General features: G+C 45.9%; 1 protein-coding gene across 3 annotated transcripts; it reads left to right on the top strand.

Moving 5' to 3' along the window:
• Positions 1 to 39,298: 39,298 nt before the first annotated feature.
• On the top strand, positions 39,299 to 130,159 carry B3GNT4 (UDP-GlcNAc:betaGal beta-1,3-N-acetylglucosaminyltransferase 4). 3 transcript variants are annotated; one of them, XM_075323257.1, is made up of 3 exons: positions 39,301 to 39,737; positions 89,367 to 89,434; positions 127,148 to 130,159. In XM_075323257.1, exon 3 carries the CDS (start codon positions 127,174 to 127,176, stop codon positions 128,266 to 128,268), a length of 1,095 nt encoding a protein of 364 aa, XP_075179372.1. In that variant the 5' UTR covers positions 39,301 to 39,737; positions 89,367 to 89,434; positions 127,148 to 127,173; the 3' UTR covers positions 128,269 to 130,159. The 3 variants fall into 3 exon arrangements, with proteins under 3 accessions (XP_075179389.1, XP_075179372.1, XP_075179381.1); XM_075323266.1 differs by lacking the exon at positions 39,301 to 39,737 and adding an exon at positions 68,353 to 68,420; XM_075323274.1 differs by lacking the exon at positions 89,367 to 89,434 and having other exon boundaries at positions 39,299 to 39,737.
• The last annotated feature ends 14,020 nt before the right edge of the window (positions 130,160 to 144,179 follow it).

The raw sequence follows: 144,179 nt of genomic DNA, 5'->3' as shown, positions 1-144,179 counted from the left end.
ACTACTCCTCCTATTATCCTCCTCTCCCCCCAGGACTACTCCTCCTATTATCCTCCTCTCCCCACAGGACTACTCCTCCTATTAGACTCCTCTCCCCCCAGGACTCCTCCTCCTATTATACTCCTCTCCCCCCAGGACTACTCCTCCTATTATTCTTCTCTCCCCCCAGGACTACTCCTCCTATTATTCTTCTCTCCCCCCAGGACTACTCCTCCTATTAGACTCCTCTCCCCCCCAGGACTACTCCTCCTATTAGACTCCTCACCCCCCAGGACTACTCCTCCTATTATCCTCCTCTCCCCCCAGGACTACTCCACCTATTATCCTCCTCTCCCCCCAGGACTACTCCTCCTATTATACTCCTCTCCCCCCAGGACTACTCCTCCTATTATACTCCTCTCACCCCAGGACTACTTCTATTATACTCCTCTCACCCCAGGACTCCTCCTCCTATTATCCTCCTTTCTCCCCAGGACTACTCCTACTATTATCCTGCTCTCCCCACAGGACTACTCCTCCTATTATCCTCCTCTCCCCCCAGGACTACTCCTCCTATTATACTCCTCTCCCCCCAGGACTACTCTTCCTATTATTCTTCTCTCCCCCCAGGACTACTCCTCCTATTATTCTTCTCTCCCCCCAGGACTACTCCTCCTATTATACTCCTCTTCCCCCACGACTACTCCTCCTATTATACTCCTCTCCCCCCAGGACTACTCCTCCTATTAGACTCCTCACCCCCCAGGACTACTCCTCCTATTATCCTCCTCTCCCCCCAGGACTACTCCACCTATTATCCTCCTCTCCCCCCAGGACTACTCCTCCTATTATCCTCCTCTCCCCCCAGGACTACTCCTCCTATTAGACTCCTCTCCCCCCAGGACTCCTCCTCCTATTATACTCTTCACCACCCAGGACTACTCCTCCTATTATTCTTCTCTCCCCCCAGAACTACTCCTCCTATTATTCTTCTCTCCCCCCAGGACTACTCCTCCTATTATACTCCTCTTCCCCCAGGACTACTCCTCCTATTATACTCCTCTCCCCCCAGGACTACTCCTCCTATTAGACTCCTCACCCCCCAGGACTACTCCTCCTATTATCCTCCTCTCCCCCCAGGACTACTCCACCTATTATCCTCCTCTCCCCCCAGGACTACTCCTCCTATTATCCGCCTCTCCCCCCAGGACTACTCCTCCTATTAGACTCCTCTCCCCCCAGGACTCCTCCTCCTATTATACTCCCCTCCCCCCAGGACTACTCCTCCTATTATACTCCTCTCACCCCAGGACTACTTCTATTATACTCCTCTCACCCCAGGACTCCTCCTCCTATTATCCTCCTTTCTCCCCAGGACTACTCCTCCTATTATCCTGCTCTCCCCACAGGACTACTCCTCCTATTATCCTCCTCTCCCCCCAGGACTACTCCTCCTATTATCCTCCTCTCCCCCCAGGACTACTCCTCCTATTATACTCCTCTCCCCACAGGACTACTCCTATTATTCTTCTCTCCCCCCAGGAATACTCCTCCTATTAGACTCCTCACCCCCAGGACGACTCCTCCTATTATCCTCCTCTCCCCCCAGGAATACTCCTCCTATTAGACTCCTCTCCCCCCAGGACTACTCCTCCTATTAGACTCCTCTCCCCCCAGGACTACTTCTCCTATTATCCTCCTTTCTCCCCAGGACTACTCCTCCTATTATCCTGCTCTCCCCCCAGGACTACTCCTCCTATTATACTCCTCTCCCCCCAGGACTACTTCTATTATACTTCTCTCATCCCAGAACTACTCCTCCTATTATCCTCCTTTCTCCCCAGGACTCCTCCTCCTATTATCCTGCTCTCCCCACAGGACTACTCCTCCTATTATTCTCCTCTCCCCCCAGGACTACTCCCCCTATTATACTCCTCTCCCTCCAGGACTACTCCTCCTATTATCCTCCTCTCTCCCCAGGACTACTCCACCTATTATCCTCCTCTCCCTCCGGGACTACTCCTCCTATTAGACTCCTCTCCCCCAGGACTACTCCTCCTATTATACTCCTCTCCCCCCAGGACTACTCCTCCTATTATACTCCTCTCCCCCCAGGACTACTCCTCCTATTATTCTTCTCTCCCCACAGGACTACTCCTATTATTCTTCTCTCCCCCCAGGAATACTCCTCCTATTAGACTCCTCACCCCCAGGACGACTCCTCCTATTATCCTCCTCTCCCCCCAGGAATACTCCTCCTATTAGACTCCTCTCCCCCCAGGACTACTCCTCCTATTAGACTCCTCTCCCCCCAGGACTACTTCTCCTATTATCCTCCTTTCTCCCCAGGACTACTCCTCCTATTATCCTGCTCTCCCCCCAGGACTACTCCTCCTATTATACTCCTCTCCCCCCAGGACTACTTCTATTATACTTCTCTCATCCCAGAACTACTCCTCCTATTATCCTCCTTTCTCCCCAGGACTCCTCCTCCTATTATCCTGCTCTCCCCACAGGACTACTCCTCCTATTATTCTCCTCTCCCCCCAGGACTACTCCCCCTATTATACTCCTCTCCCTCCAGGACTACTCCTCCTAATATACTCCTCTCCCCCCCAGGACTACTCCTATTATCCTCCTCTCCCCCCAGGACTACTCCCCCTATTATACTCCTCTCCCTCCAGGACTACTCCTCCAACACACACACTGCACAAAACATACCTCCCTCCAAAACACACACACACACACACACACACACACACACACACACAAACCGTGCAACACATACAGCACCACACACAATGCTGCAAACACACAGCGATCCACAAACAGCACAATGCAACACACAGCACCACACATACACACACACACAACGCTGCAGACACACAGCGCTCCACAAACAACGCAACACACAAACAACACCGCTCTCACACCCCACCACACCCAGACAACACCCAGAACATTTACAGCGCACTACACAAATACTTGTCAACTACAGACAACATATATATATATATATATATATATATATATATATATATATATATATATATATTATAAATATATTGCGAGGTAGCGTGGTCGGCTGTGCGGCAGAAGACACGGGATCCAGGCACCAATGTTCACAGCACGCAGTTTATTGTCCATACAAAAATCCAAAACAGCACACAACACGTGTTCCGGAATATCCTCCTCCAGAACCAACAAGCCAGATTCCAGAAATGGCTCACATGTTCCTGTTTCCTTTTAACCCTCCTTTCAGCCTGCAGGGAAACAGCAATAAACCCTGGAGTGGAGTTGCTTTCTATACATGGAGGGAGCACAACCGGGGCGAGACGTACCGGCCGTCATAGACAACCCCGGTCACAGTCTCACATACCCCCCCCCCTCAGTTTAAGCGTGCGGGGTTGAACTACCGCCATCAAACACGGGCCGCGGGACAAGGCATCGGCGTTGCCCTGCAACCTTCCGGCCCGGTGTTCAACCGTAAACCAGAAGTTCTGAAGAGAAAGGAACCACCGGGTAACCCGGGCATTCCGTTCCTTGGCGGACCTCATCCAGACCAGCGGAGAGTGATCAGTCACCAAGCGAAACCGCCGTCCCAGCAGGTAATAGCGTAGGGACTCCAAGGCCCACTTGATCGCCAGGCACTCCTTCTCCACTACGCTATAATTCCGCTCGGGAGGGGTGAGCTTCCTACTTAAGAAGGTGACGGGGTGTTCCTCCCCCTGAACCACCTGAGACAGCACTGCGCCCAGGCCGACCTCAGAGGCGTCAGTCTGTACTACGAACTCCTTCCGGAAATCAGGGTTGACAAGAACGGGCTGTCCGCACAGGACCCCCTTCAGGGCCCGGAAGGAGTCCTCTGCCTGCGGAGTCCAGCGCACCATGACTGACTTCTTGCCTTTGAGAAGGTCCATCAAGGGGGCTGATAGTCCCGCAAAATTTTGAACAAACCTCCTGTAGTACCCCACGATACCCAGGAAGGCCCTAACCTGCTTCGTGGTCAGGGGTCTAGGCCACTTCTGGATCGCCTCAACTTTGTTAATTTGGGGCTTAATCACTCCTTGGCCTATTACGTAGCCCAAGTAGCGGGCTTCCGTGAGCCCCAACGCACACTTCTTGGGATTGGCTGTCAATCCGGCTGTTCGGAGTGCGTTCACCACCGCTTGTACCTGTTCCAAGTGGGTCTGCCACTCGGAGCTGTAAATAATGATGTCATCAAGGTACGCTGATGCATACGCCTGGTGGGGTTCCAGCACTAGGTCCATCAACCTCTGGAACGTGGCCGGAGCGCCATGTAACCCAAAAGGCAAGACAACATAATGGAAGACTACTTAAGCAAGCATTGTTGACCTTAGGGAGATCAACATATCCACTGCGGAGACACCATCACGTGTTTCTCAACGCAGTGATTCTAGAGCAAAGCCCCCTGGGAAGTATGCAAATGAGAAAGCCGCGGAGACACCATCACATGTTTCTCAACGCTGGCAGGAAACTAGCCAGGTCTTTCACCGGGAAGGAACAACCACGGGAAGGGCAGTCTCCAGTCAAGGAGACCACCTATACCAAACATGGCCAGATTCCTACTCCACACTGATGAGGGGCAAATACCCCGAAACGGCTGTCTGTGGATGGATACCATGTTTGTTATAGGTGGTCTCCTTGACTGGAGACTGCCCTTCCCGTGGTTGTTCCTTCCCGGTGAAAGACCTGGCTAGTTTCCTGCCAGCGTTGAGAAACATGTGATGGTGTCTCCGCGGCTTTCTCATTTGCATACTTCCCGGGGGCTTTGCTCTAGAATCACTGCGTTGAGAAACACGTGATGGTGTCTCCACAGTGGATATGTTGATCTCCCTAAGGTCAACAATGCTTGCTTAAGTAGTCTTTTACTAGGCATTGCCCCCACTAGCCAGATTCCTACTCCACACTGATGAGGGGCAAATACCCCGAAACGGCTGTCTGTGGATGGATACCATGTTTGGTATAGGTGGTCTCCTTGACTGGAGACTGCCCTTCCCGTGGTTGTTCCTTCCCGGTGAAAGACCTGGCTAGTTTCCTGCCAGCGTTGAGAAACATGTGATGGTGTCTCCGCGGCTTTCTCATTTGCATACTTCCCAAGGGGCTTTGCTCTAGAATCACTGCGTTGAGAAACACGTGATGGTGTCTCCGCAGTGGATATGTTGATCTCCCTAAGGTCAACAATGCTTGCTTAAGTAGTCTTTTACTAGGCATTGCCCCCACTAGCCAGATTCCTACTCCACACTGATGAGGGGCAAATACCCCGAAACGGCTGTCTGTGGATGGATACCATGTTTGGTATAGGTGGTCTCCTTGACTGGAGACTGCCCTTCCCGTGGTTGTTCCTTCCCGGTGAAAGACCTGGCTAGTTTCCTGCCAGCGTTGAGAAACATGTGATGGTGTCTCCGCGGCTTTCTCATTTGCATACTTCCCAGGGGGCTTTGCTCTAGAATCACTGCGTTGAGAAACACGTGATGGTGTCTCCGCAGTGGATATGTTGATCTCCCTAAGGTCAACAATGCTTGCTTAAGTAGTCTTTTACTAGGCATTGGCATTGCCCCCACTAGCCAGATTCCTACTCCACACTGATGCGGGGCAAATACCCCGAAACGGCTGTCTGTGGATGGATACCGTGTTTGGTATAGGTGTTCTCCTTGACTGGAGACTGCCCTTCCCGTGGTTGTTCCTTCCCGGTGAAAGACCTGGCTAGTTTCCTGCCATCGTTGAGAAACATGTGATGGTGTCTCTGCGGCTTTCTCATTAACATAGTGGAAGAGACCCTCCGGCGTAACAAAAGCGGTTTTCTCCTTGGCAGACTCCGTCAGTGGCACCTGCCAGTACCCCTTGGTCAGGTCGAGCGTGGTGAAATATCGCGCTTGTCCCAGCCTATCAATCAGCTCATCCACCCGGGGCATGGGGTAGAGATCGAACTTGGATATTTTTTGTTCAATCTGCTAAAGTCGTTGCAGAACCTTAAGGAGCCATCGGGTTTTGGTATTAGGACAATGGGACTAGCCCATTCACTCCGGGATTTTTCGATGACCCCCAGGCGTAGCATTGTCTTCACTTCCTCTGATATGGCTTGTCTTCGAGCCTCCGGCACCCGGTATGGCTTCAGGTGTACCTTCAGGTGAGGCTCGGTGACAATGTCATGTCGTATCAGACTGGTCCTACCAGGCAGTTCGGAGAAGACATCGGTGTTCTGCTGAACCAGCCTTCTGGCCTCTCGCCTCTGTTGCTTGGTGAGGGCTTCTCCAAACCTTACTTCCGGTTCGTCCTCTCCAGAGGTCGCCGGAGCCGGGTTTGAACGACCCGAAGAGGAGAGAGATGGGGGAAAATCAACCATCAGGCTTTCCCGTTCCTGCCAAGGTTTTAACAGGTTGACATGGTATATTTGTTCAGGTTTCCGCATACCGGGCTGCAATACCTTATAGTTGACCGCCCTGATTCTTTCCTTTATCTCGTAGGGGCCTTGCCACTGAGCCAGGAATTTACTCTCTGCCGTGGGGACCAACACCAACACCCGATCCCCGGGGGTAAAGGTCTGCATGGTGGCTTGTCTATTGTAGCGGCCGCTCTGCGCGGCCTGAGCCTCCTGTAAATGCTCCTTCACAATTGGCATGACCGCGCTTATGCGGTTCTGCATTTCCAAAATGTGTTCACTCACACTTTTATGGGGGGTGGACTCCTGCTCCCATGTTTCCTTTGCCAGGTCCAACAATCCCCGGGGATGTCGCCCGTATAACAACTCAAAAGGCGAAAACCCCGTGGATGCCTGTGGCACCTCTCGGATGGCAAACATCAAATAGGGAAGCATCATATCCCAGTCTTTCCCGTCTTTTGAAATCACCCTTTTGAGCATGGTTTTCAGGGTTTTATTGAATCGCTCCACTAAACCGTCCGTTTGAGGATGATACACAGACGTACGCAACTGCTTGATCTGGAGTAGCCAGCATAGCTCTTTGGTCACTTTAGACATGAATGGGGTCCCCTGATCCGTAAGGATCTCCTTGGGCAACCCCACCCGGCAGAACACAGCAAACAACTCCCGAGCTATAAGCTTTGCTGCAGTATGTCTGAGAGGTATCGCCTCTGGATACCGGGGGGCATAATCAACGATCACTAGGTTGTGTTGGTGCCCTCGAGCGGACTTTACGAGGGGCCCCACCAGATTATCTGTTCAAAAGGGACTTCTATCATGGGTAATGGTACCAACGGACTGCGAAAGTGGGCCAGGGGTGCGGTAAGCTGACACTCCGGGCAGGTTTCGCAGAACCGTTTTACCTCCCCAAAGACCCCGGGCCAATAGAACCTTTGCAATATTCGCTCCTGCGTTTTCTTGGCCCCTAGGTGGCCACTCATCAGGTGTTTATGAGCCAAGTCGAGGACCCGCCGGCGATACGGCTGGGGCACCACCAACTGCTCTACCACCCCACCCCGTATTTCATCTACCCGGTAGAGCAAGTCCTGCTTAAGAGCGAAATGGGGGTACCTTACCTGGGCATCGGGCACCTGTGCCACCCCGTCAACCACTGTCACCCGACTCCGGGCATGTATTAATGTAGGGTCCTGGAGTTGGGCTGTCCCAAACGTATCCGGGGATGCCCCCAACTCCGGGATTGGGTCGACCATCTCAGCCTCTCCTGCCAATACCTCTAGGGGTGACCTACCGGGTTCACATTCTGTCCCTATCATGGGGACCCCTACGGCAGGCGTCCAGGATTCGGGATTGTCGGGCTCAGGCCCCGGACTGTCCATTACCTGAGAGGACTTAGAAGGCCCCTTCCATAGAGTCCAGAAATTTGGCAGATCCCTTCCTAGGATCATGTCATAGGGAAGAGTGTTCATAAGTCCCACCTCATGTTACACCTGACTGCAGGGTGCTGTGATGGTGACAACCCCCGTGGGATAGTCTCGGCGGTCCCCATGTAAGCAAACCACCCCCACTGTACGTCCTGTGGCCTTTACTTCAGCCATTAGGGTTGATCGCACAAGGGTCACTAAGCTTCCGAAATGCAACAAGCCTGTAACCGGACGTCCATTCACCTGTATTTGGCACAAGTGGGGCTCAGTCTCCGGGGAGACAAGGTCCGCGGTACACACCGCCTGAGCATACATTGTACCCCGCCGGGTAACACCACAATCCATGGGCTCCGTGGTGAGTGGACACTGGGCTTCCATATGTCCCATCCGCTGGCACCACCAACACCTAATAGGGAAGGAAACCCCCTTGACGATTTGTGGTTTAGGGTACATAGTCTTCCGGACCTCAGGGACGGTGGGCGCGGCCTCACGCGGGACGGTAGCGGACTCCCGCACCGGTGTCAGCGGTGGGTCCTTGGCCCGAGGCTTGGAGGGGCCGGACCTATGGACGGCACGCAAAGTCTCAGTGTCCCGTATCAAGTCCTGCGTAGCCACATGCCGCTCCACCAGGCACACTAATTGGTCCAGGGTACTTGGGTCGCCCTGTCCTACCCACCGTTGAATGGTGACGGGTAAAGTGTGCACAAAGCGATAAACCACTACCCTCTCCACCATTTGCGCAGGGCTCAGAGTGTCAGGCTGCAACCTCTTCTTTACCAGATGCAACAAGTCATAGGCCTGGGAGCGTACGGGTTTGACTTCCTCATAGAACCACTGATTTACCCGCTGAGCGCGTATATAAGTATTCACCCCCAACCGAGCAAGGATTTCGGCTTTCAGGGTCTCATATTCTATGGCGTCCTCGGTACAGAGGTCCAGGTACGCTTTTTGGGGCTCCCCCGTCAGATAGGGCGACAATACCTCAGCCCACTGGGGAGTCGGCAGCTTCTCCCGCTCGGCCACCTGCTCAAACACAGCCAGGAACGCTTCCACATCATCCCCCGGGGTCATCTTTTGCAACGCCTGTCTTACCGCCTTCCGGACGCTGCTGTCGTCACCCGGTCCCAGGGTTGTGGCTGCCGGTCCGGCACGGATCGACTTGGTCAGGAGGACCATCTGTTCTTGGTGCCTTTGTTCCTGCAATTGCAAGGAGTGCTGGTGCTGTTGCTGCTGACGATCCAACGACTGGAGCAGGTGTGCATTGGTCTGTTGTTGCTGTGCATTAGCCTGAGCCAGCTGCTTTAGTATGTCCTCCATGGTGCCGCCGGGTTTGGGCTGTAGTGTAGCCGCTCGAATCCAGGACATGCGCTACTGGGTTACCAGGGATGGATGCTACACCTCACCGGGCTGGACTGCCCGCATTCTCCACCATATGTGAGGTAGCGTGGTCGGCTGCGCGGCAGAAGACACGGGATCCAGGCACCAATGGTCACAGCACGCGGTTTATTGTCCAAACAAAAATCCAAAACAGCACACAAACACGTGTTCCGGAATATCCTCCTCCAGAACCAACAAGCCAGATTCCAGAAATGGCTCACATGTGCTTCTTCGGCAGAAGCTGAGAGAGTTGTGTTCACTCCCTCACACTAGGCCCCACACCCAGGTTCCTGTTTCCTTTTAACCCTCCTTTCAGCCTGCAGGGAAACAGCAATAAACCCTGGAGTGGAGTTGCTTTCTATACATGGAGGGAGCACAACCGGGGCGAGACGTACCGGCCGTCATAGACAACCCCGGTCACAGTCTCACAATATATATATATATATATATAACACAAAAATCATACAGTTACTACACAATAAATTCTAGAATACCCGATGCGTTAGAATCGGGCCACTTTCTAGTAACAATATAAATGCACATAGACTGTCCCTATAAAACTTAAATATTTTATTAAATCACTTAAAACCACACCGTGATTACTAAAAGTGCACAGGATAGATTGCTAGCCCTCAATAGCTGCACCTAGTTAGGTCCAGAAATATTTGGACAGTGACACAAGTTTTGTTATTTTAGCTGTTTACAAAAACATGTTCAGAAATACAATTATATATATATATATAATATGGGCTGAAAGTGCACACTCCCAGCTGCAATATGAGAGTTTTCACATCCAAATCGGAGAAAGGATTTAGGAATCATAGCTCTGTAATGCATAGCCTCCTCTTTTTCAAGGGACCAAAAGTAATTGGACAAGGGACTCTAAGGGCTGCAATTAACTCTGAAGGCTTCTCCCTCGTTAACCTGTAATCAATGAAGTAGTTAAAAGGTCTGGAGTTGATTACAGGTGTGTGGTTTTGCATTTGGAAGCTGTTGCTGTGACCAGACAACATGCGGTCTAAGGAACTCTCAATTGAGGTGAAGCAGAACATCCTGAGGCTGAAAAAAAAGAAAAAATCCATCAGAGAGATAGCAGACATGCTTGGAGTAGCAAAATCAACAGTCGGGTACATTCTGAGAAAAAAGGAATTGACTGGTGAGCTTGGGAACTCAAAAAGGCCTGGGCGTCCACGGATGACAACTGTAGTGGATGATCGCCGCATACTTTCTTTGGTGAAGAAGAACCCGTTCACAACATCAACTGAAGTCCAGAACACTCTCAGTGAAGTAGGTGTATCTGCCTCTAAGTCAACAGTAAAGAGAAGACTCCATGAAAGTAAATACTAAGGGTTCATATCTAGATGCAAACCATTCATCAATTCCAAAAATAGACAGGCCAGAGTTAAATTTGCTGAAAAACACCTCATGAAGCCAGCTCAGTTCTGGAAAAGTATTCTATGGACAGATGAGACCAAGATCAACCTGTACCAGAATGATGGGAAGAAAAAAGTTTGGAGAAGAAAGGGAACGGCACATGATCCAAGGCACACCACATCCTCTGTAAAACATGGTGGAGGCAACGTGATGGCATGGGCATGCATGGCTTTCAATGGCACTGGGTCACTTGTGTTTATTGATGACATAACAGCAGACAAGAGTAGCCGGATGAATTCTGAAGTGTACTGGGATATACTTTCAGCCCAGATTCAGCCAAATGCCACAAAGTTGATCGGACGGCGCTTCATAGTACAGATGGACAATGACCCCAAGCATACAGCCAAAGCTACCCATGAGTTCATGAGTGCAAAAAAGTGGAACAGTCTGCAATGGCCACGTCAATCACCAGATCTTAACCCAATTGAGCATGCATTTCACTTGCTCAAATCCAGACTTAAGACGGAAAGACCCACAAACAAGCAAGACCTGAAGGCTGCGGCTGTAAAGGCCTGGCAAAGCATTAAGAAGGAGGTAACCCAGCGTTTGGTGATGTCCATGGTTCCAGACTTAAGGCAGTGATTGCCTCCAAAGGATTTGCAACAAAATATTGAAAATAAAAAATTTTTTTTTGGGTTTGGTTTATTTGTCCAATTACTTTTGACCTAAAATGTGGAGTGTTTGTAAAGAAATGTGTACAATTCCTACAATTTCTATCAGATATTTTTGTTCAAACCTTCAAATTAAACGTTACAATCTGCACTTGAATTCTGTTGTAGAGGTTTCATTTCAAATCCAATATGGTGGCATGCAGAGCCCAACTTGCGAAAATTGTCACTGTCCAAATATTTCTGGACCTAACTGTACCTGTGCACTGCCTAACAGCGGGGGGCGCCCCCCACTCCGTGACGACGCATGGCTACTTTACTATACCTAGACACCACTTCTATGTCTATAGCTGCCTCTGTTCTCAAGTTAATGGCGGTGGACAGGATATGTGTGGACACACTGTATACTCTAGTCTGGTCTGTAAATCAGTTATATTTTCTCTAATTTTCTAGTTTACTCTGGTATGTATATTGGCTATTTTATATATATATATATATATATATATATATATATATATATATATATATATATATATATATATATATATATATATATACATACATATACATACACACACACACGTCTGATTCATAAATTGAATTTGATGGTGTGATCCTCACACAAATAGGGGTGATAGCAAAAAATGTTTGCTTTGTGTGTGAAAAAAATGTAAGCTTTTGTTCCACAATAACCACATAAAACAGAGAACATAACGTGTGAAACAAGAACAATCTGTTCATAGTTACGGGAAGATAACCATATAAATATGAGTACAGATTGTGACTGAATCATTGTCAGAATTGGTGAAGAAATGGTTCAATGACAATGAAGTAGAGGTGGTGGATTGGCCCCTACAGTTCCCTGACCTCAACCTAATTGAACACTTGTGGGTAGAGTTGAAGAAAAAAACTGTATATATAACCCAGAGAGTCGACCAGTATACTCCAACATTGGGAACGTGAAGAACAGTCTGGGGATCGGATTTCGGTCGAGACTTGCTTGAATCTGATCGAGAGCATGCCCGAAGGGTTCATGCAGTGTTGAAAGCCAAAGGAGGATTTACAAAATACTAACAAAATTCTAAAAATTAAAATTTAGAATTTTAGGAGCAAAATAGTAACAATGCAGTGAAAGTGACCATGGAATGAATGTCGCTAATAATAAATAATAATAATAATAATAATAATAATAATGACAAGACTCTGCATAACTAATAATATCCTAAAGAGTTGCAAGTCAAATTCATGTATGAGATAGCCAAGATGATTATCTGTAAAATGAAGGTAGTCTCATATTTGAAGCTGTAGTGGATGGTGAAATATGGAGCCTGGAAGACAAAAGTTCAAAACATTGTTATCCTTTTGCTCATCAGTGTATATACACTACTCACAGTTCATGAGCGAGCACTAAAATGCTTAAGTGCTTGTTATTCGAATTGAACAGGTCGGACTCTCAGACGGACTCGACTCGAGTAACGAGTATAAAGGAAGTCAATGTGAAAGCCAAGCATTTTTCCAGCAGACCCTCCCAGGAGGTCTGAGGGGGGCAGAAAAATTGCTGAAATGGATGGAAACAGCACTCAAAATGAAATTGGGACAGCATGAGGAAGATGCCTGGATGCTTATTTGACTCACAGGTCACTGCTGGGAACGAAGTTGTGAGACTATTATGCCACTTTTACGGAGTGACAATAAAACATACTGTATAAAAACTTGTATATAAGGCAAATAAAAAATAGAAAAAAAACCCTCACCTCTTCCACCCCTTAGGCCATGTTCACGCGTAGCATTTTTGCACATTCTCATTGCTTTCAGTGGCGAAAGAAAAATTCACCAGTTAAAGGGGTGGTTCCATGTTTATTATTTGCTAGATCGATATTATGTTGAGAAACGTTTCTCTCAAACACCTTATGTTGGCAATCGTGCCGGTGAGTGGCGCTATTGCGGACCGCTGTTCCCCATCGCCTGACCCCTGGTCTCCATGACCTCGGTGATCCGGTGAGGTCACGTCAACTTCCTGCTGATCTGACATTACCACGGCCGGCCGCAGTCTCCGTGAGTGATTGGCTGTGGACAATGTTTCACCACTCAGCACAGCCCAGCGTGATTGCCCATCAGCTCCCTACTCCCAGCTCCCTCCTCCCTAACAGCAGAGCGCTGAGTCATTCATAATTAACGCCTTTATTACACTATGCCTTCTCCAGCAGCTAGCTCTGCACTAATTGTAGCTAGAACGGTACTATTAGAGAATACAGTATATTTGAATTAGCTGTGAAATGGTCTTTGGGGTTAACATAGCAGCAGCAAGATCTAAAGGTCCAGAATCCCTGTCTACATGCCTCTAATACACTATGCCTTCTCCAAAAGCTAGCCCTATACTAAATGCAGATAAGAGTGGTTTTATTAGAGAATATAATAGATTATGTTGCAGCAGCAAGACCTGTAAGGCTAAAATCACTCTAAAACTCTATCCCTTCTCCAGCAGCTCTCCATACACTATTCCCGGGGTACAGTGTGCTGAGCATGACATCACCGGGATTTATATAGACCCGAATACGTGATGCGGCCAGCCAATTACAGTAATGCCAGAAGCCAACTTGGCTATGGCATTACCATGATTGAAATGCAATTCCTGCAAAATTAGTGGTTGAAAAATAGCCACGAAACATGTAGGTTGGGGACTCGAGCATGGCACCCAAAAACAAGCATACTCGATTCAGTTCCATCCTCGATCAAGTAAAAAGCAGTGCTGAGCACGCTAATCGTTACTATCTCTAACCCTTTCAGGTGAACTTAATGTGACCTTCTCTAAACTTTGAAATGCACATGTCCAACTGTTCAGTGTTTCAATACTTTTTGCATAACTTGCTGTTCTTTAACAAAGAGCTTAATGGCAAAATTCACAACAGGTGTTTAATCCTTAACCCCTTAACGACCGCGGGCAGTAAAATTACGTCCTAGTGGTCATAACGTTACTGCCCGCGGTCTGCCGGCGGCAGCATGCTATGATCGGCACACATCTCAGCTGATTTTCACAGCTGAGATGTGTGCCTGCTAGGCACAAGCAGAATCGTTATCTGCTCGTGCCGTTTAACCCCTTGAATGGCGCTGTCAATATGTGACAGCGCCATTTTAAGTGCGATCGCGGTAAACTTTTACTTACCCCCCGATACCGGAAGTCACATGACATGATCACGTGACTTCCGGGAGTTGTCATGGTAGCACAGGGTCATGTGATGACTCCTGTACTACACATGAATTGCTTTCACTTTCGCTGTGCCCGCGGCACAGTGAAAAAGAAAGTGAGCGTATCTGCTGTTTACAGCTATGTAGCTGTGATCAGCAGATAGTGCAGAGCGATCAGACTGTTGATCGCAATAGCCCCCTAGGGGGACTAGTAAAATAAAAAAAAAAAGTTAAAAAAAAGTTTTAAAAAATTAAAAAAAAAACAAAAAAACCTAAAAGTTCAAATCACCCCCTATTCGCTCCATTGAAAACTAAAGGGTTAAAAAAATAAAAAATATACACACATTTGGTATCGCCGCGTTCAGAAACGCCCAATCTATCAAAATATAAAATCAATTAATCTGACCAGTATACGGCGTAGCGGCAAAAAAATTCCAAACTCCAAAATGACGTTTTTTTGTCACCACAACTTTTGCGCAAAATGCAATAAGAAGCGATCAAAACATAGCATCTGCGCAAAAATGGTACCGTTAAAAACGTCAGCTCGAGACGCAAAAAATAAGCCATCACTGAGCCATAGATCCCGAAAAATGAGAACGCTACGGGTCACGGAATATGGCGTAAAACGGGCGCCACTTTTTTCGCACAAACTTCCGATTTTTTTTAATCCCTTATATAAAAGTAAACCTATACTTGTTTGGTGTCTACAAACTCGCACTGACCTGAGGCATCATACCAACACATCAGTTTTACCACATAGTGAGCACAGAGAATAAAATATCTCAAAAACAATAGTGCTATCGCACTTTTTTTGCAATTTTTCTGCATTTGGAATTTTTTGGCCATTTTCCAGTACACTATATGGTAATACTGATGGTTTTATTTAAGAGTACAGCTCGTTCTGCAAAAAATGAGCCCTCACATGACCATATTGACTGAAAAATAAAAAAGTTATGTCTCTCAGAAAAAGATAGGCGAAAAAAAAAACGGAAAGCGAAAAATCGGCCGGTCATGAAGGGGTTAAAATCACCCAATAAATTTCAGTGTTCAGTTAGAATTGGTATCCTCTTCATAATGCTGCTTATATTTTGACATCGAGACCAATACATATAACAATTGGTCAACAGTACCTTGCCATTGAGAGGCTTGAATTAGGTCGTTCTCAGAAGAAGTGGTCATTGAGCATAGAGTGTCACATAGTGTCATCAGCAAGTTGTAACAGTGATTGGTAGAGTCACAAGAATTCAGGTGGACATCCTTTAGCCATATCACAGACTGATGACCGCAACAGGGTGAACAATGCCCTTCAAAACCGGATGATGAATGCCACACAACTCCAGGCACAGTTAAGGGAGGGGAGAGGCACCCAAGTGTCACATCAGATCATTCAAAACTGTTTACATCAGTGTGGTGTGTGTGCTAGATGACCTGCAAGGGTACATGACCACACCACCAGGCACAGGCATCATCTTGCTGGAAGAGGGACCAGTGGGCCTCAGTACTGTTCACTGATGAAAGTGGAGTCATGCTAAGCAGAATTGATGGGCATCAATGATGTTGGAGACGTCAAGGAGAGCGCTATATATCAGCCACTGTTGTTACCAGACGAGCCTTTAGTGGTGTTATAGTGTTAGCAGGTGTCTAGTCAATACAGAACTGCCCTTGTGAATGGTACAGTGACAACCTCTACTACTTGAATAACATAATCAATCTAGTCATTGTGCCTCTGCATCGACAACACAGGCCTAATTTTATCTTCATGGATGACAATGCCTCCACTCATCAAGGTCACATCATTAGGGATGGCTGGTAGAGACTGAGGTACCTCAAATTGATGGCCTGTACTTTCTCCAGATCTGAATCCCATGGAAAACCTATGGAATCAGCTGAGTCGCTGTGTGGAGGCTCGTAACTCTGTACCTCAGAACCTCAATGACCTGAGGGTCACCCTTCAAGAAGAGTTAGATGCCTTGCCTCAGCAGATAATAACTTGACTTGTGAACAGCATCGTTGTAAAGCTTTAATTAATGCTCAAGGCCAAGTTATTGAGACATTGACATTATTGAGGCATGTTTGGGGTATACCCACCACAGTTGTTGGCTTTTGTTTGAATAAATTGTTTGAGATGAGGAAGTCACCATTGAAAGCTTCTACTTAAATGCGCTACTTTCATAATCAATGGGATACACTGGTGAATAAAAAATAGAGTGCATAGGGTCTTATCCGGTGGTAAAGAGGAAACAGTGATATTAGATATTAGGTATGATATTACAAGTAGTAATGCCCATGTAATTGTCACGATTATCCCTCGGTGGTGAGAGATTTTTGAAGGTACTACTATTTGAGCCTTTTTTCCCCTACTCTGGAGCCCAATATTAAATGTTTATGTTGACGAAACAAGGGTTAATGCCAGTTTCTCCCTTGCTGCAAAGTTGCTTAATTGGAGCTCAGCTGTGGCCAGTCCCCTCCTTTTTAAAAAGCCCAATCAGCCACCTCTTCCTTGCAGTTGATAGATTTTTCTACTAAGCTCTGCGGAGGAGAGAGGGAGTCACTTTACAGCTGCTAGTGCAAGTTCTGCGGTTTGCTTGCTATTGTTGTGGAGATACCATTTGTCTTATATTTTCGTTTAATATTTCTTTATTGTTTTCAAGAAAAATTATATAACAAAGCATGAATATATATAATTTTGTAGTGCCCTGTTTTACAGAATATGGAAAAGTTGCAGTTTGGTCTGGGCATTTAAATCTTATACAGCATATACTACAGTGAACTTTATCGTAGGTCTTACAAGAAAAATTCTTCATAACATCCTTAATGACATCTTATCCCAAGTATATATCAATCGTTTATCTTTTGTTCTATTTAATATGTAGATGCCAATATCATTCTGTATAATCTTGCCATATATTTCAACAAGTAAACCTATGTACACTAATTAGATAAGCAAGAGAAGGAAAAGAGGGGAAAGAAAGAAAAGCAAGGGATGAAAGGAGAAGAAGAGGGAGAAAGAGAAGAGAAAGAAGGAAAACACGAGAAAGAGAGAAGGGGAGATTCTGTAGGGTTCTGTAACGTGGCACCATGCCATCCTCCCATCAGGAGGGCCACTTCGCCCCGCCAAACATCAGTGTGGCAGCGTGCCCGTGTGTAACCAGGATTGGAATTGTTGTGTTTCTCTGAATTGAAGCCACGGATACCAGGTGGAAAAGCATAGTGAGTCTCTCCCTTCATCAAATGCTCTTATCTCTTCTAAACGTCTCAGGGCATCCATAGCCCCCACCCAGTCTGCTCTTCTCAATGTATAGGTGGACCTCCAATGTTTCGGTATGATCTGTCTCATTGAGATCATGAAGTATGAGAGCAGACCTCTCTTCGCCTTAGAGATTGCCCCCCCGTACATTGAGAAGAGTGCCACTTCCGGCGAGGGTGTCACTCCCACTTGATGTAAATGATTATAGAGAGCAAAGACGTCTTCCCATAATCCCTGGACAAGACCACCAAACATGCAGCATTGTGCCCACCGAGGTCTGACACCTCCAGCAAGTGTCTGAGACCTCTGGAAACATTCTGTGGAGCCTGGCGGGTGTCCTGTACCACCGTGCGAGGATTTTATAGTTGAGTTCCTGCATTCTACATGAGATGGTGGATTTGTGTGTTAGGTTAAATGACTTATACCACTGTTCTTTGGAAAAAGTCTTTCTCAGTTCTGACTGCCATTGCCCTACATACTCGGGCAGGTGCCCCCCCGTCCCTCCAGACACTGTTATGTTGTAGATTATCGAGACTGTGTTGGGAGGTGTTTCTCGAAGGAAACATAGTCTGTCAAATGGAGTCAAGTCCTTATGCATCTCAGATCTCGGAGACAGAGAGTCTACAAAGCTACGTAGTTGTAAGTATTGAAACCAATGACTTGGCTCTCTTGGCCGGTCATCTAGCAAGGACAACAGTGGTCTGCAACCCTGTTGAGTAATGACATCTTTAACACGTGGGATCCTTTCCGTTGGCATTGAAATCAAGCTGGGGCGGATTTCGTGAAGCCAGCATTGGAATGCAGGGTTGCCCACCAGTGGTGTCATAGGGCCCGGTTCCCCTGTCAGCCTATATCGCCTATTGGCCCTCCTCCATGCAGTAGCCAGAGACAAGAGAATCGGGGAAATTCCCAGGGTCTCCAAGTTGATTCTAGATGATAACCAGAAGATTCCCTGCGTCATGGTTGCGTGTAGATCACATTCAATCTCTACCCACAATTTTCTGTCCCTGTTATGGAGGAGATCCAGTATGCAATTGCCCACCGACGCCGCATGGTACGCTTTAAAATCAGGTAGCCCCACCCCTCCGCCCCAGCGAGACCTGTTCAACATTGAGTATTTCAGTCGAGGTCTGGTACCTCGCCATACAAAATTGCTGATCATCTTTTTTAACTTGAGGAAGACGTTTTCTCCTAGATTCAATGGGATTGTTTGGAACATATATAGTATTTTGGGTAGGACATCCATTTTAATTGTATTGACTCTGCCAAACCACGAGATGGGGAGGTTATGCCAAGCCGTGAGGTCTTTTTGTATGTTTTTTAAAAGGTCTGGAAAATTATGTTCATATAGGTCTTGGTGTTTAGAAGGTATCCTGATCCCCAAATATTTTATGCAATTGCTGTTCCACTTAAAGGGAAAAACGGGTTTGAGGGCATCCTCTTCCACCGACGGTAGCGATACATTTAGGATCTCTGTTTTTTGTAGGTTTACTTTAAAGTTGGAGAGTCCACCAAAAGTCTCAAACTCCTGTAGTATGGCGGGTAAGCTAATCCTTGGTTGTGTCACATATATCAGGAGGTCATCTGCAAACAGTGCCAGTTTATGAGACGTTGGTCCTATCTGTAACCCCTTTATCGAGGGGTTTTTCCTAAGCACGTTTGCCAGGGATTCCATTACCAAAATGTATAGGTATGGTGATAGAGGGCATCCCTGTCTGGTGCCATTTCCAATATTGAATGGGGTTGACAGGCGTCCGTTCACACCCACTTGTGCCGTTGGTTCACAGTATAGGGCCTTTACCCATTGTAGTAAGCGCGAACGGACGCCAATTGCCTGCAGCGTGGCTTCTAAAAAGCCCCAATGGACTCTGTCAAATGCTTTTTCGGCATCGACTGTCAAGAGGCACATTGGGGTTTGGCGTTGTCGGGCTTGGGCTACCAAAGACAGGGTTCTGATTGTATTATCACGTGCCTCCCTCCCTGGAACAAATCCTACCTGGTCTTTGTGTATCAGCTTGGGAATGTAGGGCCCTAATCTCAAAGCTATCATTTTAGAGTATGGTTTAATATCCACGTTTATTAATGAGATAGGTCTGTAATTGGCGCAAGTTAGTGGATCTCTGCCAGGTTTTGGGATTACTGTTATTCGGGCTTGAAGTGTCTGTTTAGGGAACTGGCATGTTTTTGTTATGGAGTTAAAGGCTTTCAACATTATAGAGCTACAGGCTTCTCCACATATTTTGTAGAACCGGGGGGTAAACCCGTCGGGGCCAGGACTTTTGCCAACTTTAAGGGCTTTAATAGCATCGCCTAGTTCAGTGTCTGAGAAATCCTCTTCTAGGCTCTCAGCCTCTGTATCCTCAAGAGGGTCTGGTGCATATTTATTGAGGTATTCTAAGATGTTATGGTGTCTCATGTCAGATAATGGGGCATGTGGAGTTGGGATGTTGTAAAGTTTTGCATAGTAGGTTCTAAATTCTTCTAGTATGTCAGGGGTGGAGTGATCGGAGTTCCTGTCTGTGAGTTTAGCGAGAGTATTGGAGTTTGTGCATATCTGGGATGTAGGGTTCTGGCCAGTAATCGTCCACTTTTATCTCCAAGCTCAAAGATATTCCTGCGGAATTTATCCCTGGCACACAACGATTTTCGATCTAGTATGGATAATATTTGGTGACGAATGTTAGATATTTCTATTTTGAGTATATCACTGGCTCTGGATTTATTTATCGTTTCTTTGTGGCCTAGCTGCAGCAGTAGTTCTTTTAGCTCTCTTGCACTTTCTTTTTTAATTCTGGATCCATGCGATATGCAAACCCCCCGAATCATACATTTTAACGCTTCCCATTTGACCGGGTCTGGTGTAGGATCTGCCGCATGATCTATTTTGAAATTTGCAATGGTCTTATGGATATCTTCCAGACACTGCTCATTTTTAAGTAGATTATCATTAAATCTCCAGGTGTGTCCCGTGTCCCCTCTGTCCCTTACCCCAATTTCCCCATACACTGGTGCGTGGTCCGACCAAAGGAAGACATCCATCGAGCAGCCCGGGGATTTGTCCAGCAAGTCATGGGATATGAAGATGTGATCTAATCTGGTGTAGCTGTTGTATACTGTGGAATGAAAACTGTAGTCTCTGACTCCGGGATGTAGGACCCTCCAAAGATCAACTAATTTAAGGGATGTCAGTTCCCTTTTCAATCTACATAGTGCTGAGGAGGGGATTGCGGACCTACCAGAGGACGAGTCCAGGACCGGGTCTAGAACGAGGTTGAAGTCTCCTCCCACGATGATACAGGTGCCACCCGCAAACTCCGCAAGCCCCCTCAAAGTCTCCAGTCCAAAGGATACCTGGTCTTGATTTGGAAAATAGATGTTAGCAATGGTATAGATGTTATTCAAAAAAGATATTTTAAGAAATAACCAGCGTCCCTCCTGGTCAATGAGTGTGTCAAGGATTGTTGGCTGGAACGTTTTGTGGAAGGCAATGGAAACCCCGCATGCCTTCCGACTAGGGTGTGGGCCATGAAACCACGTCGGGTAATTTTTGGTTTTACATTTAGGTGTATTGGAAGCTATGAAGTGTGTCTCTTGGAATAGAGCTATTTTAACTCCCTTCCGATGTAGACGATATAAGATTTGACTCCTCTTTTCAGGTTTATTTAAACCTTTAGTATTGTAGGTGCAAAAGGTTAGGTGCGACATCACAGAAAAGAGTGGGAAGGGGATAGAAAGAGAGAAAAGAAAAGGAAAAAGAAGAAGACAGGAATAGAAATAAGATAGTTGAGAAAGAAAAGAGGTAAGTAAGCTAAGTAGGACTAGATGGCCTACTGCTCCTGAGTATCTACTAGTAGACTATTGTCTAATGTGGCACTCTGCCACGTCCCTAATAGAGGTACGGGGAAGCCTACGGCACTTCAAGAGCTCCCCCGTCCCCACGACAGACCTCCACATGAAATATGAATAACAATCCACATATGCAATTTAATAATGATCAATAACTTTTCCTTCCCTCCCTCCTCCCAACCCCCGAATGTTTGATATATTTCAAATATAAAACATATGGCACCGGGAGAACACGGTACAACCAACTTAGAAAAATGTAATTAAACCAGAGCTCAATATCAGATCTAGATGAAGTGGAAGGGGAAAAGGGGAGAAGGGGAAAGACAACTGGGGAAAGAAGGATTATGTAACGCAGGGAATGATGCGAAGATAAAGGACCAGTGGGGAGAAGCAGGAAAAATTTGGGGGGCAGGAAAAAAAAAAAAAAAAGTGGGGAGGGGGTAAGAGAGTTGAATATGGTGTGTGCTAGAGAGTGATGAGAGTGTGGAGAATGTGGGAAGGTGGGAAACAGGGAGAGAGAATAGGCATAAAAAAAAAAAGGTGGGGGGAGGGGGTAAGAGAGTTGAATATGGTGTGTGCTAGAGAGTGATGAGAGTGTGGAGAATGTGGGAAGGTGGGAAGCGGGGAGAGAGAATAGGAAAAAAAAAGGTGGGGGAGGGGGTAAGAGAGTTGAATATGGTGTGTGCTAGAGAGTGATGAGAGTGTGGAGAAAGTGGGAAGGTGGGAAGCGGGGAGAGAGAATAGGAAAAAAAAAAAAAGGTGGGGGAGGGGGTAAGAGTTGAATATGGTGTGTGCTAGAGAGTGATGAGAATGTGGAGAATGTGGGAAGGTGGGAAACAGGGAGAGAGAATAGGCATAAAAAAAAAAAAAGGTGGGGGGAGGGGGTAAGAGAGTTGAATATGGTGTGTGCTAGAGAGTGATGAGAGTGTGGAGAATGTGGGAAGGTGGGAAGCGGGGAGAGAGAATAGGAAAAAAAAAGGTGGGGGAGGGGGTAAGAGAGTTGAATATGGTGTGTGCTAGAGAGTGATGAGAGTGTGGAGAAAGTGGGAAGGTGGGAAGCGGGGAGAGAGAATAGGAAAAAAAAAAAAGGTGGGGGAGGGGGTAAGAGTTGAATATGGTGTGTGCTAGAGAGTGATGAGAATGTGGAGAATGTGGGAAGGTGGGAAGCGGGGAGAGAGAATAGGAAAAAAAAAAAAAAAAGGGGGGGGGGGAGGAGATGGTATGATGGGAGAGGTGGGAAAAAGCATTGATATAGTTATGCTCTATAGATATGTAGGTAGATAAACAGTCAAATATAATCAACATGTATCTCGCCTCCTGGCTCCTCCAGTATGTTTCCTTCCTTTCTCTGGATGGTCATGTCTTATATTTTCTTTCCTGCGTTGGTTCTCCCCTTACCATTTGTTGTCTTATTCCTCTGTGTTTGGGTGCAGTGTGACTGTTTGGGTTACCACTCTGATCCCGGTTCTTCCTTTGGGTGGTGGGAGAGTGGGTAATAGATCAGGACTGGTTAGGAGCAGCGCCAGGGTAGCGGCTCAGGCATCCTCACCATTAGAGGTAATACTGGGATCAGGGATAGCTAAGGATCCCTAGCCTGAGGGTCAGTCCAGGTGTTCTTATCCCCGTTATCTCCATACCTTCCGATGACAGTAACTTAGCGCTGCTACAGATCCAAGAGCAAGGGAGATGAGAATTAGTAGTAAATGGATCCTTCATGTGCTGCCCTTGTGATGTATTGTAGATCATGGTAAATCCACGGTCAAGACAGCAACTGTGGTTTATTTCAAAGTGTTTCAAAGCCTACACCTGCTTCTTCATCAAGAAAAGACCACAAACAACATTGATCATGAACTTATCTTCATCTTTTCTTTTGCAATACATCAGTACAGCAGCGTAAAAAAGATCCATTTATTACTCATCACTACTTTCACAATAAGATATCACTATAGTGTGAAATGTTTACGTTTTACATAAATTTTGCCAGAAAGCCAAGTATCACTAACTTTTATTATTACACACACACACACACACACACACACACACACACACACACAAACACTATATAAAAAAGTGAATACATCCCTCACATTTTTGTAAATATTTTATTATTATTTTTATGGGACAATGCTGAAGAAATTATACTTTGATGGAATGTAAAAGTACCCAGTCTCCAGCTTGTATAACAGTGTAAATTTGGTGTTCCCTCTAAATAACTCAACACACAGCCATTAATGTCTAAACCGCTGGCAACAAAAGTGAGTACACCCTTTAGTGAAAATGCCCAAATTGTGCCAAATTAGCCACTTTCCTCCATGCTGTCACCTGTTACTGTTACAAGGTCTGAGGTGTCAATAGGGAGCAGGTTTCTTAAATTTGGTGTTATCACTCATACCCTCTCATTCTGGTCACTGAAAGTTCAGCATGACAAATAGTACTCTGAGGATCTGAAAAAAAGAATTGTTGCTCTACATAAAAATGGCCTAGATTATAAGATTGCATTAAATTGGTCCGCATGGCTGGCATCGCAGAAAGAAGCCTACACTAAGGATGATGCACAAGAAAGCCCGCAAACAGTTTGCTGAACATAGCAGACTAAGGCCGTGGTCTGATGAGAAAAAAAGTAAACTTATTTGGTTCAGATGAGGTTAAGTGTATGTGGCAGAAATCAGGTGAGGAGTACAAAGACAAGTGTGTCTTACCTACAGCCAAGCATGGTGGTGGAAGTGTGATGATTTGGGTCTGCATGAGTGCTGTCAGCTGTGGAAGCCACAGTTCATTGTGGGAACCGTGAATGCGAAAATGTACTGTGACAAAATGAAGCAGTGCATGATCCCCTCCCTTCAGAAACTAGGTTGCAGGGCAGTATTCCTACATGATAATAACCTCAAAACACACCTCCAAGACGACCACTGCCTTGCTAAAGAAACTGAGGTTAAAAGGTACTTGACTGACATGTCCCCAGATGTAAACCATATTGAGTATCTGTGGGGCTCCTCAAATGGAAGGTGTCTAACATCCATAACATCCACCAGCTCCGTGATGTCGTTATGGAGGAATAGAATAGGATTCCAGTGGCTCGTGTGAAGGTCTAGTAAATTCCATATATTTTAGGCATATGGTCTATTGGTGCAGTATGTACTACTCTGTATTATTCCTTATATTTGAGGGGTCAATGAGGGGTCAATTTGTTTCTAATATAATTTGTTTTTTCCATGTTCAATAGCGTGCAGTTTTTGGCAGTATTGGGTTAATTAGGTTTATGGTTCCCTTTTCATGGTAGTGCCAAGAGTGGTGATTTCATCCTGGGTCAGTATATGGAAGACATGCTTTTTCATTTAAAGTATCCTACATTTATATGTTCATTCTCATAGCTATTTGATCTCCTGCTACATGGATATATGTACGATCACCTTTTGTATTTGCAAATGGTGTTTTGTATAGGGGTTAAACTGCACCATATTATTGGTGCAGGGTGAGGAAGGCATGTTACTAGCCTAACATCTTGTTCCTCAGGAAAATCACATATACCTGAGGAAGGAGAGGGTATTCTCTGAAACACGTAGAAATAGGCCACTACTGAACTACTCCTGGGTGTTTCTACGACTACGGCAGCATGGCAATCATACCCATTCTTCTTCTCCTGGTGTTTGCGGTTACATTCGTGGGGCTGCTGCAGCCGTCATTTTGGTCATTTCCAGTTGGTTGTGACTCACACAACCTGCCAAGGTGAGCATTTCCAACATTTTTTAAATAATTTTTCTCTGATAAAACCCCAGATTGCGCTTTTTTTTCCTCCAGCTCACTGCATAGCCTAACATCTTGGCTTTTTAAATGATTTTTAATGGTACAGCTTTGTTAGTATGCTCATTATTTATTTGTGGTATTTATAATAAAATTCATTTGTTTTGGGTGATCCTCTTGTCCTGGCACATTTCTTTTGTTCTTGTTTTTATACTTTAAGTATTGAACACGTCACCAATTTTCTAATTAACCCCTTAAGGACGAAGCCAGTTTTGTCCCTAATGCCCAGGCCATTTTTTGCGATTCTGACCACTGTCACTTTCACAGGTAATAACTCTGGAACGCTTTAGTGTATCCCGGTGATTCTGAGAATGTTTTTTTTGTGACTTATTGTACTTCATGACAGTTATAAATTTAGGACGATATATTTTGCGTTTATTAGTGAAAAAAAACGGAAATTTGACGAACATTTTGAAAATTATGCAATTTTCAAACTTTTAATTTTTATGCCCTTAAACCAGAGAGTTATGTCACACAAAATAGTTAATAAATTACATTTCCCACTTGTCTACTTTACATCAGCACATTTTTTGAAACAACATTTTTTGGGGTTTGGAAGTTAGAAGGGGTCAAAGTTCATCAGCAATTTCCCATTTTTCAACAAAATTTACAAAACCATTTTTTTAGGGACCACAGCACATTTGAAGTGACTTTGAGGGGCCTAGGTGACAGAAAATACCCAAAAGTGACGCCATTCAAAAAACTGCACCCCTCAAAGTACTGAAAACCACATCCAAGAAGTTTATTAACCCTTCAGGTGCCTCACAGGAATAAAGCAATGTGGAATGAAAAGAAAAAAAAAATATTTTATCTAAAAAATGTTGCTTTAGCGCCAATTTATTCATTTTAGAAGAAGTAACACAACAAAATAGAACCCAAAATGTGTTCCCCAGTTTCTCTTGAGCACGCTGATACCACACATGTGGTCAGAAACCTCTGTTTGGAGAATTCGGAGAGCTCGGAACACAAGGAGCAATATTTGAACTTTGGAAAGCAAATTTGGCTGAAATAGATTGCGGGTACCATGTTCCATTAGCAGGGCCCCTAAGGTACCTAAACAGCAGAAACCCCCACAATTGACCCCATTTTGGAAATTAGACCCCTTAAGGATTTTATCTAGAGATATAGTGAGCATTTTGAACACACAGATACTTTACAGAATTTGATAACATTAGGCCGTCATATTGAAAATTTTCATTTTTTTTTTCACAAAAATATTGCTTTAGCACCAAATTTCTCACTTTTCAAGAGGTAACACAAAAAAGTGGACCTTACAGTTTGTTACCCACTTTGTTATGATCGCGGTGATACCCCACAGGTAGTCAGAAACATCTGCTTGGACAAATGGGAGGGCTTGGAATGGAAGGAGCAATATTTGAATTTTGGAAAAGCTGAAATAGATTGCGGACACCATGTCATATATGCAGGGCCCCTAAAAAGGTACCTATACAGCAGAAATCCCCCACAAGTGACCTCAATTTGGAAAGTAGACCCCTGAAGGATTTTATTCAGGGTTATAGTGAGCATTTTGAACCCCCAGGGGCATCACAAAAATGTTGCTCTAGCAGCAAATGTCTAACTTTTAGGATATGTGCCCACGATCCGGCGACACTGAAGGGTGCTTTACAAGCTGCAACATCGCTAGCGATCTCATTAACGATGTGACACGCTAGATCGCAGATGCGATTTGCCGAGATCGCACGCTAGCGATGTCGCAGCGTGTAAAGCACCCTTGAGTCTGCGGAGATGTGAGTTTTGTCCACGGATGAACACAGCTGCCCATGACCTCGATGCAGGTGTGGGCTGCTGCTGACTTTAGCTCTATTCTCTCCACGGAGAACTCTCCTCTCCACAGCATAAATTGACATTCTGCAGCGCCAGATGTCAATTTATGCTGTGGAGAAAATAACAAAGTGGCAGGAGATTTCTAAAAATCCTTCCACTGCGACTGTACTATACAACGCAGCGAAAACACAGCGTCCAAAATGCATGAAACCCTAATCGCAGGCATGCAGTCAAAAAAGCTAGGAAGGATGGATGGATAAATTGACAGACAGATGTCAAACATATATAATGCCCCCCCTTCCCCTACATATTCTAAGCTGGCACCCTTTAATGACTTTCATGTGGCACTAAAGGGTGCTTAGCCTTGTATTTAGCCAAAAAATAAATAATTAAAAAAGAAACAACGACATGAGGTATCTTCATTTTTGATAGCCAGCTAGGGTAAAGCAGACAGATGTAGCCTGCAAACCACAGCTGGCAGCTTTACCTTGGTTGGGGATCCAATTTGGAGGTCACCTCAGGCTCTTTTTTTATAATTATTTTTAAATAATAATTACAAAAAAAAAAACAACAAAAAAAAGTAGGGTCCCCCCCAAATTGGATCACCAGCCAAGGTAAAGCGGACAGCTGTGGTCTGATATTCTCAGGGTGGGTAGGTCCACAGTTATTGGCCCTTCCCAGCCTAAAAATAGCAGGCCGCAGCATCCAATAGATGCGCCAATCCTGGCGCTTTGCCCCAGCTCATCCCGTTACCCTGATGCGGTGGCAAACGGGGTAATAAATGAGGTTGATACCAGCTGTAATGTCACCTAGCCTCAAGCCCAGCAGTCTGTGATGACATGGCGTCTATCAGATACCCGACATCAAACTGTCAGTACTAACAAAACAAAAAAAAAAAATAGAAGACAAAAAAAAAAATTTGAAAAAACACTCCCCAAAACATTCCCTCTTTCACCAATTTATTGTAAGGAAAAATAAAATCTGGTCCGCAGTAATCCAATAAGGGAGTCCCACGACGACTCTGGACCTTCTAGAATATGGGGGCACGCTCAGGGAATGTGTCCCCCATTTTCTAGGAGTGCAGACCCTCCATGTGAGGAGTGTGGGTGCAAAGAATCTGCACCTGTGGCACCCCTGACCTGGTCAGGCACCACTGAGTACTGCACCCATGCTGGGACAGTACTTCCAGGTAATCCTGGGGGCCAGAATCAGGTGTGTACGCACAGACACATAGCAACCAGGTCTCCCACACCTTTAGAGGGGACCCTTGGGTAGTCTCCAGAGGGGGGGGCTAGCCTTCAATTCTTTTCAAGAGGTGTAGCGGAGGGGCCTGGAGTTAAAGTGCAGAGGCTGAAAGGAAAGGAGTGGAGCGAGCCAGTCTGGTAGTGGTGAGCGGCGGTTGCTAGGAGACGTAGACACGCGCTCCCACTAGTTAGACCCTGCGCGGTGTAGGGACAGTTAGTGGGGGAGAACGGTCATCGAGTGAGGACGCTGAAAAGGTGCTCCTGAGGACTAGGCACGTACGGGGAACAAGTCCCTAGAATAGACTCAAGTATAACTATCTGCTAAACCTGCCGTGAGGGGGAACTACAAGTACCTCACCAACCACACAGAGTCCGAGCCTCAGCAGCAACGCAGGGACCCATAAGGAGACAGAGCCAGAAGCCATCTCACCTGGTCCACGCTGCCGGCAAACGGTCCAAAAAGGGAGAAAAGGCAGTAGCGACTCCCTGGATAGACCCCCAGGGTACTTCAGGTCAGGGGGTTATCCGAAAACAGAAGTGCTAGGAAGGCGAGCTAAGTGTCACCCTCAAACTGGCTTGAAGGATGCCTGGTTTCACCTGGTTTATTGAAGCATCACCCGGGTCAGCTCACAGAAACATCTAGAAGTGATTAAAAAGCAGTTGAAAGACTTTTGGACTGAGCCTGAGTTATTCCTACACACCTGAGCCCCTGGGGCCAGCCTCACTCACGGGAGGCCACACCATCCGACTGCAGACCCCATCAGTCCCAGACACTCATTAAATTTGCAGTGGCGGTAACCCATATCCCTGACCGCAAGCCGTGAGTGGCGTCATGACACATATATACAAAACTTACATACCTGTTGCCATATTAAAAGAAGACCCTGTGGCGTCCCTGAAGCTGGATCAATGTCCCTGGGGCGACACATCTTCTCTTTTGGCTTCACGAACAGGATCCTGGACTAGACCCGTTCAGACGGGTTACAGTGTACATTGGCGGTCTGACTGAAAAATTTGAATCGCTGCCATTTTCTTTGCCACCGCTGAAAGTGCGTCATCAACAAGCTGCAGCTCACGCAGGAGAAGTAACCGCCCACAGAGAGGGGTGACCGTCCCAGGATCCCCAGAGCGCTCTGATCCTGTGAGAAGAGGAAACGGGAGGGCTAATCTGTCACTGGACTGCTGGGACGCCCCTAGCCCTGTGGGAGGAGAAACGGAAATAGAGTCACAACCTGATGAACCAGGAAGGAGGCAAGATGGCATCAGCAGAAGGAGATCATAAGGAGCAGGGCTGGTCCAGGCCCATGTCAGCAGAGGAGCTGGAAGCAGAAGTGGAAAAAATGGCTGACCGCATGGATGAGCAGCGGAAGCGTGAGGTGGCCACCTGGAGGCACAGGATGCTAATGGCGATCAGAAACCTGCGACTCTCAGCGCAGCGGGGCCCTTCTGGAGGCGCAGCCCATGCCCAGCCTAAGCCACCATCAGCAACAGCGACCCTGCCACTGGAAGTCTCCAGCACGACCCCGGGTGAGTCCAAAACTACCCTTGCCCTACCTGGTGTGCTGATCCCGCCAGCGCTACTGTCGGAAGCCGGTGCGACGCCCGCGGTCAGACCAGTCCAGGCCGAAACGCCTCCTGTTCCGGTGGCCAGACCAGAGACGGTCACAGCGCCCCAGTCGCTGACTGATGAAACAGTTCCTGCATCCCGACCTGAAGCGGTTGCAGCACCCTCTCCGCTGGAGAGAGAACTGGATGCTCTGCCCTCGGCTCACCTGGTTGCTAGATACCTGGTCAGCAAGCTGCCACTCACCCGACCAGAGGAGGTCGCAGCACCCTCTGTTAGAGAGGGAGGCCATGAGAAAGTCAAGGCCGCGCTGCTGTTCCCCCACCGCCCGGAAGAGGTCACAGCACCCTCCGCCAGGGAGGGAGAACAGGTCCTACAGCCTACCCGACAGCTGCTGTTTCCCCATCGACCAGAAGAGGTCGCAGCACCCTCCGCCAGGGAGGGAGAACAGGTCCTGTCGCCAGTAGCAACCGACATCACATCGCTGACCCGACTTGGCCAGGTCGCAGCAAGTCCCAGCACTTACATTACCTGGTGTCCCGCTGATGACCAGGTGATGTCGCTGCGGAGGCCAGCCCGCAGAGAGCAATGACAGGTGAGAGTCGGGCACCCACGCCCTCTTGTGAAGCCCAGCCCAGAGAGTGAAGAGTTAGAGGTCCGGGACCTGCAAGAGAAGCAGTCCCTGCGGCGGGCCAAACACCAGGCTAGAGGTCCCCTCCACTTAGGAGTAGTGGAGGAGTTCAATTGCAAAAAGGGGTGGGGCTTCATAGTAGAAGCAGGAGTGAAGGAGGGGATCTTTGTATCCCGGTGGGACGTCCAGTCCCATTTACAGCGGGGTCACCCTGGCCGTGATCTGCACATGGGGGACGTGGTGGAGTTCACGCGGCATACGGGGGAAGAGAGGCTGGTTCGCCTTGGATGTGGTGCCACGTGCAGGGGGAACCTTAGTGAGCCCAACTCCACCCCCACTGATTCAACCAGGTCCCCATTGTCACCACCGCCAGGGGACACCAATGACACGACCTCCAGGTATCAGTGCACTGAAGTGCCAAGCACTGGTCTCGGAAGGCGACAGTCTATATAGCCGAGTTAGTTAAAAAGTAAAGTTAAAAATGTTGTTCATGACAGTTAAAGTAACGTTCAAGAAAAATGTGCCCGCAAGAACTTTTCCGTGAACTTTTCAGGTTTTCCTTTTTAGCACCAGGTATTGTGCATTTTATATGGACCATAGGTTATGAACTGGCTATAACCACAAACTCTCGCAATGTATATAGTTACCCTAGTGGTACCAACCCCAGAGTCTGCCTGTTGAGGGGCATGGCTCTGCACCACCAAGGGGGCACGCCTGTTTATGGGGCCTGCTCTCCAACAAAGACAAAGCCGGTATGCCTGTTTATGGGGCCTACCCTACGCCACCAGGACAAAATGAACTGTCGCCGGAATGGTCTGCGGCGGACCTGGCCAAGACCAGGTCACCAAAAGGACTGGTGATCACTCCATATATACGGGTTTTGGGTTAAAGACTCGTGGGTGGTGGTGGTATGGTACCTGGTATGTTCATATGTAAATATCTGCCCTGTGTGGGAAAAATTTGTGTTATGTTTTCTTGTCTTTGTAGCCAGAGGACGTGCTGTCGATAACCAAGGGGGAATGTGGCGCCCCTGACCTGATCAGGCACCACTGAGTACTGCACCCATGCTGGGACAGTATTTCCAGGTAATCCTGGTGGCCAGAATGAGGTGTGTACGCACAGACACATAGCAACCAGGTCTCCCACACCTTTAGAGGGGACCCTTGGGTAGTCTTCAGAGGAGGGGCTAGACTTCAATTCTTTCCAAGAGGTGTAGCGGAGGGGCTGGGAGTCAAAGTGCAGAGGCTGAAAGGAGTAGAGCGAGCCAGTCTGGTAGTGGTGAGCGGCGGTTGCTAGGAGATGCAGACGCGCGCTCACACTAGTCAGATCCTGCGCGGTGTAGTGACAGTTAGTGGGGGAGAACGGTCATTGAGTGAGGACGCTGAAAAGGTGCCCCTGATGACTAGGCACGTACGGGGAACAGGTCCCTAAAGTAGACTCAAGTTTAACTATCTGCTAAACCTGCCGGTGAGCGGGAACTACAAGTACCTCACCAACCACACAGAGTCCGAGCCTCAGCAGCAACGCAGGGACCCATAAGGAGACAGAGCCAGAAGCCATCTCACCTGGTCCACGCTGCCGGCAAACGGTCCAAAAAGGGAGAAAAGGCAGTAGCGACTCCCTCGATAGACCCCCACGGTACTTCAGGTCAGGGGGTTATCCGAAAACAGAAGTGCTAGGAAGGCGAGCTAAGTGTCACCCTCAGACTGGCTTGAGGGATGCCTGGTTTCACCTGGTTTATTGAAGCATCGCCCGGGTCAGCTCACAGAAACATCTAGAAGTGAGTAAAAAGCAGTTGAAAGACTTTTGGACTGAGCCTGAGTTATTCCTACACACCTGAGCCCCTAGGGCCAGCCTCACTCACGGGAGGCCACACCATCCGACTGCAGACCCCATCAGCCCCAGACGCTCATTAAATTTGCAGTGACGGTCACCCATATCCCTGACCGCAAGCCGTGAGTGGAGTCACGACACATATATACAAAAGAGACATACCTCTTGCCATATTAAAAGAAGACCCTGTGGCGTCCCTGAAGCTGGATCGATGTCCCTGGGGCTACACACACCCACTCTCCCCGGGTCCACAGCAGCAGTGTGCATGCTGTAAGCTCAGCATCTCACTGTGACTGAACACAGGAAGCTGAGCTGACAGCCGCTCTCTGCGCATGCGGCAGCGTCTATTGTGAAGGAGGAGGGAATGCGGGGATCATCGCTGCACAGGTACAGTAGAACACCCCGGGACAACGGGGGGATGTGGGGGGGGTGACCTGGCAGGGCCTGGGGAGGAGTTTTCTGTCGCATGCGTCATGGCACATGTGACAGAAATCATAGTAGGGTGAATGCGGCCGGCGCACTACTGTGCGCGCCGCTATCTTGGATTTCCGGGAGGGGATTGCGGGGGCACTTTGGCGACATCGGGGAGGAGATTTATCTCCCATCTGACATGTTTGTTCATGCCAGATGGGAGATAAATCATTTTTTACCAGCGCTGTCATTTACTGTAATGTGATCATTGCTATACGGTGTATACGGGTGATCACGTGAGCAGTGACCGGAAAAAAACGGCCTGAATCATGATCTTCAGGGTCTCAGCTACCCCTGGTAGCTGAAACCCCGGAGATTTTCCGACGCTGGGGGGCGCTTTTCACTTATTTCTGCCTGCCGTTTATAAATGGCAGATCAGAATAAGTACCTTATTCTGCCGCCGTTTATCTCCGTAAGGCTGTCGTAATGGGGTTAAATATATTTCTAAAGATTCTATTGACATGATACCGGTAATAACCCATCCAATCCACACAGGCAAAGACATCAAGCATAGGTGTCTGTAAATTAAGTAATGTGTAATAATGAGAAATGACACAGGGAAAACGTATTGAACACGCTTACAGAAATTTATTTAAAACTTCGAACAAAAACCTTTGTTGGTGATGACAGTGTCAAAACGCTTCCTGAATGGAGAGAAACTAGTTGCATGCATTGCTCAGGTGTAGTTTAGCCCCATTCTTCCACACAAATGTTCTGCAAATTCTGAAGATTCTGTGGGCTCCTTCTATGAACTCTGAACTTTCATTCCTTCCATAAATTTTCGATTGGACTCAGGTTAGGTGATTGGCTAGGCCATTCTACCTTTATTTTCTTTCTCTGAAACTAAGAGAATTTCCTTGGCTGTGTATTTGGGATCATTGTTTTGCTGAAATGCCTCGTTTCATCTTCATCATATGGTGAGATCATGTCAATAGCACTTTTACAAACAGATTTGCTTTAAAAATTGGTTGAGTGTTCAATACTTATTTCACCTGCTGTATCACACACCATAGTCTGATCTGTTTTGTCTATACACATATCTTGATCTGTATATTGGATGTATATACACTAGTCCGTATATACAGTCTGGTCTGTGATCGGCTATATATAGCGTTGTCTATATACATAGTCTGGTCCGTATATTGGATGTATATATACACTAGTCTGTATACACGACATCCCCACCATCATTATGGGTGATTTCAATATCCCCATTGATACGTCCCACCCATCTGTCTCCAAACTTCTAACACTCGCTGCCTCCTTCAGCCTCACCCAATGGTCTCCTGCAGCCACTCACAAAGATGGCCACACGCTGGACCTCATCTTCACTCGCCTCTGTTCCCTATCTAAGCTCTCTAACTCACCTCTCCCCCTGTCTGACCACAACCTACTCACATTCTCTTCCCTCTCTTCTCCAACTACGCAACCCCCCCTCCACAAACTTTCACACCCTCGCAGAAATATAAAACACATTGATTTACAAGCCCTTTCTCAGTCCCTTCTCCCTCTCACAGACATTGCATTTCTACACGATGCAGATGCTGCTGCAACTTTATACAACACTACAGTCTCTGCAGCTCTCGAATCAGCCGCCCCCCTCACACACACCAAAACTCGCACAATCAACAGGCAACCCTGGCACACCAGTCAGACTAAAGAACTGAGACGGGCTAACAAAATTGCTGAGCGCAGATGGAAGAGGTCTCATTCCACTGAGCACTTCATTGCATATAAAGAGTCCCTCACCACTTTCAAGTCCACACTCACTGCTGCAAAACAAACCTACTTCTCATCCCTCATATCCTCTCTCTCTCACAACCCTAAACAGCTATTCAACACTTTTAATTCTCTCCTCCGTCCTCCAGCACCACCTCCCTCTCCTCTCCTCTCAGCTGAAGACTTTGCCTCTTTCTTCAAGCAGAAGGTTGACAACATCAGAGCAAGCTTTGGCCCACAATCACCACAGCCCCTCATCATAGCTACTCAGCCTTCTTCCTCCAAATCCAGCTTCTCCACCATGACAGAAAACAATCTCTCCACTCTACTCTCAAGATCACATCTAACCACCTGTGCACTGGACCCGCTCCCATCACATCTCATCCCCAACATCACCGCAGTCCTCACCCCAGCCCTAACCCATCTCTTCAACCTATCACTAACAAGTGGTGTATTCCCTTCATGCTTTAAACATGCCTCTATTACACCCATCCTCAAAAAGCCCTCCCTTGACCCATCCTCTGTGTCAAACTATCGCCCCATATCCCTTCTCCCCTATGCCTCAAAACTACTGGAACAGCATGTCCATCTTGAACTGTCCTCATACCTCTCCTCCTGCTCTCTCTTTGACCAGCTACAATCTGGCTTCCGACCGCATCATTCCACTGAAACTGCCCTAACTAAAGTCACTAACGACCTACTAACCGCCAAAGCCAAGCGACACTACTCTGTCCTCCTCCTCCTGGACCTGTCCTCTGCATTCGACACAGTAGACCATTCCCTCCTACTACAGATTCTCTCATCTCTGGGCATCACAGACTTGGCCCTATCTTGGATATCCTCATACCTAACCGACCGAACTTTCAGCGTCTCCCATTCTCACACAACTTCCTCATCTCGCCCCCTATCTGTCGGTGTTCCCCAAGGCTCAGTTCTTGGACCCCTGCTGTTCTCCATCTACACCTTCGGCCTGGGACAGCTCATCGAGTCCTACGGCTTCCAGTATCATCTCTATGCCAATGACACACAGATCTACCTCTCTGGACCTGACATTACCTCTCTACTAACCAGAATCCCACAATGTCTGTCTGCTATTTCATCCTTCTTCTCTGTGCGATTCCTAAAACTTAACATGGACAAAACAGAATTCATTGTCTTTCCTCCTCCTCACTCATCTCCTCCAACAAGCCTTTCCATCAAACTCGATGGTTGCTTACTCTCCCCAGTCTCACAAGCTCGTTGCCTTGGAGTGACCCTTGACTCTGCTCTATCCTTCAAGCCACACATCCAAGCCCTCTTCACCTCATGCCGATTACAACTCAAAAACATCTCCCGGATCCGTGCTTTCCTTAACCAAGAATCAGCAAAAACATTAGTGCATGCCCTCATCATCTCCCGCCTCGACTACTGCAACCTCCTGCTCTCTGGCCTCCCTTCCAACACTCTTGCACCCCTCCAATCTATCCTAAACTCTGCGGCCCGCTTAATCCACCTCTCCCCTCGCTACTCCCCAGCCTCGCCACTCTGCCAATCCCTTCACTGGCTTCCCATCACCCAACGACTCCAGTTCAAAACACTAACCATGACATACAGAGCCATGCACAACCTGTCTCCTCCCTACATCTGTGACCTAGTCTCCCGGTACCTACCTGCACGCAACCTCAGATCCTCACAAGATCTCCTTCTCTGCTCCTCCCTTATCTCCTCTTCCCACAATCGCGTACAAGATTTCTCCCGTGCATCCCCCATACTCTGGAACGCTCTACCTCAGCACATCAGACTCTCCCCTACCGTGGAAAGCTTCAAGAGGAACCTCAAGACCCACCTCTTCCAACAAGCCTACAACCTACAACAGCCCTCAGTCCAGTAGACCACTGCGCAACCAGCTCTGTCCTCACCTATTGTACCATCACCCATTCCCTGTAGACTGTAAGCCCTCGCGGGCAGGGTCCTCTCTCCTCCTGTACCAGTCTGTTATGTACTGTTAATGATTGTTGTACGTATACCCTTTCACTTGTAAAGCGCCATGGAATAAATGGCGCTATAATAATAAATAATAATAATAATAATAATACACAGTTTGACCTGTGATCGGCTATATACGGTGTTGTCTATATACATATAGTCTGTATATACAGTCTGGTCTGTGTTTGGCTATATATAGCGTTGTCTATATACATAGTCTGGTCCGTATATTGGATGTATATACATTAGTCTGTATATAGTCTGGTATGTGCTCTGCTATATACAGTGTTATCTATACACATAGTCTGGTCCGTATATTGGATGAATATACACTAGTCTGTATACACAGTTTGACCTGTGATCGGCGATATACGGTGTTGTCTATATACATAGTCTGGTCCGTATATTGGATGTATATACACTAGTCTGTATTTACAGTCTGGTCTGTGTTCGGCTATATACAGCGTTGTCTATATACATAGTCTGGTCCATATATTGGATGTGTATACACTAGTCTGTATATAGTCTGGTCTGTGATCGGCTATATATGTTGTCTATACACATAGTCTGGTCCGTATATTGGATGTATATACACTAGTCTGTATATACAGTCTGGTCTGTGTTCGGCTATATACAGCGTTTTCTATATACATAGTCTGGTCCGTATATTGATGTATATACACTAGTCTGCATATAGTCTGGTCTGTGATCTGCTATATACAGTGTTGTCTATACACATAGTCTGGTCCGTATATTGGATGTATATACACTAGTCTGTATACACAGTTGGACCGGTGATCGGCTATATACAGTGTTGTCTATATACATAGTCTGGTCCGTATATTGGATGTATATACATTAGTCTGTATATACAGTCTGGTCTGTGTTCGGCTATATACAGTGTTGTCAATATACATAGTTTGGTCCGTATATTGGATGCATAGTCAGTAGTCTAGAAAAAAACAAACAGAAAAATTGTATGAAAAATACCCTGAATAATAATGAATAAAATGCAAGTGCTTAATAACAGGGTACTTAGTATATACATTTTTACAAAAAGGTAAGAAGCCGTCCCACCTCGTCACGGTGTACACATCTGGGACGGTCCCTAACCAACTAAAGTTAAAACCATTATATATACCTGACTTGTGTCTATCAAAACTCCAATGTGGATGGTAACAAGTGGTCAGCTGGGTCCCAGATTAAATACACAACAAAGTGGGAAGCAATTGGTTGTTCAGCCTCAGTATAGTCAGTAGTCTGTATATACAGTCTGGTCTGTGATCGGCTATATACAGTGTTGTCTATACACATAGTCTGGTCCATATATTGGATGTATATACACTAGTCTGTATATATAGTCTGGTCTGTGTTCGGCTATAAACAGTGTTGTCTATATACATTGTCTGGTCCGTATATTGGATGTACCGTATATACACTAGTCTGTATATATAGTCTGGTCTGTGTTCGGCTATATACGGTGTTGTCTATATACATAGTCTGGTCCGTATATTGGATGTGTATACACTAGTCTGTATATACAGTCTGGTCTGTGTTCGGCTATATACAGTGTTGTCTATATACATAGTCTGGTCGGTATATTGGATGTATATACACTAGACGATGCTGAAGTTGGTTTCTTATTCGTCCAGTTTCTTATTCGGCAATTTAGTTTTTTCAGTTTTTTATGCATTTAACAACAAAAATAACACATCACAATAATAAAATACAATGCACTGATGTGCCCTAATATAAATACACTCAAAATCAGCTGCAAAAATTATACAACTGGCAAAAAAATGGGCATCAAAGTGGGCACCAAAGTATGTTAGTGAAAGGGTTAAATGGCTTTGGGCCACTGATCTAACACCAGAATTGCATATCTAGTGATGCCTCTAATCAAACTGAAGTGACTCCAGCCTGGCCCAAAGGGGTTCTGGGCATCAGAACTGGCATCAAAGTGGGCACACAGCCAATTTTCACAGATTTGAATAAGTAACTGGTGTTTTTGAGGGAATAAATGGCTTTGGGCCACTGATCTCACACCACATTTACATACCCAGTGATGCCGCACATCAAATTCAGATCACTCCAGCCTGGCCCAAACAGGTTCTGGGCATCAGAACTGGCATCAAAGTGGGTACACAGCCAATTTTCACAGATTTGAATAAGTAACTCATGTTTTTGAGGGGTTAAATGGCTTTGGGCCACTGATCTCACACTACATTTACATACCTAGTGATGCCAAACATCAAATTCAGATCCCTCCAGCCTGGCCCAAACAGGTTCTGGGCATCAGAACCTCAGTTCTAGCTCAGTAGCTAAATTTCTCTTGATTCATATGTTCATGGCAGTAATGCAGGTTCCATTTTTCACATTTTCACTCTTGCATATAGCTATTAGATTTTTCAAGTCAGTATTCACACAGCAGTTTCTGCTATTTCATGTATTCCCCTTACATAGTCACTGGTGTGCATACTATATCACTTAGCACACGTAGGCTAATAATGGGTCCGTGTTTGGTCAGTTTTCCACATGGACAGCAAACACCTCACGAAGCTACAGATACTGTGCGGCCATTGTCCCAGTGCGCTAAATCTCATATCCGCACTGACTGACAGCTAATTCTGTGCCACCCAGGCCAGTGCCATGGCTTGGTGCCATCCACACTGTGGCCATCATAACACCAATGTGGACACAGCCTATGGCAACATGGTCAATACACAATGGCGTCTGTTCCATAGTAAAGGACACAGCTGGTGCGGAGGGCTGACTGTAGCCCGGCTACAATGCCGCCCTATGACACAGGTGCTCGTCCCCTCTGCTAAACACTTGCCCTTCATCCCTCTTAACATGCAGGGCAGCAGCTCCTCTCCACACAGACATGTCTACGCCTTTGTGCAGCCCTGATTCCCGGGCGGGCGGCGGTTGCTAGGAGCCGCTTGTTCGCCAAGTCCTTCCATCGATACAAGAAGGCGCTGTGTGCAGCGGCGGGAAGGGCAGGGTTAACTCCGTGCACAGGGTTACACGGCGTCCTCTCCACGGTGACTGCTGTCTAAGAACCGAGCGCCTCCTGGGAACTTCTCCATCTCCTCACACACGAGGGGTGCACATGCGGGAGAGCCGCCGCTCCTCATAGCCGCACTCTGGGGGCTTCCTACAGGACGGGCAGCAGCTGACGGAGGCGGCCTGTGTGCGAGCGGCCCCCCCGCTCACTGGGAAGGTAAGTCCGGCCGGCCGGCGTATGTGGGGTGTGATGTGCATGGATGTGTAATATAGCGCTCAGTTATACGTATACACACAAAGAGATACGAGTCTCCCATCAGCACTTTTCTGACAGAATTCTGTGACAACCAACATGGCTTCTATCCAGCTCCTGGTTGTCACCAAATCTTCCCAGATTACAGGAAAGTAGAGGCAAATGGGGAGACCAGTCATTAATGAGCCCAATCCCAGCCATACCTGTGTGTGAGAGCGCTGGTCACTAATGAGCCCAATCCCAGCCATACCTGTGTGTGAGTGATGGTCACTAATGAGCCCAGTCCCAGCCATACCTGTGTGTGAGAGCGATGGTCACTAATGAGCCCAGTCCCAGCAATACCTGTGTGTGAGAGTGATGGTCACTCATGAGCCCAATCCCAGCAATACCTGTGTGTGAGAGCGATGGTCACTAATGAGCCCAGTCCCAGCAATACCTGTGTGTGAGAGCGATGGTCACTAATGAGCCCAGTCCCAGCAATACCTGTGTGTGAGAGCGATGGTCACTAATGAGCCCAGTCCCAGCCATACCTGTGTGTGAGAGCGATGGTCACTAATGAGCCCAGTCCCAGCCATACCTGTGTGTGAGAGCGATGGTCACTAATGAGCCCAGTCCCAGCCATACCTGTGTGTGAGAGCGATGGTCACTAATGAGCCCAGTCCCAGCCATACCTGTGTGTGAGAGCGATGGTCACTAATGAGCCCAGTCCCAGCCATACCTGTGTGTGAGAGCGATGGTCACTAATGAGCCCAGTCCCAGCCATACCTGTGTGTGAGAGCGATGGTCACTAATGAGCCCAGTCCCAGCCATACCTGTGTGTGAGAGCGATGGTCACTAATGAGCCCAGTCCCAGCCATACCTGTGTGTGAGAGCGATGGTCACTAATGAGCCCAGTCCCAGCCATACCTGTGTGTGAGAGCGATGGTCACTAATGAGCCCAGTCCCAGCCATACCTGTGTGTGAGAGCGATGGTCACTAATGAGCCCAGTCCCAGCCATACCTGTGTGTGAGAGCGATGGTCACTAATGAGCCCAGTCCCAGCCATACCTGTGTGTGAGAGCGATGGTCACTAATGAGCCCAGTCCCAGCCATACCTGTGTGTGAGAGCGATGGTCACTAATGAGCCCAGTCCCAGCCATACCTGTGTGTGAGAGCGATGGTCACTAATGAGCCCAGTCCCAGCCATACCTGTGTGTGAGAGCGATGGTCACTCATGAGCCCAGTCCCAGCCATACCTGTGTGTGAGAGCGATGGTCACTCATGAGCCCAGTCCCAGCCATACCTGTGTGTGAGAGCGATGGTCACTCATGAGCCCAGTCCCAGCCATACCTGTGTGTGAGAGCGATGGTCACTCATGAGCCCAGTCCCAGCCATACCTGTGTGTGAGAGCGATGGTCACTCATGAGCCCAGTCCCAGCCATACCTGTGTGTGAGAGCGATGGTCACTCATGAGCCCAGTCCCAGCCATACCTGTGTGTGAGAGCGATGGTCACTCATGAGCCCAGTCCCAGCCATACCTGTGTGTGAGAGCGATGGTCACTCATGAGCCCAGTCCCAGCCATACCTGTGTGTGAGAGCGATGGTCACTCATGAGCCCAGTCCCAGCCATACCTGTGTGTGAGAGCGATGGTCACTCATGAGCCCAGTCCCAGCCATACCTGTGTGTGAGAGCCATGGTCACTCATGAGCCCAGTCCCAGCCATACCTGTGTGTGAGAGCGATGGTCACTCATGAGCCCAGTCCCAGCCATACCTGTGTGTGAGAGCGATGGTCTCCATAGCTGTATATGCACTTTTATTACATGGCACCCTTCCATCAAGGCTCATTCAGACGTCATTTTTTCCACTGATGAGAAAAACATTCCTGGCTTCATCGGTGATTTTTGTTGCTCAGTTTTATTAGTTTTTTTTGGATGATAAAAAATGTCTACCATTTCCTAAGGCTAAGGTCACATGTCTAGTAATCATCAGTTAGATCCCGGAGCAGACGAAATTATGTAAACACAACTCAGTTTTGAAGAAATTGATTTTTGCAAGATCTGTATTTGTAACATTGGAGTCTATGGAAAACTGATCCATTAACTAATACCTATTTAGCCCTCTGTTTTTCTTGCATCTGTAAAGGATCCGTTTTTCTTGCTTCTGGATCTGTTTCAAGCGGAAGATAAATAGCAGTCGATTAAAATTTGTTTTCCATTTGAAACTGATCCAAAATTAAAAAAACGGATCTTTTACAAACGCAAGAAAAACGGATGGCTAAATAGGAATCAGTTAACGGATCAGTTTTCCATAGACTCCAATGTTAAAAACAAACTGATCTTGCAAAAAAATCTTTTTTTCAAAGAATGTTTTAGATCAATTTTGCAAATGTCTGTAATATTGTGTGGGGAGATAAGGTATGCACACCAGTGACTATGTAAGGGGAATACATGTAATGGCAGAAACTGCTGTGTGAATACTGACTAGAAAAATCCAATAGCTATGTGTACGAATGAAATGTGGAAAAATGGAACCTGCATTACTGCCATGAATATATGAATAAAGAGAAATTTAGCTACTGAATTGATCAATGCAATAGAGCCCCAACACTACGCCAAAGTATTTCTCTACGTTGGGGTCCCTAGCTTGTGTGTGTCCTCTCATGCAGTTAAAAAACTTACTGTGTATGGGAAGCTGAGACCCAGGCTATATATACGATGTGGATTGGCAATAGGTGTGTATGGGGAGGGTTCCCAAACGAAAATCAACTAACAAATAAGAAATAACGTTTGGAACTCCATTCTATGTCTGAACTGGGTGCAAAAACCTAAAAAACATCACTATGGGGAGATAAGGTATGCACACCAGTGACTATGCAAGGGGAATACATGGAATAGCAGAAACTGCTGTGCTGTGTGTGTATATATAGCCTGGGTCTCAGTTTCCCATACACGGTAAGTTTTTTAACTTTTAGGTTTTTGCACCCAGTTCAGACATAGAATGGAGTTCCAAACGTTATTTCTTATTTGTTAGTTGATTTTCGTTTGGGAACCCTCCCCATACACACCTATTGCCAATCCACATCGTATATATAGCCTGGGTCTCAGCTTCCCATACACGGTAAGTTTTTTAACTGCATGAGAGGACACACACAAGCTAGGGACCCCAACGTAGAGAAATACTTTGGCGTAGTGTTGGGGCTCTATTGCATTGATCAATTCAGTAGCTAAATTTCTCTTGATTCATATGTTCATGGCAGTAATGCAGGTTCCATTTTTCCACATTTCACTCTTACATATAGCTATTGAATTTTCTTTGTCGCTCCTAATTGGGAGACCCAGACAATTGGGTGTATAGCTACTGCCTCCGGAGGCCACACAAAGTACTACACTTAAAAGTGTAAGGCCCCTCCCCTTCTGGCTATACACCCCCCCGTGGGATCACGGGCTCCTCAGTTTTAGGCTTTGTGCGAAGGAGGCCAGACATCCACGCATAGCTCCACTGTTTAGTCAGCAGCAGCTGCTGACTATGTCGGATGGAAGAAAAGAGGGCCCATACTAGGGCCCCCAGCATGCTCCCTTCTCACCCCACTTTCTGTCGGCGGTGTTTGTTAAGGTTGAGGTACCCATTGCGGGTACGGAGGCTGGAGCCCACATGCTGATTCCTTCCCCATCCCCATTAGGGCTCTGGGTGAAGTGGGACTTTACCGGTCTCCGGGCACTGAGGCCGTGCTCCATCCACAGCCCCTGGAGGATCTGCTGGATACGGAGCGGAGTTTTCCTCAGGGACAGGACCCTGCTCCATCAAGGTACTCCGTGTCCCCGTGCTTATCGCACGCACACCGCAGCATTGCTAGGTGTGTTAGTGCGCCGGGGTAAACAGCGCTGCTGCGCTGGTGCCGTTACTCACTACAGCTCTGCTGAGTGAGGTGACTTTGTACGATCGGCCGATCCGGCCGCTGGGGTCAGTGTTTACTGGTCGCGGCTGGGATTTGTGGTGCGCCGGGGACTTCCGCGCTGGCCGTGCATATATGACGGCCGCGCTAGATTACTACAGTCCCCGGCTTTTGCGGCCTAGTTCGTATCGTTCCCGCCCCCGGACCTGCCAGTCAGGAGGAGGGCGGGACGCTGTACAGTCAAGCAGCGTTAAGAGCTGGAGTCTGTTTTACATACTCCAGCCCTCACACTTGGCACAAGGGGACGCAGTTTCCCGCTCTTTTGTTTGGGACGCCCACGGTCCGCCCCTCTTCACAGGACGCCGGCAGCCATTCCTGCCTGCACGCTGAGCTGCAGAGGGGAGGCTGGGAGACCCAGACAAGGGATTCTACGACCTCACACCCGCTTTTCAGCGGGCGGTAAGCAGCCCTCAAGGGCTCTCCCCCACTTGTGCCATAGTGTACTTTGTATTTTGTGCTGGCAATACTTTGCACTGTACAGTCGCTGGTGGTTTTCTGCTATATACCCTCCTTAGATTTCTCAAGGAGATAACAGCATGTCGTCCGCAAAAAGCAAAAGTGCCAAGGCACGGACTTTATATGCTGCTTGTACCGCATGTGGGGCTACTCTACCGGCAGGTTCCACTGACCCCCATTGTGTGCAGTGCTCGGCCCCTGTGGCAATTGCTCAGCCGGGGCCGCTGCTAGAGGTGACCCAGGGAGAACCACCTGTAAATGCTGTCCAGGTGACAGGGACGGAGTTTGCAGCTTTTGCTGACAGATTGTCTATGACTATGTCTAAAATTCTTGAAACATTGCAGTCTAGACCAGTAACTCAGACCATGGGCACTGTTGATCCATTGCCCCCTGGTCCCCCTCAGCTGGACCACTTCCTAGCTCCGGGGGTGTCACATGCACCCCAGGGTGACGGCTCTGACTCGGACGACAGTCCCAGACAACCTAAGCGGGCTCGCTATGAGCGACCCTCAACTTCATCACACTGGTCAGGGTCCCAGCGGGACGACTCCCTGTGTGATGAGGCGGATGTAACTGATCAGGATTCTGATACTGGGGCCGCTCTCAATCTAGATACCCCGGATGGTGACGCCATAGTGAATGATCTTATAGCGTCCATCAATAGGATGTTAGATATTTCTCCACCAGCTCCTCTTGCGGAGGAGGCAGCTTCACAGCAGGAGAAATTCCATTTCAGGTATCCCAAGCGTAAATTAAGCACGTTTCTGGATCACTCTGATTTTAGAGACGCAATCCAGAAACACCACGCTTATCCAGATAAGCGTTTTTCCAAACGGCTTAAAGATACACGCTATCCTTTTCCCCCTGACGTGGTCAAGGGCTGGACACAGTGTCCCAAGGTGGACCCTCCAATCTCCAGGCTTGCAGCCAGATCTCTAGTTGCAGTGGAAGATGGGGCGGCACTTAAAGATGCCACTGACAGACAGATGGAGCTCTGGTTAAAATCCATCTATGAAGCTATTGGAGCGTCGTTGGCGCCAGCATTCGCAGCCGTATGGGCACTCCAAGCTATTTCAGCTGGGCTTACACAGGTCGACACGGTCACACGTACATCTGCTCCGCAGGTGGCACCCTTGACCTCTCAAATGTCTGCATTCGCGTCTTACGCGATTAATGCTGTCCTAGACTCTACGAGCCGTACGGCGGTGGCGTCAGCCAACTCTGTGGTTTTACGCAGAGCCCTGTGGTTGAGAGAATGGAAGGCAGATTCTTCTTCCAAGAAGTGCTTAACCAGTTTGCCTTTTTCTCGTGACCGATTGTTTGGTGAGCGTTTGGATGAAATCATTAAACACTCCAAGGGTAAGGATTCATCCTTACCTCAGCCCAGACAAAACAAACCTCAACAGAGGAGGGGACAGTCTGGTTTTCGGTCCTTTCGAGGCTCAGGCAGGTCCCAATTCTACTCGTCCAAAAGGACTCAAAAGGATCAGAGGGGCCCAGATTCTTGGCGGACTCAATCACGCCCAAAAAAGCCAGCCGGAAGAACCGTTACCAAGACGGCTTCCTCATGACTCTCAGCCTCCTCTCTCCGCATCCTCGGTCGGTGGCAGGCTCTCCCGCTTTGGCGACATTTGGTTGTCACAGGTCAAAGACCGTTGGGTGAGAGACATTCAGTCTCACGGGTACAGGATAGAGTTCTGCTCTCGTCCTCCAACTCGCTTCTTCAGAACTTCCCCACCGCCCGACCGAGCCGATGCTCTGCTGCAAGCGGTGTCCGCTCTAAAGGCGGAAGGAGTGGTGACTTCTGTTCCTCTTCAGGAACAAGGTCACGGTTTTTACTCCAATTTGTTTGTGGTGCCAAAGAAAGACGGGTCGTTCCGTCCCGTCCTGGATCTAAAGCTGCTCAACAAACACGTAAAAACCAGGAGGTTCCGGATGGAATCTCTCCGCTCCGTTATCGCCTCAATGTCTCAAGGAGATTTCCTAGCATCAATAGACATCAAGGATGCTTATCTCCACATGCCAATTGCGCCAGAGCATCAGCGTTTTCTACGCTTCGTTATAGGAAGCGAACACCTGCAGTTCGTAGCTCTACCTTTCGGGCTGGCGACAGCCCCTCGGGTCTTCACCAAGGTCATGGCAGCAGTAGTAGCAGTCCTGCACTCGCAAGGTCACTCCGCGATCCCGTATTTGGACGATCTACTTATCAAGGCACCCTCTCAAGAGGCATGCCAACACAGCCTGAACGTGGCACTGAAGACTCTCCAGAGTTTCGGGTGGATTATCAACTTTTCAAAGTCAAATCTAACCCCGACCCAATCACTAACATATCTTGGCATGGAGTTTCATACTCTCTCAGCGATAGTGAAGCTTCCACTGGACAAACAGTGCTCGCTACAGATAGGGGTGCAATCTCTCCTTCAGGGCCAGTCGCACCCCTTGAGGCGCCTCATGCACTTCCTAGGGAAGATGGTAGCAGCAATGGAAGCAGTTCCTTTTGCGCAGTTTCATCTGCGTCCACTACAATGGGACATTCTCCGCCAATGGGACGGGAAGTCGACGTCCCTCGACAGGGAGGTCTCCCTCTCTCAGGCAGCCAAGGAATCTCTCCGGTGGTGGCTTCTTCCCACCTCATTGTCAAAAGGAAAGTCGTTCCTACCCCCATCCTGGGCGGTGGTCACGACAGATGCGAGTCTATCAGGGTGGGGAGCAGTGTTTCTCCACCACAGGGCTCAGGGTACGTGGACTCGGAAAGAGTCCACCCTTCAGATCAATGTTCTGGAGATCAGAGCAGTCTATCTTGCCCTACAAGCCTTCCAACAGTGGCTGGAAGGCAAGCAGATCCGAATTCAGTCGGACAACTCCACAGCGGTGGCATACATCAACCACCAAGGGGGAACACGCAGTCGGCAAGCCTTCCAGGAAGTCCGACGGATTCTGACGTGGGTGGAAGACACGGCATCCACCATATCCGCCGTTCACATCCCAGGCGTAGAAAACTGGGAAGCAGACTTTCTCAGTCGCCAGGGCATGGACGCAGGGGAATGGTCTCTTCACCCGGACGTGTTTCAGGAGATCTGTCGCCGCTGGGGGATGCCGGACGTCGACCTGATGACGTCACGGCACAACAACAAGGTCCCGGTTTTCATGGCACGGTCTCACGATCACCGAGCTCTGGCGGCAGACGCCTTAGTTCAAGATTGATCGCAGTTCCGGCTACCGTATGTGTTCCCACCTCTGGCATTGTTGCCCAGAGTGCTCCGCAAAATCAGGTCCGACTGCCGCCGCGCCATTCTCGTCGCTCCAGACTGGCCAAGGAGGTCGTGGTACCCGGATCTGTGGCACCTCACGGTAGGCCATCCGTGGGCACTACCAGACCGTCCAGACTTGCTGTCTCAAGGGCCGTTTTTCCATCTGAATTCTGCGGCCCTGAACCTGACTGTGTGGCCATTGAGTCCTGGATCCTAGCGGCCTCAGGTTTATCTCATGAAGTGGTTGCCACCATGAGACAGGCTAGGAAGCCATCCTCCGCCAAGATCTACCACAGGGCGTGGAGGATATTCCTATCTTGGTGCTCTGCTCAGGGAGTTTCTCCCTGGCCTTTTGCATTGCCTACTTTTCTTTCCTTCCTGCAGTCTGGGTTGGAAAAAGGTTTGTCGCTTGGCTCCCTTAAGGGTCAAGTCTCCGCGCTATCCGTATTTTTTCAGAAACGCCTGGCGCGACTTCCTCAGGTACGCACGTTTCTGCAAGGGGTTTGTCATATCGTCCCCCCTTACAAGCGGCCATTGGAGCCCTGGGACCTGAACAAGGTTCTAATTGCTCTCCAAAAGCCGCCTTTCGAGCCTATGAAGGAGATTTCCCTTTCTCGTCTTTCACAGAAAGTGGCCTTTCTAGTGGCGGTCACGTCTCTTCGGAGAGTGTCCGAGCTGGCGGCGTTATCATGCAGATCTCCATTCCTGGTGTTTCACCAAGACAAGGTAGTTCTGCGTCCAATTCCAGAATTTCTTCCCAAGGTGGTATCTTCCTTTCATCTCAATCAAGATATCACTTTACCGTCTTTGTGTCCGCATCCAGTTCACCAATTTGAAAAAGGTTTGCATTTATTGGATCTGGTGAGAGCACTCAGGATCTACATTTCCCGCACGGCGCCTCTGCGCCGCTCGGATGCACTCTTTGTCCTTGTCGCTGGTCAGCGTAAAGGGTCGCAAGCTTCCAAATCCACCCTTGCGCGTTGGATCAAGGAACCAATTCTTCACACCTACCGTTCGGCTGGGCTTCCGATTCCATCAGGACTGAAAGCCCATTCTACCAGAGCCGTGGGTGCGTCCTGGGCATTACGGCACCAGGCTACGGCTCAGCAGGTGTGCCAGGCGGCTACCTGGTCGAGTCTGCACACTTTTACCAAGCATTATCAGGTGCATACCTACGCTTCGGCGGATGCCGGCCTAGGTAGACAAGTCCTTCAGGCGGCGGTGGCTCACCTGTAGGAAAGGGCTGTTTGACGGCCCTATCACGAGGTACTCTTTTACCCACCCAGGGACTGCTTTTGGACGTCCCAATTGTCTGGGTCTCCCAATTAGGAGCGACAAAGAAGAAGGGAATTTTGTTTACTTACCGTAAATTCCTTTTCTTCTAGCTCCAATTGGGAGACCCAGCACCCGCCCTGTTTTCTTAGGAAATTTGTTTTTTTTTCGGGTGCACATGTTGTTCATGTTGAACAGTTCAGTTCTCCGAGGTTGTTTCTCGGGTTGAATTTGTATTTAAAACAGTTATTGGCTTTCCTCCTTCTTACTTTTGCACTAAAACTGAGGAGCCCGTGATCCCACGGGGGGGTGTATAGCCAGAAGGGGAGGGGCCTTACACTTTTAAGTGTAGTACTTTGTGTGGCCTCCGGAGGCAGTAGCTATACACCCAATTGTCTGGGTCTCCCAATTGGAGCTAGAAGAAAAGGAATTTACGGTAAGTAAACAAAATTCCCTTCTTTCATGTCAGTATTCACACAGCAGTTTCTGCTATTCCATGTATTCCCCTTACATAGTCACTGGTGTGCATACCTTATCTCCCCATAGTGATGTTTTTTAGGTTTTTGCACCCAGTTCAGACATAGAATGGAGTTCCAAACTTTATTTCTTATTTGTAATATTGTGTGAACAGTGTTCGGTCCACAAACCCCCCCCCCCAAAAACTGATATGTGAACAATCCCTCTGTGAACTTGTATTAGGTACAAGTGATATCAGTGAAAAACACGGTTAGAACTCGTACGAGAAGAAAATGGCACAGTGGCATACTTGCAGTATCGGAGACCGGAGTTAGTCAGTATGGCCTGGCGTTTCCGCATGCTGTCGCTGACCGGCCGCTTATTGGTTGTCTTGTTGAGGACCGGGCATGGCCGATGTTGCCTAAATGCAGTACCGCTTATTGGTTGTTGCCAAATAGAGACGCAATCTGTTTATGTATGTATGTATAATCTCTCATACACAAAAGTAATAATGTCTATTATGGAAATGCCAGGTCACGCCCTATAGGCTGGTCATACCCACTAAGTAGGCAAAGCGGCCAGTCCCCGATATGACATCCAAAAAGCAGCTGGTCTGCAATGGTGTGCAAAAACACCGGTCATGCCCACTAACTCCAGTCTCCGGTACTAAAAGTATACCAGGCAAAGTTTGCTCAATGAGTATTTGATGTGGAAAAAAACCCAAAACCCGCTATGTCTTACAATTCCAGTAATGTGGAAGGGATTTATGTAAATCTTGTGTGCATTTTTTTTTTTTTTTTTTTTTTTTTTGTGTGTTGCATAAACTGACCTACTGTGATTTTTGTAAATATGCGTTTTAGTTACAGATTTTCTCCATAGACTTGATTGACTCAAAGACAATACACAGATAAAGAAAACACATGTGATTATACAGTATTGTGTTTCCTTAAAGGGGTATTCCCATCTCCCAAGATCCTATCCTAATATGTAGTAGGTGTACTCATAATAATATTAGCTAATACCGCCAATTAAAAAAGTAGTATAGTTCTTCTGCTTCACTATGTCTCTTACCTCATGTTCAGGGCATTGCAGGACCTTAGGTATCCATGGTTATGACCACTAGCAACTAACTAAGGGTAAGTTCACACAGTGCGTTTTTCGCGGCGTTTTTGCGCAGTTTTCGGGTGCGTTTTTGCTCAGAAAACTGCATGACTTTGCTTCCCCAGCAAAGTCTATAAGTTTTCATTTTTGCTGTCTGCACACAGCGTTTTTTTTCAGCTGCGTTTTTGTGGTGCCACAAAAACGCAGCATGTCAATTATTCCCGCGTTTTTCACTGCGCTTTTCATCCATTGAGTTCAATGGGATGTTGAAAGACGCAATGAGAAACGCAAATAGCTGCGTTTTGGTGCGTTTCTAAGACCAAAAACGCAGCTATAAACGCAGGAGGTGGGTAGTAAAGTGACGTGTACAGGAAGAGGATTCCTTCTGTCAATAAATACAGAAGCGTGAATCCTCCCGGTACAGTCACCGCCGCGTCCACCTCCCGTCCTGTGCATGTATGCTGCCGTGCGGCGCCATGTACAGGCAGGAGGTGGAAGCGGCTGCGAAAACAAAAGTTAACAGTAGAAAAAAAAAAAAAGTTATACTCACCTGTCTGCAGACTCCCGGTGCCATGCCCGCTCCCATCTCCTCTCACGGTATCGCCACCCCCGCTCCGGCTGTGTGCAGACGGCCGGGAAACCTCCGATGGATGCAGGACCTGGCGATGGATCACCTGATGCAGTCACCTGACGCATAAGCTGATCGTAAGTATCGCGGTGACGCGGGCGCCCGGCCGGTATCAGCGGATGCGTCAGGAGACTTCATCCCTGATTACCGGCAGCTGCTGCAGCGATCGGACGGGATCAGACTCCCGCCCCATCGCTCCAGGAGCTGCCGGTAATCAGCACATAAGTGAGTATTATTTTTTTTTTTTTGCACCGATGCATCAGCTGATTGTATAAAAGCCGTTTATACAATCAGCTGATGTGTGATGGGATTCAGGCACTTGATCCTGACACATCATCTGATCGCTTTGCCTTCCAGCAAACCGATCAGATGATATTGGATCCGGATTGGACGGCGCGGGACCCTGACCCAGGATTACTGCGGAGGGGGGGTTCTTTATTTCAATAAAGATGGAGTCACTAATTGTGTTGTGTTTTATTTCTAATAAAAATATTTTTCTGTGTGTTGTTTTTTTTTTATCTTTACTAGAAATTCATGGTGGCCATGTCTAATATTGGCGTGACACCATGAATTTCGGGCTTAGGGCCAGCTATACAGCTAGCTCTAACCCCATTATTACCCAGCGAGCCACCCGGCATCAGGGCAGCTGGAAGAGTTGGATACAGCGCCAGAAGATGGCGCTTCTATGAAAGCGCCATTTTCTGGGGTGGCTGCGGGACTGCAATTCACAGCGGGGGTGCCCAGAAAGCATGGGCACCCTGCACTGTGGATTCCAATCCCCAGCTGCCTAGTTGTACCCGGCTGGACTCAAAAATTGGGCGAAGCTCACGTCATTTTTTTTTTAAATTATTTCATGAAATTCATGAAATAATTTTAAAAAAAAAAAAAGGGCTTCCCTATATTTTTGGTTCCCAGCCGGGTACAAATAGGCAGCTGGGGGTTGGGGGCAGCCCGTACCTGCCTGCTGTACCCGGCTAGCATACAAAAATATGGCGAAGCCCACGTCATTTTTTTTTTTTTGTTTGGGGGGGGGGGGGTGGGGGCAAAGTAATCCTGCATACAGTCCTGGAAGGAGGATGCTGAGCCTTGTAGTTCGACAGCTGCTGTCTGCTCTCCTGCATACACTATTGGATGGAGGATGCTGAGCCTTGTAGGTCTGCTCCCCCTGACTCTCCCTCAAGCATACAGTCCTGGATGGAGCATGCTGAGCCTTGTAGTTCTGCAGCTGCTGTCTGCTCTCCTGCATACACTATTGGATGGAGTATGCTGAGCCTTGTAGTTCTGCAGCTGTCTGCTCTTCTGCATACACTAGTGGAGAATGAAGAACACATTGAAGAAGGAAATGACATCAGACCTTTTTTTTTGTTCACTGATAAAAAACGCATAAAGACGCAGTGAGCAAAAACGCAGCAAAAAAACGCACCAAATTTTTTTGACGCAGGTGCGTTTTTGTGCAGTTTTTGCCGCACAAAAACGCAGCGTCAAAAAAACGCAGTGTGTGAACCTAGCCTAAGGCTGCTTTCACACTTCTGTTGTTTTGCATCCGTCACAGTCAGTTGTGTGACTTATGCAACGGATGCATTGCATATAGTGGCACAACTGATGTCACTGATGCTGCAAAACAACGATCCGTTTTTATTTTATTTATTTTTTTTTTACAGGTTTATCTGTGGCAGACCATTGTGAACGATCAGCTGATCGCTGTCAAAAGCCGGGCGCCCAGCTGATCGCTGTCAAAAGCCGGGCGCCCAGCTGATTGCTCTCAAAAGCTGGCTGCCGGGCGATCAGCTGATCGTTCGGCCACTGAGAGTAAATCAGTGTTCCTGTGATTTTAAAAAAAAAAACAAAAAACTCAGCGTGCCCCGCGATTAAAATAAAGGATTCCGCCGCTCAAAAAACGCTACATGCTGCGTTCCCTCCGCCTGATGGTCACCAACAAAACTGATGTGCCACGGGGCGGATGCAACGCAAGGCCATCCATTGCAATCCGCCCTTAATAGAAGTCTAAGAGGAATAAACGGTTTCCTGCAACGGTTACCGTAATTCCTCAAGGCGGCGGATAGCAACGGATGCCGCACAACGCAAGTGTGAAAGCAGCCTTACTGTGACTATATGCGTGGTTGTAACCATGGATACCTAAGGTCCTGTAATTCCCTGAACAGGTAAGCGACATAGTGAAAAGAAAAATAACTATACTACATTTCTAATTGGAGGTATTTGCGAACATTATTATTATTACACCTACTACATATTGGGATAGGATCTTGGAGATGGGAATTTAGCTAACTGGGGCAAAAGAACCTACAGTATGAAAAGCGTGCCAAATACTGATTGTAGGAACTCCGCATATAATACAGCCAGTGCAGATCTGCTTTTTTTTTTTTTTTTTTTTCTTTTCGTCATGCCGAATTGGCATGAGAAAACAATCATGGCCTGCTACAAGTGCCTATGGATCAGGTGACACGCACCCATACAGGTCTGTTGGGGAGTGTGAAACATCGGACTGCACTCAGATGACCTCAGAGTGCAGTGCGATATACCCGGAGACAGACCATGGAGAAGAGGGAGAAATTAAGTTCTCCCTCTTCTCCTCACCTGTACTCCGACTCTCGCATGTGAGAGAATAAGATCACAGTATAATGACACCCGACTCACCTTGCAGCGGAGTTTGAGACAAGTGTCATTAGGCTATGTCCGCACTTTGCGTCGTCCTAGTTGCAGTTCTAAACGCATCCTCTGGTAGAAATTGCTTTTGCCAAAATTGCTTTTAACCACAAAAAAGCGGTAAAAACGCATACGTATTTAGCGCTTTTTACATGCTTTTCCATTGCGTTTTGACAGATGCGTTTTAAACATAAAGACACTGCTAAATAAAGTTTAAACAGTCAAACATAATGAAAAAAGAGAAAAAAAAGAACACATATAATTATTGAAATAATATAGAAAATAGTTATTTCATATAATTATAGCGGTTATATACTATTTAGCGGTAAAATAGCAATAAATTGATATTTTTCATTATTTTATTTGTTGGACTATGTGTATAAAGGGACCTATCATTCCATTATTTTGATGTCAGAAAAGCATGCGTTTTGGAAGTCCAAAACGCCTTGTTTCTGCAGCTAAAAACCAGGTAAAACGCTGGAATTTTGATGTTGCTTGCTTTTTGCTACTTCTCATTGACTTCAATGTTAGCAAAACGCTGCAGAAATGGCAAAAACAATTGACATGCTGCTTCTTTGAACGCGTGGTTTTTGCCACAAATTAAACGCAGCGTTTTGAAACGCAAAGTGCGGTCAGGAAATCTTCCTTTTCCATAGACTAATAGGGCAAATCAAAACGCATGCCTTTTGGCATGAAAACGCTGCGGAAACGTAGGTGAAAACGCAAAGTGCGCACATATACTAAGGCTATCGCATCCGATTCTTTCAAATAAGAAAATCAGTGGACGCTATACGCCAATGTGAGTGAACCCTATATTGTGCCAGTCATCTTTTCACTCTCCAGCTTTCCTTATCTATGACATTTCCCTGCTTTTTTTTTCACCATAGGTTTCTCAAAAGATATTCTAAACTGCCCAGTAAAAATTAGTGTTGAATGAGCGTGCTCACCACTGTTCTGTACCTGATTGAGCATCTGGGTGCTCGGGTACTCATGCTCGGCTGACTATCACGGGTGCTCGGATGTGTTATGCGTGAAACAGCGACCACAAAGCAAAGGCTCGCTTCACTGCGTGATGTGTACAGGCATCCCAGTGGAAGCCATTCACAGTATTTGGCTCTCACTGGGATTGAAACAAAGTTTTTGTCTGTATTATATAGAAAAGAAAAAAAAAACACTCTTCCGCCCCCAGACATGCTCTGTTTATGGCTGACTGTATGTGGGCGGAGAGCCGAACTGCCCCATCATTGACTTCCATTATACTCGTTACTCGAGTTGAGCACTTTCAAAAGTGTCTGACTTGTTCAACTCGAGAACCGAGCATTTTAGTGCTCGCCCATCTCTATGATGAAAAATATCACGAACATGCATGTAAAATGGCATCATAAATGGTTCATACTACAGACAATTAATTTTATAAGGCTGGAGTAAAATACTGGAGGCTGAGGGGGTTGTAAATTGCTTATTTTACTTTGTATCTCAGTTCAGTAGAGTAATCTTGGGGTATGTTTACGTTGCGTGTTTTTATTGCGAGAAATGCAACTTTTTACTCTATCCCAGCAGAGTGAGATTCCTGAAATCTCAGGCACATATTGCAATGTTTTTTCCTTGCAGATTTGAAGCTATTTCATATCAGCAGCATGTCAAATCTTTCACTGTTTTTGTAGCTTTTATCACCTATTCTAATGAATAGGTTAAAAAACCTTATTATAATATTATATGAAGCGGGTTTCCTGCCAAGAGACGCACATATGGTAATTTTTTTTTTTTTTATTGCAGAAGTATCTGCAACAAATAATGTGTGTACATATCCTTGTGCTGCAGTTTTATCATAGCCCACAATAGTGTTTTAAGGCTGAAAGAAGACACGTCCATAGAGTTCAAGCTATAAACTTCGGCCCTGTGCGCACTATAAAAAGGATTTTTCTCAAGAAATTTCTTGAGTCTGAAAGATTAGCGCACTTGCGTTCAAAAATCGCACCGAAAAACCCATGCGTTTTTACCCCTTTTTTTGATGCGTTTTTCCCGCAGGTTGGTCCCTGGGGTTTTTTACCACTAGCAATGGCAAAAAACGCAGGTACCTGCAGAAAAGAAGTGACATGCTCATTCTTTTTCTCAAGAAATTCTGCAGATAGAATGTTCTTGAGAAAAAAACGCAGTGTGCGCACAGCTATTTTTTTTTTTTTTTTTTTTTTTTCATAGGGTTGGCTGGGGAATGTCTGCAGAAAGGTTACAACCATTTTCTCAAGAAATTACTGCAGCAAAAATGCAGTGTGCGCACAGGGCCTAAGATTGATCTATACTAGGAAGGCAAGAACCCCATGAGGCAGATACGGAGTGTCCCAAATTCCTCCAACTCCACATGCAACAATCAAACTAGTTCCCAGAATCACCAATTTCCTGTTGGTTGTGGCAAGATATCTGAAAACTAAGTTGTCCGTAAATATATGTTGACAAGCTGCGGCCTGAGCTGACATCTTCACCTCAACGTATTTTGAAATGAACCCAAACACTGCAGCGCTAATGCTTACACATTAGGTAAAAGTCGGCCAAAGTGGCTGGTATTGCAAATTTCCCCCTGACCATTATTTTGTCAGATTGCTGAATAAGTTGGATTTTTTTTTTTTGTCCATTGTCTGCAACATGCATTTGGAATTATCAGAGGAATTGGGCTACTTTGTGCGCTCCAACTCTGTTGAGGACCCCATATAAATCAGAGAAAAGTCATCCAAAATGGCCGATTTTTAACCATAACAAATTATCGGCGGCTGCTGCAGTGAAACGAGCAGTTATTCATTTGGCCTAGCAACAAGTGTTTATTATTTAAAAGACTAATCGGGTATATTCCATTCTTTCAGCTGATCACAATCACTGGCTGTATCATTGTCTAAAGTAATGGAGCATGACCAGTGTAGTATGAGGTTTGTTTTTTTTTGTTTTTCACTCTGATAAACAACCGTTTGTTGGCCAACATACTGTATGTCTCATTTATGAGAGCCTTAGTTACATCCTTGACTTTATTTCTAATATATTGTTGGTGTGAATGATGTAGTGTGCAAGTAATCAGCAGTGCATGAGACCAGTGATCAAGCTAGAAAAAATGTCATGTCCCACAGTGTGACTGTGGGAAAAAGTAAAAAAAAAAAAAAAAAACAAAAACCCAAACCACACAACACAGATCACTCTTCTCGCCACTATAAACGCAGCCTTTGTGTTAAAATTTAAAAAAAACATACACACAATTAGTATCACCACGTCTGGAACAACAATAAACTATACAAATGTCATGTTTTTTATTCCTTACAGCCAACACAATCTAAAAAAAAAATACACCAAAATGTCGCTTTTTCATCTGATACAAAAAATGTAATATAAAGTGGTCAAAAAGTAAAAAAAAAATGTAAAAAAACACAAAAAACCTGAAACAAACTGTGGAAAAAAAACACCAAGCTGTAATATGGCTCACTCAGCAAAAAAAATAATACAATTTCAGTTCTCAGGATGTGGTGATGAAACAACAAATACATTTTTTTTTTTTTTTTTTAAAAAGTAGCAAAGCATAAAACAAGCTATGTAAGGCTTATATCGCTGTAACCGTATTCATGCGAAGAACAGATTTGGTCTTAACACTTACCACACTGTGAACCATGCAAAAAAAAAATAAAAATTTTTTTTTTTTTATATATAATATAATATAATATAATATAATATATATATATATATATATATATATATATATATATATAATAAATTTATTGCTGTTTTTTTTTTATTCATTCTGCATCTGAAAAATCTGAATTTAAAAGTAAAAAAATGTTGTACATCTCAAAATGGTATCGTTAAAAATCTTCAACTCATCCCGCAATAAATAAGCCCTCATACAGCTCTGTTCGCCAAAAGATAAGTTGCAGCTCTCAGAAAATTGCCACAAAATTACTATGTATTATTAAAAACCAAAAAAAACCCCCTTTTTTACTGTGTGATAGCAGCAAAGCAAAACCTAAAAAGAAACTATAAATCTGGTATAGCTGTACTTGCACTGACCCCCAAGTATAGTCATCTCTTAGGCTGGAGTCACACTTGCGATTAACTCGCACGAGTGCAATGCGAGAAAATCTCGCATTGCACTCGGACCAATGTTAAGCAATGAGGCAGCTCCGATCTGCTATTTTTTTTTTTTTCTCAGCTCAAATCGGACTGAGAAAAGGCAGCATGCTGCGATTTTTAGCGTTTCTCGTGCGAGTCACGCCAATGCAAGTCTATGGGTGCGAGAAAAAAAACTGATGTCACACGGACGGCACACAGACCATCCTAGTGACCTGAGTTTTTCTAAATACATTTATCGCATGTTGCAGAGAACACTGTAAATGAATGAGGTCGGTCAGTCGGTCTCTCCCTCTCAGTCTCTATTCTCTCTCTTAACAAATAAGGAATAACGTTTGGAACACCATTCTAAGTCTGAACTGGGTGCAAAAACTATTCTCTATTCTATTCTCTCTGTCGGTCTGGTCTCTCCCCTTCTCTCATACTCGCCGATCGCCGGCACTGCACTGCACAGCTGTCACAGAGCTCCAGCGGCTTTTCCTCTTTTGAAAAAGCCAGCCGCTCATTATTCCATCACGTATTCACTGCTTTCCCTGCCCACTGGCGCTTATGATTGGTTGCAGTCAGACCTGCCCCCACGTTGAGTGACAGCTATCTCACTGCAACCAATCACAGCTGCCGGTGGGTGGGTCTATATTGTGCAGTAAAATAAATAATTAAAAAAAAACGGCGTGCAGTCCCCCCAATTTTGATACCAGCCAAGGTAAAGCCATATGGATGGAGGCTGGTATTGTCAGGATAGGGAGCCCCACGTTATGGGGAGCCCCTCACCCTAAAAATACCAGCCAGCAGCCGCCCGGAATTACCATTAGATGCGACAGTCCCGGGACTGTACCCGACTCATCCCGAATTGCCCTGGTGCGGTGGTAATCGAGGTAATGAGATAATGGCAGCAGCCCATAGCTGCCACTAAGTCCTAGGTTAATCATGGCACGCGTCTCCCCGAGATACCTTCCCTGATTAACCTGTAAGTTAAAGAAAATAAACTCAATCTTTTTTTTTTTTTTTTTAATAAAAGACAAAAAATACCCTCTTTCACCACTTTATTACTTCCCAAATAGCCCGCCATGTCCGACGTAATCCTCACGAGGTCCCACGACACTTTCAGCTCTTCTACATCGGAAGCTGACAGAGAGCGGCCACAGACCACGACTGCTCTCTGTGAGCTCCACAGAGCAACTGAAGTGAGTCGCGCTATCAGCAATGATGTCACCCAGGTTTTCTGCGGCCACAGATCTCAGGTGGAGGACTGAAGCTGTGGCCGCGGGTAACCTCAGTGACTGCACCGCTGATCACTTCAGTCACTCGGGATTTGCGGTCACCGGTGAGACCTTCATCGGTGACCGAAAATCAGGCCACGACACAGAGCCGCGGGATGACAATGAAGTTGGGTGAAGTTCATCCGAGTTCATTCTGATCGCGCAGCTCTGTCTGTGTCTGCTGTCAGCGGCCATGTAGTAGAGCTGAATGGCAGATGATATAGCTGCTGAGAATAAAAACGGATCTCGTACGGATCACACAGTGATTGCACACGGACTACAATCTACAGAAAAATCACAGAATCGCATTGCAGTTGCATTGCACACAGATCAACACTCGGACAGAGCTCATCCTACTTTCTAGCATGAGAATCGGTCCGATTTTCCAATCGCAAGTGTGACTCCAGCCTTACACCTTTCAAAAAGCAGAAAACCTATTCTTGTATTGCTCTTTGTTTGTTCTACCTTCTAAAATTCAGAAAAAGACTCATTTCACATTTATCCTGCTCTCTCCACTGACCACTTACATCAGACTTTCTGTTTAATCCCCCCCCCAAAACGCGATTTGTAAAAAAAACCCTATGGAACCACTCACTATAATGAAGCAGATGGAGACACTTTGTGCTTGGGCGACTTTTTAGCGCACAAGTGTGGATGACCACAGCTCTGTGCACGCTTACAAAAGATGGTTGCCATCGGAACATACACCAACCAGAGTCTAAAGTGTCTCTATCTGCCTCATTCTAGTAAATGGTTCCCTCCGGGGTTTCATCTGAATTACATTTTTTTGGGATTTAATCGGAAACCCGTCGTAAGTGCTCAGTATTGAACAGAAGAATATGATCCCAGCCTTATACTGAAAGCGATCAAAAAATGTTCTGTACCCCAAAATGTTACCAATAAAAACCCTAACTAAAGGCCCTGTCACACACCGAGAAGTCTTTGGCAGATCTGTGGTTGCAGTGAAATCATGGACATATTGTTCCATTTGTACACAGCCACAAACCTGGCACTGATTGTCCACAATTTCACTGCAACCACAGATCTGCCACAGATTTAACTCTGTGTGAGACAGGGCCTTAAGAAAAAAAAAACAGCCTCCACTAAGGTCCGCCATCTGTCACTTGAAATATATGAGGGGCTGCTGATAAGTCTTTGGCTTTACCCAGAAAGAAACGAGAGGATGATGAAACTTTACATTTATTCCACATACTCTCCACTGATGTCAACACACTTCTTGGCATCGTTATTTCAAGTTCTGTAAGGCTAGCAAAAAGAAGAATTTCGGTTGTGCCTCAAACCAGGCATCCGTAACAGCCATGGCATCAGAAATGGTGTGAAATTTGATACCCCTGAGGTGTTTCTTCAGGTTTGGAAACAGATCATAGTCTGAGGGAGCTAGATCTGGTGAATAAGGTGGGTGGTCAACCAGCTGGAAGCCCAGCTCTGCAACTTTTGCCGTGGTTGCTTGTGCAGTGTGAGCGGAGACTGTCTTGCAGGAACAAGATTCCTTTGGACAGCTTGCGGCGCCTTTTAGCCTTCAGAGCTGCCTTCAATTGGTCCAAAAGTTCACTATAACACCTTGCATTGATGTTAGAACCCTCTTGAAGGTAGTCCACTAGCAGCACGCCCTCCTTATTCCAGAACACAGATGCCATCACCTTAGTGGCTGATTTTCACACCCTGAACTTCTTTGGACGAGGAGAACCACTGTGCCTCCACTCTTTCGACTGCTCCTTGTTTTCAGGGTCATACAAATAAATCCATGTCTCATCCATAGGGACCAGTTTATCCAGGAAGTTCTTATCAGTCCAGAAGAGCTGACAAATGGACTGGGAAGTTTTCACTCGCATGCTTCTCTGATCTGTTGTCAAACATTTGGGGACCCACTTTGCAGATCGCTTCCTCATGTCCAAATGTTGCACAGGGTCTGCGGGCCGCAACAAGCAGCCTCAGGGGACAACAGGGAAAGATGGGTAATGGGTAACGTGGTTGATATGACCAGTGCTTGCGCATAGCGGTGCTGTCAGAGGGAGAAGCGCGGGCACGAGATTATGGGCTGGTACTTGGATGACGCTGCTGATGACAATCACAGCGCTGCCCATAATCTCGCGCCTGCGCAATAACCTCACCAGCCCTCACGCTTTGCACAGTGCTCAGTCCCGCGATAGTGCCACTGGGCATGCGTGAGACTTCGGGAGCACTGCGTTACATGAGGGCGGCGTCCTCATGTATGTAGATGAGCAATGGGGGACGTCGAACAGCGGCAGGAGGGTGAATAACGGACGCAATACAGCCCGCCCTCGTGGCCATAAAAACACATTAGCATACCAAAAGGTAAGATTTTATAAAGTGTTTTTATTTAGGTCTGAAAGGGGGCACAGAAGCAAGAGGAACCTTTCTAGAATGCAGTCCAGGAGCTGCAGAAGGGGAATCTTTTAGTTTAATTGCGAAAATTCTACAGACAGGTTCCCTTTAAGGTCAAAATTGGCTCAGTTACTAAGAGATTAAGCTGCCCAATCATATACACACAAGTATATGCATATCTTTGGTAAATGCAGCTTATTTATTTTGTTTTTTTCCCTGCATGCATGATCACTACAGACATTAGATTCTCAGCAAAAGTCTCCTAATTTTGGTAGATCTGCAGATAAATGTCATGTGGCAAGCTTGAGACTTGTCTAGACCAACATTATTATAGCTCTTTTAGAAGTGTCACAATCAGGGAAATTTGTAGAGAAAATTCATGGCTTTCAAACTCCTTTTCAGGCTTCGTTGCAGAGCAAGGCATCCTGTTATTACTTCAGTATGTGATAAAAAAATTCCCAGTTTAATTCTAACATTCGGAAATAAAGTGTAAATTAACTAATTATAATCTTTCAGTAAGAGCATGTCACTTCTCTAAAACTGAAAGGGAACTGATCTTTCTTAACTGTTACAAAACTTGCATGACTAGAAGATGTGTGAGTGTGATGTCTGGGTAGAAAACCTCAACATTGGTGAAGTGCTGCATCTGCTAGGCTCCCACAGTCTTAATTTGATGGTATATTAAATTATGTTTAAATTGTTCTTATTTAAAGATGTATATAATGTCTTTTATAAATCTGTCGGACAACCCCTTTAAGGCTGGGGCCACACGGCCATTAATGCAAGTGAATCGCATGACACTCTGCTCCCGCTCTGCTAGAGTGTAAGCTGACTGTCATGCGACTGTCAAGCCACTGTGATGTGATCGCAGCAAAGCCACGGAGGACAGGGCGGGCACTGCAGAAGAGAGGGAGGGATTAATCTCCCTACCTCCTTCATTATCAGCTGATGTGATTCTAACACTGCACTCTCATTTCACCGGTGTAATGAGAGTGCAATGTGATGTTTCTCTTGCACTCATAGACTTGTATGGGTGCGAGTGAAAAAGAATCGGATTCAACCCACAGCATGCTGCGATTGTTTTCTCGGTCCAATTAGGCCTGAGAAAAAAAATCGCTCATGGGAGCTGCCCCCTAGTGTCACATGGGTTCGGGTGGAATGCGATTTTTTTTTTTTTTTTTTTTTTTCCGCATTCCACTCTCGCTGTGTGTCCTTATCCTTAAGGGGTGGTCGGGCACCTAAAATGTCCTTTCTCAATGTCTATCTTTACACACTAACCACTTTTGTAACTTGCAATTCCCAACTATTCTCCCTATTCTGTTAATTCCTCCATCTGTGTTTTTGTTTTTATTAAACTTCTTGTGACCTTTCATTTGAGAATTCTCAAATGGGATGTCCCCAGAAGATGGCCCTGTGGTCATTTCCATGTATCTTCAATCACCCTGAAACAGGACGTTACCTAAGGACAGTGCTGCTGTCTCTTATCACATCCTATTTCTCCTCCGCTCCTGATGACGTCTCAAATTAATCATGGTGATGGATAGGGCGACTGGCCGCAGCTGGTTTTACTGCCACCAGACTTATTCTATCACCACTACTTCGCATGTTCAGTCCCCACTGCCATACTTCTATCATGGCCGACCTGCTGTTTCTGACCACGCAACCTCATTTAGGCCCGTTTCACACGTCAGTGAAAAACAGACGCTCTTCACTGACGTGTAAAACACGCACATGTCCCTCACTGTTCCGTGATTCACGGCACACGTGGGTTGTCCATGTGCAATCCGTGATCAGTGATTGCAAATGGACATTACTCACCTGCCTTCACTACTGCTGTCCATGGTGCTGAACTCCTCGGCTCTGCAGCGTCCGCCCACCGCTCTATGCAGCTACTTCCTGGTCGGCTGTTCCTGCTTTTATGAATATTGATGAGCCGGGCAGGAGCTGCAGAGATCGGAGGCTGCACAGTGCGTTGCTGGAAAGGTGAGTTGAAAATGTTTATTTGATATGTCAGTGTTTTTCTGGTACGTGTTTCACGGATCACACCATAGTGTGGTCCGTGGGTCATCAGTGATGCCAGAAAAAAACTGACTTGTCTCCGTGCAGAATCACGGACACGGGTATACGCTGCACGGAGACACGTTCAGTGAAAAATCACTGATGTTTGCGCAGACCCATTGATTATAATGGGTCTGCGTATGTCAGTGATTCTGGTACGTATAAAAAAAAAAAGCACATACGTTCCAGAATCACTGACGTGTGAAGGGGGCCTTACAGAAACGAGACATCAAGGGGCCATAAGTAGTGATGGGTGGACATGGACTGTAAAAGTCCAGATCCGTGCGGTTTCAAACGTACCTGGGTACCGGACCCAGAATTCCTTGAGAATTTAGGCTAATGATCCTGCACTCGAGAAATAATTAATGGAAAAATAAGAATGAAGCAAGCGCTTCATATTTACTGAGGCTCCGGCACTGCTGTAACTGCTCCCGTGGCTGCTTGTTCTTCTTCCGAGGCTGCTCATTATTGCTCATCCATATGCACTACTTTCCCCGCCCACTAGCCATCCTTGTGTCTGTGATTGGTGGCAGTTACACACGCCCCCAGCCTCTGATGCCTCCCATTACTAATCTAGGGCTCAGTGGCAGCTGTGAGATGATATTAACTCCTTATTACCCCGATTTCCACCACACCAGGGCAATCGAGAAGAGCCGAGTAAGGCATCGGGACTGTCTCATCTAATGGATGTGTCAATTCTGGCTGGCTGCACGCTGTTAGTTTTAGGCTGGAGGGAGGACGGCACATTGGTTTGTTTTGTCTTTTTTTTAATTAAATAATAGAAAAAAATCCGCATGCGGTTTCTCATATTTTGATTCACAACCAAGAAAGGCATATTGCTGGGGGCTGTAGCAGTATGCTTTATCTGTGCTGGGTATTAATATGGGGGGCCCTATGCCAGATGTTTGTTTTTACACCACTATAGTGACCCACAAACAGCACCTGTGTTTGGTTGCAGTCAGGCTGGGGGAACATCTGACGGCAACCAATAACAGATGCCAGGACGGCCGGTGGGCGGGGAAAGCAGTGCATATGGATGAGCAATAATGAGTGGCCGTGGGAGCAGTTACAGCCATACCAGAGACTTGGTAAGTACAGCTCTCTTGTTCCTATCCCCCTATCCCTTCTACCACCATTTTTAATTGCCTGATTCTGGTCCCCATAGACCAGGGGTGGGGAACCTCCGGGCTGTTTGTGGCCCGCAATAACTTTTTCTATGGTCCCCGGGCACATTCCCGGGAACCACAGTGCTCGAGCGGCACTCGCGCTTTTGCCGGCCGCCGGCCCTTTTAAATCCCAGTGCGTTCTGGGTAGATGCTAGAATGTACGGGCTTCTTCCAGATCCTGATTGCAGCCCGTACTAGACCTGACTGCAGCCCTTACATTCTAGGCTCAACCCTGACCTGTGCTCAGGGCTTACCTTGTGGGCGGATTAAGCAGTGTGCTGGGCTCCAGGCACAGAAGAGGTGCAGCAGATGCCTCCCTGCTGTATAGGCCTCTCAGACCTGTGCTGTGTGCCTCCTCCCCTCCACTACTGAGTACGCAACCCACCGCTGCCCCCCTGTCCAGTGCTGTGTACCCCCTAGTGCTGTTTGTAGCCCCAAGTGCTCTGGACCCCCTCTTAGTGCTGTCCGTGCCGCCACCTAGTGCTGTCCGTGCCGCCACCTAGTGCTGTCCGTGCCGCCACCTAGTGCTGTCCGTGCCGCCACCTAGTGCTGTCCGTGCCGCCACCTAGTGCTGTCCGTGCCGCGCCTCTCCTGGAATGGGAGGTGTAGGGCCCCAGCCTCTGCAGACCGAGACAAACCTGGAAAAGCAGCTGTGAGAAACAACATGATCAATATCATCGAACATCACAGCCGCACAAGAGAAGCTGCTCCAACCACCACAGTAGGGGTGAGTTAATTGTTTTACCAAATATAGCAGGGTAGTTTTCAAGTTGATAATTTGGTGCGGCCCCCGAAGGTTGGTAGAAAATTCCAAATGGCCCACGGCAGTAAAAAAGTTCCCCACCCCTTCTGTAGACTTATATGGGGACTGATGTCTGGCCAGGTAATTGAGACCAATCCCAAGTCGGAACCGGGATTTTCTTCTTTTTTTTTTTAATCCAGTTAGACCCGCTTGTCCCTGTTATCTGCGAATACACCCATTACTAGCTATAAGGCCATGTTCCCAGTCAGTATTTGTTGGGTTTTTGATGCTGCAGAATTTCTGCACCTTATTTTACTTGCATTTTTTCACTGCATTTTGGCACTTTAGGCAACGCCTGTGCTGCATTCTATAAAGATGCATGTTATCCCCTGACACGCCCTGTACACCCCACAAATACCTTTTGAAAATCTCCAGCGCTGTGTGGTAATCATTGGGTCTGGTCCGATGGGTATTCTTGGTTGTGGCTTCTGTTCCTGAGGTGGCAGGGACAGATCGTGTGTTGGTAGAGAAAAAAATCTGTATTTAGTCCTCCTTACAAACACAACCATCACCATGATTGAATTGGGACGTCATCCAGGTCAGTATTGGTGGAAGAAACTGTGGTAAGTGACCAGAGCTCCACCCCCAGATGATATTATTCAGGGGGAAGGGGTGATAAAGCTGCAGAGAAGTGACCGCAGGTTCATCCTTCTGAGACTCTCCTCCAATGAAACTTCATAAGGCTATGTGTGCACTAGAAAAGTAATTTTTCTCAAGAAAATTTCTTGAGAAACTTCTGGGAGTTGAAGATTACCGCACCTGCGGTAAAAAACTGCGGGAAAAACACATGCGATTTTTGCCGCGGTTTTTCCGCAGGTTGGTCCCTCCCGTTTTTTTATGCTGTAGCTGCAATAAATAATATAGATAATCGATAGACAGATAATGGATAGAGGGATAGATAGATAATAGATGAGAAAGATATAATGTCCCACCCCCCTGCATATTCTAAGCTGGCACCCTTTAGTGACTTTCATTTGGCACTAAAGGGTGCCTAGCCTTGTATTTAGCCAAAAAATAAATAAATAAAAAAAAAAATGATGTGGGATCCCCCCTATCTTTTGTAGCCAGCTATGGTAAAGCAGACGGCTGCAGCCTGCAGACCACAGCTGGCAGCTTCACCTTGGCTGGTAATCCAAAACAGAGGGCACCCCACGCTGTTATTTTACATTAAATAATTTAAAACAAAAAACATGGGGTCCCCCCCCCAAATTGGATCACCAGCCAAGGTAAAGCGGACAGCTGTGGTCTGATATTCTCAGACTAGGGAGGTCCACTGTTATTGGACACTCCCCAGCCTAAAAATAGCAGGCCACAGCCGCCCCAGAAGTGGCCCCAACTCATCCCGTTGCCCTGGTGCGGTGGCAAATGGGGTAATATGTCGGGTTGATGCTCGATGTCTAATGTCACCAGGCATCAGGCCTTGGGGTTAGTGATGTCAAACGTCTATCAGATACCCGACACGAGCAACCCAGTCAGTAATAAAAAAAAAAAAAAAAAAACGACAAAAAAAGTTTTATTTGAAAAAACACTCCCTCTTTCACCAATTTATTGAAAAGAACAATGATTTCCAGGTCCGGCGTAATCCATACCATAGTCACTGTCCCAGTCAATGAAGAACAAAATGTTCCCCATTGGCTGGGAGAGCAGTGCAGTGACCTGAGCTAATATCAATCGGTCAGCCCAGGTCACTGCAGGGGATGTCGAGCGCTGACTTCAGGAGGTTAGCTGAGATCATTACCTGCAGTGACGATCTCCTGCACTGCTGACATCAGCGCTGTCACTGACTTCTATGCCCGCCGCATTCTCGGCAGTATTGCGAGAGCCCGTGACGTCACCGCTAGTAACAGTCTCGGGCCGCCCGCGAGACGGGCATAGAAGGCAGTGACAGCGGTGACGTCAGCAGTGCAGGAGATCATCACAGCAGGTAATGATCTCATCTAACCTCCTGAAGTCAGTGCTCGTCATCCCCGCGGCTGCCTGACTGCAGCATGAGAAGTTGCTGATACTGCGGGCAGACACTGACACTGTAGGGCTGGCAGCCGTGGGGCTGGCAGGGAGCGGGACACAGAATGCAAGGGCACCTGGAGGTCACACTGAAGTGCTTCCGTGAGGCGTCCAGGGAGTGTGATCTGTGTGTTTACACTCTGCTCCGCTTCCTCTTCCTGTCATAATGACATCACTTCCCTGCAAAACGCAGGGTAGTGATGAACATTACCGCAGGTAAACCGCGGCTATACCGAGGGTATACCGCACATCATTTGCTACCTGCGGTATACCCGCGGTATTTCGCGATTACATTACAGTGAATGGAGTGAAATACCGCAGGTACCTGCGATATAGAAGTGACATGCACATTTTCTCAAATTATCTCAAGAAATTCTGCAGAAAGAATTTTCTTGAGAAAAAAAACGCAGTGTTCGCACAGCTATTTTTTTTTTTCCCATAGGTTTTGCTGGGAAATGTCTGCAGAAAGATTACAAACATTTCTCAAGAAATTTCTGCAGCAAAACCGCGGGTAATAACGCAGTGTGTGCACAGGGCCTAAGAAGTAAATCATACAGGAATTCATATAGGGAGAATACTAAGACCTTTCTTAATTACCGTATGTAAATTACAAAAGTGGTTAGGGCTTATAAATAATGTATTGGAAACACCTTTTTACATTTTTATTTCAAAGCCTTGTTAACATATTTATTTATGATAACTTTTTACTAATCTCCCTACCAAATAAATGGTTAAAGTCAGACTCATGGCTGACACAACTGAACAAGAACAGTAAATAATTTCAAGCTGCGGTGAAAAGATAAAACCAAGGGCAAGACAAAATAAAGCCTAAAACTAGGAGCAAGTAAAGACTGGTAACCTGTCCTTCTAGATTCTCACATCTGCATCTGACGATAATGATTGTGTACCGTACTTATTCAGGGACCCATGATGGCAAGGAGAGCCAGCCTCCTCTTCAAAATTAACAAAATTAAGAAGTTCATGTTCTGAACACCCCCTCCTCCTCCCTTTTTGTATATAGGATTCTTCTGGACTCCTTTTTTTTGGAAGCCTATTTTCTGATTTTCTGGGCTACAGGACCTCAAGACCCAAAACTTAGAAATAACCTGGCGGCAGAAGTTTTCTCAAGGTACTGATAATATTCTGCTCCAATATTCTCTTGACTTCTTTTTTGCACTTATGTCTTTTCCTCCCCTTTTTCCAAGAAACGTAACCTTTTTTTTTTTTTTTTTTTTCTGTTGACATAGCTGTGTTATGGCATGTTTAAATATGGAACAAGTTGTACTTTGAAGTGACACTTAACCCTTTAGTGACGGAGCTAATTTTCACCTTAATGACCAGACCAAATTTTGCAATTCTGACCAGTGTCACTTCATGAGGTTATAACTCTGGAACGCTTCAACGGATCCCGGTGATTCTGAGATTGTTTTTTCGTCACATATTGGACTTCATGTTAGTACCAAATTTAGGACAATATTTTTTGTGTTTATTTATGAAAAAAATTGAATATTGGCAAAAATTTTGAAAATTTAGCAATTTTCAACTTTTGAATTTTTATACCGTTAAACCAGAGATTTCTGTGACACAAAATAGTTAATAAATAACATTTCCCACATGTCTACTTTACATCAGCACAATTTTGGAAACAAAATTTTTTTTTGTTAGGAAGTTAGAGGGGTTCAAAGTTTATCAGCGATTTCTCATTTTTACATCAAAATTTACAAAACCAGTTTTTTAGGGACCACATCACATTTGAAGTGACTTCAATAGGCCTAGATGACAGAAAATACCCAAAAGTGACACCATTCTAAAAACTGCACCCCCAAAGTACTCAAAACCACATTCAAGAAGTTTATTAACCCTTCAGGTGCTTCACATGAACAAAAGCAATGTGGAATGAAAAAAAGCAAAAATTAAATTTTACCTAAAAATGTTGCTCTAACCCAAATTTATTCACTTTTAGAAGAAATAACACAACAAAATGGACCTCAAAACTTGTTCCCCACTTTCTTATGAGCGCGCCGATACCCCACATGTGGTCAGAAACCTCTGTTTGAACAAATGGGAGGGCTCGGAACAGAAGGAGCAATATTTGAATTTTGGAAAGCAAATTTGGCTGAAATAGATTGCGGGCACCATGTTGCATTTACAGGTCCGCTAAGGTACCTAAACAGAAGAAATCCCTCACAAGTGACACCATTTTGGAAACTAGACCCCTCAAGGCTTCTATCTAGGGGTATAGTGAGCATTTTAGATCCACAGGTACTTCACAGATTTTGTTAACGTTACGTTGTCATATTGAAAATTTTAATAATTTTCTCAAAAATGTTGCTTTAGCATCAATTTTCTCACTTTTTCAAGAGGTAATTCCAAAAATTTGACCTCAAGGTTTGTTAACCACTTTTTTATGAGCGCGGTGGTACCTCACATGTGGTCTGAAACCTTTGTTTGGACAAATGGGAGGGCTTGGAACGAAAGGAGCAATATTTGAATTTTAGAAAGGAAATTTGGCTGAAAAAGATTGCGGGCACCATGTCGCATTTGGAGGTCCCCTAAGGTACCTAAACAGCAGAAACCCCGCACAAGTGGCCCCATTTTGGAAACTAGGCCCCTCAAGGAATTTATCTAGATGTTTGGTGAGTACCCTGAACCCTCAGGTGCTTCACAGAATTTTATAACGTTGAGCCATGAAAAAAAAAAAAAAAAATTTTACCACAAAATTGTTATTTCAACCAGGTAGCTTTTTTTTTTACAAGAGTAAAAGGAAAAAATTCAGCATAACATTTATTGTGCAATTTCTCCTGAGTTTGGCGATACCTTATATGTGGTGGAAATCAACTGTTTGGGCGCATGGCAGGGCTCGGAAGGGAAGGAGTGCCATTTGACTGCAAAATTGGCTGGAATCAATAGCGGACGCCAGGTTGCATTTGGAGAGCCCCTGAGGTGCCTAAACAGTGGCGGTCCCCCACAAGTGACTTCATTCTGGAAACAAGACACCTCAAGGCTTTTATCAAGGTGTATAGTGAGCAGTTTGAATCCACGAGTACTTCACAGAATTTGATAAGCTTAGGTTGCCATATTGAAAATTTTCATTTTTTTCACAAAACTGTTGCTTTAGCATCAAATTTCTCACTTTTTCAAGAGACAACAACAAACCGTGGACCCCACAGGTTGTTATCCAATGTCTTATGAGCACAGGGATACCCCACATGTGGCCAAAAACCTCTGTTTGGATAAATGGGAGGGCTTGGAATGGAAGGAGCACCATTTGAATTCTGGAAAAGTTGAAATAAATTGCGCGCACCATGTCACATTAGCAGGGCCCCTTGGGTACCTATACATCAGAAAACCCCCACAAGTGACCCCATTTTGGAAACTGGATTTTATTCAGGAGTATAGTAAGCATTTTGAATCCACAGGTACTTCACAAAAATGTTGCTGTAGCAACAAATGTCTCACTGTTAGGCTCTGTGGCCATGATCCAGCGACACGGCATCTAGTACACAGTGTCAGCCTCCTGCAGAGATGTGAGTGTTGTCCACGGGAGAACGCAGCTGCCCAAGCCCACGATTTGGGTTCAGGCCGCTGTGGAGCTCTATGCTACCTGCAGAGAACACTCATCTCCGCAGCATAAATTGACATGCTGAGGCTCGGGAAGCTGCGCCACAGGTCGGTTTATGCTGCGGAGAAAAGAAGCACATTGGGCATGGGATTTCTAAAAATCCTTCCACTGTGCTTCTACTGCACAACGCAGCATTATGGACACAGGGAAAACACTCTGCGCCCAAAACGCTGCAAACCCTGATTGTGGGCACACAGCGTAAAATGCTACAATGGATGAATGGATAGATGTCAAACAAATATAACGTCCCATTCCCCTGCATATTCTAAGCTGGCGCCCTTTAGTGCCTTTCATGTGGCACTAAAGGGTGCCTAGCCTTGTATTTAGCCCCCCAAAAAATTAATAATTAAAATAAACGACGTGGGGTCCCCCCTATTTTTGATAGCCAGCTAGGGTAAAGCAGACAGCTGTAGCCTGCAAACCACAGCTGACAGCTTCACCTTGGCTGGTGATCAATTTGGAGGGCTCCCCAGGCGTTTTTTAAAAAAAAAAAAAAACGTGGGGTCCCCCCCAAATTAGATCACCAGCCAAGGTGAAGCGGACAGCTGGGGTCTGGTATTCTCAGGGTGGGAAGAGCCATGGTTATTGGACTCTTCCCAGCCTAAAAATAGCAGGCCGCAGCCGCCCCAGAAGTGGCGCATCCATTAGATGCGCCAATCCTGGCGCTTCGCCCCAGCTCATCCCGCGCCCTGGTGCGGTGGCAGACGGGGTAATATATGGGGTTGATACCAGCTGTAATGTCACCTGGCATCAAGCCCTGGGGTTAGTGATGTCACGGCATCTGAACAGATACCCGACATCACTAACCCAGTCAGTAATAGAAAAAAAAAGACAAAAAAAAATTTATTTGAAAAAACACTCCCCGAAACATTCCTCTTTTACCAATTTATTGAAAATAAAGAAATTCCGGTCGCTGTAATCCATTTTGGAGGTCCCGCGCCGACTCTGGATCTTCTAGAATATGGGGGGCACGTTCAGGGAACGTATCCCCCATTTTCTGGAAGAGCAAGCTCTCCATGAGCAGTGTGGGTGCAGTAATCTGAGAATACTGCACTCACACTGCCCCGGTCCAACCTAGGGCAGAGTGACCTGCAGTAACCTCATTCCAGAATATGAGGGGCACGCTCACAGAACGTACCCCCCATTTTCTGGAACAGCAGCCTCTCCATGTGAGGAGTGTGGCTGCAGATCACTGCACTCACCCTCCCCCGGTCCACAGTGGAGCCTGTGCATCAGCGACGTCAGCAGGATCCCTGCTTGCAGGGATCCAGCTGACAGCCGCTGTCTGCGCATGCGCCGCCAGCATTGAAGAAGGAGGCGGCGATCGCGGGCCCGGAGCGGCAGACAGGTAACGTATAACCGGGGGCTTGGGGGGGGAGGTGACCTAGTGGGAACTGGGGACACCTTTCTGCCGCATGTGACGTGTCACATGCGGCAGAAAGAGCAGAATGAAGGCGGCCGCGCGCTGTGCGCCGCCATCTTCCACGCTCCGGAGGGGGGAGGGGGGTGGTGGCTCTGGAGAACCGGAGGGGGCTCCGGTGACCAGAGGGCTCCGGTGGACCGGAGGAGGGGTCAGGGGGAGGACATTTCCCTCCGATCTGAAATGTTTGATCATTTCAGATCGGAGGGAAATGACTGCAGAGCCGGCGCCGGCGGCAGTTTTCTGTGCGCTTCGGCGCCATTTTGGATGTCCGGTGGGGGTAGGGGTGGGGGTGGTTGGACTCTCCGGTACCGGGGGCTTTGGGGGCACTAGGGGGTTAGATTTCTTTCTCATCTGACATGTTTGATCATGTCAGATGAAAAAGAAATCCGTTTTACCGGCCATTTCTTTTTTTTTTCATGTGTTCGTCGGTATACGGTGTATACCGCCGATCACATGATCGGGGTCCAAAAAAAACACCCCGATTCATAATCTGGGGGGTCTCAGCTACCCCCGGTAGCTGAAACCCCCGAGATTTTCGGTCGCTGGGGGGCGCTACAGGGTTTTTTCGGGCCGCCGCTTTAAAGCGGCGGAACAGAATAAGTACCCTGTTTTGCCGCCGCTTTAAGTCGTACGGCCGTCGTTATGAGGTTAAGCCACTTTCAGACGTCTGTGTTTCAGGTACATGTGACATCCGTTTTTAACACGGATGCCACACGTACCCATGTTATTCTGTAGTGTTACTTAAACGGCCGTGTTTCCACACGAACCGTGTGACCCCCCCCCCCCCCTCTTGGTCCTGCACGCACACACAGAGACATGTCCGTTTTTTCTCCGGCAGCACAGGTGTCACACGGATCGCACACTGATGTGATCCGTGTGACATCAGTGTGACATGTACCAGAGAAAACACGGGTCTTTGAAATAAAAAGATTTTCTATATTCACCTGTATCCGGCGCTGTTTTCTTCGACTCTGCTGTCTCCCGATTCTGACCCCCGCTCATTATATTCACTGCACCTCGGACTTGGAAGCCGGAGCATCGCCTAGGACAGCATTGCCGGGGTCAGCACCAGGGACCGCATCACCACCTCACTGGTGACAGGTGAGTATTCAGCAAGCAACCAGTGTGTGTGTGCAGTGACGTCCAGGAGGTTATCGGAGTTCCCAATGAACTCTGATGAACCTGTGAAGTCACAGTGGTGACTCCCGCCGTAGGGCGGGTTTCGTGGGGGTTTCATCAGAATGTCATCAGAGTTCATTGGGAACTCCAATGACCTCCTGGACGTCACTACACACACACTGCTTGCTGGATGCTCGCCTGTCCCAACGATGCCATCACCGCAGTGCTTCAGCTTCCAGGTCCGAGGTGCAGCGAATAATCAATGAATATAATGAGCAGGAGTCCGAAGCAGGAGACAGCAGAGCCGAAGAAAACAGCGCTGGATACAGGTGAATATAGAAAATCTTTTTATTTCAGAGACCCTTGTTTTCTCCGGTACGTGTCACACTGATGTCGCATGTATGCAAACAGATGTCACACGCATGACACACGTATGACCATACCGATGCGTGTGGCTTGTACCTGATTAAACACGGACGTCTAGAAGGGGCTTTATTCATTCTATATTGGATTGTACTGGGGGAAAAAATCCTAATGCTCTGACATTGCAAAAAACCCATTCTTAAGTTGTGTTTATGACCTAAATTGTATGGTAAAAATGACCATGGATCGAGACCAGTTTTTTTGTTATCTTAGTGGTGAAAAAAATTCAGAAATTTGAAGAAACAAAAAAGTTTTTAAGGGCACGTTACACGCTACGATATATCTAACGATATGTCGTCGGGGTCATGTCGTTAGTGACGCACATCCGGCATCGTTAGACATATCATAGCGTGTGACAGCTACGAGCGTCTGTGATCGAGCAAAAATACTCACTTTATCGTTGCTTGTTGACACGTCGCTCATTTTTTAAAAATCGAACGTCTTTCTGTGTGCCGGTTGTTCATCGTTCCCGAGGCAGCACACATCGCTCCGTGCAACACCCCGGGAACGATGAACTGCAGCTTACCTGCGTCCCGCCGACAATGCAGAAGGAAGCAGGTGGGCGGGATGTTATGTCCCGCTCATCTCCGCCCCTCCGCTACTATTGGCTGGCCGCTGTTTGACGTCGCTGTGACACAGAACATCCCTCCCCCTTCAGGAAGAGGATGTTCGCCGCCCACAGCGAGGTCGTTTGGAAGGTAAGTACGTGTGACGGGGGATTACAACTTTGTGTGATACGGGCAACAAATTGCCCGTGCCGCACAAACGATGGGGGCGGGTGCGATCCAAATGTGATCGCACGACATATCGACACGTGGAAAGCAGGCTTTACTGTTGCAATTTTCTGAGGTCTTTAACATTTTTCATGTTTTGGTCAGTGGAGCTCTGTAAGGCTATGTGCGCACTTTCCGTTTCAACCTGCGTTTCGGGTGCTTTTTAGGTCCGTTTTGAACTGCAGCGTTTTCATGCCAAAAGACATGCGTTTTGATTTTCCAGCAAAGTCTATGGAAAATGGGCATTTATAGTCCGCACTTTGCATTTACAAAAGCAGTGTTTAATTTGCGTAATTTGTGGCAAAAATCATGCGTTCAGAGAAGCAGCATGTCAATTGTTTTTGCCATTTGGGCTGCGTTTTTCTAACATTGACGTCAATGAGAAGTAGCAAAAAGCAACCAACATCAAAATCCCAGCGTTTTACCTGCTTTTTAGCTGCACAAACAATGCGTTTTGGAATACCAAAACGCAAGCTTTTCTGACTTCAAAATAATGGAATAATATGTCCCTTTACACACACACACATAGTCCGACAATTAAAATAAAGAAAATTATTTAATTATTGAATTTTTTTGGCAAAAATAGTATAAAACCGCTATAATTTCATTAAATATAACTATTTTCGTTATGATTAAAACATTCTTTTCTTTTTTTTTTTTTCCCCCTTTTTTCATAGTGTTTGTATGTTAAAACTTTATTTTGTTTTGTCTTTGTGTTCAAAACGCATCTGACTTTAGGCAATGAAGAAGCAAGTAAAAAGCGCTGAAAACGCAGCTAAAACGTGGTAAATACGCACACGTATTTACCGCGTTTTGATGGTCAAAAGCAACTTTGGCAAAAGCAATTTCTGCCAAAATATGCGTTTTGAACAGCAACTAGAACGACGCAAAGTGCGCACATAGCCTTAGGGGTTGTGTGTTTTTGTTTTTTTTGTTTTTTTTTTTTTGCGGGGCAAGACCACGTACTGATTGATAACATTTTGGGATACATATAACACTTTGCTAATTTCTTACAACTTTTTTTGCGGTATTAAAAAAAAATGCAATTTTTGCATAACCAATGGGGTTAATTATTTTTAGATTTTGATAGATTGAAGTTTTATGGACTCTGATGCTGCGTGTGTAAAGAGAAAAAAATAAAATTTTAATGTGGGGAAAGGGGGGTGATTTGAACTTTTTTTTTTTTTCTGTCCTTTTTTTTTTTTTAATTTTTGTTTTTAACTATTTATGCCCAAAATACAAAAGTATTCTAGGAGTTTTAGCTTTATTGGCTAACAAAAAAATTGTACTTGCAAATATCAGAGCATATTTAACAGCAAGGTGAAAAATATTAAAATGTAACTTTTAATAAAGATCCAACAACAGGGAGATGAATAATCGACCGCAAACAGCTGCTATGCCAAACAAATTATTTTTTATTCAAACGTTCTTTTCATCGGTGCAGATAAAATTGCGGGAGGTGGCTTGGATGCGAGTCCCTCCAAAGGACGACGGCCGTTTCGTCTGTGAGTCAGACTTCTACGGGTCCACGTCGGGGAATGGCCGCACACACCTTATAAAGGGGAGTGCATCCAGGCCACATCACCGCACGTTAAAAACAGAGGAATGCACACATGACAGTGATTAACATAAGTGCAGACAAAACATCCCATTAAAACATGGTCATACAACCAATGTGACATACATTTCAAAAACAAACATGAAAACAGGGAAAAAAAAGGAGAAAAAATTCCACTGAAAGGTACAGGGGCATTTATCAATGTCATATCGACACATAACACGTTATATTCATATTATTCTTTTTAATGACATAACCACTCATTTGTCAAAAGATCCAGAATGAATCAATCACTCGAAAATAATTTACAAAAATTGGTTTTATGCAAACCGATTTTATAAGAATACCACCAGGTCGTTACGGTCATTTAAACCCAGGTTTCCCTGCGCTCCAAATTTTATTATCATACTTGCTTCTTTACGTAGCAATAATTTATGGAGATCGCCCCCTTGTGGAGGTAGGGAAACCTGGACTAGTCCTGCAAAGCGCAAGATGTTGGGATTACCTTCATGTGCTGTACGAATGTGTTCTATTAACCTAGGAGAACCTTTACCTGTGGAGATCGATTTATAGTGCTCTCTAAAGCGTATGTACATGCACCTGATTGTCTTCCCTATGTAAAATCTTCCACAGGGGCATACAATCAGATAAACTACATATTTCGTCTTGCAGGAAATAAACTGCCTAACCTGGTGAGAAAAGGAACCAATTTGAAGAGATGTACCGGTGAGATGCAAGGCGCAAAACTTGCAGTGGCCACAGCGAAAGTTCCCAACAGGCGAACATTTCTCGAGCCATGTGGACTGACAAGTCACCCTGTTTTTCACCAGTAGATCTCTTAAATTGTTGCACCGTCTGTAAGAGACTAAGGGTCCTGCGTCTGTCATACTCTTTAAATCCGGGTCATTGGCAAGGATATGCCAATTCTTTTTTTATGGCTTTTTTTATTACTCCATCTAAGGGGCCAAACCTGAAACTGAACATAAACCTATTTACGGCATTGTTCATTTTTCTCACCTTTTTTGCCTTTGCCTGACTATATGCCAATTTTCCAGCACCAGAAGATTGACTGAAACATAGATTTTCAGAACTCTCAGAACACACCTTCTCATACGCAGAATCAATTAGTGTACTAGGGTACCCCCGTGCCAATAACCTTAATCTTAAATCCCCAGCCTGTTCTTCAAAAGTCTCTTTTACATTATTGATCCTCCTTAGTCTCAAACTGAGAGTAGGGTAAAGCTACTTTAGTATGGGTGGGGTGGGCACTCTGAAAGTGCAGTAACGAGTTAGAGGCAGTTGGTTTCCTGTACATCCTTGTCAATATCGACCCTTCCTTCACTTCTACCTCTATATCCAAAAAGGTTATAATGTTGCCTCCAAAACATGATGTGAACGACATATTCATGGTGTTTATATCATTGAGGTAGGTGACAAAACCTGTGAACTCCTCCTCTGTGCCATCCCACACCATGAATATGTCGTCCACATACCTGAGGAACAACTTCACGTGCTTGAGAAATGGGTTTGTGCTAACAAAAACGTATGCGCTCTCAAAAAACCCCCAAAAAATATTAGCCATGGCGCACGATACGGGGGTACCCATTGCAGTACCCCCGCATTGGACATACCATTTATCCAGGAACATGAATGCGTTTTTTGAAAGCACAAAATTCAAAGCCTCACCTACAAAATCGCAGTACAACTGCGTTTTCCCACTGCGAGCTACCGTCTCCCTCACTGCCTGTACACCCAGGTTCTGAGGTATCCGTGTATACAAGCTTTCTACATCGATGGACACCAGGTTGAACCCCTCCTGCCAAACAAAACCTCTCAACAAAGATATAAAATCATTACTATCCTTCACGTAGGAAGGGATTCTTTCCATCAGAGGCCTCAATAACCAATCAAGATAGTGGGACAACGGCTCGGTTAGCGAACCGATGCCAGCCACTATCGGGCGGCCAGGGGGGTTAACACTATCTTTATGTATCTTGGGTATAGCATACCAATGGGGTTTTGTGGGAAACTCTGGAATTAGTTTTTCGAACTGAGTGCTAGTGAGAATCGATCTCCACAGGTAAAGGTTCTCCTAGGTTAATAGAACACATTCGTACAGCACATGAAGGTAATCCCAACATCTTGCGCTTTGCAGGACTAGTCCAGGTTTCCCTACCTCCACAAGGGGGCGATCTCCATAAATTATTGCTACGTAAAGAAGCAAGTATGATAATAAAATTTGGAGCGCAGGGAAACCTGGGTTTAAATGACCGTAACGACCTGGTGGTATTCTTATAAAATCGGTTTGCATAAAACCAATTTTTGTAAATTATTTTCGAGTGATTGATTCATTCTGGATCTTTTGACAAATGAGTGGTTATGTCATTAAAAAGAATAATATGAATATAACGTGTTATGTGTCGATATGACATTGATAAATGCCCCTGTACCTTTCAGTGGAATTTTTTCTCCTTTTTTTTCCCTGTTTTCATATTTGTTTTTGAAATGTATGTCACATTGGTTGTATGACCATGTTTTAATGGGATGTTTTGTCTGCACTTATGTTAATCACTGTCATGTGTGCATTCCTCTGTTTTTAACGTGCGGTGATGTGGCCTGGATGCACTCCCCTTTATAAGGTGTGTGCGGCCATTCCCCGACGTGGACCCGTAGAAGTCTGACTCACAGACGAAACGGCCGTCGTCCTTTGGAGGGACTCGCATCCAAGCCACCTCCCGCAATTTTATCTGCACCGATGAAAAGAACGTTTGAATAAAAAAGAATTTGTTTGGCATAGCAGCTGTTTGCGGTCGATTATTCATCTCCCTGTTGTTGGATCTCCTAGCTGCTCACTACCGACCAGCACGCTGCGCCTGCAACCAGCGCTATATGGCAATCATCAGCACGTGAGCCACTGGACCTGGAGGTAATCTGAGGGCAGGCGGTGCAGGACTTGTTCACTTTTTGCTGCAGTAACTTTTAATAAAGTATATTTAAAGCTATATGCACACACTGCAGTTTTAACTGCAACCAAAACTGCACCTTGTCCCAGTGTGCCTGAAAAAATAAATAAAAAAATTATATATATATATATATATATATATATATATATATATATATATATATATATATATATATATATATATATATATATATATATATATATATATATATATATATATATATATATATATATATATATATATATATATATATATATATATATATATATAATAAAAAAAAACACGATTGTAATGGTGGTGCATTTTTTGGGGGTTTTTTTGTGCGTCTTTGTTAATTCTGAATTTGATTGACACTTGGGAAATTTAAACAAAAAAAAAATACAGTAAAACTAAAGAAAACTATAATGAAGCTTACCGATTTACTTAAGTCATCTGCGCAGCTGTACACTGCTCCTGCAGTGGCTCATTCTTCTTCCGGGGCCGGTTATTAAGCTCATGCATATTCACTGCTTCACCCGCCCACTGATGTGTGTGATCGGTTCCAGTCAGTGTCCCTAGCCTGGGTGACAGTCTGCCTGACACTTGAAATCACAGACTCGGTCCTCGGGTCTAAATCATACAGTAAAAATATAAAAAAAAAACTACGTGTGGTTTCCCCCCTCCCCCACAATTATAACAAGCCAAGATAAAGCTAGACAGCTGGGGGCTAGTCCATTAGATGCGAAACCTCATCCCTTTACTCTGCTCTTCCTAATTGCCCTGGTGCGGTCGCAATTGGGGTAATAAGGGGTTAATCTCAGCTCACAGCTGACTCTATAGCTATGTGCCCACGGGACTCTGTACCTGCGCATTTTGCTGCGGAAAACCTGCGGATTTATCTGTATTTTCTAGATAAATCCGCAGGTTTTTGCAAGTACCGACACTCCCCATGTAATACTATGGGACATGGGGAGTGTCTGTGTCAATGCTGCGTTATGTGCGGCTTCGGAATACGCTGCGGATGTCCTGCAGCCGCTCATAACTGCATGTCAATTATTCCTGCGGAATTACCTGTGGAAATACCGGCCCTCCACTATGGAGATAAAGGCCGGGACTTCCACAGGTAAGTCGCATGAATGTCCGCAAGTTAACCGCAGCTATTTCGCTGGAATGCCACAGCTATGTCTAGCTACAGATTCCGGGGAGCTGAAGCGGGAAACCTGCGGACGTACCTGCGGATATATCTGCAGATGCGAGCTCCTGTGGGCACAAGCCTAAGCCCTAGATTGGTAATGGAAGGCGTCTGAGACACCCTCATCACTAATCTGTAAGTGAAAATAAATAAACACAAATACCACAAAAATCCTTTATTTGAAATAAAATGCAAAGACCACCTTTCACCCTTTTTTATACCCCCCCAAAAACTTCCCTGCAGGTCCAACGTAATCCACACAAAGTCCCACGATGATTTAGCTCTTCTATATCCGAGCCTGGAGAGACCAGCAGTCTGGCAGTGCTGCAGCAGAGCAAGTGCCAGCTCAGCGACTGGTGTGTAATGTGAAGTTCCAGCATGTGGTCACATCGCACACGTTGGCAAGGCTTTGTGAGCAGCAGAGGGCAGTAGTTGAATACCAGCTACACATATCAATCCGTATTCCGTTTAGCCCCCGTACATAAGAACCGACAAGTGGGCAAGAATGTCTGACATCTTTGAAGTTCTACAAAACTTTGAGGACTCAACCAAGCTAGTGAGCGGTGATGATGCCATAATCCGCTTAACCGTCCCGCTTCTGTTTCTATTCAAAATTTTGCTGCTCACAATTTAAAGAGGAAGCTTTGCATGTGTACAAGGTGGAGATGGAGGAAGAAAGTACATGAGGAGATACTACCTAGGCTCCTCATCTTCTCAGCGCAGATTGGGTGATAATGAGGAGGAGGAGGAGAATGGGAGATAAGCTTCGGAGGTTCTGGCCTGCCCTGCTGCTAGCGTTTTGCTAGAGGGGCTTTTAGTACTGCTGGGGGCATAATAACTAATAGCCACAATTGCCTGTCTGACTCTCATCAAAATGTTTTGGCCCAGACTTCTCAACCCCGTCAGATGACTGCAGCAGAACCTAAAACCAATTCAAATGTTCCTTTTTTTTTCTGGTGTATTCCCATTCACTCCTTCCTACGCACAAAAAGTTTTTTTTTTTTTTACTTTTTTCTCCACTATACTAATAGGATGATGCAGAGCGTCATGAACGCGAGCCTTGCTGTTAATTTTTCCAGAGTGTGTATGATGTCCTTCTTCATATTGTTTTCTTGGGATGTGTAAAAGGCCTACCTCTACAATTCTCTTGCGTACATAGATGTATACCGCTCAGTAATAAAGGTTTTTGACCACTTACACTTGGTGCATAGGCTTTACCAGTCTAGGAGTCCCACTCTTAAAATTTGAGAAAAAAATGTTTTCTGAAGTCCTCCTCTTGATGTCTTTCAGGGTGTAGGGCAGTCCCTCCTTCTAATTTTTGTCAGCCCTTGCATAAGCTTTGAGTCTAGGAGTCCCACTACCTAAAATATTTTTTTAACAGAATGTGTATGAGGCCCACCTTTATGTCTCATATAGGGTGTATTGAAGTCCCTCTTTCTTTTAATTTTTGGCAGTTCTTGCACTGTCTTCATAGGTTTTGTGAGGTTCAGAGTCCCTCCTTCATAAATTAAACATGATTCGTCTGACCATGTCCCACACACCACATGCCCTGATAAGGTAGTAAAATGTTTAAATTACATTAAGCTGTGAATTCTGGTAGGTGTAGTTTTATTTCCCCATCTACTACGTCATCTAATGTAGTCATAGACGACAGGGAAATGTGGTGAGAGGTGGTCCGTCCATTAATCCCTTTACCCCCAAGCCCATTTTCACCTTCGTGAAAAGGCCATTTTTTTGCAATTCTGACCAGTGTCACTTTGATAGGTTATAACCTTGAAAGAACCAAAAATCCCTAAAAATCAATTTTATTCCTACTTAAAGGAGTTGTCCGACATAAACTCCCAAAAAGATTTTAAGCTAATCTGTGCTGTATTGTTATATAAATTACCCCTCCATTGTTATTTTTTGTTTTCTGACTTTTGTTCCTCTTGAATTATCCCTTTATTCTCTGCAGCTCTTTAACTTCAGCACAAGCAAACATGATTTCTTCCTCTTCTTGGTTGCCAAACCGCTGTCAGAGCTGGCACCGCCCACCCTCACTGTCCAGCCCCGCCCTCTGCACACTCATTGGCTGTCAGTATTCTGCCCAGCACCTGACCGCTCAGCATTTGAAATAACAGAGCAGAGATCCTGCTTCTCTCATCTGTGACAGAGCAATCACCTCACCTCCACAATGGTGACAGAAAGAGCTGTTACATGTTCCTCACCCCTTATAGATAAATGAACTGTGTAATGAAGACTATATAGGGTGGTCCAAAAGTAGGTGGACAGTATGTGTAATAGGGTTATGAAGGGGGAGATTTATCAAACAGGGTGTAAAGTGAAACTGACTCAGTTGCCCTTAGCAACCAATCAGATTCCACCTTTCCTTTTCCAAAGAGTCTGTGAAGAGTGAAAAGTGGAATCTGATTGGTTGCGAAGGGCAACTGAGTCAGTTTCACTTTTCACCATGTTTGCTAAATCTCCCCCTTCATAACCCTATTACACATACTGTCCACCTACTTTTGGACCACCCTGTATGGATATACAGTGCCTACAAGTAGTATTCAACCCCCTGCAGATTTAGCAGGTTTACACATTCGGAATTAACTTGGCATTGTGACATTTGGACTGTAGATCAGCCTGGAAGTGTGAAATGCACTGCAGCAAAAAAGAATGTTATTTCTTTTTTTATTTATTTTTTTTTTAAATTGTGAAAAGTTTATTCAGAGGGTCATTTATTATTCAACCCCTCAAACCACCAGAATTCTGATTGGTTCCCCTAAAGTATTAAGAAGTATTTCAGGCACAAAGAACAATGAGCTTCACATGTTTGGATTAATTATCTCTTTTTCCAGCCTTTTCTGACTAATTAAGACCCTCCCCAAACTTGTGAACAGCACTCATACTTGGTCAACATGGGAAAGACAAAGGAGCATTCCAAGGCCATCAGACACAAGATCGTAGAGGGTCACAAGGCTGGCAAGGGGTACAAAACTCTTTCCAAGGAGTTGGGCCTACCTGTCTCCACTGTTGGGAGCATCATCCGGAAGTGGAAGGCTTATGGAACTACTGTTAGCCTTCCACGTCCTGGACAGCCTTTGATAGTTTCCACCCGTGCCGAGGCCAGGCTTGTCCGAAGAGTCAAGGCTAACCCAAGGACAACAAGGCAGGAGCTCCGGGAAGATCTCATGGCAGTGGGGACATTGGTTTCAGTCAATACCATAAGTAACGTACTCCACCGCAATGGTCTCCGTTCCAGACGAGCCCGTAAGGTACCTTTTACTGTCAAGGCTCGTCTACAGTTTGCTCATGATCACTTGGAGGACTCTGAGACAGACTGGTTCAAGGTTCTCTGGTCTGATGAGACCAAGATCGAGAACTTTGGTGCCAACCACACACGTGACGTTTGGAGACTGGATGGCACTGCATACGACCCCAAGAATACCATCCCTACAGTCAAGCATGGTGGTGGCAGCATCATGCTGTGGGGCTTTTTCTCAGCCAAGGGGCCTGGCCATCTGGTCCGCATCCATGGGAAGATGGATAGCACGGCCTACCTGGAGATTTTGGCCAAGAACCTCCGCTCCTCCATCAAGGATCTTAAGATGGGTCGTCATTTCATCTTCCAACAAGACAACGACCCAAAGCGCACAGCCAAGAAAACCAAGGCCAGGTTCAAGAGGGAAAAAATCAAGGTGTTGCAGTGGCCTAGTCAGTCTCCTGACCTTAACCCAATTGAAAACTTGTGGAAGGAGCTCAAGATTAAAGTCCACATGAGACACCCAAAGAACCTAGATAACTTGGAGAAGATCTGCATGGAGGAGTGGGCCAAGATAACTCCAGAGACCTGTGCCGGCCTGATCAGGTCTTATAAAAGACGATTATTAGCTGTAATTGCAAACAAGGCTTAGTCCTCAAAATATTAAACCTAGGGGTTGAATAATAATTGACCCACACTTATGTTTAAAATTTATTAAAATTTAACTGAGCAACATAACTTGTTGGTTTGTAAGATTTATGCATCTGTTAATAAATCCTGCTCTTGTTTGAAGTTTGCAGGCTCTAACTTATTTGCATCTTATCAAACCTGCTAAATCTGCAGGGGGTTGAAGACTACTTGTAGGCACTGTATATATCATGTATGTATGGTGTGTGTGGTGTGTGCTTTTCAAATGCGGTTGCATCCATCTAAGGCTGGTTTCACATCAGCGTTTGTTTGCCTAGCAGCAAAAAAAACGCAAAGCGCATATCACCGGATCCTGCAGATGGAAAGTCCAACGCATGCAACTGCAATTGTTATTTACCGGATCCTGGATGCAGCATGACACAGAATTTATCGGCCGGCACTGGAGTCAGCTGATCGGGAGTCAGATGAGCTCCTGATGTGACAGCCCGCACAAGCTGTGGATGCACTGCTGCCGATCACGTGTGCGGGCTGTGTGGTCAGAAGTTCAGCTGAGTTCAGATCCGCTGACTCCAGTGCCAGCCGAAGTCACCTGACCTCACAGCCAACACACTCTGTGATGGATGCAGCGGTACATAGAACAAGTAATCGTCCGACACTGGAGTCAGCTGATCTGATTACTTGTTCTGCTGGCTGTGTGGTCAGGAGTAGGGATGAGTGAGCAGTAAAATGCTCGGGTGCTCGATGGGCGAAACCCATGGCAATATCTATTATTTTTATTTATTTATTTTAAATCATTAAAAAAAAAAAAGCAAAACCCCTAAAACACGCAACCCTAGGGTTAGGGGGAAAAAAATGACGTGGGCTTTGCCATATTTTTGGATGCTAGCCAGGTACAGCAGGCAGGTACGGGCTTCCCCCAACCCCCAGCTGCCTATCTCTTCCCGGCTGGGAACCAAAAATATAGGGAAGTTCGTTTTTTGTTTTTTTTTTTAATTATTTCATGAAATAATTACAAAAATAAAAAAAACTGTGGGCTTTGCCCATTTTTTGTGTCCAGCCAGGTACAACTAGGCAGCTGGGGATTGGAATCTGCAGCGCAGGGTGGCCCAAGCTCTCTGCCCCCACCCCCCCGCAGTGAATTGCAGTCCTCAGCCACCCCAGAAAATGGCGCGTTCATAGAAACGCCATCTTCTGGCACTGTATCCAACTCCTCCAGCGGCCCTGGTGCTGGGTGGCTCGCTGGGTAATAATGGGGTTAGGGCCAGCTGTGTATTATCCGTTGGCCCTAAGCCTGAAATTCATGATGTCACGCCAATATTAGACAAGGCCACCATGAATTTCTAGTAAAGATAAAAAAAAAAAACCACACAGATAAATATATTTATTAGAAATAAAACACAACACAATTAGTGACTCCATCTTTATTGACCTAAAGAACCTCTCCGCCGTAGTCCTAATATTAAGCCAGAGATTCTTAATGTGAGTTCAAGTTTGACCCAGCCATTAAAAATCTCCAATAAAGGGTTAAAAAAAAAAACAACACACAGAGAAAAAGTACTTTCTTAGAAATAAATATACAGACACACTTAGAGACTCCATCTTATTACCCCCTCTTACCCTTCCACGATCCTGGTCTTAAAGGCAAAAGACCTGTGGAAAAGAAAGCGCATAGGGTCTTACCCTGGTAACCAGGGGGTAAAGAAGAGTAATCCTACTCACCAATCAGGGTTGTGACAGGCACAACTCCTGTAGCAGCATGTATGTGGATCAAGGCAGCAGTACCCCAAACGGCAGATAACAGAGAGAGGTAGTGGAACGGGGCTTTCAAAAACCGCGCCAAGGATTTGATGTATCTTGTGCTTGCTGGTCCTGAGGAAGGGAGCTGAGCCTCCTGAAACGCGTAGACCTATGCCGAAATAAAAATACATTGATTCAAGATTACATCTGGGATCCTTGGCGCGGTTTTTGAAAGCCCCGTTCCACTACCTCTCTCTGTTACGATCCTGGTCTTGAGAGAAAGAGCGAGAGAGAAAAGAGAGAGATCAGATGATCGCTGTTAAAAGCCGGCCGCAGGCTGATCGCTCATATAAGGCGGCCGCGGGCTGATCAGCTGATCGCAAATATAAGCCGGCTGATGAGCTGATCGCTCATAAAAGCCGGCCGCCAGATGATCGCTCATATAAGTCGGCCGCCGGGTGATCAGCTGATTGCTCATAAAGGCCGGCTGAGCGCTCATCAAAGCCAGCTGATCAGCTGGCAGCTGGCTTTTATGAGCGATCAGCTGAGACTGTTCACGCCAGGCAGCTTCAGAGCATGCTCTGTAGGGCAAACTGGATCCGTTCGTGAAGTATCAGAACGCTGCACAGAGGAGAGTGCACGGGGGGAGTGGGGAGACAGTTCCCAGGGCGTTGAGCACTAAACATGATAAAGCGCTGGGGACACAGCGCTGATAGTGTCCCTGAAAGCAAGTGGCCAATTTTCTTGTTCCTTGCCTTATTGAACTGGACACTGAATCGGCTGGATTATCAGGTGATACGTAGCTAAGCACAGGAGACTGGGGAGGGAGACTACGGAGTGTGTGGGAGGGGGCGGATACTCATCGCACTATACCTGCCCACTAAGTAGCAGGGCGGCAACATGCTGTTCACTGATTTGCATGTCAACAGTGTCCTGCCCCTGTTGACATGAAATGACCAGAAACAGCAAAATCACGACAGGAGCGGTCACATGACCACTCTGAGCCGGGAGAGAGGGGCTGACAGCAGGGTAGGTAAGTAAGTGGTCACTACGTACTTACTTGCCCCAATGTAGCCCAATAGGGACAGAACAAAACAGGGCAAAATAAGCCGGATAACCCCTTTTAATGGTTAAAATGCAATTACGTACCAAAACATAAATAAATGGCAAATCTTGATTTGAGTCGTGTTGTTTTTTTTGAGGGGGGGGTACATTTTTATGGTTGCCACAAAAATGCAGCATGTCAATTTTTGGCTTTTTTTTTTTTTTTGTCTTCCCCCTACACCTCCCCCCTTCCCCTCCCCTTCCTCCACATTTTTCACCAATTGAAGATAAAAACGCATGGTCAAAAAAACCACCAAAAACACGTGCGTTTTGCCACAACCTTTGAATATCCCGGCCGCTGCACATAGGCATGATTACGGCCACTTGTACAACATACCCCAAAGATGGGATGGCTGTGGTTGTAATCAATAAACTAGTGGTCCTAACCTAGGACTGAGGGGGCTGTTGTCTGGATACATTTTTTTTTTTTAAATTGAATCATTAGTTTATTGATATTTATGAAAGGATCTTCCAGTTTTTTGTAATGACTCTTAAACACTATTATGTACAATCTTTCTGCTTCTCACCAGATAAGAGTTAATTCCCTGATCACAATATCTTTTAAAATAATAAAGTAATTTAAAATACAAAGGCCCCAATACATTATAACTAGCATTTTGCATGACAGTTTTATTGAAGGAAGTGCCAGAGTAAGATGGATGAAATTCATTCAGGTGTGCACATCTCTAATGAATTTGGCACATATATTAACTGCCAGGTTGACAGAAATGTACCTCACATTGTGACGCAAATGATGAATTTCTCGGGCCTGTTTGACCACACTGTGCGCGTCATTCCTGATCTCCACATAAGTTTCTAAACGTTTGTGGAGCCGGCCAGGACTGGTATGAAAAGCATTAACGGTTCACTAAATTTTTGTCCAATTTCAATTTTGTGCATAATGTTTTGCAAATTCTGTCCACAACTGCTTGATAAACAGGCCAAAGGTATATTAGAACGTTTTTGTAGCTTTATATAACAAAAAAGAAGTCCTTTTAGAACCGCAATGTTTTTTTGGACTCCAAACTAATATCAATTATTCATAAAACATGCATATTAACCCAGTATTGTTAAGAATGTATCAGAACTGTGTGAATGTGCCTTATGAAACCTGCCAAATCTGATTTGAAATGTCATTTAGACATTCATTTTTCACAAACGTGTTATGTTTATGGTTTTTATAGATAAAACACATACCCATTATAGTCTATGGAGCTATTCACGTGTCTATTTTTTGGGGGAGGTGGACCATATGTCTACAAAAAATATCACACACAGGTTTTGTTTTTATCCGTGTCCTGGCTGAAATCTATCAATAAGTCTTCGATATGTAAAAATCAGACAGCCCCTGGAAGCCATCCCTGTGCAGTCCATGATAAGCATTGCAATGTATAGGGGAAGCTTTGTAATTTATTTTTTCCATATGTGAAAAATACCGATAAAGTGACCAAATACTGAAAATTGAATAAAAACCACTGATGACACACGGAGCATTTTTTGTGTATGTGAAAAATCGCTAACATCTGAAAGGAAATAAATTGCCCACAGTGTTAAAGGGAATCTGTCACCAGGTCTTTGCTACCCCATCGAAAGCAGTATAATGTAGAGACAGAGACCCTCATTACAGCGTTGTGTCACTTACTGAGCTGTTTGCGGTCATTTTGATAAAAATTATTGTTCTCTCTGCTGCAGATATACAAACTAAGTAGTCCTCTAATGATCTACTGCTGATTTAGTCATTTCATCAAAACAGTCCAGTAAGTGACACAGCGCTGGAATCAGGATCTCTGCCCCTACATTATGCTGCTCTCCGATTAGGCGGCAGACAGATTACCTTTAACATCAGATGTTAGGAGAGGTTTTGCTATGAAATATGGGTGTTTTTTGTCATTTTCTATACTTGTCCTTTATACAAAAAACGTGTTCATATTGTAAGACGTTGCAGAGAAGAGACGTTGTAGAAAAGTTGGCGTTAATCCTTATTTGTTTTAGGGTTTCGGGTTTATACACCTTAGTTGACTTGCTTGACTATATATTTTTTTTTATTTTTTTTTTTTACTATATTTCATATAGACCTTGGTTTTACAAAATTGTGCAGTTCAGTAAGAAAACCTTTTTAAGGGGTTGTCCTGTTTAAATCCACAAGTCTGCAGTTAGCCTATGTGACTGCAGACATTTGAATCCTCACATCGCACACTATGCGCTGTGAGGATTCGATGGTGTCCGCCCCGGGAAAGGCCGGTCATGTGGCTGCGAGTATGCTATATTCACCAAGCTTTGTGTTCTTTTGCAGGTTGGCAGAATTGCACTTTATAGTCCAGACAAGGGAAAAGCCATGAGAAACGCCAATTAGAGCAAGAGGTTTGTATCCAATCAAATTACAATTTTAATTAGGGGTTTTTTTTATTTTATTTTGCTTTCAGTATGTCTTAAAACAGCACCGCAACCAGAGATATAATCAAAGGAAATGTTTTTATACTCTTTTATATATATTTTTTTTCCTCACATTATACAAAAATGTGTCTTTGCTTAGTGTCTGTAACAGATTTTAGTGGATCGACAAGCCCATACAGCACGACTTTCTGGTTACCAGCTGACACTGCACATAACCGCTCTAAGCATCTCAAACTGAGAACAGCTGGGGGCTAAAGAGTAAACTGACAGATCATTGCTAATAATAAGCGAACCTGCAGATGTTCGGTCCGGTGGGTCTGGCCGGACTTAAGAAGTCTGGTTTGGGGGGGCGTGGCTATGGTTTGGAGCTAGGAAGACGTGCCTGGGACGAGCTCCGCTATCCTGTTTCAGAATCCTGATAAAACTCAGTCCTCCTCACCAATATTTTTCTTTTCTGGGTGATCCCTGGGGAGGGATCGGAGGTGTGGTGCAGCTTCCAGGAGAGTGGGGAGCAGGGCTGGACGCTGAGGCCCTGCTGGAAGTGCTGGCAGCAGCGGCCATCTTGGGTGCGGAGCTTGGAGGGGACGGAGGAGAGTGGAGCGGGACCGGCGGGAGAACAGTGAAGGAAGCGCTCACCTGCTGCAGGATCCTGAGCTTCCCTGCGTTGGCTCAGCAGCGGCCGGGAGGAGAGGTGATTTCGGCGAGGAGAAGCCGGTCTGATATTCCCTGAACAGCAGGCGCGGCGTCGCTGGGTCCTAGAGCCTTCTGGCTTCGTCCTCCCCCAGTGCCTTGGAGAAGTGTGTACTCCGGAGCCGGCGGTGGTGAGTGAGGGGCTGTGGAGGGGGTCCCCTGGGAGCATGTATCAGCTGGGGGAGTGAGAGGAGCTGAGATGGGGCCACCAAGAAGCGTGGGGAAGGCTACACAAAATGGCGCCACAGGCGCAGGAGCGGCGGGAAAAGGGGCTAGGACTGCTGCACAGCAGAAAACTGCTGCGGAACGCTTGGCTCAATTTGCCAGACATAGCCCCCCTGGCCTGGACACTGGCAATGAAAAGACAGCCTCTCGGTCACCCCAAAATAAGCAGCAGCAGCAGGAAAAAACCTAGGAACAACAGGACTTACATGCCATAATGGAGGATAGAGAAGAGAGCCGGTCTCCACCTCCCCCATCACAGTTAACACATGTGCTGCAGCAAATGTCTCTGCATTTAACCCCTTCTGCTCAGAAAAGTGCAGATCTCCAAAGAGAGCCCACTTTGTCAGACATCATGGCGGCTATAGGAGTCTGCAACACCACTCTCAATAATCTCACATACCAAGTAGGCTGCCTCACCAGGGATCTGGCTAGTGTGAGAAAAGACATGAAGCAACAGGCTGAGAAAACCACAGCCCTTGAGGAGAGAGTGAGCGAAATGGATGATGTATTATGGCCCATGTCACAGAAGATGGAGGTGTACGGTAGAAATATCGACGCCATCCAGGCTAAACAGGATGATCTAGAGAACCGCCTGCGCAGAAGTAACATCCGCCTAGTGGGAGTGCCAGAGAGAGTGGAGGGAACACGACCTGCTGAATATTTCGAGGATTGGATTGTACAGACCTTTGGAAAGGATGCGCTTACCCCGTTATTTGCTATTGAACGGGCTCATAGGGTTCCTACCAGACCCCTTCCACCAGGAGCGCCTCCACGCACGGTGCTTATGAAAATCCTGCACTACAGAGACAGAGATAACAACATATTTTAAGAGCTGCAAGAAATATCCCAAACCTCTCTATAAATGGCCAGAGGGTGTCACTTTTTCCTGATTACTCGGCAGAGGTCCAAAAAAAGAGGGCACAATTTCTGGACGTTAAACGGCGACTACGCCAGCTGGATATACCCTATTCGATGTTGTATCCGGCACGACTCAGAGTGGTGGCTATGAACTCTACACATTTTTTCGAAACCCCTAAGGATGCACAGAGCTGGGTTGATCAACATGAGAAAAACATCCGGGATTCAAGGAAGCGACGGAGCCCACCCCCTGAATGAAACTGGCTTCTCCTCTATGTTGACAACTATACTCTGGTGATAACGTTACATGAAGGACTGGTTATACTGTACTTCTGAATTTAAAGTTTGTCCCCCGGGGCTACTTTTGTCCCACGGGCTTCATTTGGCTTCCCCTCTATGATGTTTTGTCATTCTCCCTTCTCTTGCCGTCCCCCCCCCCCCCTCCCCTCCCCTCCATTTTTTTTTTTTTTCTCTCTTCTTCTCTTCCCCACTCTTCCCCCTCTTTCTTTCTCTCGCCCTCTCCGTTTATGAATCTACATTTTGGATGTGGGGGGGATGGGGTGTGGGGGTTTTGCGTGTGGGGGGGGAGGGTGAGGGATGAAAATGCAGGTTTTCCTGAAAAGTAGAGAGGGAAGCCTGTTATGGTAACACTACATTGCTGAACATGGGTATGTCCCCCGGGACTCTCTATGGTCCACGGGCTTTATTGAATGGTCTTCTTCGCTTCTCCATCTCCCTTCCTCACCTTTTGTCTCCCTCCATCGCTCTATCCTCTTCGTTTCCCCTTTCTCTTTCTCCCCGAGCTACACAGAATTTGTACTCAAACACTGCTGGGGGGTGGGGGGGATGGAGAGAAGTTGAGACTGGGGGAGATTGTAATGTAACATTATGTGAAAACAGCAGTTTCATGCAAAGTGTTCAAAGGAGCTTGCCATGGACTAGAACAGTCCTCTGAGTTGTACACGTCCCCTAAGGGGTAGGAGTAGTGGTTTTGGACAGTAGTTTTTCTTTTGGTCTGGGCTGCTACTGGAGGAGTACTTCTGACAGACCCCACTGTCGACTTGTATTGTTAGGATGATGTTTGACCTCAACGTTTTGTGAGGATGTTTTCTCTTTTGGATTTTATGGGAAACCGGAACTGTATGGTGTTGTTGATGCCGTGGCCCTTCACATGTTTCTACTCTCTAAGGCCCTACAGGAGGGAAGCCAGGAATGTATTGTCACTGGGGGAGGGTCGGAGGAGCAAAACGTTTTTGTTTTTTTTTGTTTTTTTTTTTAAATCAGATCTTTTTTTATGAAATCATTAGGGATCAATACAGAGAGTATTTCACTTTTCATATAACTGATAACAATAAACAGATAAACACATGTGATTTATAAATCAGGTTCTTTCTCTGCATATATGTAAATATGATAGAGTTCTCAAATCATAATTATATTATATAGCTTGAGCCTACAAACCTCGTAGCTCTACAAATAAACAAAACTTAAATTATGCAATAATGCCTCAGACTAACAGGAACACCTCCTCCATCAGCCGTGTCGCTCCACATCATATTGCTATACTCTCCCGCCCCTCCCTCTCCGTGCAGTCATCCATGAAACCATTCCAGTCCTCTCTCACCTCTTCATTCAAAGTCCACTTCGTCACAGAAAAAACTAGTTTTAATTCCCTTCCTCACACATGCCATCACTGCAGGCACAACAGTAACCGGTCCAGCATTGCATCCCGAACCAGTGCACTAGAGGGTAGGCCCGGCAACTCCATCCATGGCCGCCAAATGCTGTAAAACTTTTTCAATGTTTTTCTTTTTAAATAAACTCCCCTTTCCAATCTTATGACGTTATTTAATTTGTTTTTGAGCTCTGGTAATGTTGGTGGTAGAGGGTCTAACCAGTGATATGCAAGTAGCTTTCTTGCTTGGTACAAGATACGTGCTATTCCCAGGGCTGTTGGAGAATCCGGATCCACTTCTCCTTCCCACAGACTCAACAGGCACAGGCGGGGCGACGGTTGTATTGTGATATGATATATTTGATCTATAAGTCCCAGGGTTTGGTTCCAGAAATCACCAATGTGTCCACACTCCCACATAACATGCATCAAATGGGCATCATCCTGTCCACACCTAACACAGTGCGTTTGGTCTGAGTCCCATCTTAAATAGTAGACTGGGAGTTTTATATACCCTGTGGATGAGATATATTTGAGACAGCTTTTGGCACTCCGATACTGCCAGTTTAGGAACTTGTTCCAATATATCAGACCACTGGCCTTCCGTCAGGGGACCGACGTCTCGTTCCCATTTGCTTTTAACAATCAATGGATGTGTTTCCAGATGGGCAGGTAGTAATTTTTTATATAATTCCGAAATAAGACCCTTAGAGGACTCAGATATAAGCAGCCTATGTAATGTTTGATTATGTGTCACTGTTACCGGGTTTGTCCTCCCCTGTCTTTCCAGTGCGTGTCTCAGCTGCAAATACTGATAAAAGAAGACATGCGGAAGGTGAAACTCCGTTCTCAGTTGTTCAAAGCTTTTAAGAGTATTATTTTGTAGTACTTGTGACACTAAATGGATCCATTTATCCTCCCATCCTCTGAACCCTACTAATTTTTTATTTTCTGGCAAGTCGGGGTTCTGCCACAGTGGCCAGAGCTCTGTAGGTCTGCTTATCCCAAAAAGAGACTTACCCCTGTCCCACACCCGGAATATCATAGCCAGTGTGGGATATCGTGCCCCATTTATCTGTCTTTGTCCCACATCCAACCGGCAACCTGGGTACTTCCATACTGATCCCTCTCTCACTATATCACCACTGGTATCATACCCTCCTTCTTTGCCCCAACCCCTCAGATGTTGCATCTGGGAGGCTATATAGTGTATATATATGGGTTTGGTACCGCCAGTCCTCCCTCCTCCTTTCCCCGCTGTAGCACTTCCAGTCGAATCCTAGCTTGCTTTTTCTTCCAAATAAGTTCCCGGAATATTGTATTAATTTTTACAAAAAATTCCCTACATATCCACACTGGAGAATTATGTATAAGGTATAGTAATTGTGGCATCATTACCATTTTAATTAAATTGGATCTGCCGATATTTGATAGCGGCAAACGGCACCAGGTATGCACTTTTTCTCTGAATCGCTGTAACAGGGGTTCCAGATTTAGGGCCTGGAAATCCTTCGGGATTGGGCTGACAATTACTCCCAGATATTTAAACTCCCGGACTACAGGAACTGGAATCTGTAAGTCCGAAAAGTCCCCCGGAAGGGGGTCCAACGGCATTAAAGCTGACTTGGACCAGTTGATTCGTAGACCAGACCTCTGTCCAAATTCCCGAATGATATTCATTGCCGGCAAAATCGAGGAACGTACCCTGTCTAAATATAAGAGTAGATCGTCTGCGTATAATATCTTTTTGTTCCACGGCTCCACACCGAAATCCCTCTACCTCCCTGGATTTCCGTATTGCCACTGCCAACGGCTCCACTGCAGTCGCGAATAGCAAGGGTGAAAGCGGGCACCCCTGTCTAGTACCTCATCCAAGAGGAAAAGACTCGGAGACCCTGCCATTAACCCTAACCTTCGCCACCGGTGAGTCCTATAGCAGTTTTACCCAATTTATGAATCTATGTCCAAAGCCCATTTTCCGAAGTACAGCCCACATATATTCCCATTCAAGGCTATCGAACGCCTTAGCGGCGTCTAAAGACAAAATTGCCCTTTCCCCCGGTACCTCAGAACTATGTTGAATTCCCAAATATAATTTCCTGAGATTCATAGATGTGGCTCTGCATGGAATGAATCCTGTCTGATCACTCTGCACTATAGATGAGATGACTCGGGACATCCTATTGGCGAGCACCTTGGCCAGCAATTTAATGTCTGTTTGTAGGAGAAAAATTGGGCGATACGAATCCGGGATCTCTGGATCTTTTCCGGGTTTTAATATTAAGACTATTAAGGCTTCCCTCATAGAGGGCGGGAGGACCCTCTGCCTTTCAGATTCTTCAAATACCTTAAGTAGTTTGGGTAGCAGTAAGGGAGCATACGTTTTATAAAACTCTCCAGGCAGGCCATCCGTTCCCGGAGCTTTTTCATTTTGTGTCTGGCCAAGCGCTTCCTCCAGTTGTTCCAATGAGATGTCCCGGTCCAGCAATTCCCTGTTTACATCACTCAGTGTAGGAAGAGAGAGAGCATCCAAATACTGCTCAATCTCAGTCTCCGTGAGGTCACAGTCTGATGTGTATAGCCGCATATAATACCTCTTTATTTCTCTTATTATATCCTCGCTTTCTGTTACAAAGTCACCTGATTCCGTTTTTAACCTATTTATATAAGAAGATCCTTCCTGTGCTCTAATGACTGTGGCCAGTGTAGGTGCCCCACGCCCTCCCCCGCCATAAAATAATTTTGTTTAAGGAAATAGCGTTTATTTTCTTCCACCGACATGAGATTTTCTTTGAGTGACATCTGTGCCTTCTCTAGAGTGTTTTTAGTTTCTACTGTCGGGTTGAGCACCACCGCAGCCTCCGCATCAGATACCTTCTGAATCAGACTCTGGGTGTAACATTTGGTTTGATTTTTGCGTATGCATATTTCTCTAAGATATATGCCCCTTACCACAGCTTTCATAGAGTCCCAAACTGTGTGGCGGTGCAGAGCACTCATTAAGATGAAAGTATTCCAGAATGTTATCATATAAAGATCCCCCAATAAGCTGGATCCAGAAGTGATTAAGTTTCCAGATAGGCCTGGGCAGAGCGAGGGGGTTTCCCCATGCAAGCATAACATGTAATGGTGAGGGATCAGATACACTTCTAGGTAGGTAGGCCACCTTTTGTGTATATGAGGCCAGAAGTGCGTTTCCAATAGCCAAGTCTATCCGTGACATGGTGTGGTGGGAGCTAGAGTAACAGGAGAATTGTTTGGTTGTGGGGTGTTGGGCACGCCAAAGATCTACAAAACCCAGCTCTGTTAGCATTCTAGCAAATTAAGTCGGGGCGGTGTTCTCCGATATGTTTCCCAAGTGTAATTTATCTAGATAGGGATGTAAGTAATTATTAAAATCCCCTATCAAAAGCGTCGGCACAGATGGAAGGGAATCTAAAATAGACAATATCCTTTTTACAGGTTCGACTGAATATGGTGGAGGGATATATATCGCAACCAGAATAAATTGTATACCATACAGCGTGCAAAGCAAACATACAAATCTGCCCCCCGGGTCAATCACTGATTTTGGTACATGAGAACGGGATGGATTTGTGCACCAACACACTCACACCCCGTGCATGGGTCGAGTATGTGGAATGATATTCATGCGCGATCCATCCCTTCCTCAGCCAATGAACATTATCCCTGACCATGTGGGTCTCGGAGAGACATAAAATAGCCGGTAAAAGTTTCTGTAGGTGAGTAAATATAGCACATCTTTTGTTCGCATCTCCGAGCCCTCTAACATTCCACGCTACAATATTTAAAGATGTCGCCATAAGCGTAGACTAAGATATGATCCGGACGGATACTTCATACCTGGAGGAGAGAGGTGTTCTCCACCGATTCTCAAAAACATTAGGTTGAGCGACACGACTGAGGCACACCACACTTCCCAAACAGATTGCATCATACAACAATAAACAAGAAAAACAAGGAGAGAGATAGGGCTCCGCACACCAGTGCGCAGTGCCCCTGCCCTCAAAATCAAGTGTATCTTACACATTTCTCCCAAATAGAGAGAATCGGGGCTAAAAATACACCCCAAGTCCATGTATGGAGGGGGGTCCACAACTCGCTAGTGCAGCGTGTGTCCACAATGAACCGGCCGTCTCCCAACCTGGATCCTAGATGAAATTAACTGTAATGAGCTCACCAGCATAGCGTCCCAAACAAAAACAACGCCTGGCGGCAGAAAGGGAAATCTCAGGTATTCTTCCTCCTCAGGGATCTCTCATTGATATCCAGCCAAGACAATGCCACCCCAGCCGATTCAAAAAAATGAGTCTCTCCGTTCGCAGCAATCCGCAGCTTAGCAGGGTACATCATGGAATATGGCACTTGTAGGTTGCGCAATCGTTTTTTGATCTCTTTAAATTGCGCTCTTTTACGTTGCACTTCCATGGAGAAATCAGGAAATATTGATATCTTCTTCCCATCAATTGCAAGTTCTTTGATATCTCTGGCTCTGCGCAGGATAGTGTCCCTATCTTTATAGTGCAGTAGTTTAATCAGAATAGGACGTGGGGGTGCTCCCGGCTGTGGGGCACGCGCAGGGACCCTGTGCGCTCTTTCAATGGTGAAAAAAGAGGATAGTATGTCTTTTCCCATGGTGTCTTTAAGCCATTTTTCAAAGAAATTCAGTGGGTCATTGCCCTCCATCCTCTCTGGGACCCCCACCAGTCTCAAATTACTTCTGTGGGAGCGGTTCTCTAAATCATCCACCTTGTTTAGCAGTGTGGAGATATTTTGCGTGGCCTTTCCCAGCTCTCGTGACATTGGTGGTAATTTATCCTCTGTTGTACTCACTCTTTCGTCCAGCTCCCCCATTCTGACAGTCATCCCTTGCAGCTCACGTTTAATACAGGCCATATCTGAGGTTACAGTTCTCGTCTGGCTGCTTAGAGTGGCCAATGTGGTATTGCAAGAGTTAATTGCTGCCAGAATGTCTCTCAGTATGGCCTCTGTGAAAACAGGTGTTGTTTGCTCCACATCTCCCCCTCCTCCCTCTGCCAGCGCAGGCCTCTGTGTCTGCATGTCTTGTGCTGCTGAACATGCAGGGCCCAGGGTACTCACAGTCTCACCGTCGGGTATGTTTTCTCCCTGCTCCAGGGCCCGTTCAGCGCTGCCATCGGGTGCCTCGTTGTAGGTAGGCTCTGTGCCAGGGGCCACTCTGGCAAACCGCTCCAACCTGCTTGCTACTCCCACTGCTCCAGCTCGGGATGGTGTGGATGCCGACGGCGCCATATTGGATTCTTCAGAGGCGCGCTCCTGCGCGTCTCTGTCCCTTTTATTGCTGCTGCGGGTCGGCATATCCTGGCTGTGCTCGCTTCCCCGGGTGTTATAAGTAGTGTTGCAGCCCTCCAGGGTCGGTAGTGCCTGTCAGCAAGGCCGGTGTGCAGGATATTTCAGGATCCAGGCAGGAGCTCACCCACGCTGCTTCCTCTCTACGTGAGGTCCAGGCCACGCCCCCCCCCCCGAGCAAAACACTTTTATTTATCTGGTATGGCAGGGAAGGTTAATATCTTAACATGGAATGTCCGCGGTCTGGGAGATCCCACGAAGAGGGCAGCGGTTATGGATTTTGTCAGGGATTATTTCCCGGCTATAGTCTGTTTACAGGAAACACACTTGGTGAAGGAAAAAATAACGTACCTGAATAGATCGTGGATTAGTCATAGTTATCATTCTACATTCTCATCTTACTCTAGGGGGGTTAGCCTATTAGTCCATAGGGCCATACCGTTTGAACCTATTACATCCAAGGTAGACAGAGAGGGGAGGTTTCTTTGGGTGCGGTGTAAAATTCTGAACAAGGAGTTGTTGCTAATAGGGGTATACATTCCCCCACCCTATAATAATGGGGTCATTAAGATGGTGGCGGAGACTATGCAGGAGAATTCGGGTGTACAGGTGCTGTGTATGGGGGATTTTAATAATACTATTCACCCGTATTGGGACAAATTTAATAATGACCCCTCTTTGGCGACATTACCTATTTCAGGGTTTGGCGAGACCTTAAAGGATTTGGCACTGACGTATGTGTGGAGGATGGGACACCCAAGGGGTTCGTCAATTCTTCCGTTATTCTAAATCACATAAATCCCTATCCAGAATAGACATGACATTGGGGTCCTCAGGAGTGTTGCCACTAGTGGAGTCGGTGTCTTACTTACCGAGAGCCATCTCAGATCATTCAGCCATGGTGACTTGTCTCCGTCTGGTCCCTGACCCTGATAAAACTTTACTTACCTGGTCTCTGAACCCTTTTTGGTTGCAGGTCATTGAGACTGACCCTATTGTTGCTACTTTAAATCATTACTTTAAAGAAAATACACAGGAAGCTATTGCTCAAAATGTTATATGGGACGCCATGAAGGCTTGCCTGAGAGGGGCATTAATACAAGGGATTGGTAGATCCAAGTCCCGGTCACGTCAATTTGGGATATTTCTCCAGGACAGGGTTCAGTCTACGGAGCGTCAGTATATAGAATCGGCAACCACTCAGAATCTGCTAGAATGGAATGAGGCCCAGAAGTCGTATGATCTGCACCTCAGGGAAAAGGCCAGGAATAGGCGGATGTTCTCGCAGTATACATTTTTTTGAAGAGGGGGAAAAGGCAGGACATCTATTGGCTGTGATAGCTAGGGCACAGCAGGGAAGTTCCTTTGTGGGGGCGATAAAGGATTCCACGGGAGCTGTGGTTAGTGAATCAGAGAGGATATTGCAGGTTTTTACTGACTTCTACCAGCAATTATATACTTCCAAATTAAGTTTTACTGAGGAACAGATTGATTCATATCTGGAGGAAATACCTCTCCCCAGGCTAACTGAGTCAGATCCAGCCTACCTGAACGGCCCCTTGCAATTGGAGGAACTGCAGCTGGCGGTGACCTCCATGTCTAATGGAAAGTCCCCGGGATCGGATGGTCTTCCAATAGAAATATACAAAAAATTCGGAGACATCCTATTGCCGCAGCTCTTGGAAACGTTCCAAGGAGCAGTCAAAACGGGCAGCCTTCCTCCATCAATGCAAGAGGCAATTGTGGTAGTCATACTTAAACCGAGTAAGGACCCCTTGCTCCCTGACTCATATAGACCAATATCTCTCCTTACCACTGATATTAAAATCATAGCCAAGGTATTGGAATCTAGATTGAACAAGGTGATTTCCTCTCTGATTCATTCTGACCAGTCTGGCTTTATGCCCTCTAGATCTACAGCAGTTAACATCAGGCGCCTCCACCTCAACCTACAACTCTCAGTAGATAATCCGGGGGACAGAGTTATCTGCTCCCTGGACGCTGCTAAAGCATTCGACTCCATTGAATGGAACTTTCTGTGGGCAGTCCTCCGTAAGTTTGGGTTGGGTGAGGATTTCATCTCCTGGGTATGGCAGGCCTACGGCTAGAATTCGTGTTAATGGTAGACTCACTTCAACATTTAATCTGACCAGGGGCACTCATCAGGGATGCCCCCTCTCACCCCTCCTGTTTGCAATGGCTATAGAGCCCATGGCAGAGATCCTGTGTAGACATCCAAAAATAACGGGCTTCAGAAGAGGGGATCGAGAGGAAAAAGTGGCTCTGTATGCGGATGATACTCTCCTCTTTTTGTCACACATCGGTTTCGTTGCCAGTGGCCATGGAGGTATTTCAGAGGTTTGGGAGTTACTCCGGGTTAACTATAAATTGGGGGAAGTCTGTGTTACTCCCTGTGGATAACTTGGCTGATATTCCTAGATACACTCCTTCAGGACTGCAGATATCTCCGCAGTTTAAATACTTGGGAATTAATGTTACCGCTAGAGTGAATGATTATACCACACTTACCGTATTTTTCGGACCATAAGACGCACTTTTTTCCCCCCAAATGTTGGGGGAAAGTTGGGGGTGCGTCTTATGGTCTGACTATAGGGCTGCGGCCGGGAATGAGGGTGCTGCGGGTCATCGAGGGCACGAGCAGGCTGTAGCAGCGCCTGCTCGTGACCACGTGGGCCCGCTCATTACATATGCACGCCTATCCTCCCGCCCATGTCTCAGTGCAGAAGCCGGCGCTGACAGGTGGGCGGGAGGACGAGCGGGGACGCGCGCATAGCAAAGAGCCGGCCGCATGATCACCCCTGGCAATTACAGCCTGGAGTGATCATGTACGGCTGTATTCACTGCTCCCCGCGCGTCCTCATCAGCGCGGGGTGCAGTGAATCAGTGTACTCACCCGTCCCCATGTGTGGAGTCTGTGCTGATCAGCTGACCGGCACAGACAGGAAGACATCGCGATACAGCAGGGGAACGGCTCAACACACGCAGGTCAGCGGCGCAGAGAGGAAGATGATCGGTGCTGGAGGGAGTGAGGAAAAGGTGAGTATAAACGTTTATTTTTTTTCTCTGTGCTATAGGATACAGGCCATATACCAGGATGGTATATGAGCACGATGGGGGCATATAGCAGGATGGGAGTATATGAGCAGGCAGGATGGGGGTATATGAACAAGATGGGAGTATATAAGCAGGATGGATGGGGGAATATGAGCAGGATGGATGGGGGGTATACCAATAGGATGGGGGTATATCAATAGGATCTGGGTATATGAGCAGGATGGGGGAATATGAGCAGGATGCTGGTATATGAGCAGGATGGGTGGTATATGAGCACGATGGGGGCATATAGCAGGATGGGAGTATATGAGCAGGATGGATGGGGGAATATGAGCAGGATGGGTGGGGGGTATACCAATAGGATGGGGGTATATCAATAGGATCGGGGTATATGAACAGGATGGGAGTATATGAGCAGGATGGGGGAATATGAGCAGGATGGGGGAATATGAGCAGGATGGGGGAATATGAGCAGGATAGGGGTATATGAGCAGAATGGGGGTATATGAGCAGGATGGGGGTTTATAGCAGGATCCTATACAAGGCAGGAGGATCATTACCAGGATGGGGTACCTTAGTAGAGAATTTGGGGACATTACCCCCATAACAGTGTCAGCAGCAGATCCTCGCCCCATATCAGTGTGTCATGACCACATTTTTTGCTTAAAGTTTTATTTTTCCCATTTTCCTCCTCTAAAACCAGGGTGTGTCTTATAGTCTAGTGCGTCTTATAGTCCGAAAAATATGGTAATTTGTCCCCAATCCTTAAAAAATTTAAGGATAAAATTGACATATGGACCCGGCTACCTCTAACGGTGGTGGGATGGGCGAATCTGGTAAAAATGATATGGATGCCTCAGCTGCTGTACGTTCTACATAATTCTCCACATTGGATACCCCAGAGATATTTCTATAAAGTTAACTCGCTCTTCAGGGAATTGATATGGAGGAGGCGTAGTCCAAGAATTAAATTAGAAACGTTACAGAGGAGCAAATGTGATGGAGGACTCTCAGTGCCAAATCCATGGGCATACTTTGCAGCCGCCCAGATGCAACATATCCGAGGGTGGGAGGACCCGGGGGGGGGGGGGCTCGCAAAGACTATTACTGCAGCAATATTTCAGGTCACTTAGTCTTTATGAGACCCTAGAAGCAGGTAAATTTAACACATCATCAGAATCTATGCCTACCCTTCTGTTGATACATAAGTTGTGGATTAAAATCAGAGATATACAGGACATTAAGGGGCCAACGCAGTTCACCTCTATCTGGGACACTCCGTGGCTGCCCAATTTAAATAAGCTGGAGGGGTTTGGGGTTTGGAGGGAGAGAGGGCTGGCTCGACTCACACAGCTAATGGAAGGGGATAACTTTAAAGAATTCTCCACGCTACAATCAGAGTTTGGTTTTTTGAATAGCGAATTCTATAAATACCTCCAATTAAGACATGCATACCGTGCTGAGGCTGGCATGGTTGGCCGCACAATTCATTGTAATAAAATAATACAGAGAATTGCTTCTTCAGGAAGCTCATCTGGTCTGATATCAGTATTATACGGCGAAGTACTGGACAGGTTATTAACACATCATTTACCAAACTCTAAGCAGAGGTGGGAGCAGGAGATAGGGCCTATTGAGGACAATCAGTGGGCGGAAATATTGGAAAGAGCACCTGCCCTGTCCCTAGGGGAAGCCTACAGGTTGTCTCATTTATATGTCATCCATCGAGTCTATCGGACACCAAAATTTCTATTTGACATAGGTGCCAGACCGGATCCCACCTGTCCACGATGTGGGGCGGACTCAGCGTCCATGCTCCACATGTTGTGGTCCTGCCCTAGCTTGGAGGCGTTTTGGATGGGGGTGACTTCAATTATTAACAGGGTGTACATCACAGATCTAAGTCTTACCCCCTTGGTGTGCATCCTGGGATATATTGAAGACCTGAAATTGGAAGAAGAGGGTAAACTAGCAGCTGCCCGTATGCTATACATGGCTAGAAAATTAATAGCACAATACTGGATTACGGATCAGGTCCCCACCATATCGGAGTTTGTTAACAAGGTCAATTGGATAGTAAATGTAGAGAAAGGAATATATTTAAAAAGAAACTGTATGGCCAAATTTGAAAAGATCTGGGCCCCGTGGATAGACGACTCTGGTCTGGCATCTAGAGATTTATTTAGGTTCCGGCTGGGCTTGTTTTAAAATCATGATATAAATAGCTGAGAGGCAATAGGACTATAGGAACAGTATCCCTCTACCACGAACTCTTTTCCTGTTTGTGTCCGGCTATGAGATATACATGATGGTACTTGAGATAGGAGCATGGAGGATCCAGATCCTCTAATATTCCATAGGTTAGAGGTTTCATGGGGGGAATTATGGCATCTATATGACACATGTATGATATGGTCAAATATATGTTTATGGTTTCTAGGTTTCTCATGTGGGGGGAGGGAGGGGTGGGACTGTAGGGGTTATGTTGACCCCGAATTGTATGTTTTTATGTACTTTACAAAATTTCTAATAAAAACATTTTGGTTAAAAAAAAGAAGTTTGGTTTGGGCCTTGACTTGTTCCCGAACATCTGTCCAGACGCCAAACCCCATATAAGTCTATGGGGACTTGAACAGCCTGTAAAATAAAGGCTTAAAGCAGGAACAATAAACTTACCAATCCTCCCATACGGCTGTAATGCTACATCCGGGTCTGCTCATCAGTGCTTATACATATTCACTGCTTTCACCGCCTACCAGCAGCTCTGATTAGCTGCCAGTAGATCACACCCCACCCTCTCTAACAGCACATGGGATTGGCTGCAATCACAGGCACTGTTTTCAGCCTTATACTGCAGTGTAAAATAAATTTAAAAAAAGGCTTTTTTTTTTATTTAATTTTTAAAAACTACATGTGGTCCCCCTAATTTTGATACCCAGCCAAGATAAAGCCGACAGCTGGGGGCTGGCATTCTCAGCCTGGAGAGGTCCATAGTTATTAGGACCTCCCCAGGCTAAAAATAGCAGCCTGCAGCCAGCCGCCCCAGAATTGTCATGTGCATTAGTGATTACAAGACAATAAAAATTAACTCTGTTCTACTAATATATATATATATATATATATATATATATATATATATATATATATATATATATATATATATATATATATATATATATATATATATATATATATATATATATATAGTATTTATACACATACACACACTGTATACATGCATACACACACACACAATCCCGATATACTACATCACTACACCCGCCACATACTACACCTGTAATATACATCACTACATCCCTATACACTACACCTGTAATAAACTACACCTCTATATACTATACCACTATATACTACATCACTACATCCCTATATACACTTGTATTATACTACACCACTACACCCCCTATATACTACACCTGTATTATACTACACCACTACACCCCTATTTACACCTGTATTATACTACACCCCTATAAACTACACCTGTATTATACTACACCACACTACACCCCTATATACACCTGTTATACTACACCCCTATATCACCTGTGTTATACTACAACCCTATAAAACTACACCCCTATATACTACACCACTACACCCCCCCCCATATACAACACCTGTAAAACTACATTCGCATATACTACACCACTACACCCCAAATATTTGTCAACAGTTGGCTGCTGCAGCTTCTTCTCCTGCCGGGCAGGAACTTTTCAAATGACACGCACGCCGTACTGACGATATCAGGGCGCATGTGTGTCACAGAGAAAGGTGTCAGGCAGGGAACAGAGGAGAGATTCCTGCGTTCCACTGCCTACACTGTGCGGAGCTGCAGGATCGCTGCCTGCCTGGCACGCAACGTGTGATGAGGGCGATTTGACCACGGGCCTCCCAGAGCCTGGAGCTCCGGACAATAGGTCAGATTGCCCTCATCACTGATCGGCCAGCAAGGACACCCTGAACCAGGCGGGCCGGTCACAGAGAGTAGGCGGACCGGATGTGGCCCGTGGGCCGCCCCTTGCCCAGGTCTGTTCTAGAGTGTTACATCAGGGACTATCACATACCGAGCAGAAAAGGCAAAAACCAGCTTACAGAATACTAACAGTATGTAATATGAATACATACAGTATATGACAAAAGTAACCCCTCATATCTGTCAATATTTTATCGTTTCATGGGAGAACACTGAAGACAAGACACTTTGATACAATGTAAAATTTTCAGCAATGCACACCTTTGTATAACAGTGTAAATTTGATGTGCCCCCTAAATAACTCAACACAGAACCATTAACCTCATAACGACGGCCGTACGACTTAAAGCGGCGGCAAAACAGGGTACTTATTCTGTTCCGCCGCTTTAAAGCGGCGGCCCGAAAAAACCCTGTAGCGCCCCCCAGCGACCGAAAATCTCGGGGGTTTCAGCTACCGGGGGTAGCTGAGACCCCCCAGATTATGAATCGGGGTGTTTTTTTTGGACCCCGATCATGTGATCGGCGGTATACACTGTATACCGACGAACACATGAAAAAAAAATAAATGGCCGGTAAAACTGATTTCTTTTTCATCTGACATGATCAAACATGTCAGATGAGAAAGAAATCTAACCCCCTAGTGCCCCCAAAGCCCCCGGTACCGGAGAGTCCCCCCACCCCCACCCCTACCCCCACCGGACATCCAAAATGGCGCCGAAGCGCACAGAAAACTGCCGCCGGCTCTGCAGTCATTTCCCTCCGATCTGAAATGATCAAACATTTCAGATCGGAGGGAAATGTCCTCCCCCTGACCCCTCCTCCGGTCCACCGGAGCCCTCTGGTCACCGGAGCCCCCTCCGGTTCTCCAGAGCCACCACCCCCCTCCCCCCTCCGGAGCGTGGAAGATGGCGGCGCACAGCGCGCGGCCGCCTTCATTCTGCTCTTTCTGCCGCATGTGACACGTCACATGCGGCAGAAAGGTGTCCCCAGGTCCCACTAGGTCACCCCCCGTCACCCCCCCCCCAGCCCCCGGTTATACGTTACCTGGCTGCTGGTGCTCCGGGCCCGCGATCGCCGCCTCCTTCTTCAAAGCTGGCGGCGCATGCGCAGACAGCGGCTGTCAGCTGGATCCCTGCAAGCAGGGATCCTGCTGACGTCGCAACTGCACAAGCTACTCCACTGTGGACCGGGGGAGGGTGAGTGCGGTAATCTGCAGTCACACTCCTCACATGGAGAGACTGCTGTTCCAGAAAATGGGGGGTACGTTCTGTGAGCGTGCCCCTCATATTCTGGAATGAGGTTACTGCAGGTCACTCTGCCCTAGGTTGGACCGGGGCAGTGTGAGTGCAGTATTCTCAGATTACTGCACCCACACTGCTCATGGAGAGCTTGCTCTTCCAGAAAATGGGGGATACCTTCCCTGAACGTGCCCCCCATATTCTAGAAGATCCAGAGTCGGCGTGGGACCTCCAAAATGGATTACAGTGACCGGAATTTCTTTATTTTCAATAAATTGGTAAAAGAGGAATGTTTCGGGGAGTGTTTTTTCAAATAAATTTTTTTTTTGTCTTTTTTTTTTTTCTATTACTGACTGGGTTAGTGATGTCGGGTATCTGTTCAGATGCCGTGACATCACTAACCCCAGGGCTTGATGCCAGGTGACATTACAGCTGGTATCAACCCCATATATTACCCCGTCTGCCACCGCACCAGGGCGCGGGATGAGCTGGGGCGAAGCGCCAGGATTGGCGCATCTAATGGATGCGCCACTTCTGGGGCGGCTGCGGCCTGCTATTTTTAGGCTGGGTAGAGTCCAATAACCATGGCTCTTCCCACCCTGAGAATACCAGACCCCAGCTGTCCGCTTCACCTTGGCTGGTGATCTAATTTGGGGGGGACCCCACGTTTTTTTTTTTAAAAAAAAAAACGCCTGGGGAGCCCTCCAAATTGATCACCAGACAAGGTGAAGCTGTCAGCTGTGGTTTGCAGGCTACAGGTGTCTGCTTTACCCTAGCTGGCTATCAAAAATAGGGGGGACCCCACGTCGTTTATTTTAATTATTAATTTTTTGGGGGGCTAAATACAAGGCTAGGCACCCTTTAGTGCCACATGAAAGGCACTAAAGGGCGCCAGCTTAGAATATGCAGGGGGTGGGACGTTATATATGTTTGACATCTATCCATTCATCCATTGTAGCATTTTAGGCTGTGTGCCCACAATCAGGGTTTGCAGCGTTTTGGGCGCAGAGTGTTTTCCCTGCGTCCATAGCGCTGCGTTGTGCAGTAGAAGCACAGTGGAAGGATTTTTAGAAATCTCATGCCCAATGTGCTTCTTTTCTCCGCAGCATAAACCGACCTGTGGCGCAGCTTCCCGAGCCTCAGCATGTCAATTTATGCTGCGGAGATGAGTGTTCTCTGCAGGTAGCATAGAGCTCCACAGCAGCCTGAACCCAAATCGTGGGCATGGGCAGCTGCGTTCTCCCGTGGACAACACTCACATCTCTGCAGGAAGGCTGACACTGTGTACTAGACGCCGTGTCGCTGGATCATGGCCACATAGCCTAAAAGTGAGACATTTGTTGCTACAGCAACATTTTTGTGAAGTACCTGTGGATTCAAAATGCTTACTATACTCCTGAATAAAATCCAGTTTCCAAAATGGAGTCACTTGTGGGGGTTTTCTGACGTATAGGTACCCAAGGGGCCCTGCAAATGTGACATGGTGCCCGCAATTTATTTCAACTTTTCCAGAATTCAAATGGTGCTCCCTCCATTCCAAGCCCTCCCATTTATCCAAACAGAGGTTTTTTGCCACATGTGGGGTATCCCTGTGCTCATAAGACATTGGATAACAACCTGTGGGGTCCACGGTTTGTTGTTGTCTCTTGAAAAAGTGAGAAATTTGATGCGAAAGCAACAGTTTTGTGAAAAAAATGAAAATTTTCAATATGGCAACCTAAGCTTATCAAATTCTGTGAAGTACTCGTGGATTCAAACTGCTCACTATACACCTAGATAAAAGCCTTGAGGTGTCTTGTTTCCAGAATGAAGTCACTTGTGGGGGACCGCCACTGTTTAGGCACCTCAGGGGCTCTCCAAATGCAACCTGGCGTCCGCTATTGATTCCAGCCAATTTTGCAGTCAAATGGCACTCCTTCCCTTCCGAGCCCTGCCATGCGCCCAAACAGTTGATTTCCACCACATATAAGGTATCGCCAAACTCAGGAGAAATTGCACAATAAATGTTATGCTGAATTTTTTCCTTTTACTCTTGTAAAAAAAAAAGCTACCTGGTTGAAATAACAATTTTGTGGTAAAATTTTATTTTTTTTTTTTCATGGCTCAACGTTATAAAATTCTGTGAAGCACCTGAGGGTTCAGGGTACTCACCAAACATCTAGATAAATTCCTTGAGGGGCCTAGTTTCTAAAATGGGGTCACTTGTGCGGGGTTTCTGCTGTTTAGGTACCTTAGGGGACCTCCAAATGCGATATGGTGCCCGCAATCTTTTTCAGGCAAATTTCCTTTCTAAAATTCAAATATTGCTCCTTTCGTTCCAAGCCCTCCCATTTGTCCAAACAAAGGTTTCAGACCACATGTGAGGTACCACCGCGCTCATAAAAAAGTGGTTAACAAACCTTGAGGTCAAATTTTTGGAATTACCTCTTGAAAAAGTGAGAAAATTGATGCTAAAGCAACATTTTTGAGAAAATTATTAAAATTTTCAATATGACAACGTAACGTTAACAAAATCTGTGAAGTACCTGTGGATCTAAAATGCTCACTATACCCCTAGATAGAAGCCTTGAGGGGTCTAGTTTCCAAAATGGTGTCACTTGTGAGGGATTTCTTCTGTTTAGGTACCTTAGCGGACCTGTAAATGCAACATGGTGCCCGCAATCTATTTCAGCCAAATTTGCTTTCCAAAATTCAAATATTGCTCCTTCTGTTCCGAGCCCTCCCATTTGTCCAAACAGAGGTTTCTGACCACATGTGGGGTATCGGCGCGCTCATAAGAAAGTGGGGAACAAGTTTTGGGGTCCATTTTGTTGTGTTATTTCTTCTAAAAGTGAATAAATTTGGGTTAGAGCAACATTTTTAGGTAAAATTTAATTTTTGCTTTTTTTCATTCCACATTGCTTTTGTTCATGTGAAGCACCTGAAGGGTTAATAAACTTCTTGAATGTGGTTTTGAGTACTTTGGGGGGTGCAGTTTTTAGAATGGTGTCACTTTTGGGTATTTTCTGTCATCTAGGCCTATTGAAGTCACTTCAAATGTGATGTGGTCCCTAAAAAACTGGTTTTGTAAATTTTGATGTAAAAATGAGAAATCGCTGATAAACTTTGAACCCCTCTAACTTCCTAACAAAAAAAAATTTTGTTTCCAAAATTGTGCTGATGTAAAGTAGACATGTGGGAAATGTTATTTATTAACTATTTTGTGTCACAGAAATCTCTGGTTTAACGGTATAAAAATTCAAAAGTTGAAAATTGCTAAATTTTCAAAATTTTTGCCAATATTCAATTTTTCTTTGTCGCTCCATTGGGAGACCCAGACAATTGGGTGTATAGCTATTGCCTCTGGAGGCCACACAAAGTATTACACTTAAAAGTGTAAGGCCCCTCCCCTTCTGGCTATACACCCCCAGTGGGATCACTGGCTCACCAGTTTTGTGCTTTGTGCGAAGGAGGCAACACATCCACGCATAGCTCCACTTTTTAGTCAGCAGCAGCTGCTGACTATGTCGGATGGAAGAAAAGAGGACACATATAGTGTCCCCAGCATGCTCCCTTCTCACCCCACTGTATGTCGGAGGTGTTTGTAAGGTTGAGGTACCCATTGCGGGTACGGCGGCAGGAGCCCACATGCTGATTCCTTCCCCATCCCTTTTTACAGGGCTCTGGGTGAAGTGGGATTTACCGGTCTCCAGGCACTGAGACCGTGCTCCATCTACAGCCCCTGGAGAAGATGCTGGATGGAGCGGAGTACATCAGGGACATGGCCCTGCTTCCTCAAGGTACTCTGTGTCCCCGTGCATTTGGCGCTCACACCGCAGCATGCTGGGTGTTGTAGTGCGCCGGGGGACATCAGCGCTGCGGCGCCTGTGCCATGGCCTCATTCAGCTTTGCTGAAGCAGGCTCACTTATGGGAATTGGTCGCGCCGGCCGCTGGGACTGCGGCGCGGCTGGCACTTGTAGTGCGCCGGGGACTTCAGCGCGGCCTGCGCTTTTACGGCGGCCGCGCTGATAACTAGAGTCCCCGGCTTTTGCGGCCTGCTTCCGTTCGTTCCCGCCCCCAGACCTGCCAGTCAGGAGAGGGGCGGGACACTGGCCACTTCCAGGAATCGCTCGCGCCGGCCGCTGGCAGCGGCGCGGCTGGCACTTGTGGTGCGCCGGGGACTTCAGCGCGGCCCGCGCTTTTACGGCGGCCGCGCTGATAACTAGAGTCCCCGGCTTTTGCGGCCTGCTTCCGTTCGTTCCCGCCCCCAGACCTGCCAGTCAGGAGAGGGGAGGGACGCTGGCCACTTCTATGAATCGGTCGCGCCGGCCGCTGGAACTGCGGCGCGGCTGGCACTTGTGGTGCGCCGGGGACTTCAGCGCGGCCCGCGCTTTTACGGCGGCCGCGCTGTTAACTCGAGTCCCCGGCTTCTGGGCCTAGTCTCCCTTCGTTACCGCCCACAGCCCTGACAGTCAGGGTAGGGGCGTGACGCTGCATAGAGCAGAGCTGAGAGCTGGAGTATGTTTTGCATACTCCACCCCTCTCACTGTGTGCACTGTGAATCCGGATTCCCGCACTTTCTCAGGCACGCCCACGGCTTCCTTCTCTACAAGGACACCGGCAGCCATTAGTGTCAGTTTCTGTACAATACAGAGACAAGTGTGGAAGACCCTGGCATTCTGATAGTCACACAATCGCTGTGACAGGCGTTAAGCAGCACCTGTGGTGCTAACCCCACTAGTGCAGAAGTGCACTTATAGATATGCTTGTACTATATACATTGCACTGTTTGCTCGCACGTTGTATATACCCTCCTGGATTATGCGGAGGAGTTATCAGCATATTCTCTGTGTAAAACAAAGGTGCAGAACCACATGTTTTTCTATACAGCTGGTACAGCATGTACGGCTACACGGCCGGCAGGTTACATAGACTCCCATTGTATGCACTAATGGCCAGGGGATGAGGACGGTGTCTGCAGTATTTACTGACAGATTTTCTGAGACTATGGCTATGATACTAGAAGCCTAGCAGTCCGGACATGTCTCTCACAATATGGGCACTGTTGAATCATTGATCCATGGCCCCCCTCAGTGTGAATAACTAACAGCTCCGGGAATGTCACACGCATCCCAGAGTCACGGCTCTGCACGGACGTCAGTTCCAGACAGCCTAAGTGGGCTCGCTATGAGCGGCCTCGGTTTCATCAGGGTCCTAACAGAAGGACTCGCTATGTAATGAGGCGGAAGTAGCGGCTCAGGATTCTGATCCTGAGACCGCTCTCAATCTGGATACACCTGATTGTGACGCCATAGTAAATAATCTTATAGCGTCCATCTATAGAATGTGGGTTATTTCTCACAGCTCCTCCAGTGGAGGAGTCAGCTTCACGTATTTTTCTGGACCACTCTGCCTTCAGAGAGGCAGTCCAGGAACACCACGCTTATCCAGATATGCGCTTCTCCAAACGGCTTAGGATACACGTTATCCCTGTCCCCTGACTTGGTCAAGGACTGGACCCAATGTCCCGAGCGGCATCCTCCAATCTCCAGGCTTGTAGCTAGATCCATAGTTGCAGTGGGAGATGGAACTGCAAACTCAAAGATGCCACTGACAGACAGATGGATCTCTGGTCGAAAGCCATCTATGAGGCTGTCGGCGCACCGTTGGCTCCGGCATTCTCTCCCTTGGGGCACTCCAAGCTATTTCAGCTTGTCTTACACAGATTGACACGGTTACACGTACATCTGTGCCGCAGGTGGCATCCTTAACCTCTCAAATGTCTGCATTTGTTTCTTACGCGATTCAGGTTGTCCTGGACTCTGCGAACCGTGCGGCGGTAGCCTCCGCTACTCCGTGTTTTTAAGCAGAGCCTGGTCTGATCGTTAGGTGAATGGAAGGCAGATTCTGCTTCCAAAAAAGGTTGCCTAACCAGTTGCCTTTTTCTGCTGACCGACTGTTTGGTGAGCGTTGGATGTAACCATCAAACAGTCCAGGGGTAAGGATTCATCCTTTCCTCAGCCCGGACACAACAAACCCCAACAGAGCAAGAGGCAGTCGGGGTTTTCGGCCTTTTCGAGGCTCGGGCAGGTCCCATTTTTCCTCGTCCAATGTGGACTCAAAAGGATCAGAGGAGCTAAGATTCTTAGCGGGCTCAGTCTCGCCCAAAAAAGCGACAGTCTGAAAACCCGCTTCCAAGGCGGCTTCCTCATGACTTGCGGCCTCGGTCGGTAGCAGGCTCTCCCGCCTTGGCGATATTTAGCTGCCATAGGTCAATGACCATTGAGTGTGAGACATTCTGTCTCACGGGTACAGGATAGAGCTCACTTCTCGTCCTCCAACTCCTCCCGGCCGGGCCGCTGCTCTTCTGCAAACAGGGTGCACTCTATAGGCAGAAAGAGTGATGACCCCCGTTCCTCTTCAGGAACAAGGTCACGGTTTTTACCCCAAATTCTTTGCGGTACCTATAACAACGGGCCGTTCCGTCCCGTTCTGGATCTAAAAATGCTCAGCAAGCTCGTGGACACCAGGCGGTTCCGGATGGAATCCCTCCGCCATGTCATCGCCTCAAGGTCCCAAGGATATTTCCTAGCATCATTAGGCATCAAGGATGCTTATCCACACGTGCCGATTGATCCAGAGCACTAGCGTTTCTACGCTTCGTTATAGGAGACGAACACCCTCTGTTCGTAGCTCTACCTTCCGGCTAGCGACAGTCCAACTGGTCTTCGCCAAGGTCAGGGCAGCAGTAGTCACAGTCCTGCACTCTCAGGGTCACTCTGTGGTCCCGTATTTAGACGATCTACTTGTCAAGTCACTCTCTTAGGAAACATGCCAACACTGCCCGAACGTTGCACTGGAGACTCTCTAGAGTTTTGGGTGGATCATCAACTTTTTAAAGTCAGATCCGACCCCGACCCTATCGATAACATATCTAGGCATAGAGTTTCTTACTCTCTCAGCGATAGTGAAGCTGCCGCTAGACAAACAGCATTCACTACGGGCTGCAAGCTCTTCTTTAAGAACCAGTCGCACACATTGAGACGCCTCATGCACTTCCTACGTAAGATGGTAGCAATGGAGGCAGTTCCTTTCGCGCAGTTTTACTGCGTCCACTACAATGGGACATTCTCCGCCAATGGGACGAGGAGTCGACGTCCCTCAACAGAGTCGTCGTTCTTTCTCAGGCGGCCAAGGAATCTCTACGGTGGTGGCTTCTTCTCACCTCTTGGTCAAAAAGAAGGTCCTTCCTATCCCCGTCCTGGGCGATAGTTACGACAGACGCGAGTCTATCAGGGTGGGGAGCAGTTTTTCTCCACTACAGCGCTCAGGGTACGTGGACTCAGCAAGAGTCCACTCTTCAGATCAATGTTCTTGAACACAGAGCAGTGTATCTTGCCCTACAATCCTTCCAACAGCGGCTGGAAAGCAAGCATATCCGACTTCAGTCGGACAGCTCCACAGCGGTGGCATACATCAACCACCAAGGTAGAACGCGCAACCGGCAAGCCTTCCAGGAAGTCCGGCAGGTTCTGATGTGGGTGGAAGACACGGCATCCACCATATCCACAATTCACATCCCAAGTGTGGAAACTAGGAAGCTGACTTCCTAAGTCGCTGAGGTGTGGCCGAAAGAGTATGGTCTCCTCACCCGGACGGGTTTCAGGAGATCTGGCGCCGCTGACAGAGGCCGGACGTCGATCTAATGGCGTCACGGCACAACAACAATGTGCCAGCTTCATGGCACGGTTTCACAATCATCGAGCTCTGGCGGCAAACGCCTTAGTTCAGCATTGGTCGCAGTTCCAGCTACCTTAGGTGCCACCTCTGGCATTGTTGCCCAGAGTACTGCGCTAGATCAAGACCGACTGCGGCCGCGCCATCCTCGTCGCTACAAATTGGCCGAGGATGTTGTGGTACTCGGTTCTGTGGTGCCTCACGGTAGGCTAACCGGGGGCACTACCAGACCAATCAGACTGGCTGTCTCAAGGGCCATTCTTCCATTTGAATTCTACGGCCCTCAACCGGATGGTGTGGCATTAAGTCCTGGAACCTAGTGTCGTCAGGATTACCTCAGGACGTGGTTGCCACCATGAGACAGGCTAGCATACCAACGTCCGCCAAGATTGACCACAGGACGTGGAAGATGTTCTTATCTCGGTGCTCGGCGCAGGGTGTTTCTCCCTGGCCGGTTGCATCGTCTATGTTTCCTTCCTTCCTGCAATCTAGGTAGGAAAATGGGTTGTCGCTCAGTTCCCTTTAGGGACAAGTCTCAGCGCTATCTGTATTTTTTCAGAAACGACGACTTCCTCAGGTACGCACGTTCCTACGGGGAGTTTGTCTTCTCAGCACTCCGTACAAGCGGCCGTTAGAGCCCTGAGATCTGAACAAGGTTCTAATTGCTCTCCAGATGCCGCCTTTCGAGCCTTTGAAGGATGTCTCCCTTCCCGTTTTTCACGGGAAGTGGCCTTCTAGTAACGGTCTCGTCTCTTAGGAGAGTTTCCGAGCTAGCAACGCTCTCATACAAACTCCCTTCCTGGTCCTTCACCAGGACAGGGTAGTTCTGCGTCCGGTTCCGGAATTTCTCCCTAAGGTGGTATCCCATTTTCATATCAATCAGGATATCACCTCACCTTCTTTGTGTCCTCGTCCAGTCCATCAATTTCAGAAAGATTTGCATCTGTTGGTTCTGGTGAGAGCACTCAGGTTCTACTTCCCGCATGGCGCTCCTGCGCCACCCGGATGCACTCTTTGTCCTTGTCGCTGGTCGGCGTAAACAGTCGCAAGCTTCCAGATCCACCCTTGCTCGGGGGCTCGAGGAACCAATTCTTGAAACCTACAGTTCTACTGGGCTTCTGGTTCTCTCAAGGCCGAAGGCCCATTCTACCAGAGCCGTGGGTGCATCCTGGGCATTACGGCACCAGGCTACGGCTCAGCAGGTGTGTCAGGCACCCACCTGGTCGAGTCTACTTACTTTTACCAAGCATTATCAGATGCATACCTACGCTTCGGCAGACGCCAGCCTAGGTAGATAAGTCATTCAGGCGGCGGTTGGCCACCTGTAGGAGAGGGCCGTTTGACGGCCCTATCATGAGGTATTCTTTTACCCACCCAGGGATTGCTTTTGGACATCCCAATTGTCTGGGTCTCCCAATGGAGCGACAAAGAAGAAGGGAATTTTGTTTACTTACCGTAAATTCCTTTTCTTCTAGCTCCAATTGGGAGACCCAGCACCCGCCCTGTTTTCTCGGGGTTTTTCTGTTTTTTCGGGTACACATGTTGTTCATGTGGTATGGTTCAGTTCTCCGATGTTTCCTCGGATTGAATTGGTCTTTAAACCAGTTATTGGCTTTCCTCCTTCTTGCTTTGGCACTAAAACTGGTGAGCCAGTGATCCCACTGGGGGTGTATAGCCAGAAGGGGAGGGGCCTTACACTTTTAAGTGTAATACTTTGTGTGGCCTCCAGAGGCAATAGCTATACACCCAATTGTCTGGGTCTCCCAATTGGAGCTAGAAGAAAAGGAATTTACGGTAAGTAAACAAAATTCCCTTCTTTTCATAAATAAACACAAAAAATATTGTCCTAAATTTGGTACTAACATGAAGTCCAATATGTGACGAAAAAACAATCTCAGAATCACCGGGATCCGTTGAAGCGTTCTAGAGTTATAACCTCATGAAGTGACACTGGTCAGAATTGCAAAATTTGGTCTGGTCATTAAGGTGAAAATTAGCTCCGTCACTAAAGGGTTAATGTCAGAATCGCCGGCAACTAAAGTGAAAATACCCCAGAGTAAAAATGGCCAAATTGTGCCCAATTAGCCATTTTTCCACTCCAGTTTCATGTGGCTCAAAAGTGTTACAAGATCTCAGGTGTGAATGGGATACAGATGTGTTATTTTTGGTGTTATCGCTCACATACTCTCTCATATTAGTCTTTGGAAGTCCACCATGGCACCTCATGTCAAAGAATTCTGAGTATCTGGGGAAAAAAAATAATTGTTGCTCTACATGCCAAAAAAAACTGAGGATCTAAAAAAAAGGATTTTTGCTCTTCATAAAGATGGCCTAGGCTATAAGAGATTGCCAACATCCTGAAACTGAGCTGCAGCACGGCGACTAAGACCATACAGAGCTTTAACAAAACAGGTTCCACTCGGAACAGGCCTCGCCTTGGTCTACTAAAGAAGTTGAGTGCACATGCTCAGCATCATATCAAGAATTTGTCTTTAAAATAGAACTACGAGTGCTGCCAGCATTGCTGCAGAAGTTAAAGTGGTGGGGAGGTAACCAGTGCTCAGACCATACGCCGGACACTGCATCAACTTGATCTGCATGGCTATCATCCCAGAAGAAAGCCTCTTCTTCTAAAGAGAGTGCATATAAAAGGCCGCAAACAGTTTGTTGAAGACAAGCAGACTAATGCCCCCGTCACACATAGCAAGATCGCTAAAACGTCACAGGTTTTGTGACATATCAGCGACCTCGCCAGCGATATCGCTATGTGTGACAAGCAGCAGCGAACAGGCCTCTGCTGCGAGGTCGCTGATCGTAACAAAACGATCAGGACCATTTTTTGCTGATTGGTCTCCCGCTGTGCAGCACGCATCGGTGTGTTTGACGGTGGGAGACCAACGAGCACCAGTTCTGAGTGTGCAGGGAGCAGTCGTTACACGGTCGCTGGTGGCTGATGGTTGGTCGCTGTGGAGATCTGCCTGATTGACAGCTCAACAGCGACCATGTAGCGACATTCCAACGATCCCTGCCAGGTCGGATCGCTGCTGCTCGCTATGTGTAACGGGACCCTAAGTATGCGGATTACTGGAACTTTGTCCTGTGGTCTGATGAGACGAAGATAAACTTATTGGTTCAGCTAGTGTCAGGTGGGAACCAGGTGAAAAGCACAAAGACAAGGATGTGTTACCTACAGGCAAGCATGGTGGTGGGAGTGTCATCGTTTGGGGCTGCATGAGTGCCGCTGGCTGTGGTGAGCTACAGTTATTGAGAGAACTATTGAATGCCAACATGTTCTGTGACATACTGAAGCAGATCATGATCCCCCTCCCTTCAGAAATTGGGCGGCAGGACAGTATTCCAATATAACGGCCCCAAACACAATTCCAAGATGACCACTGCCTTGCTAAGTAATCTGTGGGTAACGAGATACTGGACTGTGAAAGCATGTCTCCAGACAAACAGAAGGTGGAGAAGTGCAAGGTCTCTAACATCCACCACCTCCATGATGTTCCAGTGAAATTCATGCCCAAGAGAGTTAGGCTATGTGCGCACGTGTGCGCTCTGCACCGCACCTAAAAGGTGCGTTTCAGAGCGCAGCTGAAAAGCTCCGTTCTGAAGTGCATGGTGCCGGCAGAGAACGTGCGCTCTGCATGCTGCCTCTCCGTATAGACAGCATGCAAACCGCACGGAAGAAGTGACCTGTCACTTCTTAGAACGCAGCGATTCGGGCAGCAGCCGAATCGCTGCATTCTAATATGCCACGTGTGCACGGCTCCTGCACAATCTCCATAGACTGTGCAGGGGACGCAGGACGCATGCAGTTACGCTGCGCTGCAGATCGCAGCGTAACTGCATGTAATACGCACACGTGCGCACATAGCCTTAAGGTAGTACTTGAAAATAATGGTGGCCACAGAAATATTGACACTTTGGGCACAATTTGTCCATTTTCACATAGGGGACTACTCCCTCTTGTTGCTAGCGGTTTTGACATTAATAGCTGTGTTGTTTTTTTTAGAGGGCACACCAAATTTACACTGTTATACAAGCTGAATACTGACTACTTTACATTGTGTCAAAGTGTCATATCCTCAGTGTTGTCCCAAGATAAGATATACCTAAAAATAAAAAATAAGCCCTAGCAGGAATTTTGAGCGTAGGGCTTAAATATATGCCTTGCCCTGAAAATAAGCCCTTCAATAATGAAGTATCCACGCAGCTACAAAAGTTAAAGAATACTGCTGGACACTTCATTATAGAAAGCAGACACCCCCAAAATAGGGAAGACAGAAGACCCCACAATCTTGCTCACCAGTCGCCCAACACACGTCAGATTGTGCACCCAAACTTGCCACATCCAGCGTTACCAATTGCTTCCGGACGGCAGGTGAACCTGGGCCACAGTGCATTGGAACACGAGGGCCTGTGGAGAAATGCATCAATGCGTGTGTGCGTGCGTGTGCGTGTGTGTGTGTGTGTGTGTGTGTGTGTGTGTGTGTGTGTGTCAGCCAGAAGCAGGGAGGAGCACATGAAGCATACCTGCTGGGAATGCCCGCCGAAAATCGCAGGAGGACCTGGGAGCCACACAGACGTCCGGGGTCTGGTATGATTCTCCTGTGAAGGGGGGGGTCTGCTTTTTGGGTGGAGTAAAGTTGCCCAAAACAGTAAAGACCGATAAGTGAACAGAAAATATATACTGGCTAACTCCAAAAAAACAAAGAACTCCTCCAAAAAAATAATAGAGTAGGCCAGCAATGCTTATGTGTTTTTTAATGGTTGAAATAAAAAAATGTTTTAAATATAGGAAGTCCGGAATGCCATTATATATTATTACTGAGGTAGCTGGATTTTTTTCTTCTCCTCTTGAATACTTCACCTGTGTACTGGCTCAGGAACCTCCGTGCACCGCACCCTTGGCTGCATTATCTATTGAAACACTTGATGGACTGGTGAGCTGACTGCCCTCTCTTTTCGGCTTATATTGTTCCAGATTTGTTGTGCTTTCAGCCTGAGGATTCTAAGGTATACTCTATTATTTTCACAATAACTACACTTTCAACCATCATGACTGAACTGAATGGTAATATACAGTCATTTTTACAACCGATGAAGAATATCTTACGGCTGAATAAAGTAGTTAAAATTTTTACTGTATTAATAATACAGATGATGAGTGTTGTGTTCAGATGAGTGGAATCAATTAATCTGGGATCTGGATAAATTACTCTCTGAGACTTAGAGTTTGGTGGGATACTACTACACTACAGCAGTATCTGGATAAGAATATGGTTCTTAGGGGACTAAGAATAAAAAAATCCCGAGTAGTCAATTTGGTGATACATTTTTCTTAGAATGGAATGGTGTGCTATCAGACTGCTCCCTAAAATTAATACAACTCAGCATAAAATATGAATCCTTAAAACTAATAGATTTTTAAAATTATGTACAGCCACTACAAGAAAAGTTAAATGGGCATTAAAAAAAAAAAACCTGGACTTTGATGTTTTTAAATACTTGCCTTTCTGAAAATCTGTCTAAACTAGAGGAGTCAATCATGCAAATCAAACGTATAAAATTTGACAAGGATATACATAATTTTGAGACTGACTCTTTATGTATGGAAAAGTAAGACCTATTCATGGAAATTTTATCCTAGATCCATCTTAAAGGATTCCAATAAACCACAGGGACAAGATTGGAGATCACATCAGGTTAGGGCTGGTTCACACTAAGCGACAGTCACCATTTTCTGTGACGTAACAGCGACCTTGTAAGTCGCTGTTATGATCGCTGCTTAGCTGTAAAACACAGCAGCCGAAGCAGCGATCATAACCGCGAGAGCAGGGAGCCGCGCACACTGCTTAGCGCTGGCTCCTTGCTCCCCTAGCTACAGTACACATCGGGTTAATTAACCCGATGTGTACTGCAGCTACATGTGCAGAGAGCAGGGAGCCGCGCACACTGCTTAGCGCTGGCTCCTTGCTCTCCTAGCTACAGTACCCATCGGGTTAATTACCTGATGTGTACTGCAGCTACATGTGCAGAGAGCCGGAGCCGGCAGCACTGGCAGAGTGAGAGCTGCGGAGGCTGGTAACTAAGGTAAATATCAGGTAACCACCTTGGTTACCCGATGTTTACCCTGGTTACAGCTTACCACAGATGCCGGCTCCTGCTCCCTGCTCGCTTCATTTCGTCGCTCTCTCGCTGTCACACACAGCGATCTGTGTGTCACAGCGGGAGAGCGCCTTTGAAGAAAACGAACCAGGGCTGTGTGTAACGAGCAGCGATCTCGCAGCAGGGGCCAGATCGCTGCTCAGTGTCACACACAGCGAGATCGCTAATGAGGTCACTGTTGCGTCACCAAAACCGTGCCGTAGCAGCGATTTCGGTAGCGATCTCGCTATGTGTAAAGCACCCCTTAGCTTTGGCTTATCAGACTTGGATACATCCGAACAATTAACTGATTATTCTGGTTTGGATAGTTCAGACTCAGCACCTTCTGTGTCCAGCAAAAGTGGTTCCCAAAATAAAACCAAGAAAAATGAAAGCTCTTATGGTCTATGGTCTCTCAAAAACGATCAGCACATCGGAGGACAGGAAACACAAAAAGAAAAGATATTCCCCGTACATACTACATGAGAAAACGCAATCTAGTAGTATTATTGATGAATCCGTATATGACTGTCAGAAAAATACATCTGTGATTAATATGTCTGCAAATCTTTTGTCTACCACACAAATACATGCTCTTGAAAAAGGACTAAGTTTTTTTTATACGCATACTGATTTTTTTTTTATTACTGTAAAGACATTAATAAGTTTGTAAGAGCATTATCAAGAGACATTTCTTGAAAACAACGGATGGTAATATAGTTGATGACTCTGAGCCTGAACACAGAGCAAATAGCCACCAAGAAGCTGTCATTCACACTTTGTTTTCCAATCATCTATTCCTATGTCGTTTACAATCATTATCTATTCCTATGTCGTTTAAAGGTAAGGTGTCGCATTTTCTTATTTTTGTATTAATAATAGTGATTATGAAATCAAGTATTTTTAATACAAAATTAAATTTGCGGTTTATTTAGTTTTTTATTTAATTCTAGTTTTACTGAAACACTGGGGGCTGCCATCTTGGATTTGCTGTAACATAGTTTTTAAATAACGACAGTTCCCTCAAATATGGCAGCTTCCTGTGCAGACAGACAGTTGTCCGGCTGCGACCCTATTCTCTAACACTGACACTGCTTCTGCTGTGAGCTGGACACGCCCCCTGGGCTGTCCAGATCACAGCAGAATAAGGAGATCTCCGCCATCTTTGTGGCGCCCACAGCGTATGCTTTCCCCCTGTCACCCGTTCGGGATGTATGAGTACCGGTGCAAGGCCGCCGTTGCTACCCTTTCCCCCCCTTCCCACTGCTGCTACCATCTTCATCCCCCCCCACCACCGCTACCCTACCCTCTCTCCACCATCCCGCCCCTCAACCTGCCTCCGCCGCTCTCCCCCGCTCTCGTGTGCTCACCTCGGGCCTCAGCTCAGCAGGGCACATGTACTGAGGAGCGCAGTATACAGTGGGATGGTATACGCGGGCGTACATGCAGCAGAGCAGTGCAGGTAGGCAAGTATGCAGCAGAGCATGGTGGGCGTGCATGCGGCAGAGCATTACTGGTACGCAGCTGTCCATGGTGACACTTTAGACATTAGGATCACTTTGCAGTCACCAACAAAATGGTTCTGCACTGTGATCCTAAACTTCATCTTCCTTATCTTTTTACAAACACCCAGATTGGGAGGTGGTGTGACCTCATACACAGGAGAGCAGATTCCACCCACTTTTACAGCAGTTGTAATGTGAGCTAGTTCTACAGTAGGAGTTCAGCAGCTGCTCCCCCTAGTGTTTAAGAGTGGAAAATATCAAACTTTTTATTTATTTATTTTCTATTTTTTCTTTATATTTTGCTCAGTTAAAAACATAATATTTAAACAAAATATTAATACTTTACATTTTTCTGTTATTGAAATTATTTTTTTTTTTTTTGGGACGACATCTTCCCTTTAATGAGCAATACTCAAAAGTGACTCTTGAGGAATCTAGTAATGATATCAAATGTGATGTATCTGAATTTCATTCTGATAGTGTCCCCAATCCAAGCTTCTATCCTGTCAAGTTTTGTGCTACTAGCATGGATTTCTTCCAGAGTGCCAGGAAGCGGGATCTTAAGGCCATCATCAATAAAGATCCTCTGGATATACAGGGGAAAAAAATGTATCTATATCTGAGAATAGAGCACTAAATCAATTAAAATCCAGTAACGACAGAATCATCCGACCCTCAGACAAGGGGGGCTCTGTTGTGATCGTGGATGCTGGACTCTGTAAATAAAGTTCTAAAATTGTTATCTGATGACACCACATATCGTAAATTGGATAAAGACTACTATTGGTTTTCAATCTATCTTAAAAAACCTATTGGAGGAGGCAGTCATAGTAAACATGACAAAAAAAATAATCTGAATATATCTATGTTCAGGACCCTACAATCCCTATATTCCATAGCAATGGAATATTGGAATTGTAGGGTCCTGAACATAATTTGTCTATGAGCCCCCCCCCTCCCATTACTAACCCTGTAAGTCAAAAGAAATCCTTTTTTTTAAAAAAATCAAAATACCCTTTTATTTTCTACAAGTTATTAATCCCCAAAACGCTCCTGCAGGTCCGATTTTTAGGAAATAGGACCGAGCACTTGGGCATCAGGGACAAAGTGACAGAGCCGCAGCTGTCAGGTAAAATCATAGAACTCAATGCCGGATTACTAGACTAGGCGATGTTGTGAAGGTCATTCAAGTGGCTGCTGGTGTGGAGCTCCCTCTGGTGGCCAAGAATGGTAATGAAGCTAAGTCTGAATCTGTGATTCAAACAGGTGATGGAATTAATTAGGAATCCAGGAAATCCTATTGCATAGCAGCCTAGTGTATTTAGGAGAGCACTTTCTGCCTGGCAGCCGCCGGTGATAATTGTGCCTGCTGCTTCTGAAGATGGCTGGGAGTTTTCCCTTCTCTTTCTCCCATTTATGCTGTGCCTGAATCTACTCCAGATAAGTGTACTAGTTTATGTGCTTAATTGCTGTAATTGCACTTAAGGGTGTTTTCTGCTTATTCCATTTTGTTCTGTTTGTTTTCTTGTATGTGAGAATCTGCCTGTCTGCTTTTGTGAGCAGGGCAGTTCCTCCAGAAAGAAAGGGAACTTGCTCCATGTTCATGTTTGGATTATTTGCACTTTAGAATATTGTTTGTTCTGTGATTTTGTTTCTTCCCATTATATCTGCAGTTCTGTTTAAAGTGTCTGGCACAAGAATACCTGATATAGCGGGGGAAGAAACCGTGTGGTCTTAGGAAAAAAATACTATCAGGAGTTTGGTATTTTTTGCAGGGTTTTTTGCTGGCCGCAATCAGTTATCTGTCCTGTCCTGCTCTATTCAGTAAGGCTGGCCTCACCTTTTGCTAATCTATATTTTCTGTCTATTGTGTTTTCTTACATCACTGTTGTTGCATGTTGGGGGCTTGCTATTTCTTTGGGGACTGCTCCGAGGCAAGTTAGGATTCTTCATTTCTATCTTTGAGGTGTGGCATTTCTCCGGCAGTGACGAGGTGTCTAGGTGTGTTACGAACAACCCACTGCTACTTCTAGTGTTGTCCAATAGATAGCTGGCCGCAATTCCCTTAGTGTCAAACTACTCTTGTGGTTTTGTTTTTTCCTGATTAATGGGATTTTTTGTGATCATCCATGGTTTCCAGTTCGTAACAAGACTATGTGCATACATTGAGTATTTAGTTGCAGACATTGCTGCACCAAATCTGCACATCCTAGCAGAAAAACTCACCAAAACTGCATAAAAAAAGCATGCCGTTTTGGTGCATTTTTTTTGCCAGGAGATGCAGATTTGGTGCAGAAATGTCTGCATCCAAATACTCAATGTGTGCACATCGCCTAATCCGGCATTGAGTTCTAGGAGTTCACCTGAGGTCACAACTGGGGTACTGTGGGAACCCCAGCTGTGACCTCAGCTGAATTCACAGCTGCAGCTTAATCTGTGTGTTCCTGACGCCGTGGTGAGCGGTCATGTTTTCTAATGTGACCGCACACTGCAGCCTCAGGTCATTGGACCTTGTGTGGATTATGTTGGATCTGCAGCGGTGTTTTGGAGGTTAATAAATTGGAGAAAAAGGGGTGTGTTTTTGTTTTTTAAATTAAGGATTATTCTGTGTTTTTTGTGTTTTTTATTTCTTTTGACTTAGTGTTAGTATTGGGGAGGTCTCAGAGATTATTTGACAAATCACAGCTGTCATTAACCCCTTTTATATTACCTCGATTGCCACTGCACCAGCGCAATCTGGATGAGACTGGTTAAGCGCTGGACTTGGCGTATCTAATGGATGCGACAATTCAGAGGCGGCAATAACCATGGGCCTCCCCAGCCAGAAAATTCCAGCCCCCCAGCTGTCTGCTTTTATCTTGGCTGGGTATCAGAATTGGGGGGGACCTGATGCTGTTTTCAAAATGTATTTAAATATTTTAAAAAAGCCACATGACATCCCTCATATTTTTATATACAGCTTGCGGCTGCCACCTGTAGCAGTCTGCTTTTATCTATGCTGGGTATCAATATACTGGGGACCCTACACAAGTTTTATTTATTTTTACACTCCACAACCAATAACAAACACCAGCACGCTGGCAGTCTAACTGCAACCATTCACAAACGTTTGTCACATATGGTGGGCAGGAGAAGCGATGAATATTCATTAGTTAATTATTGGACCCGGAAGCAGTGTGACATCCGTGCGGGAGACTCTGTAGGTATAACTGTCCTGCTTTTAAGCCCCATTTTTATTTATTTATTTTTTTACTTTTATTTTGGGTTCGGCCACTGGATACAAATAAAAAACAAACAGTAACACTGACTTCCCTGAGAAGTGCTTGCTCCGGGTCTGTGCATGGACACTAGGTTTCCAGTATGGATCCCAAACTTTACCGTTCGGGTTCGCCCATCACTATCCATCTTATCATGGCTGTATTGCCCTTTATTAGGAACTGATATCTTTATTTGAAAGTGATGTACCTCCATACAGCACTGTATTCTCCCCTATATGTGGTGGAAAAAAGTGCAAGATTTGTCTTTAGAATTCGTCAAATAAGTGAGAGAAATATTTTATTCTTTTTGCAAATAAGTCTAAGGGTACTATATTAACATGATTAAGTGTCCATATTATGCCGGAGAGCACAAGGCCTAATTGTTTCAAAAGTTAAAGCTAATGTGAGAAAATTGCTAACAATAGTTTGATCAATAAAGTTCAGAATGCCTCTAGCATAATTATTGCATAATGTCTCCACCTGGTCTCCTACAGTGCAGACTATTTTTCTTTTTGTTTTTATATAACGTAAGACTTAAAGGGAACCTGTCAGGTCCCCTATGCCCTCCAACCCATCAGCATTTTAACCTGGATGCCCAAATTCCCAGCTTAACCATCCCTGTCTAATGCTATTCTCTAATTTCAATGTTTGAAATAACAACTTATAAACCTCGCTGTCCGTATAATAATTAGAGCCTTGACTAGTCAAAGGGCGTTCGTTCCCCAGACTAGTTGGCCCTCTTTCCCTGACTCATGGAAATCATGTCATGCCCAGAGGAGGGCGATAACCTGAAAAGAGGGCCAACCAGTCTGGGGAACCAATGCCCCTTTTGACTAGTCAAGGCCCTAATTAGCATAGGGAAAGTTTAGAAGTTTGGGGTATTTTTTTTTTTTTTTACCTTCATATTTGTGAATAGCATTTATACAGGGCGGGTTAGACAGAGAAATTGTGCATACAGATGTGAATGCTGCTGGGTTGGAGGGCATAGGACACTGACAGGTTCCCTTAATCATTCTTTAACATTTTAATAACAGTTGTTTTGTCTTTCTATGAACATTGGTTACATTTTCTCTTTACATGCCTTTTTTAATTTACAGCAGAAATAAAATGGGCACCTATCGTTTTTACCATAAATGGTTGACAAGTTGTGGATAGTCATTAAAGGATAATGTTATGCTTTTCCTATAATTTTAATTCTGTATAACTTCCAAACTATTTTCTAGGTCATATTGTATTTTCAAAACTGAAGTATAATTTATTTTAGTAAATACCTTTTAAACTTTAATTTTAACAGAGGAGCCTATAATTATAATGACCATATGGGGTGTAATGAAATCTATTGGACTTTGTTTCCCCTGTATAAAAGCAGGGGAAACAATTCTTCAGAGCTCCGTCTCCCAACAGTGTAATTTTACACAGTCAGCTAGTCCTCGATGGACCTGTGGACTATGATGTCCAACCGCATCAGATTTTTTGTGACTGTCGCAGTAAACTCTGGGTCACAATGCGACCTTTTCACGTGTATTGCACTGTGATGTACTAGCGACACGGAGCAAATATTGATCTCATGACAGGTGATGTGACTATACTTGTAGTATAACCCCAGCCTATGTCCATCAGATTTGATGCTGCATGCATTACTTTTCTTTTTATCAAAATAATGGATGCCTCAACGCAAAACAGAGGTTTCAGATACAAACACTCAGAGCAGCCATGTTAATTCGTAAATGTGCAAAACTATACGTCCAATTACAATGTTAGTATTGATAGTCAATCAGTAGCTCAAATTAGAAAACTGTGGTTGTTGTAGGTTTGTGTGGCTGTACGTTTCTTTTTTGTTTTATGTGCTCTTGTCTTTAGACCATCAGTTTTGTGCGATTTATTTATAATATACCATTTTTTTTATTTGCTTGGCTTATTTTTGTTTTGTTCATTTTATAGGAAAATACTGAAGCCTCTGCACAGAGATGGTTCCACGACTGCGAAATCTTGTGCTCTATACCTTGTCTTTGTTAGTATTTGGACTTTTTATCTACTTTTACAAAGAGCCTAAAACAGAAGTTGATCTTGTTGTCCCTAGAAAAGCAGAAACACAAAAACAAGAATTCGTCTTCTGGGCTCCCTCAATACACAAGGTCACCCAGTGTTCTCCCAATGTATCCCCCTTGAATGCTTCCTCAACCTTTCCTGAACTGCATCGCTTGTTCTTAATGTACAGGCACTGCCGGAACTTTTCCACTCTTATCATGCCAAAGCAATGTGAAAAAGATACCTTTTTACTATTGGCCATAAAGTCTCTTCCCATAAATATAGACCGGCGGATTGCTATAAGGAATACCTGGGGAAAAAGGCAAGAATTTCAGGGCAAGAAGATTAAGCTGGTATTCTTGCTTGGTACGACTGAGGCCACTATACCAGCTCAATCACTCACCCAGCTCATTTCTTATGAAAACAGAGAGTTTAATGATATCATCCAGTGGAATTTTATAGACAATTTTTTTAACCTTACACTTAAGGAGCTTCATTTCTTGCGATGGTTCACAGAAGGATGTTCACACAGTAGCTTTGTCCTGAAAGGTGATGACGATGTATTCATTAACACATACAATATTGTAGAGTTTCTTCAGGAGATGGATCCAGAACAAGATCTCTTTGTTGGAGATGTAATCAGCAAAGCAATTCCCATTAGGAATACTAAAGTAAAATACTTCATTCCAAACGAAATGTACAATAAAAGTCATTATCCTTTATATGCCGGTGGAGGAGGCTATTTAATGTCAAGAAGGACTACCCAACGTCTTCTTAGCACAGCTGAAATTACTGAACTATTTCCTATTGACGATGTTTTTGTTGGCATGTGCCTTGAAAAAATGAATGTGGCTCCGCAGTTTCATGCCGGTTTCAAAACCTTTGGTATCCGTAAACCGGTTAATCCATTTGATCCATGTTTGTATAAAGGGCTAATGGTTGTTCACAAACTAAATCCTACTGAAATGTGGATCATGTGGACTTTAGTGAACGATGAAGGAATGCACTGTGCACAGTCCAAAAAGTCTTTGTGAAATACGAATACTTCTGTTGCCATGTTCCTCTTGCAAAAATAATTATGTCTGACTAGTTTTGCAGCTATTCCTACCTGAAGTGCTTTGTGTTAGAACGGTGGTTAAAAAGGCTTAATTGGAGGTGTAGTACTGATCTCGATGGAGTACCAAATGTAGCTCTTCCCTAGTTATAGGTTACTGTGTGTACTACAGATAAAGCACTGTAAGAAATTAAAGAGGGTTTCTTGAAAGTACCATTATATGCCTTTTATTTAGGATATCAGTGAGGACCGAACCCCTTGAATTGGAGGAAGATTATCAAACTCCAGAAAAGAACTCTATTTAACACCTGACCGTGTCACTGTGAACCATGCTGCCGTTTCTTGTACTTTAGCTTAGCCTCACTCACTCAATGAGGCTGAACTGCAGTGCTGACTTCTTGACATGGACCGGACCATACCACACAAATTAAATATTTATAGTTGCCAATGTTGCTTCCTAGAAACCCTTTATGAGAATTTATATTTGACTGTAGTGCTCAAAACCACTTAATTATGCAAAATAAAATAAATTTCATAGAATGTTATTCACTTAAGGTGATGCTGAAGGACCAAAGCTTCCTATAGGGCTACGTGAAATGAATTTAAAAACTTCTGCCAGTAGTCAATGCTAATGTTGGTCCTCTTCAAAAGAAATTTGGTGGCCAGAACACCACACCTCACTTGTTTGTTCCATGCAAGGGAATAACCTGGTTAAAACGATTTAGCATTTTAACAAATATTTCTGAATAATTAATAAATTACATACAAATTGCTTTGTGGAAGTGCTCAGTTTTTCTTCTGTACTAGCAACACAAATAGCAGAAATACACTACTCAGAAAAGTTAGGATTATTTGGCTGTTGGGTGAAATTTTAGTAAAATGTAAAACGTTCACGCTACAGTAATATTTTAGCATGAAAGTAGGGCATTTACATAGAAGCATGTAATGATGATTTCTTCATCTAACACAATTTATTGAAACAAAAGCCAACAATAGCGGTGGGTATACTCCTCCCCCAAAAATGTCAATGTCTCAATAATTTGTCATGTAGTCTTCAGCATCACTTATAGCTTGCTAATGACATCTCATTCTGTTCAGAATTGGAGGCGTTATTGTTTGCTGAGGCATTGCACCCCACTCTTCTTGAAGGATCATTGAAGTTCTGGGGTACAGAGTTACGAGCATCTACACAGTAACTCATTTGATCCCATAGGTTTTCTATGGTATTCAGGTGTGGGGAAAGTGCTGGCACTTCATTTGAGCTACCCCAGTCTCCAGCAGCCATTCCCGAATGATGCGACCTTGATAAGCTAGAGCATTGTTGTCCATGAAGATGAAAATAGACCTGTGTTGTTCATGCAGAGGCACAGTGACTTGATTAATGATGATCAGGTATTAGGGGCTTTTGTCAATGTACCATTTTCCAAACAATTTTTATTGATTTTACAAATTCTATACAATATCGTATCATAAGAAGTATGATTTGCAAAAGACAAGCGTTCAACTGTCAGAATATGTCAAAGAAAAGGGTAAAAACCCCCCTTTCTATCTCAAGTCACTCTTCAGGTTACATTGACATAAAATAAGTCAAAATTAGAAAATCCGAACATAACATACATGAAACAAACCCTTGAGCCCCTGTGCCATTCTTTAATATTTCTAATGTTGACGTCGTGCCTTGATCATGCCATAACATCTTACCTTTGTCCTTTACCTTAGTCCCCGCTAAGGCTAAGTAATCCTCAACTTTCCCAAGCTACCCTGGATTTCATTCAGAAGGTACCACTCCGTATGCCTGAAAGGTGTCACTAAATGGTTTATTTCTTCCTGTTTGAAATAAACTTCAATAAAAGTTTTCCACCTCCTAAAAATCTTGGTTGTCTTATTGTCTTTGTCCCTTTCTGCTTCTAATTTCTCCATCCTCAAAAGATTATGTAGTTCGCCAATGACTTCCCCTGTGGATGGAGCCTCCTCCTGTATCCAGTGCCTTAGGATGCACCTTTTAGCTATCATGGCTATGTCATGTATGATTGCAAATGTCTTTTTGTCCTGAGGATTCAGTCCCCCTCTAACTCCACCCTCAAAGAAGTGAAAAATCCACACCATTAAGGCTGCTTTCACACTACGTCTTTAACATGTGTCCTGAACGTTTTTTTGCTGCAAAAGCGGATCCTGCTTTTACAGCAAAAAATGCATGCAAACGCATGTGTTACTTTGCAGGATCCTGTCACTGGATGTTTAGGGGCGGGCATTGGAGTCATGTGATCGGGAGTGATGGGAACTAAACGTGCCAGACTGGGAGCCGGCATCTGAGAGCTGCGAGGCTCGTAACCAAGGTAAACATCGGGTATACTTGCTTGGATACCCGATATTTACTTTGGTTACAAGCGTCTGCAGCTGCTAGGAGCCGGGCTCCCTGCACACGTTACCAACGTAAACATCGGGTAACTAAGAGAAGTGGTTACCCGATATTTACCTTGGTTACGAGTGTCCGCAGCTCTCAGGTGGGAGAGAGAGACAGGAGAGGGAGGGGGAGAGACAGAGAGAGAGGGAGGAGAGAGAGGGGGAGAGAGACAGAGGGAGGAGAGAGAGAGACTGATCAGTAGAGCAAGCAGGATCCTGCCTATCAGCACGCCAGCGTTCACATGCGGTTGCGTGCTGTTTAGTCAGGATCCAGCAATTTGCAGAAGTTGGACGCAGCTCAAAAACGCTACAAGTAGCGTTTTTGAAAGATGTTAAAAAACTGCAAGTCGCTGGATCCTCACTATAACGCACGCAAACGCAGGTGAACGCATGTTAACGCGAGTCCATTGCAAATGCATTGAAATGAAAACGCATTTGCACTGGATCCGTTTCTGCGTTAAAGAACGTTCAGGACGCATGTTAAAAAGACGTAGTGTGAAAGCAGCCTTACTCTGATTTGCAGGAAATTCTCCATGTTGTCTGGGCTAGTGCTCTGACTTGATCCCAGACCCTCTTTATCGTCCTGCATTTCCACAAGCCATGTAGCATGTCTGTTTTTTCTTTGTGGCACTTAGGGCACTGTGCCTCTCTGCCCGGTATGTTGAAACCCAAAACTGCCCTGTGTAATATCCTAAATTGGGTGTCTCTCCAACTCTCATTGGTGACTTGTTTCCGCATCTGAAGCCATCCTTTCAGTATGTCCTCCACTACTTCTTGCCCTTTCAGTTGTTTTTTCCATGCTAAAAGTGTACGACTATCTTCCCAGGATATTAGCACACCTCTAAATGTTCGGTATATTCGAGAGACATTTAAATTTGTTACATTGCCTTCCATAAGCTCGTCAATCATACTCTTGTTCAGTTCCCTTCCAATCTCACCAAGCCCTCTAATTATTCCATGTTTCAATTGTTCGTACTGAATAATGTGGAAGCCATTGAGGTTGTATTTATCAAGCACTTCCCGACCTGTCATCCACCTTCTCTCTTTCACATTCATAACATCTATCATTCTCCTAATGCCCTTCTCTTTCCATTTGAGGAATAGTTTATTCTCTCTCCCCTGGGGGAAGTTTGGTGATGCCCAAGGATTTAGGTATTTTGATACCTTCCATGAAAGTCCCAATTTCCGTCTTACCAATCTCCAGGCCAACATGGTGTCTCGGAGTATAACGGAGTTTCTTATGTGACCTTCAACCTTGGACAATGGGGAGTGAAGAATAGACGTCAGATCCCATGGTTCTACGTACTTGCGTTCCGTACCATAATCCGAGTGTCTACTCGTTCTTCTCAGCCAGTCAATCACGTGTCTCACGATGCACACAACGTTATACCCTCTGACGTCCGGAAAATTTATCCCTCCCTCCTCCACCGACTTCATCAGCGTACGTAGCTTTATTCTGGGTTTCCTCCCCCTCCAAATAAAATATGCATACGCTGAGTTGAGTCTGTTGACATCCTTTAGTGTTAACAATAACGGAATTGTTTGGAAGGGGTACAGCAGCCTAGGGAAGCTCATCATTTTTATGAGGTGACATCTTGCCAATAATGGCAGGGGTAGTCCCTTCCAGCCCTTCAATTGATTTATGATTTTTCTGATCAGTGGACCATAGTTCATTTTATAAATTGATTGCACCATCCTCCCTACATGCACTCCCAGGTATTTGACTGATGATTGTGCTACCGGAATTCCATTCACATGCCCCTCACTTGAGATACCCCCAGCTGGCCCTTGATCCCCGCTCAGGAATAGCAGCTCACATTTCTTTTTGTTTAATTTTAAACCTGAAAAGGCGCCAAATTTTTCTATCATGCTAAGTGTCCGGGGCAGGTCCGCACCAGGGTCCCCCATATATAGAATCACGTCATCAGCAAAAAGCGCTATCTTCATTTCTGCTCCCCTTATGTTGATCCCTTTGAAACTATTATGACCCTGCAGCACTCTTGATAGGGGTTCAATTGCCAGGTTAAATAATAGGGGGGATAGCGGGCATCCCTGTCTCGTCCCTTTCATCAGGGGGAACACGTCGGTCAAAAAACCCGGGGTGTGGATCCTTGCTCCCGAGTTGGCATATAGGCTGTTAATATAGAGTCTCATCTTACCCAAGATCCCCGCGGCCTCCATCACCTTGTCTAACCAGCTCCAGTTAACATTGTCGAACGCTTTCTCAGCATCGAGTGTGACTAATGCAGGACTTGCCCTCCCCTTCGTGCGCGCCAATCTAACTGCGTCAACCACTAAAATTGTCTTTTTAATGTTGGTCACCTCATTTCTCCCTTTTATAAACCCTACATGATGTTCTGAAATTAACCTAGGTAAGACCGTGGCCAATCTATCAGCCATGATTTTAGACATTTTTAAGTCCTGGTTGATGAGCGAAATGGGCCTATAGCTCGAAGGGTCGTCCAGGTCCTTGGTTCCCTTAGGTATTAATTTAATGTATGCTATATTGGCATTTTTAGGGATTTCTGTTCCCCCCAGAATCGCATTAAAGACTGAAGTTAGGTCCTGTGAAGTGAGATCAGATCCTTGAGGGCTTTATAGAATTCGCTGTTGAAACCATCGGGCCCTGGAGCCTTATTAGTACTAAGTTCCCCAATTGTTTTTGAAACCTCCTCCTCTGTAATATCTGCGTTTAAGGCTTCCAGTTCCTCCTCCGTTAAGCTGGGTAGTTGGGCTTGTCTTAGCCACTCCGCCTCATCAGTCATGTCATTATGTCCTGGCCCGTACAACTTTCTGTAGTATTCTCCCAGCACCTTATTAATTTCCTTGGGATCCGATGTCACCCCTCCACCCTTTGTTTTCAATTTAGAGATTACCGTCATCTTTCTGTTACCCCTTGCTAAATTTGCCAGCATCCTCCCCACCTTATTCCCAAATCTATGAAAATCAGCCTCTTTATGTGACCAAAATAATTGTTCCTTTTTTTTTGCCCACTCGTCAAAGTCTCTCTTGGCCGCCAACCACCTATCTTTTGCCGTGATACATCTGACTGCCAGATAATTACTATACGCTAGTTGCACTGCCTCGCTGTGAAAGTTGTATTTCACGTTCGTCTTTCGTTTGACCATTGCCGCATACCCCACCAAACGCCCTCTCAAGACCGCTTTCGCCGTTTCCCAGAATAATACTGGGGTCGCCCTGTGCTCCTTGTTATTTTCTGAGAACTCTTCCCACCATTCTTTTATTATCTTGTGAAAATTGTCCTGTCTGAGGAGAAACGACGGGAATCTCCATATAATGTCTGATCCTCTCTTGAATTTCTCTCTAAGACCCACTCTCACCGGACTGTGGTCTGAGATCACCAAGCTCTCGATCATGCAGTTTTGCACACCGTTCGCCAGTTCCAAAGACAACCAAATCTGATCTATACGAGACCAACTGTTATGCGGATGAGAGAAGTGCGTATACTCTGTCATGTGGGTGAGTTAGTCTCCAAATGTCTTTTAGGCCTACATCCTCCAATGAAACCTCTCTGTGGGCTGAGCCCTTGTCCCCGTGTCCCAACTCACCCTCTCCGTTGCTTCTGTCCTCCGCTGAGTCTGGCACTGCATTGAAGTCCCCCGCCACTATGATGTTAGGTTCGTTGTCTGAGAGAATTATGGTTTTTATGGTGTCATGGAACTGATTCTGTTTCGAGTTTGGACCATAAACATTATATACAGTTAGGTCCAGAAATATTTGGACAGTGACACAATTTTCACGAGTTGGGCTCTGCATGCCACCACATTGGATTTGAAATGAAACCTCTACAACAGAATTCAAGTGCAGATTGTAATGTTTAATTTGAAGGTTTGAACAAAAATATCTGATAGAAATTGTAGGAATTGTACACATTTCTTTACAAACACTCCACATTTTAGGAGGTCAAAAGTAATTGGACTACTAAACCAAACCCAAACAAAATATTTTTATTTTCAATATTTTGTTGCGAATCCTTTGGAGGCAATCACTGCCTTAAGTCTGGAACCCATGGATATCACCAAACGCTGGGTTTCCTCCTTCTTAATGCTTTGCCAGGCCTTTACAGCCGCAGCCTTCAGGTCTTGCTTGTTTGTGGGTCTTTCCGTCTTAAGTCTGGATTTGAGCAAGTGAAATGCATGCTCAATTGGGTTAAGATCTGGTGATTGACTTGGCCATTGCAGAATGTTCCACTTTTTTGCACTCATGAACTCCTGGGTAGCTTTGGCTGTATGCTTGGGGTCATTGTCCATCTGTACTAAGAAGCGCCGTCCGATCAACTTTGCGGCATTTGGCTAAATCTGGGCTGAAAGTATATCCCTGTACACTTCAGAATTCATCCGGCTACTCTTGTCTGCTGTTATGTCATCAATAAACACAAGTGACCCAGTGCCATTGAAAGCCATGCATGCCCATGCCATCACGTTGCCTCCACCATGTTTTACAGAGGATGCGGTGTGCCTTGGATAATGTGCCGTTCCCTTTCTTCTCCAAACTTTTTTCTTCCCATCATTCTGGTACAGGTTGATCTTTGTCTCATCTGTCCATAGAATACTTTTCCAGAATTGAGCTGGCTTCATGAGGTGTTTTTCAGCAAATTTAACTCTGGCCTGTCTATTTTTGGAATTGATGAATGGTTTGCATCTAGATGTGAACCCTTTGTATTTACTTTCATGGAGTCTTCTCTTTACTGTTGACTTAGAGACAGATACACCTACTTTACTGAGAGTGTTCTGGACTTCAGTTGATGTTGTGAACGGGTTCTTCTTCACCAAAGAAAGTATGCGGCGATCATCCACCACTGTTGTCATCCGTGGACGCCCAGGCCTTTTTGAGTTCCCAAGCTCACCAGTCAATTCCTTTTTTCTCAGAATGTACCCGACTGTTGATTTTGCTACTCCAAGCATGTCTGCTATCTCTCTGATGGATTTTTTCTTTTTTTTTTCAGCCTCAGGATGTTCTGCTTCACCTCAATTGAGAGTTCCTTAGACCGCATGTTGTCTGGTCACAGCAACAGCTTCCAAATGCAAAACCACACACCTGTAATCAACCCCAGACCTTTTAACTACTTCATTGATTACAGGTTAACGAGGGAGACGCCTTCAGAGTTAATTGCAGCCCTTAGAGTCCCTTGTCCAATTACTTTTTGTCCCTTGAAAAAGAGGAGGCTATGCATTACAGAGCTATGGTTCCTAAACCCTTTCTCCGATTTGGATGTGAAAACTCTCATATTGCAGCTGGGAGTGTGCACTTTCAGCCCATATTTTATATATATATATATATATATATATATATATATATATATAAAATTGTATTTCTGAACATGTTTTTGTAAACCGCTAAAATAACAAAACTTGTGTCACTGTCCAAATATTTCTGGCCCTGACTGTATACTGAGTGTTCCCGCTGGACTGGTAATTGTTAAATGCTGCCATCTTCCTTGATCATTCTCTTCCTGAGCCACCACTTCATGGCTAAGCTGTTTATCAAAATCATTGTGCCCACCTTCCTTCTTTGTGGCGCTGCCCCATATACTGAACCCACCCAGTATTTTTTCATGCGGAGAAAATCTTCCCTCCCTAAGTGGGTTTCTTGTAATACAGCAATATCAGTTTTTAGCCTTTTCAAGTGTCTTAGTATCATTGCTCGCTTGTTAGGTGATCTTAGGCCCTTAACATTCCACGTTGTTAGTTGCACCATGTTTGTCTAAATCAGACCTGGGCAAGGGGCGGCCCGCGGGCCACATCCGGCCCGCCTGCTCTCTGTGACCGGCCCGCCCGTCTTCAGCCGGTGCAGTGGAGCCGGGCTGCAGCATGCCGAGCAGGAAGAGATCCTGTGCAGGTCCGCACAGTCAGTGCAGGCAGCGGAACGCAGGAGTCTTTCCTCTGTTCCCTGCCGGCACTAATTGTCAGTGACACACGCGCGCGCTCTGACGTTGTCAGTACTGCGCTGCGTGTGTCATTTCAAAAGTTCCTGCCGGGCAGGAGAAGAAGCAGCACAGCAGACGGAATAATTCATCTTGCAGGACCTGCGATGATGTCACGCCCATGTGACTGTGTGGGAGGAGACACAGGATGCCGGGCAGAAAGCAAGACATCTCCTTCAGGATTCAGCATGTGGACACATGATGACTGGTAATGAGAAAAGAGGGGACATGAGGGGGAGGGGGGCTGCAGGGTGAGTGTATATGAGGGAAGATGGAGTTGCAGGGTGAGTGCATATGAGGGAAGATGGAGTTGCAGGGTGAGTGGCATATGAGGGAAGATGGAGTTGCAGGGTGAGTGGCATATGTGGGAAGATGGAGTTGCAGGGTGAGTGGCATATGAGGGAAGATGGAGTTGCAGGGTGAGTGGCATATGTGGGAAGATGGAGTTGCAGGGTGAGTGGCATATGTGGGAAGATGGAGTTGCAGTGTGAGTGGCATATGAGGGAAGATGGAGTTGCAGGGTGAGTGGCATATGAGGGAAGATGGAGTTGCAGGGTGAGTGGCATATGAGGGAAGATGGAGTTGCAGGGTGAGTGGCATATGTGGGAAGATGGAGTTGCAGGGTGAGTGGCATATGAGGGAAGATGGAGTTGCAGGGTGAGTGGCATATGAGGGAAGATGGAGTTGCAGGGTGAGTGGCATATGAGGGAAGATGGAGTTGCAGGGTGAGTGCATATGAGGGAAGATGGAGTTGCAGGGTGAGTGGCATATGAGGGAAGATGGAGTTGCAGGGTGAGTGGCAAATGAGGAAAGATGGAGTTGCAGGGTGAGTGGCATATGTGGGAAGATGGAGTTGCAGGGTGAGTGGCATATGAGGGAAGATGGAGTTGCAGGGTGAGTGGCATATGAGGGAAGATGGAGTTGCAGGGTGAGTGGCATATGTGGGAAGATGGAGTTGCAGGGTGAGTGGCATATGTGGGAAGATGGAGTTGCAGTGTGAGTGGCATATGAGGGAAGATGGAGTTGCAGGGTGAGTGGCATATGAGGGAAGATGGAGTTGCAGGGTGAGTGGCATATGAGGGAAGATGGAGTTGCAGGGTGAGTGGCATATGTGGGAAGATGGAGTTGCAGGGTGAGTGGCATATGAGGGAAGATGGAGTTGCAGGGTGAGTGGCATATGAGGGAAGATGGAGTTGCAGGGTGAGTGGCATATGAGGGAAGATGGAGTTGCAGGGTGAGTGCATATGAGGGAAGATGGAGTTGCAGGGTGAGTGGCATATGAGGGAAGATGGAGTTGCAGGGTGAGTGGCAAATGAGGAAAGATGGAGTTGCAGGGTGAGTGGCATATGTGGGAAGATGGAGTTGCAGGGTGAGTGGCATATGAGGGAAGATATAGTTGCAGGGTGAGTGCATATGAGGGAAGATGGAGTTGCAGGGTGAGTGCATATGAGGGAAGATGGAGTTGCAGGGTGAGTGGCATATGAGGAAAGATGGAGTTGCAGGGTGAGTGGCATATGGGGGAAGATGGAGTTGCAGGGTGAGTGGCATATGAGGGAAGATGGAGTTGCAGGGTGAGTGCAAATGAGGGAAGATGGAGTTGCAGGGTGAGTGGCATATGAGGAAAGATGGAGTTGCAGGGTGAGTGGCATATGAGGGAAGATGGAGTTGCAGGGTGAGTGGCATATGAGGGAAGATGGAGCTGCAGGGTGAGTGGCATATGAGGGCTGCAGACTGACAGAAGGATGTGAAGGGGTGCAGAGTGTTTGAGAGGGGTAAGTTGGGGTACAGGCAGGGTGAGATATGTGGGCAGGGTGTGTGATATGGGGGTGCAGGCTGTATGGGGTGTAGTGTGTGTGATATGGGGGTGCAGGCAGTATAGGGAGCAGGGTGTGTGACATATGGGGGTGTAGTATATTACAGGTGTGCTATATGGAGGTGTATATAGTGGTGTAGTATATGGGGGTATAGTGATGTAGTATATTACAGGTGTACCCTATGGAGGCGTAGTATATTACAGGTGTGCTATATGGAGGTGTAGTATATTACAGGTGTGCTATATAGGGGTGTAGTGATGTAGTATATTACAGGTGTGCTATATGGAGGTGTAGTATTATACAGGTGTACTATATGGGGGTGTACTATATTACAGGTGTAGTATATGGGGTGTAGTGATGTAGTATATTACAGGTGTACTATATGGAGGTGTAGTATATTACAGGTGTACTATATGGGGGTGTACTATATTACAGGTGTAGTATATGGGGTGTAGTGATGTAGTATATTACAGGTGTACTATATGGAGGTGTAGTATATTACAGGTGTGCTATATGGAGGTGTAGTATATTACAGGTGTACTATATGGAGGTGTACTATATTACAGGTGTAGTATATGGGGTGTAGTGATGTAGTATATTACAGGTGTAGTATATAGGGGTGTAATGATGTAGTATATTGGAGGTGTATTATATAGTGGTGTAGTATAATACAGGTGTATATGGGGGTGTAGTATATTACAGGTATATGGAGGGAGTGTAGTATAATACAGGTGTAGTATATGGGGGGTGTAGTGATGTAGTATATTACAGGTGTAGTATATGGAGGGGGTGTAGTGATGTAGTATATTGGGTAGAACTGAGGTAATTATATTAGCCCGGCCCTCTAAACCAATCCCAATTTCTCATGCGGCCCCATGGGAAAATTAATTGCCCACCCCTGGTCTAAATGGTTTGCTCTTGTCGATACTGCCCTTCAAGACCTCAACTGTAAGAGAGACACGACTGTCAACATTGCCCTCACAAGTGGTTCCGCCAGAATGACATTTCTTTTCCCCAACTCGTAAATAAACCCCTATACAACATATGAAAAATATAAAGCCTATAACGACAGAACAGGTTTTTCCTTTAAAGGGACTTTCGGCTCTTTTTGCCATGTTAGTGACTTCCCTTCTTCCTGGCCAAAATATGAGTCTCCCTAATCACCCCCCTGATAAACAAATTTTATGTTCTATCCCCCGAGTAAAACACAACAACCTTAAGTATTATGCAAGGATTAAAACAATATGTCGTATATAGTAGAACCTTAGCGAGAGTTCATCTGCTGGATTAGTCCTGGTTTTGTGGGACCTTCCTTTTAACCCGTTCGGATCCACTGTATTTAGATCTGAAAAACAATCCAGAGAGAGAGAAGCAGAGCAGAGAAAAGAGAGAAGAAGAAGAAGAGAGAGAAGAAAAAGAGAGAGAAGAGAGAGAGCAGAAGAAGGCAGAAGAAGAAGAAGGCAGAAGAAGAAGAAGAAGGCAGAAGAAGAAGGCATAAGAAGAAGAAGGAGGAGAAGGAGAAGAAGGAGGAGAAGGAGAAGAAAGAGAGGAAGGAGAAAAAGAACCTCTCATCCTCTCCTCTCCCCCGCCACCGAAGGTAGGAAAAACGGTTAGTTCCCTCTCCGTCCCCCTCACACCAGCCCTCCCCTCTCCGCCTGGCCTCCCTCTTTGGTCAAGGGGAACAGATAAGAACCAGTAAAAGTCAGTTCAAGAGTCATCACGTGTCTTGGTGGCTCTCAAGAGCACTGCTCCCTGGAGCCCGGTCTGGGGCTGGGTTGCTGAGCTGGACTCCGATTCCCCTCTCCGTTGGTCTCAGATTGTGTTTGCCTGCTGTGTTGTCCACCTTCTTTTCCTGAACCTGTAGGGGAGCCTTTTCTGTAATTTCCTCCTTCATTAGATCTCCTCTCCCGACCCTCTGCCCGGCTTCTGTCGTGTTCTGACATAAGGATGTTTTCCGCTTCCTTGTGGTCTTTGTAATATGAGAACAATCCATTGGAGTTCCTGACCTTTAGTATGGCTGGGTAAAGTAATTGGCATTTTACTCTTTTGCTGTACAGAAATGTGCACAGTTTGCTGAATTCCTTCCTCCGCTTGGATACATCAACAGAATAGTCCCCAAAGATCAGCAGTCTATTTCCTTGGTATTGTAGAGGCCGTTTACGTTCTCTAAAAGCCTTCAATATTTCTTCTTTGTGCTTGTAGTTGAGGTACTTGACTATCACCTGTCTGGCTCTTGGCGGGGATTTACTGCTTGGATTTTGTCCTTCTCCTTTGTTCACCTCTTGTTGACTCAATGGTCCCACTCTGTGGGCCCTTTCCACTCTAAATTTCGCTTTTATACCCAACGCCTGTGGTAGTTCCACCTCACAAATACTGTCTAGCTGTCCCAGTGATACCGATTCTGGCAGCCCCACAATACGAAGATTGTTTCGTCTCGACCTGTTTTCTAGATCCTCTGCCTTGTCCTTCAGGTATTCATTAGATTTTATTAAAGTTGCTATTTGTTCTTGCATGGTCGAGATTGCCTCCTCAGAATTAGAGATTCTCTGCTCTGTTTCTGTCAGTCTATTTGAGTGATCAGTCAATTGCTTCTGCATGGCGGCTAGTGAAGTTTGTATGGCTGTTTCTATGGCTATTTTTATTTCCTTAGACAGATGAGATGTCACTTCTATTGCCAATTTTTTATAATCCACATGGATCTCTTGTACTTGCTTATTTTGGCCAGCAGGTGGTGCTGTTTTCTTAGACCTTCTTGTTTGTGTGGAGCCTCTGCCTCCCTCTGGCGTCTTATAGGGCTGGGGTGGCAGTGGGTCTTGCTGCTTTTTGCTTCCTTTACCAGGAATGGCAGAGGATGAACTCCTCCTGTAGTGAGGTTGTCCCCATTTGCCTCTGCTCTCCCTCCTCTGCTGGCATGCATCTTCCTCCGGCCCTCCCGTTCCTCCACTGCCCCCCTCCATATTGCCAGCCTCCTCCTCTCTCAGCTCTCCCTCCATATCTCCCTCATCCTCCCACTGTGAGCTGCCCTCCTCTGACCCCTGCATCCACCTCTCTCCCGCTCCGGATTCCTCTGCCTCCTCAGCCGTGTCCTCCGTTACTCTCCCGCTCCGGCATGAATCCAGCGCGTCTCTCCCCTGCACTTCTGGCTCCGCCCCCGACAGGGTCGCCGGCGCCATGTTCATTGCTTCCACTCCTTTCCCAGCCGCAGCGTCGCCGCTCCTCCCTGGGTGCCTCACCGCAGCCAGCACTTCTCAACAGGTAACGGTCCATCGCTGCTGACCTCCGCTTTCCAGCTGTGTGACTTTCGTCTCGTTCCCAGATGCGGGGGGGCTTCTTTCAGACTGGTTTTTCCAGGGGGTGGCGGGAGCTTCTCCCTCAAGCCTCCACCTCAGCCAGGACCGGATCCGGAAGTCTGTCAATGTACCATTTTACAAAGTGTAGAGCAGGTCTGTATTAACTCGACACACTTGCCCACATTGTAACACTACCACCAAAGGCTCGTTTGGTGGCAACAGTGGCTGATGGATAGCGCTCTCTTTTACGTCTCCAACATAATTGATGGCCATCATTTCTGCTTTGCGTGAATCGACTTTCATCATTGAACACCGGTCCTTCATCCAGCAAGATGGTAACACCTATAACTTGTGGTGTGGTCAGGTACCCTTGTAGATTGTCTAGCACACAGACCAGGCTGATTTAAATGGTTTTGACTGTTCTGACATGACACTTGGGTGCTGCTCACCTCCCTTTTAAATGTGCTTGGAGTGTTGTATGGCATTCATCATTCAGTTACGAAGGGCCTTGTTCACAATTGAGCAGTTATCAGTGTGGGATGTCACCAAAGGACTCCCAGTTCTATACCATTCTGTGACTATTCCAGTCTCTATCTCTGTTGCAACCTGCTGACACCCTGTGACACTCTCTAAGCTCAGTGGCCACTCCCATCTGAGAATATCCTACTTGAAGCCTCACAATGGCAAGGTACTGTTGATCAATTGTTAGGTGTCGTCTTGGTCTCATGATGTCAAAATGTGAACAGCATGATGACGAGGGCCGTTTTTAAATACCAATTCTAATTGAACCCTGAAATTTATTGAGTGATTCATGTATCAAACATCTGTTGTGAATTTTGCCATTAAGCTCCCTGTTAAAGAACAGCAAGTTGTGCAAAAAGTACTAAAATATTGAACAGTTGGACATGTGTATTCAAAAGTTTACAGAAGGTCACATTAACCTTTTCAGCTAAACCCAGAGTGCATTTTAGGATTATCCTAAAATTTCACCCGAATGCCAAATATCTAGCTATTCAAATAGGCCCCATGTTATGTTTTACGTGTTTATCATCTGTACAGAACATGTTTCACAGACATTTGAACGAGGCTTAAAGGGTGTTTCCAACGAACAAAGTTCATTTTGATCAGTAGATCTTGGAATAATATTTTCCACATTTAATATATTTAAAAAGTGTTCCTGTGCTAAGAATCTTTAGAAATGTGACCTTGTTATGCACTGTATAATGGCTGTTTCTTACTGTATCCTGAAGCTGATTCTTTGTGAATGAAAACAACATTTCTGCCTTGTTTTTGTCTGTTTTACCTCAAAGAAAAAATCATTTGCGTTCACATGCTGTAATCAGGGCTTTGGAGTCAGAAAGCCAAATCTCTGACTCCAACTCCACGACTCAGACTCCCTCATACATGACTCATGTTTGTGATAAATTTACTGTAGTAATATGGGAAGATCAGGCTTTCAATCATTATGATGCAATAATCAAGCTGTTTAGAACATAAAATATATTTATTGGAATACAAGTTTAGAACACAATACTTTTTATAAATTGTAAATATGCAGTACACTATGAAGTGGGGAAAAAACGTTTTCAACTAAAATGTACGGAATAACATTTATGCAGTCTATGAATTTGTTTTGAGAAATAGTATTGCCTCCATCAGATCCTCCCTCATAGATTACCTCATCTGACCTATCAACACTAACTTGGGCTGGTGGCAAAGCAGTGACCACATGAGCAACATCTCTAACAATTTCAGGGTATAAAGGAATTGTCTCATGCACAGTCAGTTTTGATGAACTGTTGAACTCTTCTACTTCTTTGAGAGCAAGTGAAAACATTTCGCTGAAATATGGTCAATCTGTTTGCTTTTTCCCAGCGGCAATGCTTTGCCTACTCCCTGTCATCCAAATACTTTTCAAAATTAAACTCCTCTGATGAGGCCGAAGATACGGCCGCATTAGCACTGGCAGGATCCAAGACCTCTTGGTCTTGGCAGTCATGTAACCCACTCATTCTAACTGCTACCTCTACTATCTACTACTGCTACCTCGTTGCAAAAACGTGCAAAATCGCTCATCGGTGACATGGGGGTCCATTCTCAAAAATCGTTACTGCAGCAGTAACGAGGTTGTTCCTCGTTCCTGCGGCAGCACACATCGCTCCGTGTGACACCGCAGAAACGAGGAAGCTCTCCTTACCTGCCTCCCGGCGCTATGCGGAAGGAAGGAGGTGGGCGGGATGTTACGTCCCGCTCAGCTCCACCCCTCCGCTGCTATTGGGTGGCCGCTCAGTGATGTCGCTGTGACGCCGCACGGACCGCCCCCTTAGAAAGGAGGCGGTTTGCTGGTCACAGCGACGTCGCCGGGCAGGTAAGTATGTGTGACGGGTCTGGGCGATGTTGTGCGGCACGGGCAGCGATTTGCCCGTGTCGCGCAACAGAT

The sequence above is a fragment of the Anomaloglossus baeobatrachus genome, chromosome 1 (genome assembly GCF_048569485.1).
Source record: "Anomaloglossus baeobatrachus isolate aAnoBae1 chromosome 1, aAnoBae1.hap1, whole genome shotgun sequence".
Taxonomy (NCBI): domain Eukaryota; kingdom Metazoa; phylum Chordata; class Amphibia; order Anura; family Aromobatidae; genus Anomaloglossus; species Anomaloglossus baeobatrachus.
Note: the sequence above shows the minus strand (reverse complement) of the source record. Positions and strands in the feature narration are given on the sequence as shown.

Coding starts and splice junctions, on each gene's coding strand:
- B3GNT4 (XM_075323274.1), top strand. CDS start 127,174: ATGGTTCCACGACTGCGAAATCTTGTGCTCTATACCTTGTCTTTGTTA.